The sequence below is a fragment of the Musa acuminata genome, chromosome BXJ3-6 (assembly GCF_036884655.1).
Source record: "Musa acuminata AAA Group cultivar baxijiao chromosome BXJ3-6, Cavendish_Baxijiao_AAA, whole genome shotgun sequence".
In the NCBI taxonomy this organism is placed as follows: domain Eukaryota; kingdom Viridiplantae; phylum Streptophyta; class Magnoliopsida; order Zingiberales; family Musaceae; genus Musa; species Musa acuminata.
Genome location: NC_088354.1, coordinates 3418786 through 3553910, shown reverse-complemented (window position 1 = coordinate 3553910; position 135125 = coordinate 3418786). Strand labels below are relative to the sequence as shown.

Below are 135125 nucleotides of genomic sequence, written 5' to 3'. Positions count from 1 at the left end.
CTGTAGAACCTCTGACGACCGTCCGGACTTTCGTCGAACTCTCGAACCCCCAACGTAATCATAGTCTTGACTCCAGCGCAACTCCTGCTGCATGTCTTATTTTTATCGTAGTTAATCCTGCACACTTATCTTAATATATGGATTAGATAACAAATGATAATTGACTTCAACATTAAAATTCGAGATTCAACAATCTCCCCTTTTTGATGATGACAATCAATTGATAATGGAGTTAACCTTAACTCCCCCTATCTATATGCTATACTTGAGATAAGTCATTCTTGAATTCAAAACCTTTGAATTCAAGAGAAATATTGATATTTTTAGATCGTTTAACCTTATCAATACTCCCCATCATGATTCCTATCATGATGTATCTCTTTGAAAATGATGTCAAGGCTTGACATCCATTTTCAAGTTTTACATTTCAAATATGAATGATAGTAATGGTAGCAATTCATCATATGGTAAGATATCAGCATGTAAAATTGAGATGTAAACTCTTGATATCTTAACATAATACAAACATTTCAAGTATTTAGCAATCATAGCATTTCATCACATGGCAATATATCAACATGTAAAATTACGATGCAAGTTCTTTTGATATCTTAACATAGTGCAAATATGGCATAGTGAAAATATGACAATTATAGCATTTCTATCATCAATTTACCATATATTTCGATACAAGTTTTTGATATATTAACATAATTCAAATATGACACTCATAGCTATTATCAATTCATATATTTCTCCCCCTTTGTCATCAACAAAAAAAGAAGAACGATATAAGCAAATTTTAAACATAAGTGCAATAATGATTCATGTCATAACTAGGTTCATGTCATTCTTCAACAATGAGTGATAGGATACTAATTATACAAACATCTCAAGGAAAACATGACATGTCGATAGTTTTGAATATTTCTTCCTTTTTATTTGTTATTATCTTTTTGCATGAACGAGGAATGTCATTTGTGAGTTTTACTCGAATAGCTAAAATCGATAAGAGATTAAATCACACTTCATTTTTACAAGGATCAAGATATGTATGTGAATCAAATCCTTGCAAGTAAAAAATATCTTTCTTTTTCAAGAAAGAATTTATAAGAAGAAATCATTGTATCAAATCTATTTCTTGAAAAATATTTTTCACCCGATAAGTCTATGAGAGATGCATTTATTAATTGATTCCATATATCAAAAATCAATTATATGAATCTAACTCGATATGCTTATGAAAGCTACATTATGTCCGGAAGAGAATAATGTATCAAGAAAATCCGATTGTTAGGATACCAATTATTAAGAGAATCCGAAAATAAAATTTAACACTTTCATGCATTCGGACAAGGTTTTGCTATAGATTTTTAAACACAATCATGAAGATAAAACATGCTTATTATCATGAAAATTTTTGTATCCAAAACACATAATTTCCAACATGTTATGTAATTGTGTAAAATTCTCATCATTGCAATTAAGTGATTGAATTAAGAAAGTCCGAAACGTAATTTTAATAAGTTCATGCATTCGGACACATTTTTGCCATGGTTTTTCAATGAAGATAGAATATGCTCATCATTATGGAAATTTTTGTATCCAAAATACATAATTTCCAACTTGTTATTAAGACATATAAAATTCTCATCATAGCAATTGAATGAATCAATAAAGTCCGAAAAATAATTTCAACAAGTTCATGCATTCAGATATAATTTTTAAGGATTAAGAGAGTATGAATCTTCAACATGCTTATCATGGAAACCAAGACACAAGATTTTCAAAGTAAGCATGTTATAGAAACATTCAATTTTAACGTGAAGTGATCAAGGAAAATCTGAAAATGAGTAACGTAAAGAGATTCAAGGAAAATCTGAAAACGATGTTCAATCTATATTAATATTCCTAACTCTGCATATGCTCACCAAATAATACATCAAGCAAAACATATGAAGGATTAGTAGTCATCAAGGCAAGAGGCATTGTGATCAAGCTGAGTAGCATAAAGAGTTTATAGCAACGTAATTGTTATAACAAGGCAAGAAGTGATTGTGTCCACATTTATATATACAAGCTCATTCAGGAGGTAGAAAATTAAAATGCCTAAATAAGGAGTCAAATAGTTGATGAATTTGCTGTAGCTCAGATAGGATTTGATGTTATCGATGTTCAAGCCGATCTTGTCTTTGTTCAAATCAATCCATCCAAATCCCTGTCTTCGATAGATGATGCAGAAGCTTGCTTATATGGATGTGTTTCCTCAAAGGGACCAGTCGGAGAAGATTGAGTACCCTAGTACCCCTAAAGATTGGTATTTTCGGTTATGGTTCAAGTTGAGGGGGATCGATTCTTCTAGGCATTCTAACCCACATACCATTTCTAAACAAACATCTCATTCGGTGAAGTAGATTTTTATTTATTATGCTAAACCTATCTACTTTTATTACCTCTTCGTTGGGTGGTATTGGAATATCGTAAGCATTAAGTATTCTAGTGATTATACCACCATATGGAAGCATAATGTCTTTCTTAGATATTTCAATCATATTTTGCTAGATAAGGCAACCAAAATAGATGTTATGTCCTTTCATGATCCAGTATATGGTTCGTAGTTCCATTTGACTCACTTCATCATGATGGTATTGTTTAGGGAGAATGATATTAGTTAGGATATAATGAAGTACTTTAGTGTTTAGTGGTAACAGATGTTCACAGCTTTTAGGAATTATCACTAAATTAGGATTACCGAAAATTGTTCTTAAGGCTTCGACGTATGTTGTCCCAACTATTTCATTATCCCACAATCCTCTAAAATAATAACCTCTATCTTTTACGGGAATGCCTATCATATCGCAAATGAATCTATCCGTAATGGAAATGAGTTATCCTAAGAGATAGGTAGACACTCTTTCTTCTTCATCTACATGTAGATTGTTATAAAACAACCTAACAAGTCTTGGGTAGATGGGCTCACTAATTTGTAGGATTGGGAGTAGATCTAAATTTGTAAACTATTGAATTATCTCTAAATTACTTAGTTCATTTAGATCAACATACTTTCTCTTATGGACATTTCTAAACTCTATGAAAGCAAATTTTTTGGGCATTAAATTTTGAATCGAAAAGGGTGGGATCAAAGTCTTTTTCTAATCTCCTCTTCCCTTTGTCCCTAGAGGATCTTCTAGAGCCCATAACTACTACTATTTAAGAAGATAGTAATGAGCAAGAGTAAATGACACAAAACAGAAATCAAAAGCCTCTTAGAGAATATCTTAGGTGAGATCTTCAAGAGGATGAGAGATTCTTGATCTTGCTCGAAATGAGCAATTTTTGGGCAGCTAAAGGGGAGGAATGGAGGTGGAGAAGAGTTAGAGCTACTAGGAGGAGAAGAGAGTGAGTTGGGGTCGGTTCCACCGCCGACCCTAGCTCGGTTTAAAAGAGGGCAGACTTGTAGGCGGTGGCACCGCTGACTGGGCGGTGCAATTAGTATAGTGGAAAACTTTCGACAATTAAAACTGCGTTCGTACGATAAAAAATGATTTCGATGCGAAAGCCGATTTAGAAAGTTCTTTAACTTAAGATCAAGCGAAATGCAATTGACGTAAAGCTATGGAGGCAGTTTGCAGTTAAGATAGAGAATATAATGTAAATGCAAACCGAGATTTAGAGTGGTTCGATCAATCTTGACCTACATCCACTTTTGGCTTCCTCCTCTGATGAGGTCACCGACGTCCACTGGAGGCCTTTCTTCAATAGGCGAAGGCCAACCACCCTTTTATAGTTTCACTCTTTTTGACAGGCTTAGGAGACAACCCTTATAGATTTTTCCCTCCTCTCTTGAATGATCAAAACTTGGAAGAAAAGAGGGAGAAGAACTTTTGGCCTTTACAACACTTTTGAGCTCTAACAATCATAGAATAAGATCAAGATTTCGGTGCCCTTTCATGCATGAAAGGTTGGGGTATATATAGGCCCCAAACAGGTTTGAATTTGGAGCTTAAAACTATCATCTCCTAAATTTCTAGGGTTTAGTGGTACTACCGTCATTACTGGACGGTATCACCGCTTGGTATAGCTCGGAGACCAAGCTCAGACAGTACCACCGCCTGACTAGGGCGGTACCACCGCCCAGCCTCGCTTGGAGACCAAGCTCAAGCGGTACCACCCCTTGACAAGGGTGGTACCATCGCCCAACCTCGCTCGGGGACTGAGCCCAAGCGGTACCATGCTTGACAGGGGCGGTTCCACTGCCCAGCTTTCTTAGGAGACTGAGCTCCTGGGCGGTGCCACCGCCGACCCAAGCGGTGCCACCGTCGGCTAGGAAATCTGGGTCCGAATGGGCTGATCCATTCGGCCCAATTTGGGTCTGTCAATGGCCCAATTGCCCCAAGATTAAGTTAATGGGATCACCTCTCGTTTCTAACTTAATCATCATGCTAACTATGATATTTTAAGACATTATACTATAGTTTGCTCTGGTGCATCAATCGCTTCTTCCGGCGAGCTTCCGGCGAACTTCCGACGAACATCTGACGAACCCTTGGCGATGCTCTAGTGGACTTCCGGCAAACTCTTAGACTTGCATTGATCCACTTGGCGAGTTCCGATGAGCTTCTTTGGCAAGCTCCTGGACTTCTCGGATTTGTTCTCGTAGAACCTCTGACGACCGTCCGAACTTCCGTCGAACTCTCGAACCCCCAACGTGATCATAGTCTTGACTCCGACGTAACTCCTGCTGCATGTCTTACTTTTATTGTAGTTAATCCTATACACTTATCTCAATATATGGATTAGATAACAAATGACAATTGACTTCATAATCAAAATCCGAGATTCAACAGTCACTTAGTAGTGGAGGTGAGTGGTTTGGCCTCTACCCACTTAGTAATGTCCAACAAGACTATTATGAATTAGCAATGTCCGAAGGCCAAAGGAAAAGCCCGAAGAGGTCCATTCCCCACTGGGCTAAGGACCATGCATTGTTGATTGGGCTAAGACGCACCATTGGTTGGTGTTGGATATGGGCATACCTCTAGCATCTATCGCACTTCTGGGTGTAGGCCATCGTGTCTTTCCTTGGAGTCAACCAATAGAAATCTTGATGCAAAACTTTGAAGGTGAGTGTTCGACCTTAGATGTGCACCCTGCACATCCCCTCATGCACCTCGGCTGAGATGTGTTTGGCCTCCTAAGAGGCCAGACACTTGAGAAGTAGTTTGCTAAAGGACCTACGATACAATCGGTCATTTATTATATAGTGTCATGACTAGTGATACTTAACTCACTTTATTGATACCTAGTCGATTGGGAGACTTGCAAAGCGTCAATGCTCATCGTCGATAGTGCCTCATCTCACATATATCTATCCTTCACCATCCAAGCTGAAGCCAGCCTCACCACTGCATCAGCCTAGGTGTTTTCCTCCAATGGCACTTAGAAAATCTGGAACTCAAAAGAAGTGAGAAGTTAACTTTTGTACCACGACGAGCTATTTTGCCATTACTTCGTCTTAAGCCACAAAGTGTCCTATGATCTGACTCACAACCAACTACGATTCGCTATAGATCGCTAGTCTTGAAATGCTAAACTCTCTTGCTAGTCTGAGCTCGGACAAGAGGGCCTCATACTCTATCTTATTGTTGGATATCTTGAACTTGAAGCGAAATGGCTCATAGACCTATGCATTAGGGCTCCTTAAGATGAGTTTGACACCTCCCCCTTTAGCGATTATCGACCTATCAACAAAGAGAGTCCAAGTAGGGTGACTGGTCTCATTTGTCAGGGATGACATCGTAAGCCTTGAGATGAAGTCTGTCATAGCCTAGGCCTTTATAGCCACCCTCGGTACATAGATAAGGTTAATTTTGTTGAGTTTAACTGACTATTTTATTAGCCTACCCAACACGTCGAGTTGAGACAGTACTTGTCAGAGTGGTTAGTCGATGATCACTTAGGTTGCTAGGGTGGCTCAGTAGGGGTTTGGGGTGTCACGAGTTGTTTTGGGAGAGGAGGATGGGGGATGTGCATTAGCTGAACTAGCTACCGGAGCAGATGAACGACTACTACATCATCCCTATCAACATTTGAACTTGTTGTACAAAGTTCATGAAGATCTCGATCGACACTAGCATGTGGGTCGGTGTTGCCATCATACGGGAGAGACTAGGGTCATTAAATAGTTGTCAATATTACATGGCCATTTGGGTAGAGGTAGAGGCGCTGAGTGTCGAAAATGTCGACTGTTAGCCTCGTTGAGTGAAGGTATTGTGGATCAATGGTGGAGCACCCTCGCTCGAATACTTATTGAGTAGGTTAGTGGTGTGGCACTCTTACGACACGGATATCTCCTTCTAGCATCAAAATAATGGTGACAATAGTCGATCTCTATCAAATCAACTCGATCTTGAGCCGCATGTTCAAGAGTCCAGAAATAATTGAGGAGGTAAGTTGCTACTATTTGACTTTGGCTAACTACCACGCCATCTAAGTCTCACCACATCATTTGAGTTGGCAAGGTCTACAAAGCATTGGTATATTCTTTCAAGCCAGAATTCATCAAATGATAATAGATCTACAAGGTCTACAAAGCATTGGTATATTCTTTCAAGGAAGAACAAAGATGAATCTGTTACATATTCATGTGGCTGGCATGGTGAATCCTTCTGAGTACAAGACAGTGGCTGTAGCCAATGGCAGTGTTGTGAGAGAATGGATGACATTTGATAAGAGCTTGGAGCAACAACAAAGTGACCAATTATTTTGTAATGAGCAATCTGTTCTAAGCCTGAAGAAATTCCACAATCCAACCATTTAACCAACCAACAACACAGTTCAAGATGTGAAGGAGGAATTCATTCATTTTGCCAGATCTTTTGATCTTCTAAGCTACCCAGATTGTTGCTTCATGTGCAATTAGCAAGATCTGTTGAAAAATCCATCTTAAAATAAAGACTATCATACATGTAAAAAGAAAACAACACAAAATGTGCATCCATTAACAAATGATTGTTTACCAAAGTTTACAAAGATATGAGGGCAGCCATGAAACCCTTATATTGAGAAAGAAAGGACATGAACTCCATTAACTCTCAATAGAACCTCGGCCTTCACTTTAGTGTAAATTTGCTGGAGCAACAAGATATCTTGATTCCATACAGAACACAGAAAAGAACTGTACAACCACTTACATTTGCAGTAGTAAGTTCCAGAACAAGAACATGCATATAATGCAAACCATCAATGTGCTAAAAGATCTAAATTTTTTTTATACTTCAACAGTGTGATATATCCTATATAGGAGGATGCAAGTTCAGCAGTAACCCAATTGTGCAGACGAAACCCCTACTTGAGATCAAATTCAATCTTTTGTCCCGCTAGAACTGGCTTCCTCAGAAGCAATACCAGAAACGTCGTTGGCCACAGCAGCTTGAACGGGGTCCTCAGATCCATCACCAGCACTCTACAAGTAACCATATAGATAAGTTCATTAGCATCTTAAAACTGAATGAAATGCCCAAGTGCAGAAGACAGCTAAAAGCTTGAAGTGAAAAAACAAGTTTATAAATTGCAAGGTGTTGAAGCATATAAAAGCAAATCTACATCGGGCATAACTGAGGGAGTTCACACTAGAGTGGTGATGCCCAGTTCCAAAATCATTTACCTTAATGAATCATTAAGAAGAAGCATTACCTCAAATTGCTGGAGAACAAAAACTGTCTCCTCTAGATCACCACCATTTACGATAAGCAATTCAGCAAGATATTCCACAGAAATATCAGGAAAAATTGATGAAAGATGATCAACTTTTGCATCCCATTCACTAATTTCATCTTGCAAAATCTCATCAAGATTGTCAAGCTGATCTGTTTTTGAGGATGATGCACCAGAAAGATCGAGTTTTCCAAAGCTCTTAATGTCATAGTCCAAGGTGTCTGGTACCTGATGTTCTATAGAGTTCTCAACAGCCTTATCCTTTCCAGGCAGACCAACTGCCGGTTCTGTGACCTTGTCTCCTGTTCCATATAAGAGTTTCCAGACAGGAACATAGGGAGCAGCATCAGGATTCAAAAGGGATTTTTTTTCCGCCATTTTATCAGCTGGAACAGATTCAAAAGAAAAAGAACTTTCAATGAAAATTTATTTATTAAAGAAAAAGAAATGACCAAGTACAGAATAAGAGATAAAAATTACGACATTTTTCTTATACTACTTGAGCCGGATGAAAGGAAACCTTCACGACAGAATAAGGAACCTATCTTGATTTTTCTTTTGCTAGGCCCATAGCAAAAAAACCTACTTTCTTACGATTACGAGATTTATTTGAATATGAAATCCAATCTCGGAAATACATCATACCACCTTTTTTTTACTACCCAAGGGTTTGAGACATTTCCAAATCAAGAATATCTACAGGAGCAGGTGCTATACTTCGACAATTTCAGGCTTATTCTTAAAAATATTTGCAGAAATGAGAAAATAACTATCACCTTGGATGGGTTAAGAGAGTTAGTGATAGCATCAGCTAATATAGAAATTACATAGGAGATAAACACTTGTAATCTTCAAATGTCTATTCTTGCCAGAGTTTAAGATGATGATTCTCTTTTTGAGTCGAACGCTCAGTCATAAAGAGGTGTAGTAGACAAAAACTACAATGGCATGATTATGTAAGTGGTATGTGTTTCATTCATAACAAAGGCTATAATGATTGATTTTTAATGTTTTTTCTTTCTCTAAAGATAGTTGTTAACCTAAGGAGTACATGGTTAAACGATGTAATCAAGATATGCTATTTTGATAGATATGTTAGAAATAAAATTTGACCAAGCATAATCTCCACAGTTTAGACCTAGATCTTATCACTGCGTCATACAGAAGAATGCAGTCCAATCTAGAAATCGCAACAGAAATACATAACACCATTTCCTATATGTTATTCAAAATAAACCAGAAATTCAAGTAAGACAATTCTTATGAAATCTTGAGCCACTAACAACAAGATCCACTGGACAATGAAAAAGCCCTCTTGGTCATGAAATACGATCGTAAGCATCTCTCTCCAGTCTCCATTACCCTCCGAAAACTAGACAATCAGAAACCTAAAAAGAATCATCGCCACTCATTCCATGAATTACTCGAGAATCCCCAATTCTCCCAAAGGAGAGCCCTCAATTTTCAAAACCTAAAAACCATAATTCCTTCGGAAAAGAACAATGATTCCTGTAAGAACACAAAGAAGGGTCTATTTGTCCCCGTAACAATGAATCCAAAGACCAATTCGATACCCTCGACGACATGCTTCTCCAGTACCCTTCACAAAGCGAGCACAAGCACGTAACTCGTTCCGTATATCATTTTATGACTTCCCAATTGCCCCAGAAGAAGAGATCCCTACATGCTGAAGGGCCTAAGAACCATAATTGCTACATCAAATCGAAATCGCAAACGCGAGCCGATCAACAACAGAAGTCTCAACGGCAGATCACTACGACGTGGATACAAACAAGGAGCGATTACATTCAGGAGGAACAGAGAGAGGATACGAAATCCTACACGAGATCGAGGAACGAGACGATGGTTCGATCGAATGGAGCGCAACCAGAGGAGGGCGAATTCGGGGGCTCGCCTTCTCAGATCTCCCCTGGTTCGCTTCCTTCCCAGGAGTTACGGGGTCGAGGGAAATCGAGGCGTTCGAGGTGAAAGGTTATGGAGCGTGCGAGTTCCCGCACACGCAGGTTAATTTGTAGCATAAAAAGAAACGCATTATGGCCGTTGGATTCTCCATCGACGGTCCACAATTAAAAAATATTATCTATAAAATTTTTGTTCGGTGAGAATAGAATATTGAAATTGACACATATGTTAATAAGAAAAAAATATTTTTATTCATCAATAATTAGGTATCATTTGTAAGATAAAATTATTTAATATGATATAAATATATACTTTAAAAACTTATGAAAATCATAATTAAAAGAGTTAAAATAATTAATTTTAAGGATACGATGAGCGATAGAGAAAGATCCAAAAAGCTTTTTTTGGTATGATTTTTTATAAATTTTAATAATGATTATAAATAATTAAGACTTTACGATTTTATTATTGTTGTTTACTCCCCTCCAACAAATAATTCAACAAAAATCTAATATAGGTATGCTGCTTTTGTAAACAAGTGAATTGGTATTAATTTCATCATAAGACATAATCATTTACGGATCATATGATTAGATAAAATAATAACTGTGATCATTATTAAAATATTTATTTTTTTTGTTATTGACTTGATAACATTAAAAATACTATTGGGTAGGATAGATTTGACTCGAATCGATATGGTTCGCTTTGATCGAAGCTAAATTTGACTAAAGTCACGGTTGAACCCAAACCTAGTTTCGATAGGACTAGACCCAATAACCACTCCTAATTAAATTTGAACCTTTTTTTTTCTAAATAATCTATATCGTAAAGGTATAAATAATATTAAACATGGTTTGAAGATATCAAAATCTTCAACAATATTAACAAAAAATTAAGATATCAAAATTGAAGACATAAATATCAAAATTAACTATAAGATCCTTATAAGATCATATCCTTTTTAAATTGAAGATCCAAAGTTGATTAATATCAAAATTTTATAAAAACTTAAAGAACTAAATTATCAATCACATGTTTTGAAATTTAAACTATAGAGAAAGGAGGAGAACATATGTTTGCTTAGAGCCAATGATCTCAACTAAACATTTTATAGGATCTAATCCAACGCTCAAGGTAGATGAAAAGTGAGAAGTTCACCTTGTTTATACAGGGGATGAGGAAGATTTCTAATAAGGTAAGAATTTTTATTTTATTTTTATTTCTAATTATAAATAATTGAGTAATACTTTTTCTTGTACAAAATATGTATTAATTGTTGAAATAAAATTTTGCATTCAGATTAGGAAGTAGGTAATAAATATTTTAGTTAAGAAATAAAAATTTAGGACATTAAATTTCTTCTCCACATGGATTATTGAATCGTTTAGATATCAAATTAACATAGATCCTAAACTTGATATCGTTTAGATATCAAGTTAGTTCTATATTTACTTCATATTTAATTAATTATTTTTAATTCAATGAATAAGTTCAATTCAATATCCATCTTTGAGTTTTGAGCTAAGCTAATTGGTTGTCTTTTAAAAGGAAAATTAGTTTTGAATGAGTGTGATGGGTTGGATGTGGATGATATTCTTAATAGTTCTATTTGGTTTAAGTTTGTATATTCAACGAGTCTAATGTAATTGAATAAGGGTCTCGAGCATTCAGTTAGTGGTCAACCCACATGAAGATTGAGTCATCGAGGTTGGGTGAGGTCACCAATGAGATCCCTATGATGATCTAGCTAGCTCTAAGAGGAAAGCAAGAGTTTTCAGTAAATAGTAATTGACATTAATTACTATAGTATATTGAGATTTTTTTGGTATGCTTAACCCATGGGTATATTATGTGGTGGTATATGCAAAATATTCAAATAGAATTTTATATTGATTGAGTCGATGTCTATGTAGGTCGAGGCCCATGTCTACTTATTAACTATGTTGCCACATGTCAAGCCATGATTTGAGAGCTCTTCTAAAGGAATTTAGAAGTGCAACTAAGCAATGTCTTAGTACTCCTCCAAAGGTTACTCCGATCAATGCATTGGTTACTCCAAAGGTTCGACTCAATGTGGGCATCAAGATGTCTGAGGTCTAGCTGTAGATGAGGATAAATAAGATACATTTTCAATGCTTAGCCTACGAAGAGTATATCGAGCGCATTTCTAATGCTTAGTTTGAATAGGATGCATATTTTTTATGGTTAGACCTTATAGGATGCATTGGGTATATTTTTGATGTTTTGTTAGAAGGGCACATCGAGGTACATTTGTGATGCTTAGCTTGAGAAGGGTATATAAGATATATTTTTTATGTTTAGCTCGAGAAGGCTTCATCAAGTATATTTTTATACTTAGCATGATAAGGACACATTGAGCACATTTCTGATACTTAGCTTGAAAATGATGCATCATCCATGTTTCTAATGTTTAACCTAAGAAAGATGTATCGAGCGATTTTTTGATGCTTAGCCTAAAGAGGATTAATTGGATATATTTTTTGCTTAGCTCGAGAATGATATATTAAGCACACTTTTAATTCTTAGTTTGAGAAGGACGCACACCTTTATTTCTAATGTTGACTCCAACTATCAATTAGCTTTAACAGTCGATTAAGCTTTGCCTTCGTCAATACGTCAAAAAATGAGCCATTTATAAAGTATTGAGTTAGTATAAGATCGAGTAGGAAAATTTGTTGGGAAACCTAATGGGACTTCAAGAAATTGAAGTAGTGGTCCATGGTTATAAGAGGGTCTCCCCATAGTTGTAGGGTATACTTTGCATTGTGAGCCCCCACTTATCTGCTTCAAGTTGTCTATCCCCACTTCCTCGCCTCTTAGACTTTTGAAGCATCATCTTGAAAATCCTCCTATGTTAAGTTGGGAAGATGTTTTCTTCCTTATCATCTGAGTTTTACACTCTTATCCAATATATGATTGACGGAGTCCAATTCCTATCCACGGAAAGGCTAAGGATGGGAAGGAGTGTGTCGTCCTCTTCCTCTTCAAGGGAGGTGATCAGGATATATCTAAAAGTCATCAAGGATCTTTGGATCATGCAAGATGCCAATAACTAAGATCTTATCCTGACTCCTAAGTACTTGGAGCACTTTTTCCTTAGGTGATTAATCTCAGATAAGTAAAAAATATAGATAACTCAAGCATGATAGTATATGAATGACCTGAAGTGTAGGTACCTTTGCCTATATATCAATGCACCAAAGGCTAAGCTTCAATTCCCTCTTCATCCTTTGATAATGGCATATCTCTATTAGTGGAGGATATCGTCGTCTCAAATGACACCCAAATTATGATGCTATCTCATTACCTTTATCAGAAAATATTACTATATTGGTATTACCATCACACTGAGCCTAAGTTCTTAGAGTGCTTTTGCTTATCGTGACCCCTAAGTACTTGGATTACTTTTGTCTTATGTGATTAATCTTGGATGAGTAAAAAAATATAAGTAACTCGAGCATGACAGTATGTGTATGACCTGAAGTTCAAGTATCTCTGCCTATACATCAATGCGCCAGAGGCTAAGCTTCAGTTCCCCCTCCATCCATTGATAATGGCATGCTTCTGTTGGTGAAGGATATTGTCATCCTAAATAGCATCCAAATTATGGTGCTATCTTATTATCTTCATCGAAAAATATTGTTATGTTGGCATCACCCTTATACTGAACCTATTCCACTCCTATTTTAGAGTTTGTAAGAGGGCCAACAAATACTATCTTATATCTCACGAGGGATTTAAGGTGAAGGGGCCCCTAACTTTTAACAAGAGTTAGAAGGGTGATATTTCTTCATCAAGACCAATCTAGACTAAGACATCGAGATAAGATGGATTGAAGGTACCCTAAGACATATAGAAGGATGACCAATAACCACCCCCTAGGAGATGTATACTCTACTCTTTGCTATCACTTCTCAGTTCCTTGTAGTTTAGGTACTAACATATTATGCTCTTTTCATATTGAATAATCACTACTTGATGAGACTAGTTGACCAAGTTAGAGAATTGAGAGTTGTTGTATCCTATATGATATAGGAAGTAGATTGACTTTAGGCACAAAATATGGAGCTAAAAATAAAATTACTAATATTTAGGTCACTGCGAAGCTGGAGAAGAAGGTGAACAACCTCAAGGCCCCACTTATAAAGAAGTGGATGGTTAAGACACCTAATAAGAGCAATATCTACTGGGCCAAATAGTTGAAGGCGATTTGAGGCTAATATCAATTCATGGAAGATAGCTAACTCCAAGAAGAAAATAAAAGATCTAAAGGAGCGACTTGGGTAGTGGGATCATCGAATTGAGGGAGTAGCTAGAGGTTAAGATGACTTTGTTCCAAAGAGGGAGACTAAGGCTGTCATAAGATACAAGAGGTCGATTAGGTATAAGAAAGAGCTCCTGCACATAGGGGATGCTTCCTTCAAAGTCAAACATCCTAAGGTACTAGTGGAGGAGAACCCTTATACTGACCACCTCGAGGATGCTAATGTGCCGATGACATTAGAGGTGCCTTTCGATAATAATCCAAACTTTTTAATTAGTACGGGCATATTGGTGGCATAACCTAATCCAGCCGAGATATCATTTTGGAACTATATAAACTCGACTTATATAATATAACTTTCTTTGATGAGTGAGACTTCCTTTACAAATTTGTTTGTCAAAATCTTATTTGAAATGAAGTACAAATTATCTCCCGATCATTATTTGTTCGACACCTAATATAAGATTTAAGGATAAAACTTTCATAGGTTGGTGATGTGCCATGTTCGAGAGAGTGCTATCCCTCCCATTGTCCCGAGTCTTATCTCAAACGACTTTGATGACTCGATATAGTTCTTTCTGATTTGACATTAGCTTCCTCTTAGACTAGGTCATGTCGTTGATCTTTACCTTCTAAAGAATTAAGCCATCAAGCCTAATACCTCATGGGCGAATGCCTCGGTTGTAGAGCTTGGCCATCATTATTATTTTTCGTAGCATCTTAAAGTGTGCATTGACTTGGACTTTTATTGATGATGTCTAAATTTATTAATACTTCTCGATTCGATAGGTCGGGAAAACTACTTCAAGTGGTAGAAGTGTCTCGATACCGAACAATGGTATGAATGATGACTCATCCAACCTAGTTTTTAGAGTGGTTTAGGAAGTGCATAAAATGTCGGGTAGCTCATTGACCCATGTGTCTTTTGTGGCATTGACTCACTTCTTAAGCCTCTATAGTGTCGCTTTGCTTATCACCTTGGTGAGCTATTGGTCAATGAGCACTGAGCTAAACTTTATCCTTATATCTTAGGACTACTAAGATTCCTCAAATTTTATATTATTTAATTAGGTTTCAATGTCAGTGATTATAGCCCTTAGAATTCTCGAAGCGGGTGATGATGTTCTTTCACATGACCCTTCAACTTGTCTCTCGGTAATAAACACAAGAGGCTTGGTTTCCACCCACTTGGTAAAGTAATTTACTTCAATAATCAAGAATTTGCATTGGCTCGAAGCTAGTAGGAAAGGGCTAAGGAAGTTCATTCCCCATTGGGTGAAGGACCAACCACAATCGATCAAACTGAGTGAAATGGCTAGCTTATTATATTTGGGTGAACCTCTGGTATTAGTCATACTTCTAGGTGTAGGCTATTGCATTCTTTTACATCAATAGCCAATAGTACCCTTGACATTGAACCTTAAAAGCTAACATTCAACTATCGATGTGCAAACTACATATGCCTTTGTATACCTCAACCAAGACTCTCTTAACTTCTTGGGGCACTAGACATCAGAATAGCAGTTGGTTGAAAGACCTATAAAAAAGATGGTAATTCATAATGCATTACATGTTTGGTAGTATTTGACTTGTCTTGTTGAGGAGGGGTCAATCAAGAACGTCTCATCCCTCATGTATCATAGGATCTCGTCCGTTCATTAGGGCTTACCTTAATATGATAGACTTTTAGGGTATTGATGTTTTATGCAGACAATACCTCGATTTAAATGTTGTTGTCCTTTGCTATTCATACATAAGTCAATCTCACTAGCACATCAACTTGGTCTAGGTTAGTGATTTGCTAATCAACCTAACTTCGTTCAGGTTCATGTGCGTAAGGAATCTAATATAGTCGAACGAAGAGCTCGGGCATCTGCTTAGTAATTGACTCAATCATGAAATCACAAATACTAGAAGGCAAGCTTATCCCAGATGTCATGTTATATATATATATATATATATATATATATATATATATATATATATATATATATATATATATATATATATATATATATATATATATATATATATATATATATATATATATATATATATATATATATATATATATCATTTGACACGTGATGTCCAAGCTAAAAGAATGAGATAGAGGTTGCTCTCCGTTAGTCTACCCACATGGACAAGGGCTCAAGATAAGTAGTTGCAAGTTGTCTCCCATCTTATTACTCATGTGGAGAAAAGGCCAAGGGAAGGTTATTAAATATGGTTGAGGGCTATTTCTTTATGAAATATTTTATAAAATATTTTACTCATTTATGATCAAGTATAAAAGCTTATTTTTAGTGCAGTCTTAAGCAATCACTTTTCACCACTCACGTCCACTCATACCTACCTTAGATACTAACTTGAGCATCGAAGAGATCGAGCCGAAAAACCTCTCTTGACCTCGGTCTTCATGCAAGTGGCACATCAGGAGTTTAGCATTTTCACTTCGGAGACACCTTGAATAACTCTACGGATATAGGTCTGGACTACATCAGGCTGACCAAGATATCAATAATAACTTTTCATAACATTTTAGCACTAGAAGGAGGGCTCGATATCGCAAAAACACTCACTTATTAATGATCTCAATGAACGCTTAAGTGAAAATGCTTTGCCCCAACCCATAATATTTTCACTCAATAGGAGCAACAACCATCCTTTTCACATATCGATGCATCCACCTCGACGTAGTAGTGATGAGATACAAATGTCAATTCAACGACCCAGGTCTCTTACCCCTAAAGATGGCTTCGAGCCACATACTCATCCAGTCGATGTATTCTTAAATCTCACTTAGCAAATATATATGCAAACAGACATGATATAAGTTGTCATTTTGCTTTTACCCTAGTTGGCCCAACAGGTAGTGCCACTAACTTTATCACTGTCCTCGGCTCCATTATCACATCATTTATTGAGATTCTTAACCCGACGTGATGTCGACATCTCAAGAACACCCAAAGCCTATCGAATCATTGATCTATGGGGCACTTTAATCTTGAATCGTATAATTCAGTGGACTACACCATCCTAAGTCTATTGTACTTGAATTTGAGGCCTAATCAATAGAATCTAAGACCTAGTCAATAAATTTGATGAAGAGTTATAACAATCAAAAGCGACAGCACTGATTGACCCCATCAAGGATCGATCTATATTCATTTAAAAAATTCAAAAGAACTAATTCCAACAAACTTTTATCTCTCGTTATAGAAAATCCAAAACGAAAAACTGTATTGAAATATTTTTTTTTGTTTCTATGATTTTCACTCTTTTTGAATTGTATGCCATAAAAAAAAACTCTCAATTATCTTTCGAAGGACCACATAAATCATTGAGTAAACCACCAAACATAGAATAATTGCACATGTATGTAGGTTTTCAGTTTTCATATTTGCCCGTATAACTTGAAACTTAAGATAGTTATCCTTGCATAATTCATACACATATATATTAAGTAATCTCCATTACTGATAGTCATTGATCCAACGGCCAGAATCATCTGATTCAACGCACACCCGACTCGGAGGTTTGATTGATCCTGCGTCAAACGTTTCGGCGTTCTATTAGGCAGAGCAGCTGCTCGCTGTTTTCAGTTGGACACTGGATTTGGAGAGGCTCTAGGGTCAAATCATCGGCGACGCTAGTGACGCCACGTGTGTGAACCCGCCGTCTTCCACCGCCACATGCTCCGTTCCCCGAACCGTGGAACAAATCACGAGCGACCAAATTGACGGTCGATATGTGATATCTCTTCGATCGACGGACGACATTCGTCCTACGTGAGATCGTGATGAAACGGTAACCGACCGACCGGGAACGGCGTTATCTGCTAGTTAATAAGACAAACGGGAGAGAAGCCGAGGACAGCAGCATACAAGTCTTCCCTTCCCTGCCTACCCCGCTTCGGTGCGCTCGCGTTCAATCTGTAGGCATCTTCCAAGAACGGTTCTCTTCGTCGTTTTTCTTCGATCTAGATAACATATGAGAGACGAAAAATTCGATTCAGAAGCGACAGAAGTGGTTCTTTTGGAGCAGATCGAGCGGAGATCTTCCGGACGTGCCATCTTTCGGCGGATTTGGCCTGTTGTCCAGGCATGTGGTAAGATTTGAGGTTCTTGGAGTGTTTTACTCTGGAAATAACGGATTTTTATGGTCTTTGTGTGTTGAGACTCGTGAAATGTGCCCGGATGGAGTAGTGGTTACTGGAATTTCTGCTATATTTCGTTGGGTAGACAGGGAACTAGAATACCTGGCTTTGAGGTTTTGATTTGGGATGGATCAGATCTTGTATCCCTTTTTTCTTGAAATGTGAAATGTCATGCCCTTGTATTCTTTGCATAATCTAACGGGAGATGTGACACTTGGTTTGTTTTTTTCTCTCTTCTTCTTTCCCTGTAGAGATCTGCTTAGAAAGCAGCAGTACATGGAATGCTAATATACTACCATATAAATCTGGATTGCTCTTCGTACTATGGTTCTGTAGGTGGTAGTTGGGATTGTGATTCTGTGACAAGTGTCATCTCCTTTTTTAGTAGGAATGCTGTTTTAAAATGTGATCATCGCACTGAGGTGACTGAGTTTAATGTGATTGGACATGTTGGACCTTACTGAGAAAGCACAGAGATCTACAGTGTGGAATCTGGTAAATGATCAGAAATGCTGATTATTGTTTCTGTTCCCATGTTCACAGGTGTTTTTGGTGCATTTGATGCTTGCTTCGGCTTGCCATGATGAAGGAAATTGAGGATTCCATTAGCTATCAGGTTTTGTTCCGAACACTTCAAAATATTGTTGTGGAGCAATTGTAATACCATGACTGTATCAATGTGTATCATAGCAGCTTCTTTTAGTATTCAGATTTCTAATTTGAATGTGTTACAATTTTAGACCACCTAATTGTGAACTGGACTTTATCCTTTTTGCTCATATGCCACCAAGATCTAATATATTCACATATTTGAGTTGACAACCCCTCTTGCCACACAGGAACCGTGGAAGGAAAGCCAATCATTGCTTCCTGATATGATAGGTTAAATCTTTAAGATAAAATAAGGCATGTATCCGACAACAAAAAATACTTATACATGATGTTCTATATGAAAAAGCATTATTATGCATAGTGTTCTATATCAATTTTCTCTCAAATGGAAATCAAGGGATTAGTCCATGACATGTTTGTTTGTTGTCTAATAATTGGGCTTCCAGCCATTTCCTTAAGATTTGAGCAATATACCATGATTCTGAACTGCAAATTTTCCACTTATTTGTCATTTGCCTCTTAATACTGAGAATTCTGTTTCTTGACAGGCTGAGACTATATCTTCTGGGTCGATATCATTTGGCCGTTTTGAAGCTGAAACCATGTCATGGGAAAGAAGGTCATCATTCTCCCATAATAGATACCTTGAAGAGGTTGAGAAATATGCCACACCTGGTTCAGTTACTCAAAAGAAAGCTTATTTTGAAGCCCACTTTAAGAAGAAGCCTCTTCTGCATCACACTTTTCCAGGATTTCAAAGTGAGGCCAAATTGCAGTTTGCTGAAAATTGTGCTGGAAATCACACATGGAATGTTGATGATTCGGTAGAATGTGGTGATGATGGACAAGTTGAATACACTTTCTTTGAGGCACCATTAGTATCTGATGAACATGAGGTAACAAAATGTGAACAAGAAGAAGTGTTGAGCCCGAATTTCTCGAGAGAATATACTCCATGGAACAGTGAAGAACTGTCAGACCGTGGTGCTTTTGACTATGGTGAAGCATATCAAGTACAGTCTAATATCACTCCACAGGATGGGAATGATATGCAAATAGTTGCCAAAGAGAATTATGAACATGAGACTAGTTCTCAAGAATTACTTGATAGCCAGGAATTTTCATCTAAAATTCCTTCAGATGTGAAAAATAAGACTCCTGTTTTGAACAAAATGGAAAGAATGTCTACTGAGGTGAGATTTTTAAACTCTCATTTTTCCCTAAAATGCTTCCTTCATGACAAAGTTTAATAAATCAATGAATGATCTGACCATACAAAAAGTTCACTTTAACTATTTTTTGCTTTTTTTCCTAGTATTTTACACCGTTCATCTACTTCTTTGTCTTAAGGTACCAGAAAAAGTTGAAAAGAAATTTGCAAAAGGAAAATTGAGGAACCAGTTGCCTGATTCACAGACTTCAAGAAAGCCTTCAACTTATAAGAGTTCTCATTCTGCTGGTAAGACATTTCCAAAAAAATTAGTTGAAGTGGAAAGGGGAGATACAGAGAAGATGCAACCACCGCAAAGGTTTCCTGCAAGAATTTTACGAAGTTCTTTAGATTCCAAAAATCAGAAAGCAGTGGTAAATATTTGAACTTACTCTAAATGGAGAGCCATAAGAAAAATTCAGAACACTTAGGTTGATAAATTGTGTTTATCTAGCTTAATAAGGTAATAATACATTTCATAGAAGTTCACTAAGTATCTATTTTGTTTCTTAAATAGCTTTCGTGGTCAATGAATTTTCTTATTGCCTATTCACCAAATGTTCATGAAAATAATATTAGGTAGTTGTTATTGTATTTTGAGCCAGTATCTGTTTACAGGAGCAATTCCTGAACTTCCAGGAAGAATAATTGGCATTTTTGTGTCACTGCTTTTTTCCTTTCTGATGGTAAATGTCTGTTGCAGGATTCAGAAAAGCTGAAAGCTAAGGTAGGAGAAGAGAAGAGAAGGTACTTCTACATGCTTATCTGGAAGCTCTTAGTAGTTTCAGCATTCCCTAATTACAATATTAGTTCACCTTCATATTCACTTGCGATGGTAAATGTTTATCTTCTGTTGATGATTTATGCACTCAACAGTGAGAAATGTCTAAGTGGACAGAAGGTAATTCATGTCCTTCATCCCCTTCCTGGAAAATGTCAAACTGATATACAACAATCTGCGGACAGGTTATTAAATAAATCCTCCAAACTTGATTTTCTGTTTTATTGTGTCCTTTTAAGGGATATCTTTCCTGCAGATGTGCAAGGGTTCCTCTTTCAGATCAAACAAAAGTAAAACATAGACCTGATGCTTTCAAATTTAGAAGTGATCAGAGGGCTGAAAAAAGAAAAGAGGCAAGAATTCATTATAATCTCTTTTTGTACTTTTCTCACTATTACATATTGGATCACTGACATTTTACTTCATCATTTGCTTTAGTTTTACATGAAATTGGAAGAAAAGATGCATGTGAAAGAGGCTGAGATGACTGAGATCCAAGCTAGAACACAAGTATGTATTATGTTCTCTTTCCTTGGAATTTTATTGCTTGTTCCTTTATTTCTGTAATTTAAGTGGAGTTTTTCTCCTCATTTTGCAGTGAAATATTCTGTGCATGTTAGACCTTCTGCCTAAGCCTCAGGCCTTGTGACTTAGATGAAATTTATATATGTATGCTGAAAAAATATATATAATGAGATTGGGTAGTCAAAACTGTTGCCAGATAACTGTTATTATGGTCTCTTGGTAATAATTCATGACCCTTTTTGCATGTGAAATTGTCTGAATCGTAAATGGTAAGCTCATAGGACACAAATTTCTCTCCAACATTTTCTATTATCCTGTAATCCCGAGCTCTCAATCATTATTCTATTGACGACAACCAATAAATTATGATCTTGCATATTGCTATCATCATGTCTTATTGAGGTATGGTACCAACCAGTAGCTGTCACTGAATTTTCCTAAAGAGAATTGCTCAGAGATCATCATCTGGTTGCTTATAAACAGAAGTGTCATGCTTTACTGCAGGAAGAAGCAGATGCTGAGATTAAGCAGCTGCGGAAGAGCCTTAACTTCAAGGCAACTCCTATGCCTTCTTTCTATAACAAAGCTGCACCGGCAGTCCTGAATGGAAAAAAGGTCCCTTACTGCCTCTTATTCTTGATGACTAATAGTTTTTTTATAAGAATGATAAGAAGGGGCAGCAGAATTTTTGTTCACCTCATGTTCTCTTATAACTACTACCAAAGCAAGCCATAAAATTTGTAATAGACATCAAGATGCCATGATTTTTTGTTTAAATTATTTTACTCTACTAATTGGGCTAATATATTAATGTTGTTATTACATGGTAATTGTTTTTAGTGGCATCTTATTACTTTTTATTCAATGAAAACCTGCTTCTTTGTGCATTTAGTGGCTTTTTAGTTGATACAATCAAGGTTGTGTTATAGCAGAACTGTTCATTTGTTTGTATTTGCAATCTACAGGTGGCTGCAATGCCTGCAAGCTTTTCAAAGTCGCAAAACAAGACTAGGATTTCTGCAAATAGAAACTCATATAGAGATAAATCTCCAGTCATATCTAGGATATATCGAGAGGGCTCCACTGGTGAACCAAAACACACTGATAATGGTCACTACTTTGCAGATTCTTATTGCAATTACTGTTGCTTACCTCAATTTAATGGACTTGGCAATGCAGACAACCATCAAGAAACAGTTCCTGCCAAGAAGATCCAGGCGGGGAAGAAGGACGAGAAGAGCAGGCTCCATGCGCAGCAAGGAGATGGCAGCAGAAAGAAGGAAGCGAGGGGAAATATGGTGAGAAGCAGGGTCAGAAAGATGAAGGGTATCGTCGCTGGTAATATAGCAGTCCAAGTTGCATCATGAACTGCAAGTCTTTCATTTTTCCAGTTATCGATACGAGTCGTAAAGAACTGAGAGATGCAGGCGTTCCTGCTGTCTAATCTAAACAGAGAAACAATCTGCCGTTGCCAATGCTCTCTTTTGAGCCACTTTTCTAAGTTATCAAAGCCAATTACCTTCTTGTATCAATTTCAAAAGTGCTGGACTTATGATGTTGGTATGTGACAACACTCAATTAGGTATGTACATTGTTGAGCAATTTATTTAGGCCATCATGTTGATTTGTAATCAATACTTTTTGATGTTTTCAGCAAGGTTGCGTGCTCTGTGCTTCATTTCAAATAATGATTTGCCCAATGGCAAATTGACTGTTCAGATTGAGATGCTGTCTTCCTCTTCCTGATTTTTTAGTCAGTGATATCACTGATTGTAGTCAGAAATTTACTTAGTTATAATCTGCAACTTCTTTACCAGTTAGCAAACACACTGAATTAAATAAATATTTTCTGAAATTCTCCTTGTTTCAGAAGGTTGATGCATTTGCCTCCTTAATTGTTGAGAAAGAATGTATCAAGAAAATAATGAATGAGATTCAAGATGCTAAATTAACTTTTGGGGAAGAAACTTTACCAATTGACTTTTGGAAGTTACTTATGATGGTTCGCAGTTCTGCTGCTGGAAAGTAAGGTTACTGAAGATTATAATGCTAGAAAGATTTAAGCCTATGCCACTCAAAATCTCTGGAGGTGTGGCCTTCTCCCATTTGTTTATTCCATAATGGTAACTGCAGCAATTGCAATTGAAGAACATGATACCAACAACATTTTAATTTTTACAAAAATTAAATAACATAAACGAAATTTAAACATAAGATTTTATAACAATTTTTTACCAATTAAGTTAGTCAACACCTTCATCTTCTTTATTTGGTATTCTTTGTGAAAAATACCAATAACAAAGGAGAGTTTTATTGCTGACATTGAACTAAAACAACTCGATCTATCTATAAATAGTGTGAGTTATAGACGGTATGAATCCAAAGCAACAAGAAGCATGTTATCACATCATAAATACTATTATTTTTTCCCCATTACAGAAAAATAGCACTTGATTCAATTCCAGCTTTCCAACAATATAACTCAAAATGAATCCAAGACTTATTAAAGCTCAACATATAAGCCACTACACACGTACAAGATTTTTAGTTGCGATGGTTGTTTCACAGTGCACAACCCACACTAATTTTGTGTAGAGACCGCATACCCATTATACCTCACAAAAATGATAGTGGATATACAATGGATACCAGCCACAAATAGCATCACCCCGCACCGATCGAAATAGTTAGCAACATACGTCTACATTAGATGCCGAGTACAATTTTCAAATGTCTATCTGAGAGCATACCGGAATCTAAGAGAAACAACTCTCATTCAGAAACTGCACCACCAAACCGTGCCGTATGCTTTACTGCTCTGAAAAATAATGTATAGATTTTAGCAACTCCGAAAAATGCATATGTTTAAAGAATAAGATGTGCCAAGAAAATGGTCAAGCAGATAACAGATATTAGATACCATAAAGTGTGACAAGCCATTACTATTACATCCAGTGTCACATGGAATAACAGATAGTCGACATCATCAATCATCTCACGGTGGCTGCATAATTGGGGTGCCAGGAACCCAAAATGGATGTCTTCACGAATCCTTTGGAAGACATCACATACCACTCCCAACTGCTAGTGTGCCGCTCATCCACCATGGTGGGGACACATCTTATCTAATGTACCACAAATCCCTAAAAGGAGTTAGCCTACCGAAAACTGACATGCTTGTCTCTCGAGATGGCCTCGTCTACAAAAGTAATACCACCAATAGGATGACATCTCAAGCACGCATCATAATATAAGATACAAACAACTTCAATTTATTGGCATTCCCCACTAATATTCATCAATTAATTCTGTAAGACTTCAAATATAGCTAGTATATGCTAAAAAAAAGAAATGGTATAGGCTAAATTAGAAAGAAGATGATTAGAATAGTGATAATCTCTATATAGATACACATAAAAACAACCATATATTAAACTAACATGACTGATAGAAGATGGGCTAAATAGAAGCTACACTATGTAAGGAATAAGCAGCTCGTGTTTCACTCAAACTGGAGATCTATTGAGAAAAATATGATCAGTTTACACTACGTAAATGGCTGTTATAACTGGTCTTAAATGGTACTACAACTATCCAATACTTCCAGTCTACTACAACCAAGTCCCCATACCTTATAGACAGGCGTCTGGTTCATTACAGACAAGTCCCTAACTGCATCAACAGGATCCAACACATCCTACATGAAGGTGTGTTGGGGTTTGTTCAGGTTAAACTAAATCTAAAAGACAGAAAAGGTGGGCAATCTACTCTTGGGTCAATTTATGTGGCCTTACCCTTGCAAGCCAAAATACTAGGCCAAATTTATAACAAACAATAAGCATTTGTTTTCGTTTGTTCCAAAAATAATTTCTACCAAAGCGACATGAAATTAAGCACTAGAACCATGAACTAAGACTAGTCCACATAATGATTTGAACAAATCATTTTAATTTGAAAAGAAAACAATTTAGTAAAATAGAATTACTAATTTAATGAGTTACATGAGCTAGATCTGTATCTGACCAACTGTTGTGACTACGTAAACAACGCTGCCTTTGTGTAAGGTTAGACTAAATCAATGAAACATGGTCAAACCAGTCCACAGGAATTTAGTGTCAAGTGTACACTTCAAGATTACAACAGGTACTCTGGTTAACATCTTATCTGCAACCCCCATCTCTTCTCCCAACTTAACTAATCAAGTTCAACATTCAAACAACAAGCCATATCACAATAAAACCCAATAACAACAACGAACAGAAAACAGAATGCATAAGATGAGTGATACCTAAGCTCTTCTATTCAAAATTTGAGTGCAGTTGTCCATGTGCCTTGAACACTGGGATGCTTTGTGACATGCCTTGTTCTCAGTTTCACAACCTTCCTTCCTAAGGCATTCCTTAATCTGGTAGCATGCAGTAATACGTCCTCTGGCATCAAATTTTTAACACAGATCACCCGCTGGTTATGATTCTCTGCATATAAATGAAATATAGTTATTTCAGCCCCCAATAGCAATGGTATAGTATGCCCAAACCATATGGAAAGCTTTTGATTTCTAGTGAAAGTCCAATCCTTAAATCTATCCTGATTGATGATCCTAGTTTGGCTAACTTGTTACTGTTCAGCAGGGGCAGGCTGTGAGCTACTCAGAATGCTTTGCAGGACTTCAGGTTCTCGGTCATTTGGAAGCAAGTAAAGCTCTGGGTGGAGCTTGTCTTCACTGACATTAACAGGGGTCACTAAAAGATTTCATAGCATAAGAATAAATTACCACCGATTGGCATAGCAGAGGGATTAGAAGGCTCAATTCTTACATACAGTACATCAAGAATAGGCCATTGCCTCAGTTCAGAACAACATATGGTAAGGTTTATCAGGGCCATTTGGTCACTAAGTTTACATCACAAAATTGTCAACACATCAGACTAAGTTACATTATTCTTTAATTGAGAGTAGTTTTACCATCACATCTATAGAACAAAGAAAATCACCACCAAAATAACTGGACATTCAGGTCAACCAGATAATATGACTTTTCAGTTTATGACTTCATGTTCAACAATGATGCAAATTGTGCTAAAACCAAAAGAGATAAATATCTTACTATATAAGCCCTTCAAATGAGGATGCTGTCCACGGATAAGCTCAGTGACTACCTCTAGCTGAGGATTCTTTTCCTTAAAGACTGGCAAATGAGTTTCCATAAAGGCCCTGTCATCAAATATCAGATTAATAAAGATGACACAGACATGGAGCCTAGATCTTTTAATAATTTTCAAAATGATGGAACTGGACCACAATCACTAACGTGTGACTTAAAAGTTAAAACTATAACATATAATGAGATGACAAAAAACTTATAGTAGCTTGAATCAATTCCAACCAGTTTCTCTGTCTGCATGTCCAAACAGCAGTAAAAGCAAGTAAACATCCAAGGTATGAAACTTTGATCTTTAAGAGCAACAAATGGGTTATTGAAATTATAAAATCAAGGTTTGCAATCACAATTGATAACAATATTGACACCTTGTCAAATTGATGTTATACTAGTTACCAAATAGTAAACCTAGCTGCATGGTTCCATATCACTTAAAATAATAAAAAATTATCGACAAATGCTGAAACATATGGTCTGATACTGGTCCTTCATTGGAAAGATACATAGTGGTTAGGGCATACCAGCTCAAGCAACATTTGAAAACTTGGCCATTGTCATATCAGTATACTGCATTAATCAGTGTCTCACTTAAAAAACATGCTTACAGTATGTTTTTTTTCTTCTTTGCATGTGCAGCTTGGTGTATTAGACCCCACATAGGGGGTCTCACTTCAAAATAAATACCAACAAGAATCACAAATACTGGTCTCACTAAAAAAAAACGCTAATATTTCATGGTTCAACTTGACGCATCAGACCACAAATAGGGGGTCAACCATCATGCCAGTAGGATGTTGTACAATCATATATCAATAACATCTCTTTTCAAATTGTTCTTTTGTCAGAATTGGCATCTCTAGAAGCAGTCTTCAAAACTTAGAGAAAAAGATAATTCACTAAAATCATTTGTTGGATAAGAAAGAGAATTCAAAGCCAATCATAGACTTAAGTGCTTAAAATCACAACCTTCATTTATGGGCTACTAGTGATCAAATATCCTAATTGAACTATATTCTAATCAAATCCAAAATATTGCATAGATAAATAAGATATTTAATAAAATAATTATAAGAATAAGCAAAAAGATAATTAAGCCTGCTATCCTACTCTCTCCCTGTTTAGGCTATCTCTACTTGCCACCTTATTTTGCTAACCAACCCTTAAAGTAGGGTCGGATGCCTAGTTCCAGCCTGGTAGACCCTGGTTCAGGCGCAAAAGGACTGCTGGCCCTTTTAAGATTCTGTTTAACCCCTATCAAGCCTTGCTTTCTTTTTCTCAAACAGAACAAAATAATCAACATAACTATCTAAGATCCTAAGTGAGGAAAATGATAATCCTGATGTGAAATACTGTGTTTGAGAAAGAAATTACAGTCACATTTAGAAAAAAATCTTTCGCTTGTGAATGAATAAGCAGAATCAACAAAATGAAAACAACTTGACAAACTAAAGTCCTTTCCAAATGACCGCACATTCAATAATCTAAACGTTACAGAATAAGGGAATACAAAGAGGCCATTATGCTATGTAAATCAACCTATTGACCTGTGATGAGATGGAATATGCGATGAACTGTGATATGTGCTCGGGAATTAAAAGAATAATTTACTAGTACAACTTAATCATTGTCTAAACTAAAGACCTTTCAAAACTCCATCATGGCTGCCCATTACAATTATTCTCTACCGTTCACTACACACCACTCAAGTGTATAATTATAATGACAGAAGACTTACCACTCAAGCAACAGATTCAGTGGGAACAAAAGCGGATTACATGACAACTTCATCATTGAAATGTGACACAAATAAATCTTAAGAAAGAAACATCTCTTCCATTTGGAATTTAAAGAACATTGAATTATCCCATCTATACAAGCATATAGTTATCACTACTTTTTTTATTCATGTTTATGAGCATTGGACAAGGTAACTGAATCTATGTAATGTACCCTTACTTTTGCAATAAGTAAACAATAAAAGTAGTTCATAGACCAAAGGTATGGCACATCACACAACAATGCATCCTGAAATTATATGTAAATGTCTACCATAGGGGGTGGAACATACAAAACTGTACATGGAGACATCTCATACAAAAATATAGAACATGCACATCAACATAGTTTACAATGTAAATATAAATCAATTGTCTGACACCACATAGTTTGGCCAAAATTGCTTTGTCAAAGCTCAAAAAAAGCTATCAGGATGATTGACAAGACATTCTATGACTTACTAATAATAATATGACAAATCAAACGCACAATTGCTAGATAAAAGTAACTACTGATGGAAACCATATGCAAAAACTTTATTGAAGATTTGGAATTGAACTAAGCTTGTGGCAGAAAAACCTCAAGCATTCATTGCCACTATAAAGTGATGCAAGTTAATTGTCTCCAGCTATATTTCAGATTCAGAAGCCCCAAAGACAATTCAAATGGGTATTAATCAGATGGATACTCTATCAAGAATTACAGGAACAATACCTGATCCCCTTGCTGCTTCCACCCCAGTCAGAATAGCTCACTATAAGCTTCTGAAGTTGCCAAACTCCTCGCAGTGCCATCTCTTTAAAGCTAGATCACAAGATACCACCTGAAACAGAAAAAAAGAAGATTACATTTGACCACAAAGATTGCAGATAGGGGAGCAGTGCCTGATCTTCCAAATCTACATATGCATTTAGGTTATTCTTACTATGCATGATTATGAAAAATTTGTAAAAAAAAAATTAATGTTTATCTATTCTTTGAACTTTGCGCAAAACAGAAGGATCTAACCTTGCTGTGATTAACTTAGTTGAAGTTGTATAATCATTCAATTGTATTTTAGCTTCAAGGTAAAAGTATCTCAAATGACATTTTTTTTTCATTTTCAATTTTATGTTGCATCATTTTAACTTTAAATGTTAAAATGACAATTAACATATATCTTCAATGTGGTTGTTTGGCATTTGACTACCTATTTTCATCTTCACACGTAGAAGATATATGTTAATCATCTATCTAATCAAATCTATGTTTAGAGATCAGTTATTATACCAAGAAGCTACAAGTTCAAATAGCCAAATATGTGGTTGATCGTAATGAAAATCTTGAAGATTCTTTAATCTTTCTATCAAGCCAGAAAAAAAGTAAATCGAGACACATCAAGTATGAACAGAACAACCCCAAAATCGATAAATTATCAATCGCGAGTTACAAATTACGAGACCGACAAGGTCAGTATTCCATATGCAATTCCATCTATGATATAGCAACAGAAAAGAAGTGCTCCCAAATAAACCCATTCCAAGCATCGACATGAAGCAGAACCAAGAGAACAAGCATCCTATGCCAGTAAACACGAAAACAACGGGAGCAAGGAATGAAGCAAGAAGGCGAACATCAAACCAAACCGTGACCAAGATAAGATGAGAGAGAGAGAGAGAGAGAGAGAGAGGAGGAGGAGGAGGAGGAGGAGGAGGAGGAGGAGGCAGGACTGACTTCGTCGGAGCTGGGAGGCGATGTGAGGAACGGCGGCGCAATCCAAACAGAAGAGGACGAGTCCGCGAGACGAACGGTACGGATTTATTCGAACCGGCATTGTTGCACCTTTTTACATATATATCCCCGCGAAGATTAGAAAATATCATATTTACCCCTACGAATTCTAATTATATACATATATATAATCCTTAGTATATTAAATACCATAAAATATGAAAATATTGATTCGAAAGAATATTTTTCGAATAATAATGTTAATTGGTATTTAAATGTCTCTATGAAATAATGGATTAAACATAAGGCTATAAACGTAAATATAAGCCTTCTTTTCGTCGCTGGAAATAAGCAGTCTATGCCCGTCTGTGTTGCTCCCTTTGAGCCCAGTTAACCGTCGCTCTCTTCCACTTTTGGCCTTCAAATGGCGAAAGAGCCTCCCTAGATTGATTGGAAAGTGGTGCTCCCCGGGATGGGCGACGCACCGCCGCCGGAGGTCGAGGTGATCGCGGCAGCGCCTGGCCTGGGGGAGGCGGCGCAGGCCCAGGCCTCGGAGCTCGCTCAGATCTCCGATCATGAGTTGCAGGGGAAGATCCAGCGGGTGCTGAATCTTCTCTCGTCGGATATCGCGAGCCGGTTGGCCGACATGGGCGCCAAGTTGCGGGCCAGCCTCTGCCAGATGCAGACAGAACTTGATCGGAGGAAGCTTGTGTATGTCCCCAAGGTACGTTGATGATTCCCTTGATAGATATGTGTGTATCTTTGATGTCGTGATTGAAAGATTTTGGGTGCGATCATTGGGAGAAGAGGAGATGAAGATCAGAACCAAGACTGCTGTGAGAGAAGAGGGCGAGCGTGTCGTAGGTTTTTAGTTTTGGTAAAGCATTTTTGCCACAGAGGCAAAAAGATAGGGTTTTGGGAGTAGATTCATCAACAGACGAATAGTTCATTCCTACTACCCCCAGGAACAGACATAATATTCAAGAAGATACATGAGAAAGAAAACATGGTTTTGACATCTTTTAAAGAAACCCGTACTCCAGTTAAAATGTAAAAAATATATAAACCCCAAATAAACTTCAAATCAAAGTTTGTCATACTGCTCGGTACGGGCGATACTTATCAGTTCGATAGAGGACCAGTATAGATAGTACATCAGTATGCCCCTTTGTCGGTGTGTTTGGTATAGTTTGGTACAGCTTGGTATGTACCATACCGATAACTAATCGGTACACCAGTACAAATTGGTAAAACAAACCATGCTTCAAATATTGGTACATACTAATAAGTTCTCCACGGATGATAGGAGAGTATGTAGTTAATCAAGGTCAGTAAACTCGATTTGGTGGCAATTGATGATTGTCTTTCTCTTTTATCTGGTTTTTTGCCCTCTCTTCAGTCGTATTTACTCTTGTCTGTGCTGTTTAACTAATGGCTGAGTAAATTGGTAATCTAGAACACAAATCTAACCAGTCTTAAAATTTTTGTGGAGTTATTAAGAAAAATCCAATCATTTTTGGTTGTTTTGAAATTCCCCTTCCCAAGTTCTTGTTATTCCAAATAAAGGATTTTAATAAAATTGAATGTAAATTATTAATTCCATAATTTTCTCATTCCAAGTAAGATGAAGAGTGCATCATGTTGGAACAGATATAAAGAAAACAGGGAATATAATTTTTTGTTGCTTTTTTTTTAATGACAAGAGAAAGTGATATGAGTCACAAAATACAGAACATTGCCTAATGATTAGGTGATAGAGAGACAAATGAGAGGACTTTTAAGCATGGTTTGTCTTATCGAACCGTACCAGTGTATCGATCAACTGTCGGTACGGTATGTACCGAGCTATACCAAGCCATACGGAGTGTACTGACATACAGTACATGAGACCATATTAATATACTGCTCATACCGGTCCCCTATCGAACTGGTATGTACCGCCCATACCGAACGGTATACTGCGTTACGGCAAACCTTGCTCTTAAGGAGGTCATAGCATAGGTGTGCTTTGCAGTAAATGCAGTACTGGAGCTTTGTAGTAAATGCAGATGGATATCTAGAACAGCAATGCTGTACTATGATTTCCTTATTTTAAATTAGAAAGAGCACAAGTTAGCATCCATGTCAAATGTCACTTAAGATGACCATCGAGTTTGGTTATTATAGAACTGTACAACACTAAAATTTACTTATCTCATAACTGATGAAGTCAATGGCATTTTCTGTTTTACTGTTCTTTTTTTCCAGGATGCTGGAGAATGCAATAGCATCACTCAGTCAAAAAACACAGAACCACAAGGTATAATTTGAGTCTTTTTCTGCATAATTTGGAAAACTCATTCTCAAGAGCAGAGGACTTGCACAATAATTTGGACAAGTTTTCTTTTCAGCTACTGTCATAAAGCATCATCATTTTGATGCCATTGTTACGCAATAAGTCATGATGTCATCATGTCAGTGAACTAATCAATTATGAAAATCATGATGTCAGTGAACTAATCAATTATTAAGATCGCTTGGATTTTTTGTTTCATCTAAATTTTTCTCAAGTCTTATGGATAATTTTCAGCTGCATGTTATTTTGTAACCTGTAATAATTAACATGCTACTCAATAATCCAGATATAGATATGTTTCTAGTTAGCCATTTCACATTTATATTTTTAGTTTTTCACATCATGAGAAGGAAAGGAAGCACTATTGACAAATGTATTTTTACTTCTTCTCCCTTCCTCTTTGAAGGTTGTATTATTCCATCTCATATATTGACTATCATGTAATAAAAGAAAAGGTTGTGAAGAATCGAACTTTGAAGATCATTCTTTCAGAAACTTAGTTGGAACCTCACATCTTGTTCTTTATGTTGGACGCTTTAATAACTTGGGATGTGCTTTATGGTTTAGTGGAATGTATTAATACAATTCTTTTCTGAAGGTTGTTAGAGCTTGTTGCCTTGACCCTTGTTGGAGAATTCTAATTTGTTTTATTGATGAGCAGTGGTGCAACTTCTATGGGTTCAGTCAGGTTGAAGGTCCCTCCTAACCTGAACCGCTGTTCGAATTTTCCAAACATTTCAGGTTGTGCAAGCAAGCTGGGTCAAAATAGGTCTTCACTATTCAAGTTTTGTATAGCAAAAACTCAAACTTAAACATATAAGTATAAAAATGGTACTAAATGAACTTTCCTGATATATTGCATATACCTGGTATTGCCAAACCAATTTGGGTCCACTAAACTTGGTCATGTCAAGTTTATTACTGATGAACAACTAGGAGTAGTCGTCCATCACTGTTTTGATGGCCAACCATTTATGGAACTGGTTATTTACATATCTCATAATATTGATTTATTTTGCCAATGAAATGCAGACCCGTATGCTAATTTTTCTAGAAGAATATCAATTTCTGAACTTAAAGATGTCCAACATAACTAGATCACGTGGTCCAAATGCTAACTTCATGTATAAGTGTTGTTTCTGTCGCAGGAATAAATAAAACCAAAGAAAAGGGAGGGAAAAATGAACATGGAAAAATGCTAGCTGACCTGTTGACCGCCTGAAACTTTTAATTCTTTAAATTCGATATGTTACCAATAAAGAAGTTCTTTTCTTTCTTATTTGAACTTTGCTATAGTTGTATTTAGAGTTGCTTACTGTTCACTCACTATCAGGTATGGTTGAAAATTACAATGCAAATTATACAACAAAAAAATCTCCTTCACATGCATTTTCTTCCCAGTTGATGGAGAAGTTAGAAGGCCAGGTGAATGTCTGTTCTTGCTAAACTTCTAATGTTTGTCTAACTTCTCTAGCAAAGGCGTTTTCATATTATTTCATCAGGCAGATGCTGCATGCAATGAGAACTCGAAAGATATCAGTCAAGGCAAGGAAGAAGTTTCTGGAAAAGATAAATTAAAAAAGCCTGTGAGAGGACATCAAATTGTAATTTCTTCGCAGCCAACTAGGTTTTCTTCCAGGAAAACTCCTTTCAGATGTGTTAGCAGCTTTTCTAAGAAAGACCAAGAGAGGTCCTCAAATGGTGATTGTAAGGATTTTGAATCTTTTGGTCCTTCTCCTAATGAAGAGAAAACCAACTCTTCTGGCAAAAGGTAACATTTAAATTTCTGTTGGAATTTTGATATTTTATTTTAGATTTCTATGTTCCTTTAGTGATAGTTGCTCAGATCAAGGATTCAATTTGTTCTAGTATCAATAACAATTCTTGGGTAGAGACCCACAATTGGATGAACTATGTGTCAATACATCCCCTACTGATTGACATGGGTTTGGTCGGGGTAAGAGAAGAGGAGAATCAATAGAGATGGAAGAGGGGGGGAGGAGGCAAAGGAGGAGGAAGAGGCAAATGAAGAAGAGGCAGAGGAGGAAGAGGCAACAACAATGACACAATGGGGACAACAAGGTGACTGCGATGCTGCAAGGAGGTGGAGGAACAGCGGAGAGAGAGAGAGAGAGAGAGAGAGAGAAGAAAAGAAAATAGAGAAAGATAGTCGTGTGACAATTATCAGGGTATTGGTATTGGGCAGTAGGTTGACCATTACCATTTGGCATTGGTCTGCTTACCATTTTGTAAGCCTGGTATGGGGAGTTTACCCGGTGGTGCAGTTGGACCGGTAAATACTGACTTGTACCGGTGGTATTTTAAACCGTGACTCAAATATTATTAATACTTTGATTGAGCTCAATTTTCTGCATCAAAGTTGATGTAGTGCTTTTGGCGTTATACTATGATAAATCTTAGAGGCTATCTTCAAATTCAATATTATTTTGTAAATTTAAGTTATGGTGGCTGTGCTCTGCAAGAACTTTTCACTTAGAGCTAGTGGACAATCAAATGTTGATTGATGCTTATTCTTTCACTTACTCAAGATGATGCTAATGTATATACTGATTTGATACTTGTCAATGTTTCTAAAAGAAATAAAACAATATGCATTTACTGATTCTTTAAGCAAACTACTGCTTTTGAGACAATGTCCTCAACCTACAAGAATCAAGGAATGGAAAAACATATTCATCAACAAACTATATCCATTTTAGGTGTTATATGAATGAAGTTCTGACCTTCTTTTCCCAATGAATAGGCAACCAACACCTGTCTGAAAAATACTTCAAGAAATCTCTGGTTCTGTCTCTTATATCAAGTTTGCTAAGGCATTAGAAAAATTGGAAGAGGGTCGAAACATGGCTAAATTTTGGCATGCTTTCTTCGAGAGGATGTTTGATCTACCATATTGTAACATTGATCAGAGTCTTCAAGATTTTCTATCATGATGTTATTTATTTGTTCACCTTACCGTTGATGTCTTTGTTCTTCTCTTTGCTAACGACAACATTTATAGGTTTCCTTGGAATAGCTAAATCGTGCTTTTTTCCTTTGAACCATCTTTCTAGCTTGTTATGCTTCTTGTCAACTCTTTAGTTCTTTTGATGATTGTTCCATGCATTTGCCCCCATTTATCCTTTATGTTCCATTCCTGTGGCCACAAAAAGAGTTGATTGCTAAATTTTTAAACATGAAAAATACACCAATTTCCAAATATGTGCATCTAAAATGCATTTTGGTGGTTCCAATCCACCTGTGTTCGATGTACATTCAAATAATTGGTTTTCACACTGATGTTCCATGCTCTGTCTCACATTAATACATTAGATGAAGGCCTAAAAGTTAGATGTGAATTGATTCATGGTTATAGATTCTGATGAAGTTTTCCGCTGGCTAGCTATCACCTTATGCAACTATCCTCTTTTTGGGCTTGGGGCCAGCAGTAAAACAATAACAATAAGCACACACAGGTCAAGTTATGTAGTAGTCCAAAGTTAAATTTATTTTGGACTTATCATATTTAGGCCAAGTTCTCATAATACAACAGACCAATAACGGCCTAGTGTACTAAAAGAGAGAAAATATGAGTAGAAAATATCTTTTTATTTTGAAAACTTTATGTGAGCATAAAAAAGCACAAATGACCAATTCATACCTTTGGTGATCCACTCTGGTAAATCAAGTCTGATTGTAGTTCTGTAAAATTCTGATACTAGACAAAAAGGAGGCTTTCATGAATTTTTGATCAAATTGCTGAATAGGCTAACTATTTATTTGAGTTGAAATATCTTAGAAACACCAAAGTTTATATCAGAGTGTTGTTCAAAGACTTTTGGTCATGTAGTTGTCTTATTAATTACATTTAATTTAATTAACGGTTAGTTGTTGGTGGTACCCTCATGCACCAGGCTTTATGAGTTGACTGAATGACCATTTAAAATTCCCTTGTATAGTGTTGCTGATTCATTTGCCAATACTGCAGGGAACTTTGGACAGACCAGTATGTATTGTTCAGCATTTTAGCACCTGAACCTCATGCTTTGGCACTAGTCAATCGCATTGCCAATGGTGTGTCAATACATGAGTAGTAGTACACTGTCATGTGGCATGCCAGTGTGTTTTAGTATGCCTTGATAAAGGCAAATATTGCAATTTCTGCAGACCAATAATTCTACATATGTATGCACAGAAAACTGTTTACTATACAGTGAACATATATATATGCTAGGATGTATGGTTCTGAGGTGTAACAAATTTTATCTATGCCATAGATATCTGTGGTGCGATTCCATGCTGAAAACTGGCTTTGCAAAAACTAGGAAGAGCCTTTTCTTTCCTCTCTTAATATTGAAACAACGATTCACCTATTGTAGTTCCAACCTTTTGTCCTTCATTACCTTAGCATGTTTAGGGAGCATCCATTTTTTGTCTAAATGACTCACAACAGATCCATTTAGGATTGTTTGATGTGCTTATAAATCAAAGTGTTATATCCTGTTTTCTCATAAATGTTATAGACCTTGTTATTAGTAAAAGTTGTGATGGGCTTTACTATTCGTGCATTGTTAGACAACAACTACCATGGTGAATTTTTGTGCAGACAAATATATCATTTCCAAGTAACAGAAAACTTAATCTGTTTTGTTGTTTGTTAAAACAGCTTGCGGTCCTAACAGTCTTAGTATAGCACATCCTTAGATGCATTGATTTCTGGAGAAATAATATTCACCTTTTTTATAATAATTTTTTTTATTTTGTGTTTCATATCTTGCTTTAAGCATCTTTGCACTATGAAACTCAACATGTAATTGAAGATTGAAGATCTCTGTGAATAACATCCATGAAAACATTTGCATTCTCATTGAACTGATTATCTATAGGCTTATATGTTATAGGTGAAACTTTGCTAAATATTTCCACTCAGATCTACTAGGAATTTTGCTCTATATTAATTATACTATTACAAATGTCTTGGATATCGGTAGAGGGTGACATAGGTTCAATCTATTTTATTTTGTTCCTTTAGTCACTGTAATGCTTCAAATTTATCCGACGATGTGCTTGAATCTTGTATCGTATAAAGCATTGACCAACATCTCATATGCATTTTCTTTTGATGATAATTTGTTTTTGCAATACTTTCCTAGGAGGAGAGCTTCTGACTTGGAGGGCAGGAATTCAGTAGCCTTGAAGTTTAAGAAGGTGCATTGTGCTTGTTTATATTTTCCAAAGTGTATAGTTATATATTATTAGCAACTTCACAATTATTTTGTTTGAGTCCTATTTATGTGGATTATCGAGTTTCAAAGTTTGGCCATGAAAAGAGAAAAGGTAATTGATTTTATACCTAGATTCAAGTCTACTTAAACAGGACTTTAAACTTAAACCAAATCTATATATAATTCATTCAAAAAAATGGATAGTAGTAGTGAAATTTTTTTTAAAAATCATCTTAATCTTAGAAACTAATCAACTATGCCTATAGATGACTCAAGCTGGACTTTACTAAGGACTTTTCCGCAACTTATCTTGTGGTTATTTGCCATTGTTGCTATATGGTCTGTGGACTCTAATTTTAAAGGGCATGTATCTCTAAGACTCTAACATTGCTCTCTTTAATCTTTAGCTAGTTTCTGATGTGGTTTGTCAATACATGTAAATATTAAGTTAATTATTTTTTATATTTGTAAATAGGTTCGTGAAGTTGTTCTAGTGGATGAAGAAGAATTCCATTCTAGACAATCAACAGGAGCTGCCTCTGACAAATGGTGACACACTTTTGAACTTCCGTCTTCTCTTTATTGACAAATATCTGTTTAACCAAGTATGTTTTGCTAATGAGCAGTATGTTTTTTTTCTAGGAAGGAGATGATGGTTTATTATCCTTCAAGGTGCATAATCTCTATGATTAGTTGAATATACAACTTATTTGCCTATTATTAGCTCCAAATTCTCACAATTTAATATCTGCCATTGTTAACTTTACAACAGAGATGACCCTGAATCTGTTGAGCTCTCTTATGAGGACATAAAATGTCTAGATCCTGAATCATACTTGTCATCTCCCATAATAAATTTTTACATTCAGTAAGTAACCATCTCATTTTCTCAAAAGTTTTTCTTGGAATGTCAAATGTACTTGATTCTTTCTGTACATCACAAATATTTTTCAAATATCTGTTATTTGACATGAATGGAAGTTCCACTCATTAAACCGATTGCATGGATGACCCTGGCCTAGCCTAAATCAGTATATTTTTGGAATTAAAACATCTTAAGATAAGGTGCCACACATTTTATTCCCCTGCAATCAGAATTTCCAGCTTTAATGACAATAGACATTTTCTATTATGGAACCACTGTGAAGAGTACATCTGCTCTATGACGAGAAAGAGACACTTTGTTTAAATGATTGAAGTTTTAACCTGCTTCAGTAAATCAGTTTGCTTATCTTCATAGTTTGGATTATTTTGGATTAGTTTTGATGTGTTTCCAGTCAGTGTAGTATCTTAATTTAAAATTGTGTGTTTGCCATGTTCTGCTCATTTTTCAGTTGATAACTATCTCTGTGTCACTTGCATTCTTTAACCTATGTTTGATATTGCATCTTAATAGCTTTTATGTTTTCTAATTTTTCACATTCTTGTCCTTGGGCCTTGGGGAAGCTTAGTAGGAAATAGGAATCATCTCTTTTCTGCAAGGTTTCTAACACTCTTCAGCTATTTTTTAATTCAATTGATTCTTGTTGTTTTCTAATGGTTGGACGATCCTGTGGTATCGGTTTCACTTTGATCTATGCTTAGGCATGGATTGCTCTTCTGAGGCGTATGACCATACCAGTTGCTCAAGTACGGTCCAGGGGTCTTGTATGATGCTAAAATTGCACTAATACACCCTAGGCACTGTGGTTAGCTCATATAGATCGACATGGCCTTATTAGTACTTGCCTTTCAGTATGTACTGGTCTTTCATAGAACCAGGATAGGAACATTACTTGGAATGACAATCCTTTTTCTTATGCTGTTTTCATGTTTGCTCTGCATTTGCTTGGAATATCGTTAATGCATAGAATTTTTTTTATTTTGTTTTGATCCACATTTACATAGTATTCACATTACTGTTTGTATATGGTGACCACTGCTTTGTTGCTTTAGGTACTTGCGAAGGCTTCTCTCTCCAGTTGAGAGACCAAAAGGGGATTATCATTTTTTCAACACCTACTTCTACAACAAACTTGAAGATGCTGTTTCATACAGGGTATCACTTTTTTTAACATGTTGAGATGATGATCTCTGTACCCACATATTGCAAATTTGTCTGAAGTAATGGAAGCTTTTTCCATGATTTATATATTGCAAATATGTTTGAAGTAATGGAAGCTTTTTCCATGATTTATTTTTTATCACCTCTGTAAGAATTTGAATAAAAATCTGTTGCTAAGGATATCTGGTGTTTATTCATGATGGATCTTGATGGCTTTTTGGTCTGATTTCTTTCATTCAGTAGGCTCTCTTAAGGATTGATGACAAGCTCTAAAGTTCTGCAGCATAACTTTCTTTGATTATTACTTGTTTGTCATTGTTAACATACCATCTTCCTTATCAGGAAAAAGGGTTCTCTTCAATAACATTTCTTGCTTCATGTTATGTTTGTAGCTCTTATTGCGATTGCTAATATTTTTCTTTTCTACCATTAGATGTGATGAGAAGTTGTGGGTTTATGTGTCCTTATATACAATTTGTTTGCATGGAATGCTTCTTGATCTTTATTTAGTTGTCTGATCCCCATAATTAGATGTCCAATCTACTGTTTGTAGTTAGTGGCCTATATTGGAATTGTAAAATTAGGCCCATTTTGCATTGCTTTGTTCAGCATTGTACTGTAGGACTTAAGATGACTGTGATGCATATTCTCAATGATTAATTCAAATTATAAAGTCAATTGTGTTTGATATTATGGAGTGGCCGAACCTTAAACCACCCCATGTGGACCTGACCTTGCTTGTACTTAAGACAACAAAATTTTGGTTATAATTTTTATTTTTGACTGATCTTTGTCCAGTTTTTGTTCATTATTTTTTATCCTGATTATTTTATGATGTTTTAGAGCCTTATTTTATTTTTTAGTCCTTTTGATGCTAAAAAGTCATATTATGTATATACTATATAGATAGGTTAAATAAGTCCTTAAGCCTTTAGAAATTTTCTGGAAACTTCTAGAAGTGTCTTTAAATAGTATTTTTCAAAGTTATGAGATTTCCTGAAGGAAAAAAAATTGATCAGAGAGCAAGGCCTGAAGTTCATTCAATGTAATTCTTAGTATTAACTCTTGGGGGAACTCTTCTTGAATTGGAGACACCATGATAGAAGGGTTAAATATTATCTGTTGAAATATGCTAATTGTCATGTTGTCATGGTGACCTGCCGAAATAGCACTGAATTGGCATGAAAGGCACCTTACCATCACTGTGTGTGTATCAGAAAGCTAAAGGCTTTGACTCCGTTAGCACTTGGATGTTTCTGAAATATTTTTTATGGCAACCACTTGTAACACAGTATCTGACTTATTATTTTAGCCTGTGTTTTTAATAGTTTTATAGAGTGGGTTTAATTGCCCGCAATGAAGTTTAGCTTTATAGCACAAGGATTACTTTATCTATTCAGTACTTATAACCCAAATCTACCTAGTTTGCCTCCTTTTTCTGTTTCACTGTATATCATAACTGACTTAATCTTTTACTTAGTAGGCTGACAAGGCATGTTTTGAGAAATTGAGGAGATGGTGGAAAGGTGTAAACATATTTCAAAAATCTTATATATTCATACCCGTCCATGGAGAGTTAAGTATTTTTTTCCCTCTTCTCGAGAATGAAGACTTTAAATTTTATATTCTATTTTTATGTGTTTGACATAATGATAATATGCATAAGAATTATATATTGACTAAATAATTTAAGGAGAATCCTGCAGAGTTTTAGAAGACTCACCAATTTGTTGAAATGATCGGTTTTCTATTCTGTACCACTTTATTCTGAGTGCCTGTCTAACCATTTGATGGAATCTTTCTGTGGCAAATTTCTCTGACAAAATTCCAAAGACTAACATAAGTCTTCTACATTCATGGACATTTGTTTTAAGAATATCTGATAGTGATAAAACATGTCCATCTGCCAGTGTAAATTATCCAAACAGGGTCATTTTAATTTGTTATGCTGATTGCTGAGTTACAATAGGGAATGAGTTATACACTTTTCAAAGAGTGTATGCTATGTTTTGATAAAGAATATTGTCATCTTTCCCGTGGATCTATAAGCATCACCTGTCTTATCTTTTGAATTAATGACGGTAGTAGTCCATGTCAAACATATACTTAGTTTCTTGGTGTCGATATGTATGAAAACTGTTAGCATTATGTCTCATCTTCTATTAGCTGGATATCATGTCACATCTAGCTGGCCCTCATGAATTGACTATAAGGTCTATTTGGTTCATCACCTTCTGTCTTAACATTCTTCCACCCAAAAAAAGAACCACCTGTAGAAAAGTGAAAATAAGAAAGAAATGGTGTGTAGTTGGTGCAAGTTATATGAAGAATTTACAAAACTTCACCTTTTGCAGGTGGCCTTCCATGTTTCCCTTTGTTTGCTTGACTGCTTTGATCTCAGAAATTGCTAGTTCCATTAAGCTAACCCCCATAAATGGATCTAGAATGGGCTTGTGGTGCATCAATGAAGTATGACACAAGCATACTGCTATTCATCCTGTCATAGGAACCCCATTTGAGGCTCCTACAGTCATTGATTTTTCTTAGTTTATTAAGTAGCTAATTACTAAGGTGAACAATTCCTCTGAAGGAAATGTGGAGCCACAAGGGTTGAAGGTGGTTTTAGGGCGATGATTCTTTATTAACTAACTCCTTTTTCTTATCAGAACAAGTGAAATAGATATTCTGTTCAAATTTGAGTAGGCTGATCAGAGCTAGCTTTCTTGCATATATTCTATTTATTAGCTTGACCACTACTGTCTTCTTCCTACTGATCTATAAATTCTATTCAGCTGTGTTGTGTATTTAGAATATGCAATGAATGGTATCGTTGGCCATGACCTACACCCTAGTGTATTATTGAATTATGCATTGTGAAGGAAACTAATTCTTATTGTACTCAAAACACAAGGTATGGCTGGATTGGTACAGCCTGATCGATTCTGGCTTATCATGTGAGGGTATACCGGAATATACCACATTACAGTTGGGGAAGGGAGAAGAGGGGAGGAAGAAGGAAGGGGAAAAAGAATAAGGAGGAAGAAGAGGAAGAGGAAGTAGGATGAGGAAGAGGAGGTGGTGGAGAAGATGGAGAAGCAAAAAGAGGAGTACCAGATAAAGGAGGAAGAAGGAGAGGAACAGCGCATAAGGAGGAAGTAGTGCAAAAGAAGAGAAGGAAGAGGAAGGAGTAAGAGAAAGAAAGAGGAAGGAGGAGAAAGAGGAGACAAGTATACCCATAGGCAGCTATGCACGGCGGAGGTGTGTAGCGAGGTTGTGGCTTAGGCGTAGGCAGCTGTGCACAGTGGAGGTGTGCGACGAGGTAGGGGCGGAGGCATAGGCAGCTGTGTGTAACAGAGGTGTGCAGCATTGTGCGTGGCATGCACGAGACGATTAGGGTTAACATAGACAATGTTTTCCTTTTGATGTGGGTGGACCGGACAGCAGACTGAGAGCGGTCTGCATACTGCTTCATGCCTGTACCGGTATGTACTGCCTGGTACCGGGCGAAACATCAATCCTTGTATCTTACAATAAATGCTTGAGGACATCTAGATTTGTAAAATTCTTTTGTTTTTCTTTCTTTCTGCCAATTGAATAGTACTTGTTTATTTCAATTTTTTATTTAACTGGTAGTTTCATTGCTTGGACATTAATGGAATTTCAAAGATATGCAAATGATATTTTACGAAATTCTGTCATCTTCTTCCTGACATAATTTTTTGCTTTTCGTAATCAGTATGCATTGGAGCTTGGTGATTATTTGTATACCTGCAAAAGAAGATGAATGTGGTCCAATTGTACTTCACTTGGACTCGTTGGGAATTCATGATAGTTCTTCAATATTTGATGTCATCGAAAGGTAAGTTGTGCACGAGATTTTTAAAGAAAATGTACCTAGTGCACTGTATGTGTTCATGACAATGTTTCTGGAGTTGTTCATGACTCATTAACTGGGTAAATTTTGGACAAACAAACACTTGAATGCAGTTTTTGGAAAATTTAGTTAAAGTATAATCAAATTTAGACCAATTTTGACTTTCATCAAACATTCAGTCTTTAAGAAATTTTCTCATTTTCAGGTGGAGGGAAAAAGAAGCCATAGTTGCAACAGGATTTTATAATAATCAAATCAAATTCTTTAATTAAATATTAGACCTGTTTCATGATGCAAGTTCTTTGTTGCATATCGTGATATAAATATATCAGTCCATGTCATCGAATAGAAGTATTTCACAATGATGTTAGCATGCTTAATTTGTTACATGGAAACATTGGAAACCAAATTCCTTGCTCTGTCCATGTGCCTTTTGCATTGTTTGTCTTCTAATCGTAGTTTTCTCCATTACTAAATGACACAAAAGCTAACTTACCTCTGATATTAGAATGATTCTTTTTATAGCTACTCAACAAATCTAATATGCAGTTGCTAATTGCAGATTTTTGAAAGTGGAGTGGAATTGCATAAATCAAATTTCTCCTCGTCCAGATCTTCCTATTTCAGAAAGGATATGGAGACATCTTTCACGTAGAATTGAAAAGAAAAAGATTAAGGTAAACCGTTTCTCAGTGAGCTAGAAGAAATAATTTAAGCATTTAAGCATCTGTCAACACATAATTTGTCGTGACAAGAACCTTGCATTTTGTTACCATCATGCTGGTCTGTGGTGTTTATCTTTCATTTTCAAACATGAAAATGTTTGTAATATCTTTCTAGATTGATGTTGTGCATGTGATTCTTGTTGCTTCCAGTTTGGTGTTTGGATAAGTTGACTGTAATAAAAAATGTTCAGAAGAATCTCTCTCTATTAGTAGCTCATTGAGGAACATGTGGCAAAATTTTTTTGTCCTAACTTCTGAAAGCATCTGTTATCTGGTGGCATGTTACAAGGAAAATTAGGTGAACCTATGCTCTGGCTAGTGTTTTATATTTTTGACTGAGAATTATATTAATCTTTGGAATGCAGAAACTTGGATATTGTGTTATAGATGAAGATTACTAATTAGAAGTTAATAAAGGGAAATCATAAACTTGTTTTCAGAATGGGAAACCTTTAATAGTTTTTTTATATCTTTCTTTTGTTATATAGCAGAGCTGAAGATGATACTTACTTAAGAAGATTTAGTTATTATTTTGAGCAGTGTATCTCGAACTATTGTGTATTACTCAAGGTCTTTCAAAGTATCAGCTTCTTGAGAGCTGGAATTTGAAGTGTTCATGTTTGAATGTTGGCATTAAGAATCCTTTGGAGCTCCTTATAAGCTTTTATTAATTCAATGTGAACTTATAATGGTAATTATTTATATATGTCAACTAATCCCAGATTCTTCAATTACAGCTTTGATAAAATAATTCCAAGCGAATGTGTAGAGATTAAAAAAAAAATCATTGCTATTTTAATTTTATGCTTGTCACCGTCAGTACCAATTACCATGTAGAATGAGCTCTAGTTTCATATCTGCTTACTATTATCAGGTACCTCAACAGAAGAACGAGTATGACTGTGGCCTTTTCGTGCTGTACTTCATGGAGAGGTTTATCGAAGAGGCACCTGAAAGGCTTAGAAAGAAAGATCTAGCTATGGTAGGCAACACATCCCAAAGTGCGCTATAGATATTGCTATATTGCTATATGCTGTTTTTAATTTCTTTTTTTTTTTATTTTCTGTCCTTGGCTTAAATAGTTTGATAGAAAGTGGTTCAGACCTGAAGATGCGTCTGGCCTGAGGAAGCGGATACGAGATCTTCTCCTTGAGGTATTTCGCAGTGGTAAGATCGAGGATGAACAAACAGAATCAACATCCTCTTCTAGCTTCTCCGAAGATGATTGACAGCAATGTTTTGAACCGTGCAACCTGTTTGGACACCTGAAGTGAACCTGAGAACTCCATGAGTTAGAGACAGCAAAGTAGAGGAGGCATATGAAGTGAAGAGGGGAAAAAAGATGCCATGCCGTCACCAATTCATGTTTTCGGGAATACCTAAAAAGCCATTACTTGGTAAATTTTTGGTTGTGCATTAAATATTAGCACTCTCAGTTCATCTGCCGATCCCCACCACAGTAAAACTGTTCAGCAGCAAGCAGGAAAGCATGCCTTGGAAGAACAGTGGGCCATGTTACTTGTTTAGCTCCTCCCAAGAGAAATATGTCATTTACATACAGTTTAGCTAATTTGTCCACGGAGAGAAGAAATATTGCGGCTAACAAAAGTGACTTGAAGCTTGCTAGAACACGCATAGGAAGAAAACAAATTATGTGAATATTTTACTGTAAATTCAGAAGATATTTTTATATCTGCATGAAAACATGCTTGGACAGAGGTGAGATGTATTGAAGCAGGTTGGATTTCATGTAGGGTAAACTGCCTTATATCTGCATGGAAATATGCTTTGACAGAGGTGAAATGGATTTCATGTAGGGTAACTGCCTTACTTGATCTTTATTTCCTTCTTTATGTAGGATGGTCTAAAGTTTTAATTGCGTTCTACGGTTTGTTTTAATCAGCCTGATCAAAGTTTTTATTCATGATGTTGTCTGATAGCAATCAGTATAAAACCTTAGCGTTCTCTTCCAGCTCAAACGGATCTTTGTCATAGGACATCTTTCATAGAAATAGCAAAGCCTGAGGCAAAGCTTTCGTCACCCCCATTCTCTTTACATTGTTCTGAGATAAAGGAGTGTTATAAAACTGGCACAGCATGATGCTGGAAAAAAAAACAGATTAGCGGATAATAAAATGATTACCGTCAAAATTAATGTGCCATGTTAAGGCCAAAACGAAGAGCAGAGATATATATGGCCGATGCAACCTTGCATTGGCAGCCGAGGCTCTTTCATTATTAGTAAGGGGGCTTATTAGGATGCACATGCGATTATGCAACAGTAACATGCAATCTTGCAGCACACTAATCAGATCAAATGGAAGAGGAAAGGGTCACATTACTTGAGAAAATTCATCCTGACATGTATAATATTGTACTCCAGATTCTAAAGAGGAAAAAAAGGAGGTATATTTAACATCAGTATAGATGACAGAAAAATAGGTGTATGTATCCCTTCTGTCCTAAACGGAGATCAATCCTTGGATGTACTACTGCTTCCAGGACCCTTTTTCCCACCGTATCTCTGTATGAGAGACAAATAAGTTTAAATGGAAATATAATCAGGTAATAAAACGAATGAAGAATCAAATTCATCTGACATTTTGGCTAACGTAAATAGAAAAGAATTTAATATAATGTTATCCAAGCTGTCGGTAGTCCCAAGTATACAAAAGATCCGCTAGGCTGCATTCGCATTCTAACTACTATGTTATCCAAGCTTTTGATATGCATATCGCAAAAACAATTAATAAGAACAGTGAAGAAATTGTGCTGTATACTACTATGACACAGGAGTTCGTTGCTGAGTTCGATATGGCATATTGCAAAAACAAATAATAAGAACAGCGAAGAAATTGTGTTGTGTCAGAGGATGGTATGCTAAATCACTCACCTGCTTCCCTGTGTTGAATGGAACATACTTGTACTTTATCATATGTACGATTTGTCGCTTCATGGTTAGGACAAAAAGGACGATCCAATAACACAGGAGAATGGGCCAAAAGACAGGGACATCAAATACAGATAAGAAAGTCATCACAAAAGCCACACACAAAGCTTTTGTTATGGAGTACCTGCAAAAAGGAAGGAAAATTCAATTAAGTTCAAATTGCCCTACTAGATAGATATAACAAAAACTTTTTAGCAACAGAATATTTAGGACCAAATAGGAAGGTCAACCTCCAAAGTAGTCGCACGGATCAAAATACGAGGAGAAACATGTATATAAAGTCTGCAAATAACAATCTTTATTTTTTCTCCACAGCTTCCCATCTGCACATGCATGTTTGTATAATTGTATTCTTAGCGTGCAAGATGGAAATCATATGGCCAGAAATACTGTCTGGTAAAATACAAAATTTAGAAACCAGATTGTGTTTGTTTTAAGTTAGGATCCACACTTCATGTGTTTTAAGTTAAGTGTGAATGTGCTCAGGCTTAGTCCATTAAATCTGAACCAAATGGCTCATAAAAGATACTTCTTTGTTGCAACTGGAACTTAGTCACTGAGACAATTAGCATGGATTTCTGACAAAAATAATTGGATTTAGTTCCATATTACAGTCAGGAAGTCTAAGCTAATAAATATGTTATGGCCATGATAATGGTAACCTGCTTTCTTTGAAAGATATAACAAAGTCAATTCCAGACCAAGCTTAACTTATAAGAATGCAGTTGCCACCATCTGCCACTGAAAACAGTGATAAAAGGACATAAAAAGAGGACAAACAGGGGAAACACGTTTTAAAAATAAAAGAAATTGAGATTACCAGTTGCTAGTGTCAAATCTACCATTCCTTCCACTCTGTTAAAGCCTCCTCTACTTTCCATGCCTCCGTATGATAAGAAAAAGTACTAAAAGCTTCTATTGGATTTGGGTTTGTGAGAAATGAAGATTAGTAAAGAAGTAAAAATTCGAGTACCGGCTTACTGGAGATCCCTATCCTCGAAAAGAGAGCTACCCGGAACTCAGCATGGTTACCAATGGACTGTCACAGTAACATCAATGCAACCTGTTATCTAAAAACACTGCTCAACCATAAAATCTAGTTGACAGACTCATCATCATAATATACACATTGATAACCAACTTTTTATGGCCTGCAAGATTAAGATTTCGAACATTTCACTTGTTGCTTTAAGTATAAGCTAAGCAACCTGCCAAACAATATATTCTGGCATAGCCATGCCAACATGACCCAGAAAACATGATAATAAGTAGTTTACCATAGACCATTTAACCAATATGTAGTGGCCCATCCCTCCTTCCTATGCGGAGTATTAGAATGTTCATTGCCTAAATCATTGATATTCTAGTGGGAACACTTGATACAACAAAAATCATCCTTTAACTTGAACAGGGACTATACCAGGATGACACCCCATCTCAGCATGCATATGAAAGCCCTTATCTATACACATGCGGAACCCATAGAGTAGGTTGAAAGTGTCCTCTAACAGCATTTGTATTGACTTGAGCAACCAAATAGGCTAAATGAATTGTACTGAGTGGGTTGCCAATGTGCTTAAAATGCTTTATTCAAATCCATCATAGACTAGTCATATTTCTCCTTATCCATTCCTCATTTCCCGATACCAAACTATTGGGATTGTCAATCGTGCCCCACATCCTTGCATCTCGCCAATCTGATGGTAACCAAAACGAAAGCCATGATGCATCCTTCTTATCGTAGCAACCATTCCAGTGGAGATTTTAAATGGCTTTGTAATTCATGGCTAACAAAGTTTAAGGAGCCACTGAATTGAAGCTTGAAAGAAATGACAAGAGTATTGATTCTTATTTGGTCCACATGAATACTTTGAAAAGTTACATATGAGGTCAGTTTGAAGATAGGGCATTAGGCCCAAATTGACATTGGGTTATGAGGCCCAAAATAGTTCAAGATTTTGTAACCACCTCATTGATTTGATTAGTTACTTACTGCATCTATCTATTGTTACAAATTATGAGGTCAGTTGGCCAGCATGACAATTAAACTTTAAACTCCAGTGAAAGCCTTAAAGTCACTACAGTGAGTTGAGTTGCATTGAAATGATGACCAGAAAATTTCCAGGAATTCAGAACATACAAGGGGAGAAGAAGGAAAAGCAATAAAACATCATCAGAGCAATCAGCGTAATAAAGAAAAAGTTCTTAGCACCATTCCCGATACTTGAACCATAAAACATAATCTTGAACATAGGTTTTGGATTATGCAATACGAGGCTTGATTTTCATTTAGATTAGGAGTAGAAAGGATCAATAATGCCATACAAAGGAAAATGCACGATATCAAGAAGTAAATTAAACGGTCACAAGATGGATCAATTTGAAGGCAACAAAGAGCTAATTGAGAAGTCACAATGGCTAGACATATCAAACTGCCTTTTTCTTTTAACATAACAACTTATACCTTGCAGTAGCAGGACAAACCATAAGAAAAGATGCACCTCAATGTAACAACACTTTGAGCACCAGGACAAAAAATAAAGGGCTCTCAAGAGAATAATAGTATCTAATTTTCAGATTGCAATAGGCAACACAACATCTTCTTCAACAAGCCTTTGGACCCTGATTGATACTAGAGCTAAACTAACATGACTACACAGCTCCGGTTGTCTAAGTTAACCGAGAGTCATAGATAGAGAAGAAGACTGAAGACAGGCTTTGTTGATGGACATACATGATTGCAAACAAACATTAAATCACAGAAAAATTTCAGAAAATAGAAAATGATGACAAAAGAGATTATAAGCCGATTACCATAGGATTAGATGAAGAGACAATGAATATGAGGAAAATACCCTATAAAACACAAATGTACTCAAGAATTTGAGATCGAGAAAGGTATTTCGGGTTACCAGAACTTGAACTCAGGAAGACGGCGAATGAAGGGTTTGAACTCATCAGATCCCCTCGTCGGCAGCGAAAGCCCATCCGACGCCTCCAGTTCCGGATCCACCATCGGCGAGAGGAACCCAATCAAGAGATTCAGCAGATAGATCCCGAGCCCGTAGGTCACAATGTAGAAGCCCTGGACGAAGTAGACGCGCAGAGAGTAGATGAGCGCCACCGCCGTGGTTCCGAGCCATCGGCCGACGGTGTGGGGAGAAGATCTATCCAAGTAGTGCTGGAAAACCCTAGAAAAATCGCTTCTCCATTTCGCCAGCGGCACCGACGCCGCTGCTCCTTCGTCGCCAAAACTTCCCTCCATAGATTAGATGAACTGTTAACCCAAAAGAAAAAGTAAAAGAAGATAACACAATCTTCCTTCAAGAACTCCATCCAGAGTTCAGATCTAAAACGAAAAAGATCCGAATGAATGGTCAGATATGGATCCGGATGGGAATGGGAACTCACCTACAAAGACCGTAGGGATCCCCCGCGATTCAGTGCCAAACGAGGCAGCGTGATGAGAGATCCTTGGACAACGGAATGGAAGGCAACCGGCGAGGGGGGGAGAAGAGGATCCACCGGCGAGATTGGAGGCAGAAGAAAGGCGTCGCCGGAATGGGAATCGTGGGATAGAGTGAACGGCCGCTGGCTTTGGCGTTGTGTGTGTTTGCGTGTGAGGGTCTAAAAATAAAAGTAATTAAAATAATTATAAAAAGGGTACATTTTCGAATAAACAAATCCGTAAGTTTTAAAATTTTTTACCCTATTTTAAAAAAATTCTCATACGGTACCCCAAACCACCAGAAATAATTATTTTATCTTTATTTTTTTACGTAAAATAAAAAGTAAAAAGATAATTTTAACATTTGATGACAGACTCGGTGGTGGCGGACAGTGCTAGTGTCGATGTCGATGCAGTTGCTAGGTAATTTTGACGTTCAATGACGGACTCGATGGTGGTGGACAGTGCTAGTGTCGACGTCGACGTAGTTATCTTACTCTTTTGATGACAATAAAGTTCGCTCTCATCACGACACCACCCACCTCAACGAGGAGCGCATTGCTCACGCTAGTATTGTTGTCTCTTTGGCCCCCAAGAGAAATGAAATGTGAGTCCTTGAGACATACCATCAGCCTAATGCTTATGCGTTCTTCTAGGCTCCGCTTATGCATCGGCATGACCAACCTCGTCTCTACCCTATGCCATGATCCCCCTAGTTACAACTGTCACAAGGATGACGACGAGAAGGAGACCCGGCAAAGGCGATGAATGAGAGACTCTCGGAAGGTGGCTCCGCAGTCTTATCTACCATAAGTGTAGCATTGACCCTTTAGTTGCTCTACATCTACATCGGCACTATATCTATATTGGCACCGATGCAGATGCAAAGAGGTGAAAAGGCCGATACTACGTTTCGGGTAAATAAGATTGAGGAGAAGCCTTCCAAGAGTGTCCTAATCATTTTCATTGTTGAGTCTTCTTTTTGTCGTCGTCCTCACGCCGATTACCGCTAGGGGGATGACGGTGTTGGGCAAAGATGAGGTGGGCTATATTGGTGCGTAAGTGAAGCCTAGAACGAGACACAAGTGTTGAGTCAACAACATATCTCGAGGACTCGACCTTTCATTCCTTCTGGGAGCATAGAGGCGATGATGCTGACGTGGGTGGTGTCACGGTGAGAGCAGACCTTATCATCGTCGAAGGCGGCTAGGCAATTACATTGACATCGAGGCCAATAATGCCATCGTCCACCACCACCGACACAAGTGGTGTTGTCATTCGCCATCACCTAGTCCGTTACTAAACATTAAAATTATCGTTTTATCCTTTATTTTTTTATTTTTTTATTTTTCATTGGTAAAATTAATATCGTTAGAGTAAATAAATATATATATATATGTTTTACTTTTATAACTATAAGGATACCATATAATTTTTTAAAATATAGAGACCGAAATATTAGAGGCAGTTAACTATAGGAGGCAATCTATAATTAACCCCAAAAATCATAACCACTTGCTTTAAGAAAATATTCTTTGACTCAACAAATATTTTAAATATTTTTTTTATTATGACTCATATTAACATATCATATTAGAGTGATACCTATGTGGGTTAAAAAAATCTATAATTAGAATATATGGTGTAGAAAGAACAGAAAAAAAATTTTCATCACTCTAGAACAGATCCCCTTTATAGTCGAGCATCTAACTGCTTATGTTAAGAAAATCTGAACAAATATTTTAAATTTTTTTATTATGATTCATAATATATATATGTTTTTGGATAAAATATATGTTGTGCTTGAGAATAAGATAGAGAGACAATACAAAGAGATGGAGTTCTTTGTAGTTGCAGCTACCAACTCTGTTGCCATTGAATGATGCAAAGAGGAGGAGGATCACCAAAGAGAAATTACAAGTGCAGCCTAATCTTTCTTCCTTAGTGCTTGATTTGTATTCTGGGAGAGGGGGACAGAATTATCACCATAAGGGCTTCAAAATCTTCCCCCCTCAATCTTATTTAACATTAGAATTTGTTTTATTTTTTTAAGGAAAAAATATAATATGATGTTTGAAACTCTCAATCTGAGTCAACCCTAATATAATATGTCATCATCAATTTTCAAACCCTTAATTTCAAGTAAATGAGAATGGGTACAGTGGTATAGTATCATCATAATATTAAAAATTTATAAGATGAATTTTTTGAACCTCATGCATTATTATTATTATTATTATTATTATATTCATATTTTAGATGTAATGTTTATAGGATGTGGATTTGAACCATTAACATAAGATAAGTGAATAGGATATATATATATATATATATATATATATATATATATATATGAAACAGGAACAAGTATGTCTTAATTTCCAATGGCTAATAAATAATGTGTTAAATGACTCACCGAAGCTATTTAAAGATACTATCAAACTTTGAGGCGTGCATTCCGGCCATCCTCGTCTTCCCCCTCGGCACTCGGACATGCACAAAGTCAAACATAGACTAAGTCAACGGCTAAAAGAAAGGGGAATAAAAAGTCAAAGGAAGTGCAAGTCTTCCTCTCTCCCGCTCGTTCTCGTCGTGCATCGCTCGCCACCCAACCCGCCACCTCGGCAGCGATCCCAGCGTCATTTAAACTCCCCCATCTCTCCCTCTCCCTGTCATCGACATACGGGTCATTGGAGGTAATCAAGCTGCTTCTCCTGTTTCCTTGTCCTGTCCTCTCCTCTCCTGTTGGTGCATTGCTTTTCTGGTTCTCACTTGGATGCAGTGGCAAAGATCTAATCGTTGTGTTTTTGGATGGAAGTCAATTAGGGCTTTGAGTTCCTACTTTTGCTCTTTAGATTCTTCTTCTTCTTCTTCTTATGACTTGTGGTTGCTAATGCTCGACACTTGACCAGTTTTCTGTCAATTACCAGGTCCAGACAAAAAGGTCAACATGGCTGAAGTCATGTCCGGACCTCTGGACCATCTACAAAAACATGGTATGTCAAGATGAGATCTTTTTGCTTCTCTTCCATTTGTATGTTCGATTCCATTTTGTTCATGATTGTCAGCGAGGCATATAAAGCAACACTTCCTCTGACATGTAGAATTTGTCATGCACTCAACCCACAGAAATCTATAACCAAGATTTCTTTTAATGATCTCAATTATGTAACATAGATGTCGAGAACTCCGAGGATGAGAGGAGAAATAAGATCGAGTCTCTAACGAAGAAGGCAATGAATGCCTCCACAAAGTACAGGAATTCTTTGAACAGAAGAGGAAGAAGGAGCAGCAAAGTCATGTCTGTCTCCATCGAGGACGTGCGTGATGCCGAGGAGATGCAGGCTGTTGATGCCTTCCGTCAGATTCTTATTCTGGAGGAGATGCTACCTTCTAGGCATGATGATTACCATACAATGCTCAGGTTTTCCTCTTCACTTGGACACATTACTCTTGACTTCACAGCTCAAATCCATGGAGCAATGGATACTCAGTGTGGCGTCTCTGTGGTGCAGATTTCTCAAGGCCAGGAAATTTGACATTGAGAAGACAAAGCAAATGTGGACTGATATGCTCCAATGGAGGAAGGAATTTGGAGCTGACACAATTTTGGATGTAACTCCTCCTTTTATTGACTGTTCTACCGGCTTCAACTCATAAGATTGTAGCTCTGATACGTGTTCCTCCTACTAGGATTTTGATTTCAAGGAACTCGGGGAAGTCTTGGAATACTACCCGCAAGGCCACCATGGAGTCGATAAGGAAGGCCGGCCTGTGTACATCGAGAGATTAGGCCTAGTTGATGCCAACAAGATGATGCAGGTCACAAACATGGATCGCTACGTCAAATACCATGTGAAGGAGTTTGAGAGGACCTTCGTCGTCAAGTTTCCTGCCTGTTCGATTGCAGCAAAACGGCACATCGACCAGAGCACGACCATCATTGATGTGCAAGGAGTGGTATGCATCAGATGCCTTGTTTTCCCTTCTCAGATCCTATCCTCCTCCGGTGATGTTCACGAATCAGAATGTGTATGGAATGGCTTTTGATGACAGGGAATGAAACAATTCAACAAAACTGCAAGGGAGCTAATTAGCAGGATTCAAAAGATTGATGGTGACAATTATCCTGAGGTATATATGCAACACATTTACTTACTGTACTGATGGCATTTCAAGTGATCATGAGGTGTGATTCTTTCCCCAACTGCAGACTTTGTGCCGCATGTTCATCGTCAATGCAGGACAGGGATTCAGACTGCTTTGGAACACTGTCAAGTCCTTCCTTGACCCAAAGACCACCGCGAAAATCCATGTAAGCTGTTGATAGATACCATGGATTGCATTCAGTACAAGAAATTAGATATCTGATGAGAACTCCCCTCAGGTTCTTGGAAACAAGTACCAGAGCAAGCTGCTTGAAGTGATTGATGCCAGGTATCTTCCAATAGATGATGAACAAATCTTACTGCAAGCTTTTGAGAAATAGTTGTGTTTGATCATAAGTCTTTTGGGATTTACAAGTGAGTTGCCGGAGTTCCTTGGTGGCACCTGCAACTGTGAAGGAGGTTGTCTTCGATCAGACAAGGGCCCATGGAAGGACCCTGAGATCTTAAAGGTGAGGTTTTCTTCTCCTCCGTTTTTGCACTAATTGTATGCTCAAAACAATTGCATTAACATTTTAAGCACGATTTCGATGAATTCACGGCATACACAGATGGTTCAGAGTGGTATGGGACAATGTGGAAGGCAACAAATGACTCCTGCAGTTGAGGAGAAGACCATTTCTGAGGATGACATTGTGTATTCAAAGGTGATAATTAATCACCATTTCTTCCTGTGTTAATGTTCATTGGAGCTTCATGTTTCTGATCACTGACAAAAAAATTTCCCCAACATGAAGAGGCACGAGTCTTTCCGAGGGCCATCTGCCTTTGCTGCTGATGAAATGTCCTCTGCTTCTCCCAAGATGTCAAGGAGTCAGATTGAGCACCCACAATTGTCACCTCTTCATGAAGAAGTCAGCAATACAGAAGCTGAGGTAATCTTTAGTTGTTGATTAGCACCACAAAAACTAAATTAATCTTCATCAAATGAATCAACTTGGAACAGAAGTAATATTTTCCCTTTGTGGATTGAGCCAGAGATACTGACTGGAACTTCTTCCTGATACATCTGTTAAGCAAAAGTAGAACTCCATGATATTACTGAACTCATCAAGAATTCAGTATCTGAAATTTCAGGAACACAAAAGGATTCAAAGTTCCAAGTGAATCAGACTTGCAGTTGCTATTGATCTTATCATTTCTAACACTAATACCTTTCCAGAAGAATTTGGACGTCGAGGCTGCACTCAAGGAATTCCCAACCTACTCATATAATGATCTGATTCCAATTGTGGACAAGGCTATGGATGCAACCTGGAAGAAGCAAATGCTTAGTCAAAAGTTTGCCATGTCCAAAGGTCCATATCATCATCATCCTTAGCCGATTACACATTGGAACTGTTGAGATTTCCACTGATGAGTTTCCAATGATCCACCTTTCACTGCAGGTGCCTACAATCTATCTGAAATCTACAGAGGACCAGATGGAGTCAGCAACCATGTGTTGGCTGGAGTTATGGCCTTTGTCATGGGACTTGTCACCATGATCCGCGTAGGAGGCAACACCGTGCCAAAGAAGATGTCTAATGCAGATATCGACTACGCGAGGTCTCTTGAGTTGGCCGGCACGATGCTTAAAGGCCAAATGCAACAGAGCGAGCAGTCTGCACCGGCCGTCTCAGCTGCTGAGTTCTCTGGTGTCGTGAAGCGCCTCAGTGAGCTTGAAGAGAAGGTGGCTGAACTCAGTGCGAAGCCTGTAGAGTTGCCGGCTGAGAAGGAAGAGATACTGCATGCCGCTGTGAAGCGTGTGGATGCTTTGGAGGAGGAGCTTGCAGCAACAAAGAAGGTAAGAGAGCCTGAAAAGTATCAAGCATACAAATAACAAGTACTAAATCTATTTGAAGAACCTAAGCACTGCAATCTTTCCCATCTACTAATCCTTGTGTGATAAGAGAATAGGACAAAAGAGGCTCCTTTTGTGATGAAAAATGTCCCAAAAATATAGAAAGAACAATACAACTATCTGAGGCTTCTACTTTTCTGATGTTTTGCAGGCTCTGGAGGAATCTCTAGCAAGGCAGGAAGAATTTGTAGCTTATCTTGAGAAGAAGAAGAAGAAGAAGAACAAGATGGTGAGTTACTACTTGTCCATGTTTTGAATCAGATTCTTCTTCTTCTTCTTCCTTAAGTTTTTTATGCAGGGTGGAATCAAAAGACAGTTTAGACTGAATATAAAAGCTTGTAATTCTACAAGAAGAGAGCCAAACAAATTCATATCAAAATTACAAGATAGCATAATATGCAAAAATGAACATCTAAAACATCCCTAAAACATGTAGAACACTGTGCTTAATACTGTGTTTCTTAACATACTTAATTGTTTCCTTCAACTGCAGAATCCATTCTGGTGAGCTAAGAAGAAAAAGCTCTGCTTTTATGAAGTAATGTGGTGAGAAGAAGTCGGAGAAGATTGCTTTCAACATATAGAATTCAATGTACTCCTGTATTTTGTCTTTGCCATACTGATCCAAAAGTTGAGTTCTAATATATAAATCGTGATTCTTTCTTTCAAAATCATATTGTGTGAAGCATTGTTTGGTATCAACTACTGATAAATTGAATAAGACAAGCATTTATATCTTATTCTTCTGTAAAACAGTGATGGACATCAAGATAATCTCCATGTTTCTACCCCTATCTTCATTAAAAGATCATTCACAGCCTTCTCATCAGCAAAAATGTCGGTTTTACGTGATCTCCTCAGATTGCTGGGAAAGATTATATTTTCATAAACAAATAGACTAATTCCCGTGACTCAAACCCTAGTCATCAAGGCTTGTCCTCGTTTAGTTTTTCCACCAAGTATTAAAATCACATAAATTTCTTTCTCATGCCTAGAAAGATTGCAGTGTACCACTAGAAATTCCATATTTATCCTAGCATTTCTTTCAATTTTTTCTCCTACAGTCTCCAATCTTAGTTTCATCAGGTCAAAATAGATGTGGTGTATGCCCATTGCTAATCCACTCACCTCTCTGATGCCCCCTTGGAAAACATGTCACTTGTTGATCAACCTGCAATCTTGGCATTCCTATTCTTAGCCCGTGTCTCCTCTCATGCCAATGTCTAACAATCTCTCCGAGCTGAGAGGATCCGAGTCCCGTCGGAAGAAGACCCGCTTAGGCAAACTTCCCCGAGAACTCTTCGGCTCAAGCAGGGAAGCGACAGGTTTAAGACGGGCGTTATAGCTACCGCATGACTTCCCCTCTTCTCACGAACAGGAGCAGAAGCGACATCCAAGGCATCGCCTTCCATTAGCATTGGCATAAATACTTATATATTTTAAATATTTTCTAATCGATATTTTTTATTTCATTTGTTTTCAAATAGTATATCTAATTAAAAATATTAAAATTATTCTTCAATTTTTTTTTTGTATATTATAGTATTTTGATCTGTTATAATGTTTTTTATGGTGTTTTGGCCACCACAACAAAAACACTATAAAATCGATCTAAATATACTCTTAATCTCAGCCAAACTAATCATAAGCAATAAAAATATAATATTGTTATGATCTATGAACAATAACTAACAGAGAGACATGATGCTACTTATAATGTTTTTAGTATATCAATAGAATATTGTAAATACTATTGAAAAACACAAAAAACGAGTCAAATAAAAATATTGTAACAGTTTAAAATGGTTAAAAAAACAAGTGAAAATTTGATGAAAAAACTTTTGAAGGATATTTTAGATATTTATTAAATTAAGGATACTATTTGGGAAAAAAATAAAAGAGATGGTACATTTTGAAAAATACTCAAAATATGTGTATTTTTCAGAGAAATTGCCCAAACTTATTGAATAAGATATTAAGGCTGTGTGAAAGAATTATATATATTTTTACAAAAGATAAATGATGAAGACATGATTTAATCCCAGTCAAGGTTTTATATTAACTTAACAATAGTATATACAGGTGATAATAGCCTTAATCTTGATAGATTTGTTCAAGAAACAAAACAGATGAAACTATTTGCAGTAGGAACAATTTACAATATGAGCTCCTTATTTACTATCAACAAAGCATCAGTCACAAAATAAAATGTTCTTTCCTGACAACCATGAGAAGAAATTCATCCTGCTTATGTACATGAAAGTGCAGGATCCAATAGGAACAAAAACAAAACCTTCTTCCATGAGCAAGTGTAAATAGAAAAGAACTACGTCTGTCGACCTCCGTAAGCAGTCATTCGTGTCCTACAACCAAGAAGATGAAGAACTGAATCATCCAGCATCGCCTCGCAGCATAAAATATATGAAAAGAGCTGCAGTTCCAGCGAGACATGCACCGAGGATAAAACACTGTGAGTGACAAGCTGACTGAAGTGCTGGTACAAGCATTCCCATGCCCCTGTCAATTCCTCGGATGAAGCTACGGTCGTCAAGAGGTGCACTGGAGGACTTCTGAAGAGTAACATCATTTGATGATATTGCCCCCAGTAATGTCATAGACACAACTGGGCAAGATCGATCAGACTCGGAACTTGGATTTGATTTTGCGTTGAACTGATAAGAAACTGATGATGTTACAACTGCAGACTCTTGGTCGAGTGCCAGCCCTGAACTGAAAGTCTGATTTTGACTTCTATTCAGATCAAGATGATGACCTTCATTGCCAACCTTTATGGTGTGGTTGACTGATGCGGAGTTCCTCGATGCCACTTTGCTAACCTGAAGTCTAATCCTGCCAGAGGGAACTTCAGCTGAAGGTCCTGCACGGCGTTGTCGAATCTGGATTCCAGTATCAATGCTCTTGTATGAATTGGTGGAAGCCGTGTGACCAAATGTAGGATTCTCTTTCTTAACATTTGCATCCCGGGAACTTCTTCCATGAGTGGAAACATCATCTCTGGCTCCAGTATTGGACTTCTGAAATGAGTTATTGGAATCAGATTTCAAGATATTACAGGCATCATCTTCTAATAGGTAGCCAATGTTGCCATCAGCACTTTGATCAAGATGAGAATCCACTGGCTCCTGCTTTGGCACAAGAGAACTGACATCTGCCTGCAAAATCTTAAAAGAAATGGAATAAAGTGTATGCACTAATGATCATGATATACAGAATTGTGTACCATAAAATTCAATTTCACATACTCATTATAAAAAATAGAGAGTGCATAACAGAGCAGAAAATGAAAAGCTACATGCCTTAATTCAATCAAAAAAAATCTCTTCAATTAACACTTGTATTTAAAAGCTGAAAGCCAATTATAACTCTATTCATTTCACACTTTTAATATTTGTTCGCAGTTAACTTCTCAGTCAGTTTAAATCATGCGGCAGATGGACATTCAAATCAGACAGTCTGATAGCTGTTAAGTGTTAACAATCAGCGATAAAGGAGAAACGAAACAACAATTGGACTAATAAAAGCTTCTGATCTACCTAATACTTAGAAATGAAAATTCTCCATCTTTAGTGAGTTATTCCTTTCATTTTTTAGCCTATTATTGAACTCTTAGATATAAGTAATGAATGTTCCTAAATATCCTGTGACCTCTACTGAGACTAAAATCCTACCTTAAAAAAATTTACTGATGCTAGTCTATGTTAAGACTAATTCAAATAGTTAGAATTAGATAAAATAAAAGATAAAAATTTAGATTTAAAGTAATAGATGAGGATGAGAAGATTTATTAGGATATGGTAGATTTTTTTTATTATTTTAAAAAACTTGTATTCTATCTTTTAATCAATATAAATAGGTGCTCTTAGTCTTTCTACTATTCTCTTCTCTTTCTCCCTGAAGTTCTGTAGTAAAGCCAACAAGTACGGTATCAAAGCTTATAGTGTGGTATCAGAGCCTGTATCAAAGCCTAGTTCGAAGAAGATCGACAAGAGTACAACGATTAAAAAGAAGGGCAGACTAGTAGATCCAGAAAAAGAAAAAAAAGAAGATGATAGGCAATGGAGTAAGTGTTCCTAATCTAACTTCTTCATATCTTTAAAGATGATAAATATCAATTTTAGGCTATTAAGATGAAAGCTCTATTTATTCACAAGGATTATGGAATTTGGTAAAGAATGATTTTGTTGAGTATGATCTACAGGATCCTAATATTATTAAATATCAAAAAGATCGAATAAATGAGAATATGCAGAAAGATGCAAAAGCCCTCTACATGTTATAACAAGCAATAGATGAGTCTCTATTTTCTCGAATCATGATGGCATCAACATCAACAGAAGCTTGAAAAATATTAAAAAGCATATTTAGAGGCATAGACAAGGTAAAAATTTCAATACTTCAAATTCTTCAACGTGAATTTAAAACTCTTATGATGAAAGATCCTGAATCTATTACTAATTTCTTCTCAAAAATCTCTTCTACTGTGAATCATATAAGATCTTATGGTGAAAACCTAAAAGATCAAACTGTAGCAGAAAAGGTTTTGCAAGTTTATCTCCAAAATTTGATATAATTTTTATCGCTATAATAGAAACTAAAGATATAAGTACATTATCTATTGATGAATTAATGGACTCCCTTTTAGTTCATGAACAAAAAGCGAATAAATATTCAGATGAGACTTTAGAACACGCTTTACAAATGAAGATAGATCAGAAGAAGAACCAAAAGAAAAATTCAGAAACTAATTTCAAGGGAGAGATCAAAATGGCAGAGGATGAGGCCGATAAAATGAAGGTAACAAAGAAACCTACCGATGTTTTTATTGCAAAAAATTGGACATATTGAAAAAGATTGCTGGTACAACAATAAAAATCCAAATGTTCCTCACTACTCTTATTGTAAAAAATATGGCCATCTTGAAAAGGATTGTTGAAATAAAAATCAGACAAATTATTATGAGGAAATATTTTTTTTATAGCATCTGACGAAAAATATTTAGATATGTTTAGTTTTTGGATAGTAGATGCAGTAATTATATAATATGAGACAAAAGTTTATTCCAAAGACTTGATGATTCAGTCAGATTGACAGTGCAAACGAGAAATAACAATAAGGTTCAATCGAAAGGAAAAGGAACAATTACTATGAACACCAAATCTGGTAAAAATTTTATTGATGTGTGATGTTTATTCTTGGTTTAAAACAAAATCTCATTAGTATTGAACAATTGATGAGAAAAGGATATTATGCTATTTTTTATGATGAAAAATACTTGATTTATGATAAAAAAAAAATTTGATAAATTGATAGCAACTATGAGGACGATAAAAAACAAAGTGTTTCCCTTATTATTTTCATATTTCTCCTTACAAACTACTGTTATTGATAAATCGACATTATGACATAAAAGCTATGATCATCTGAATTTTTGTGGGTCTATATAAACTATCTCATATGACAAACTCTTTAAAATTCAAACTGATACGAAGATGCCTCAAAACAAGGCTAAAGTTGATAAAAGTTTTGATGAGAGCGATGAGAGTTCTGATGAGAGCGATGAGTTATAACTGAAGAAGCGAACAGTTTCGGAATCTGTTTCATCTACCGCTGGTAAACCTCTTACAAAGTCTGCCAAAAAGGAGAGCACCAACTATGATGCAGATGACAGCTCTGAAGAAAGTTCTAATTATGAACATTCAAAAGGGTAACAGGCTAAGAAGTCTCAAACATCAAAAGACAACAGTGGTTCTGACGAATCTTCTAAGGAAAGTGAAGGTAAGCAACCACTGAAGACTTCGAAGAAAGTTAAAGATGCAAAAATGATAGATGCAACTTTGAAGAGTGAAAAACAAACTGCTACAAAGTCTGAAGTAAAAGGGCCCAAAACTCTTGTTACAAGTCAGACTCAAAACTATTTAGAAAATCCACTAAAACTTAAAAAAGACTTTCAATCCTTTGAAGATCATGAAGACTTGCAAACCTATCGAACTAATTGATAAAGGAGAAATTCAAATGGATTACTGCGGCACCAAAGACCAGTTTGTCGATATCTTCACAAAAGCTTTGATAATTTTTTTTTCTCCAAAGATAATTTTAAGTTACAACTATTTGAATTAAGGGGGTGTATTAAAATTAATTCAAATAGTTAAGATTAGATAAAATAAAAGAAAATTTTAGATTTAAATTAATAGATGAGGGTGAGAAGATTTATTGGGATATGGTAGATTTTTTTTATTGTTTTAAAAAACTTATATTCCATTTTTTAGTCAATATAAATAGATGCTCTTGGATCAATCAAAAGCATTGCATATTAGAAGTACTCCTAGTCTCTCCTACTATTTTCTTCCCTTTCTCCCTTAAGTTTTATAGAAAAACCAACAAGTGTGGTATCAACGCCAACAGTCTAAATACCTAGGTTGCCCTCCACAAGCATTCAAACCTAGAACCTCTACTAGATGAAGGGGAACTAATTGACAGGGTAATGCCCAGTTAAAAGTCTCAGACTATATTAAAAGAGACTTGGACATACCACTGCTTCATGCTCTAGTCTATTAGAATTAGTGCCGAAGTTCGGATCGAAGAGCCCAGCAACCCATGCATCTAAATCTTCCATGTCACTCGAGTGACTAGATGATTCCTTGCAGACCACCGGTTCAGTCTTCTCATTTTCCAATGGCCAATCATTCTTCTTAGTAACACGACAAAGAACAAAGGTACCCTGCAATAAGAAACAAAAAAGAGTGATTCCAGAACTAACCACAAGAAAATTATAGGATACATTATTGATGAATTAGATTCGACCTGAAGCCCTTAAATCTATATAGAGTGATGTAAATAATGTACGATATCAATGATTGAACAACCAAAAACATTTTCAAACATAACTTTCCAGTAGTTTTTTATGCTAACATCTGATGAAAAAGAAGAAAAATTGGATTGGAAATCTCATACAAAATAGAATATATATAAACCAAAAGGACTCATACAGGGAAAATGGTGGTCTTAAATATAATATTATAGATTCATGGTGATCACCTCCCCAAAAAATGAGAAAAAGAAGCATGATGATTGGTCCGCAAGAATATTTGGTCAGTGCCACAGAATATGAAGCCTACTCACTTCCAGGCGGTACAAATGATTGGCTTTTGAAAAACAGGGTGAATCAGGCCATGCACCCTGAAATGACAGTGTGGCTGCTTGCATCATGCAGAAGATTTCTCTGATAAAATATTGGGGCCTAAATTGAAAGGTTTAGCATTTCTTAGACTGACACTTCATTTTATTCCATCTGTGCAGATTAACTTCTTTGGTACAAGCTTGCTACTTCACCTTCTTCACTTAGGCAAGCACCTTTAATTCTAATAGCAAACATGTTTTATTCAAATTATCATGTCATTCAAAGCAAAAAATATTACCTTCAAACCAGGAGAAGCTTTGCACTCTTTTTCATCTAAATCATATTCATGCATAATCCAATCAGTACGTTTTCCACGTGGAGCTCGACCTTCATGATATACTAGAGTTTTCTTGGTTCCTATAACTCGATTTTGAAACTTGACATTCCGATCATTCCCTGTGGATTTCCAATAACCTTCTTCTGTGGCCCTGTTCGAGCGAGAACCAGCACGGTATTTTCTTTCACGTAAAGTGAAAAAGTGCCACGTGTTATCTCTGGAAGGCACATGACACTTTGCTGCAAAGTGAAAATAAAACAAGGAGAGAGAATTTTTAGATAAAAGAATATCCAGGTCAACCTGCAGGAGGTAAAAATATACTAGATAGTATTAAGTTTATCAATTCTCTCAGTTTCAAGAAATAATACTGGAGCAAAATATTAAGTAAAGTATCATAGGAGCTTGGAACTATCAGAGATGCAATGATGACATCAGAGTCTAGAAACAAGGATTTGCAGTCCACATCAGAGTCATAAGATGTTTGGAAGTATCACAGATGTAACAATCCACATGTTCCTAGTGTTTCTTTAACATGGATTTGCAGTCCTACTGCAGATTTATAGACCCAAGACTAGTAAGACATTCACAGTTCAATTGCTGATGGTCCCCTCCAAAAAATTCAGATGGTCCATGTTAGCAAGATAATCCACCTCAGAAAGCATCAGTTCAAAATTCTTTTGGATCAAAAATTGGTTATTAACAAAAATTGATATAATTATCATATCTACTATAGAGAGCATTAACCTGCAGTAGAAACACAAAAAGCCAGGATATGTAACAAAATTACCAGGTAGATCCCATGGTTCATGCTTATATATGTCCACCTCTGGTATAATTTCGTCAAAGTTGTGTCCTTGTGTTTTTCTCTTCAAATAATGGGAGACAAGTTCAACATCTGTTGGATGAAAGCCAAACCCAGGGGGCAGAGCAGTTAAGGTCTCCATCCACAGCAGCTTACTACATAGGAACAAACAAGTTTCATTAACACCAGATGTCAGTAATACTGATAACAAAATGAAGTTAGCATATTCAAATGACAAGAAACTTCATAGATCAACACCAACACTAATATAAAGTAATTAGTATCAGGTAAGTATCAAGGATAGACCACTCAGATCATCATTTGTTCGGAAAAGGGCAATAGAAACCGGAGCCAAGAAATAATTGAGTTGCTCTTTGTACATACTTAAGAATGCTTTTAACAAAACAAAGATACTATAGCAGGCTGATGTAGCTTGATAATATATTGAAAATTAAAAAAGTTATTGTAGCACATCATAAAGAAAAAAATCCATATTTAGTTAAACTGGAGACAAGGTTCTCATCCAATTGTGAGTATCATAGGCCTGAGATCAACAAAGCAACCAATACAAAAGGAGACATGGGCATAGCATTAGTTTCACAAACCTCAGCAGTAATTAGTTCAATACATAACAACCATTATCACTTGGAAAAATTATCCCATCAGATTTAGTGGTGTACAATACCATTCATGAATGGTAGAAAAGATAATAGTCTGAACACTTCAAATAAATTTCAATAAAGAAACGCCTAAAAGTAAAGGTTCTTAATGCTGATTTAACTGATAGACATGGAATCTAAAGAGGACATTACTGGCACTGTCAGTATCGTGCATAAACCACCACTTTGAAATCCACAATTACAGAAAATTTCATTAAAGTCAATGTTCATTGTAATTACAATAAAGTTAACAATGGGAAAAAGGCTTCAACTTCTTGATAATGCTAATTAATGATGAAAAAGTATATTCCACCCAAGCCTCAAATCTAATATAAGTTAGCAGATTAATCTGAAAATAAATATAAAACAAAAAATATATTCAAATATGTTATACAAACAATTTCATCTGAAATGAAAACATATCAATTTATCATGATCAGTATCAAATAAACGATAAACAAAATCGTGCATCAATCATGTGCTACACGTCTTGATGAGATACATAACTATCAAAGTAACATAAGCGTACATCGAACACCCGATAGTTGCACCATCCTAATAGTGGATAGAGAAACATACTCCATAGCAGTGTCTGCCATACCGAATCGTACCGCCCGGTACGGGCGGTACGTACCGGTCCGATAGGCCAACGGTACGCGGACTGCCCGGTACCGAGCCCAGGTCGAAATACCGGTACGGTACAGTATTGCAAACCTTGCTCCATAGAATAGGTTTTATATTATCCCAACAATGGACACAGAGAAACCATGTTGCACTCCCAATGGAGTAGTGTCCCTCACTTGCTCAAGTGAGGACATGTTCCTCCCAATAGAAGATGGAGGGATCATCTAGCCATCATGTATGATGATCCGTTAATCCCCGGAATCGTCCTACCAATACTAGCCTTCCAGCCCTTGCAAAGAAATAAGGTCCTCATCTATCATATATCATAATCATTCATTCTCATTCATTTCATTCATCAATTCATGCATACGTTCAAGGAAGTCATACAGTGAAATACCATGATAGACTATGCTGGGTACATGGCATGTGAGGCTCAGTTCATTAGCAACACTGCACTATAATGGGTCGATAGCCCCTTTTACAAGGTTACTTCCAATGTCAACCACTCACCATGGCCACATATGTCGTAGGGTAACAATATCATCAAATCGTCCTTAGTCTCAAATATTTAAAATCGCTAATCATTTCAAATTATAAAGCCAAAAAAAACCTTTAACTTCATTAAATAAAGTATGAGATGTCAATCCCATTATAATCCTTAATTACCTAAACCATAGTTGAATTGATCCAATTGTCTCAAACCAGACTTAATTCACTTATAATCTCATTGAACCACAACTCAAATCCTCATAAAGCCAATCTAGGACTAGAATTGCCCCAAATTGGTTCAATTGGACTTGATTGATTCTAATTTGAGTGAAACAAGATTGACTCAATCAAAATTGCCTTGGAATAACTGGGCTAGGTCAAGTCGGCCCTGGTTTGATGCACAAGAAAATTAAGTCAGATTTGAATCGGCTATGGTTCGATGCATAGTATTGGGCCGAGCTCAAATTGGCCCATAATGGCCTAGACCAAGGTCACATGTGATGCATGTGCCAGCACAATAAAAGAGGGCAGAGGATTGAACTCCGCTTCGGATCTAGGCTGCACTGGCCCATGCCAGCCGATTCAGAAGGTCTATGACGGGCCTATCTAGGCTAGCTCATGCCCAACTTAAGCCAAACCAAGCTACAGGCTTAGGTGCAAACAGCATCGACCTCGAGCCGAGTGTATCCCAATCTACCTCCTACACCGGTCTACCGAGCCAGGCCATGCTTCTATGTCACGCTGAAGCCAAATCCGAACCGTTGGCTAAGTCGCTAGGTCGGGCAAGCCAGCACCACAGGCTCTTAGTCCCGCAGGAACAAACCACTGATTGGGCTGACCTACACCCGAACAGGACCCAAGCACATATGACTGTCCTAACTGAGTCCAATCAGCAGTCTGACTTAGGTTAGCTCAGATTGACTGAATCAAATCCCTCAGTTTTGATTTCATTCAATACTTTAAATACTTAACAAATTAATACATGTAATAGACAATCTCATTAAATTCAAACATAAAATTTTAATTAAATATTTTTAATTCAAATTATTAAGTAAACACATGAAATTCATCAATTAATCAATATGTTAGTCTCAATATTTGACATGCTACCAAATTCTTAATTCAATCAGATTTGAAATGCAAAAACATGAATTTTATGAAATTTACTAATAATATAAGTTAGTATGTCAAACTAATTAAATCAACTTAAGGGCAAATTTTCATAAAATTCATCAAATTTATTAATTGAATATAATTTCATATTTAAATTAAATTTATGGTATCATAATTCATGATAATTTCAATATCAGAAAATATTTAATCATAATTCAAAATTTCTAAACTAATGAAGTTTACATCATCATAAAACTAAATATTTTAAGAATATATAGAAAATAAATTGAGAAAGGGTGGAGGACCTACTTTTCAAGATCCTCCTCTTCCCTCAAGTACCTCCCTACTATCAAGCTACCGATGACGAATAGAGGTGGAGCCTGACCTCCTTTATGTAGGTGAGGAGGGAGGGTTCCCCTCAAGGAAATAACAAATTTGATTTTCAAATTAATTAATTAATTAATTAAATTCCTAACTTGCGAACACCATTAAGGAAATATATTTTGATTATTTTCTAAATCATATTACACTAACAGGGAAATGAGCAATCCAAATAAAACAAAACACTAATTATGGTAATTTTTATTTATGGAAAGAGGATAAATATCTTCGTTGATCACAAGTGCAAAATGAAGTGAAGATAAAAATGGCATGCTTAACTAATGACATGCTTACTCACATTTATTGTTTGCATCTTTTTTTTTCCTTTTGGTCATTTTTGTTTATTTAATCTCCTTAGCACTTGCCCGTGATATTCTCTTTTATCTTATTTGATCATTTGGAAGACCTCGTTCAATGTATTTGCCAAAAGAAGTTACAACTCTTCAGTAGAAGTTAGAATGAATCTAGGCCCAAAATGCTGCTTTGCAGTTAAAACAAAACTATCCTGATATGTTTCAGCACAAGATGACCTCGAAACAATGATCTCAACCCTTTTTCAATTAAATATAAACAGAAATCTATTCATAACCTGAAACTTTGAAAGAGAAAAAAATAGCTGGGCTTTTATTAGCATTTCAGTAGTAATTATTTTTATTTTTCTTCCTATTTAAACGATAACTGGTGACCAATCTGTCATTGGTAGCAATAACTCAGACAACACATCCATCGGACTGTCATCACCTCAAATTTTTAGAGAGGAATACTTCACCCTCCAAACATTATCTCAGAGTTACACCTCCTCCTATGGTAGATAGAGTGAGGTTTCGCTACATATTCCAGATGAACTTGTTCGGGCATTTCCATTGTTTTGTTGCATTCAAACTAGACGTTATTGATTCCTTTTTACGTTTTCTCCCGCAGGATTTGCTGAGAACCAACAAATCCACTAGTATTGTGGATAATCTTCTCATGCAATAAACCGAGCACCGTTAGAGTATATAGTTATAGCAACCACCAAGGTCTGTGCAAGCTTTGCAACTTACAGTGGCAGATATAGGCGAATACAAGTGCTCTTGACACTGCTGTGCCGCACAAATTCCTTGACAATGTCCTTTCTGCAGCTCCATCTCGTTCGTCTTCATCATCTCACTCCTCCCTTTTGCATTAACATCCCCCAACACGCAATTGACTGATAATGACCCAAAAATCGAAGTTTTGAAAGGAGGGGGAGATTTTTGGTATTGAAGATCGTACGATGATTCGATCAGATATCGATGGAACAACGCACCAAAATCCAAGAGCCCAACCTAACAACGGAAGGCATAGGAAACTATCGCTGACCTCTATCCGATGGATCTGATGGAGGAGGGGGAGTGGCTGTTGGGGATTCAAAGCCCTTTTTCTTCTGCTTCTTCCTCCTCCTCCCACATCGTCATCTATTCCTTCTTCCTCCTGCTTTCTTAGGAGGTCGCGGTCGTGACGGTGTCTGCGCGTCGGAAGTCGGAAACCGCGTGATGAAGCGTTTTTGTGGGAAGCTCGGAAGGAGAATCCATCCGCGGCAATTCTTCGAGCTTTGAGACACGAGTGCCAAAATGGACGGTGGGATTTTCATAATAACTTCGAATCCGACCCGCATAACTTGGGTCATAATTGGATCCGATTTGATTGAGAGGTGATCGGATTTGGGAGTTCGCCCTGATCCGCTTCCATCATACAAACATATAATTTTACGTAAACAATGGCCGTGACATTATTAATGATACTTAATCCGGGCATCCAACAGCCCGTGGACATCGTCCAATCCATTTGCTTGTAGGTTGAGATCATAAACCATAAACCAAAACACAGTGTTTTGGTATATAATATATTTGATGATTCTTTTTCTTTTAATCTAAAGTATATGATGGAGGAATTCTTATAATAACACCATATGTACCAAGAGCAAAGGAACCTTGTATAGCTTGTGAAGGATTGTTTTACTCGGATCATAAAGCAGCATTCAACCTGGCCATGTAAAATGATCTGCAGAAGAAGAATCATTAGTCAAACAAGAATCCACCATCTAATTGATACCCCTTCTCATCAAGAAAATTTGCTATCACCCTGGCTGATCACTTATACAGAGAGACCACCCAGGCCATTGATCGGAAATAATCATTCCAGAACCACAGTTTTTGGCATTGAGAAGCAGCGACAGTCGTCGTTATGTCTGATACACAATTGATAGAATCTTGAAAGAGCGGAAAACTGTCAAACATTGCAATAAGATGAACAACAGATTGTTGGTAGTCACCAGCGCCTCTGAAAGATTTAGCAAAAGAAGCATGCAATCCAAGAAAAGAGCAATAGAATCCGACTCACGTTCCTCGAACCACTGATCTGGCGACAGAAGGATGCAAGAGATTTAGGTTCACATGGCTGCTATATACAGTAGATGATAGAAAGCTTCGACAACAGTCACCGCCCAAATCAATGTTTCTGAGGCTGGACCTCAACCATCGTTCATGAGTCTGTCAAGCACCACATTCAGATCAACAGACTGCCCGTTCTCTGTCAACTTCCGCACGGTTGCCCTGACTTGATCTCTCGAGAATCCCATCGTAGCAACTTTCTCCACCACATCATCAATTGGCAATCTAGTTCCTGAAGGACTACTAGAGCCAGAGGCAGTTTGTGGTGCCTGTGGTAAGATGCGGGCCGTAGGAAGTCGTGGATAGTTGCTGCTTCCACCAGATGGAACCGAGGGAGTGAAGTGTTTCATCGGAGAGCAGCTTTGGCCGGAAGGCAACCCTCCATAAGCAGAATCAGAGTAACTAGGACCTGTTGGTGGTCCATAGCCAGAAGAAGGTGGCGGCCCTGAGTTTGGTTTGCTTGTAGGTGGTCCATACATGCTGGAGTTGGGGACAAAAAATTGTTGAGGTGGCCCACTCGGTGGTGGCTGAGGAAAAGTGGCAGGTTGGTAGATGCTTGGGGGATAGCTCTGAGGTGGAGGCGCATATGGTGCAGATTCTTCAGCGTGCTGAGGTATAGGGGGTGGCAGCTGCTGCGTGGGATTAACAGAATGTTGTGATTGGGGTGGCTGAGAATACTGTGGAAGATGAGGAGGCTGATAATGTTGCGGTCCAGATGGTGGTGGAGGTGGTGCTGCCTGAGGATGCTGAACTGGCACTTGGTACTGTTGGTGTGCAGCTTCTGCATGCTGAGCAGCTGGGGGGAAGCCAGACTCTCGCGGTAAAGACGGGACAGAAGGAACTTGAGGTTGAGGTAACTGAGGATGCATATGGAGAGGTGGGATTTGTTGTGGTGCAGGTGGCGGAGCATTTGGCACTTGCGGAGCAGGAAGCACAGTTGGTTGTGCAGGTGGAACTGGTTGTTGATAGGATTGTTGGATGGGCTGTTGTGATGCAGGTACCTCATGTTGCCGAGAATCTGGTTGCACAGTCTTTGAATTTTGCTGCTGCTGTTGCTCCCCTTTGGAAGCTTTTAACTGTGCAAGATGCAGCTGTGCCTCCACGATATCCTGCTTGTCCCGCAGAATTTGCACCCCAGATTGTACCTGCAAGAAGTGCATGCTTCATATTAACAGCAAAATGCAATTCTTCGATCTCTTAAACATTCAACTGAGCTAGGAGGAAACACTTTCACCAATCTAATGACATCGTTCAATTTTTGTTCTAATTATTAGCTTGTCATTCGTCTGGCAGAGGAAAATATGATTGAACTATACATGGTAGATAAAAGCTATATTGTTTCGAAGTACATCAGAATCATTTGCAAGTTGTAACACAATCGATTAACAACATAATCAAGTTTCTAGCTGAGTAATAAGAAAATCAAAGCTTTATCACTTTTGAGTCGCTGTGAAAACATAACTAGTTTGCCTCCATTACTAGCGGAAACATCTTTGAGCAATAAAATAATCTTATGCTGCAGAAGTGTAAAGGAAGCTTTTCATACATACTGATATAACAACTTCCAAAATACAGTCTAAAGACTGACCACAAACTTCTTTTTTACATCGACTGCTACAGTGCCACAATATTAATAACAGTTACTTTAATAATGTCAATTCCAACCTAATCAAAATGTAATCCTAAGTACTAAGGTGACCGGTTATAGCTTTTGAATATCAAATCAAACATTTTTTATTTCTTAAAATAAGAAATATGTCTTCCCCACATATCCCTAAAATGAAAAGATTTCACCTCATGATAATAACCCATAACATCCTGATACTCAAACATATTGTCAAACTTAATATTAGAAATAGAATGAACTATATTAATTTATTAGATCAACAAAGAATATACAAATGAGAATACGAAGAAGTTATCTGGTAATTGTAGAAATTAATTATAAACCAGTTACATGTTAGATTATTTATGAAATAGCAGACTTTCAAGTAAAATTGCACTAAGATCTGCACAACTATGGGAATAAAAATTACAGATAAAAAACAATCACATTAAACTGAATCGAAGCAGTAGCAACAAACCAATGGAGAAAACCGGTAATTATCAGGTTTTAGCAACGAACACACTGCACAACAATGGCAAATATGCAGACACCACAGTGAGACAAGGAAATGCAAGCTGACTTGTTAATATCATTCCTTCCTTTCTGGTCAAATAATGTGACAATCTGTGCTCATTCATTGCACCAATTGATTAAATGAAAGGCAAGCTAATCATTAAAGATAGTATGAATGATCAAAATGCTAAGACTGAACTAAATTATAAAAGATTGATAGGTAAGTAGATCAAGTACAATTATCAAAAAAGGCATACCTCTCTCAAAATATTGTCAAATTGCCTTAATCTCCCATCTGTGCTGCCATTATTATTTCCAATAGCCACCTTGAGCTCATCCACAGAATTTTCCAGGTGGTGAGTTCTATTCTCAAGTTGCAGCAGTCTTGAATTAACACCTTCCAAAGCATTCATCAAATTATCAGCGTATCTTTTCACTGTAGTGTCAATCTCAGCCACCATTGCAACATCATATGTACTCTTTTCTTTCTGATGGCTAGCTTTTGTTGGTTCGTGGGGCTCCAGAATACCAGCATTCTACATTCATGGCAAAAGTCAAAATTGTAGGGAAAAAAATAATCAACATATGCAGCACACATCAAGAAGTAGTCATAACAGATTCTGAAATATAGCCCACCATAATTAGAAGAATATGTCCAACAAAACTACTTAAACATAAACCATATAACTTGAAGTGAATCTGATAAATATTATAACATAAAGGATCCACCAAAACCCTATATACTAACTATCACGATTTCTGATGACATGCCACAAACAAAAGTATTTGAGTATCACGAACAGTACTTACACCACCATTAAGTCTTCTTAAATCTTAATATTAAAGGACTACAAGACTGCCATTAGGTCAGTTCAATTCAAGTATGGGTCATAGTGAGTTACATTAAAAGGACATATGTATGGTCAACATGAACTGGAACCAACATTGCCAACCATCCATGGTACAGGTTCCACAGTGCCTGGTAGATGGCATCTACACTAACAGGTAAGAGAGCCTGGTACAATAGGATAGCCTTGGATCCCATGATTACAGAAAACTATAAACCAACACTCAAGCTATAATCAATTTCTAATTGCCTAATCTAAGACAATTTTAACCAAATTGTTTAGGTCAAGTTGACTTGACATATTCCAATCTATGTAGTCGCAAGTCTAAACAATACAACAACAACATCAGCATATGTTTGTTAATCCACCTTAATTTCACCCTTAGTTCTTCTCTTCGGATTATTAAACTTGCATCTGCATTTCGTATATTTAGTCCTAATCCCTAATTTAGTCTAACATCTTTAGTTTCTAAAATATTTCTCCTTAAGTTCAAAATGTTGTTAGATAAACTAATCAACCAAATTGTCTGTTGAACATCTAAACTCTACCAAACATTAGCCAACATACCATCAACACCTACATTCGTATCTATTTTCATCCTCTTTATAGCTAACTTAATCTCATTTGCACTAATTCTATGAATTCTGAAATTTAAACCTACCATTATTTTTAATCTCTAAGCTAAGTTATCTATGGAATATACATTAAATATTCTACAAAAGATTCTTGACCTTTTCTCAATCTCCATATTGTTGATAGGTATCTTTATATATCCATCTTTTATGGATCTAGTGTTACCTTAATCCCTATTTTTCCATTACCTAGTTATGGCAATCCGATACACATCATTGTTTCCATCTTTAGTACTTATCATAAAAACTATCATAAGTCTTATACTTTTCTTCCTATCGTTTTTTTGCTTCCTTTGCAGTTGCTAACATTTGTTCTAAAATTCTAGAGGGTGAACCTTAGTACAATGGTAAAGTTGCTCATGTACAACTTCAGTCCTAAAGAGAGAGAATTTATCACACCAGCAGTGTTATCTTGATATTTTGGATCTCATCTTTGGTAGATTTACAACTCATTGTCTTAGTGTTTCTCAAATTAATAAAAATGTACATAGAAATGCCCACAGCTTGGCGATCTTCGCTAAAGACAGACCAATTTTTTTTCCACCTAACTTCTTGATCTACAAAAAACACTGAAAATAATTCTACATATTAATAAACGCATAGCTATCTCCACAGAAAATGGCGTGGAAAGTGAAACAGTTTATCAACAGTAAAGATCTTTCACAATAAGTTCCTTCACAAATGTGCATCCCATAGCAGCAAAGATCCTTTATCAACGAGTATATCAACGAGGGCTGAATCAATATTCTATTTCTTTGTATGATCACATACGACACCATCAGAATTTTCTTCTCGATTAAAACAAACAAAAAAGATTAAGATCTTGCCAGTGGAAACAGGTATATACACCTTGAACGATCATCCAGATAAGATCCACAGGGGAGACTCATCAGATCCATCAAAAACCGACCTAGGATCATACGATCATAATCGGTTCCACCGCATCCAACAAAAAAATCGTGAACAACATCCGAATGAAATATACCTGAAGATTGAAGGAGGCCAGCTTGGAATCGACGGAGCCCCAGGTGGGCCAGGAGCCACCAAGGCCGCCGCCGGTGGTCGGGGGAGAGGAAGATCCGACGGCCCGGATGGGGTGAAACTCATAGCTAGGGAACATCTCGGCCTTCTCTCCCTGCTGCTGCTCCTTCTTGACGCTGCTTCCTCCTCCGGAGGCGGCGCCGTCGATCTGATGGTCTTCCTGGGGGTTGAGGAGGTCGAAGAACTTGTCAGCAGGCGCCGATGATCCGGAAAGCTCCATGATCTGCTTGTCCATGAACTTGGACGCGTTCATAGGATCCAAAGACGAAGACGAAGAGGGCGACAAGTATAGCCAGACTCGAGTGCGGGATCAAAAGGATCGTGGCGTTCTCTTGATCCCCAAGGGGAAGAATTAAGGACGAAGAAACCAAGAACGAGAAGTGGGCGACTCGGACGAGCGAAATTACATATATATCCCTATACATAATAGATTTTATTATCTATTTTCCTAAATTTTATTATATTATATATCGAGTGATTTTCTTATAAAATACTCATATTTTCCATATTTTTCTAATCGATTATCTTTTTTCCAAACAGTGATCATAGTGTAATGTATCAAATAATTTGTAGTATTTTAATCATCACAGTAAAAATACTATAAACTTATTTAAAAATATCATAAATGAGTTAAATAGAATCAAGACATACTATAAATTATTTGATACATCATACTATGATTTAAACAGGTATTTATAATAGTTTAAGAATATCACCTAAATAAAAATCAAATTTTGGATTGTTACAATATATCTAAATGAATTTTTAACCTCAATTAAACCAACTAGAAGTCCAAAAATATGATATTTTAATGGTTTATGACGATAAAAAACAGACAAAATATGATGTCACATATATTGTTTTTCAATAGTATTTACAGCATTTTTAGTATATAAATAAAAATTTCATAAATGCTATTAGAAAATACTATAAACGAGTCAACTGAAAATACTGTAACAATTTAAAACTAATAACAAAATAAATAAAAAATTTGATGAAAAGGTTTTTTAGATATATTTTAGGTATTTTTAAATTATGAACACTATTTAGAAAACGAAATTATTATTTACAACCTCTTCTTTACTATTTACTATCACATTTTAAAAATTTTAATATTTCTAAACTATCATTTATAAATAGACATAAAAACCCTCATCTTATTCCTCCTTCCCTTATCTTCTTCCTCTTTTTCTTCATTTTCTTCTCTTTCATCCTCCTCTATAAATAGAAAAAAAAAGATCGAAACCTATAATTTTAGTGCTATATATAGTAAAATAATATTTTTTTAAGGGGTTATTAATAATAAGGGGGTTGGCAATAGAGGGGGTTGCAATATATATATATATATATATATATATATATATATATATATATATATATATATATATATATATATATATATATATATATATATATATATATATATATATATATATATATATATATATATATTCGCCCTTATACATCTTTATAAAATCTAAAAACCTGTGTTAGACAATTACTAATATTGATTATAAGCAATTGTGATTAACTTGAGTTTTCTTTCTGGAAATTAATGAGAATGGAGGTTATTAAAATTTAGAAATAGTATATAAAACCCGCACTCGTAGGTGGTGGGCATAAGAAGGTCAACAGTTCCATTAGTCGTTGCAGAGAACACAGTATGCAATGACACAATGATGAGTCTAAATCAGAGTGATTAGAGTTACGATATATGGAATTAGATATTAATTGAACTCAAAAACTTGGTATGTGTCAGTTATCTCTTTCAAGCGTGGAACCTATACTTATTAAGCGTGGAATTTGTACATTTATTATTAACCTTACATAACTTGAATCATGCTTCTTTTTGTTTTCTGATGTACTACATACATCACAAGGAAAATGAATTATGATACATCTATATCGTTGATTTATATAAGAATATGATACATACTAATATGATTTGAGAAATGTAGAGGTAGGAAACTAAGGCTACAAGATACTTGAATAGAATGAACTCGGTGGTTGCCTCGTCCACATTGGTGAAATGAAATCAAAATAGTCTTCAGCTCTTTAGATGGCCACTTGGCACTTGAGTCGGCAGGGGGGGATGCAGATGGTGACAGACAACAACTTGTCTTTAGATTTAGTGAGGAGGCTGCAGGAATGGAGAGTAGGTATCAAGTGCAACAAGTAACAGGAGATGACAGGAGGACTCGCTACTCGAGCTTAAACTAAAACTGTTGGTACATTAAAGTTCGGTACTTAATTATAAAAAAATAAGGAAAAATTAATACGTGAAACGATGACTGGTGATGAGTAATTTTCAGAAGGCCAACACGATGCATTTAAATAGTTGCAGTAGATATGATTGAGGAAGTAAAACAGTAAGCCTAATTTAGCATACACAACTCAATCAAAATGAGAGTTGGAATTTGATTAGAATCAAGATAACTGGAATGCATACATTCAAATTCGCAGTCCACATAAGCAAGATCTTTTGAACACAATGACCCAATTAAACCCCTTCTCATGTAATCTTTCTTACAGATATGTGCAAGACATTTGTGCAGGAAAACGGTTCCACCTGCTGCCATGTTTTGTGTACGCTAAACCCAGTCTTCTGACCTAAAAATTAGTAGACAAATCATGCATCTATTCTTACCTCTTTTGCTGAGATTGTTTCAACCAACTATACAGAGACTTGGCACTCATAACAGGCTTCAGTTGATGAGGACACCTTGATGCTCCCCAACTGACTGAAGCAAGAAGAAGGGTTTTTTACTTTTGATTTGCTGGGTATCAACAGGGATTTTCTTGCGTCGAGAATGGCTTGCGAAACATAATACACACCTACAACCCATTGTCAAAGTACAAAAACCATCCAATCAACCAACTCCACTTGAAATGGAAGTAACCCTCGGACCAACAGTTTTCCACCTTACCTTTGCAGCCCCCTGCCCCCCTCCACACCAGGTTCGCGGCACCAGTCTTCTGCCAAGCATCTTAGCCCTTTGTTGTGTTAGGATCTATGGAAGAACACACTTGTGCTCTTACTACATCACTTCAAAGTTACACTTGCTTGCTCCTTCCTCGACCCCAATCCTTAATGCAAGCCCCAACTGTTGATGTTGGGGGTGTTGTTTTCCCGAGCTTCTGCTGATTTTCGTAACCATTTTTTACTTGTGCAAGTGATGGAACCAAACTAGTTGATCTGACTGTAATATTATTCAATGACCTTGCATCAATCTGTAGATCCTTTTCCAGCTTGCAGGGGGATGCACCACCTTCTGACCTAGTTGCACATTTTGTGGGTGCTCTACCAGCGGTCTTGATGTAGCTCAAATCATTTTTCTTCCCACTTGGCTTATGTTCCCGTTGTGGCAGGCCTAGAGTCCTGACTGTATCATGGTGCCTGGTTCTGAAGAGCAAACTCCCTGATTTTTCCATCGAGGATATCAACTTTTGGGGTTTCATTGTCTTCTGGAAAGGAGTCTTTGTCCATTGTATCTTTCCACCATCTACATTTTGTGTCTTCAGAGCACTGCAGTAGCTCGTCATCTCAAGTAGTATCTCAGCAGCAAGCAGTTCACATGGCGAATAATCTGTTTTACAGACAAGTATATGTTTATTGATTTGCTTTTTTTTACCAGGAAAAAGGTAATGCTAGTTACATTGTCTAAGTTCATAACGTCAGAAGATATTTCACCAAGATACATGATAGGAATATCTATAAGAAAGCATATACCTTGTTCTACACTTAATCGCACAATAAATTGCAACTATGAGAAAAACCATTGTACTTTCCAGAGGAGACTAAAGAACACGACAGACAAAACAGCAATTGGATAGCATAAACCGTGGCACATTTAACATAGAATAAAATAATAATTAGCATATCGTTTCGAAACACATACACCCCAGATATCAGTAGTAGCCAATTTAAAGAGTGAGGTTTGCACTACTCATGATAAGTTGTGCTATTTGGAGATCATTGATCATATTCTCAACCAAGGTTTAAAAAACCACCTGTACCAATTAATACGGGTCGGATTTTACTAGTTTAAGCCATGAACAGTACATGGACTGGGGAATTTCACTTTGTCCAGATCAAAATAGAAGTTACCACCAGTAAATGCCGAACAGTTTGGTCAAAATTTATTGGTCCGAACCAAGGTTCATATTTGGAACCTTAATCATATTAAGTTGTCCTAGTTGGGAATTATTTATCATATTCTGAACCAAAGTTCAAAAGACCAATCGTACTAGTTAATACAGCTGGCATTTTACTGGTCCAAACCATGAGCACACGGACTGAGCAATTTCACCTAGTCTAAGTTGAAATAGGAGTTACGACCAGTACATTTAACATTACCAAACAGTCTGGTCAAAATTTAACCAATGTACATAGATGCACCAGGCAGTAAACCTACGACTCCGTACATCTGTGGAACAACCATCTCCTTTACTTTCATTTTCTTTCCCACTTTTCCTCCACATTTTTCTCTCCCTCATGCATCCCTCTCTTCGTCAGCTAACTTGTCGCCAAGTCACTGCCACCACCTCCTCTCCATCATGTTGTCATGGTCTCCTCACCTTTGAATGTCAAATAATAAAATAATATTTCTTCTTCCTTCTTAATTGTTAATTTACTAGCACAAGGAAGACAGGTTTTGTATTTCCACATTTGTTCCTAGAGAATAGGGTATTGTGGATCCCAGGAGAACGTGGGATTAAAATGATGCATTGGCTAGGACTAAAAACTCAGTCACATATGCCTCTAACCTAAACGGCACGCCTCAATTGCCCCCAATTCAATGCTAAAGCAGATGAGGGACATGCCTCAAGCACACTTGATTTGAGGACCATGAGCCTCAGGCAAGGTGAGGATCTGTTTAGGGGGTTCAGTGCACCAAGCAACTAGGCATGCTTTAACTGCACCTTTCAAAAGAGTTCTTGCAGGTTTACCAACTACTTCCATTTACTAAATCTATTCGGAGAATGATCTTTCATACACTGGAAAACAACTGTTTCCCAATAAAATATTCTAGTTTCTGGTGTGGTTGGAGGAAAAGAAGAATAAAAAAAATCTAATATTCAGTTAAGATAATCTATTTGTCACTCTTTCCCAAAGACTAGGTAAGAATTTATAAATGTAAACCATGTCAATAAAGTACTGAAAGTACCTCTGCTGGTTGCTTTTTTATGGAAGAGAAATATCTTTGCAAAGATTTCCTTTTGTACTTTGCCAGTCAACATGTGATAATTAACAGAAATTAACTTACCAGTCAAAGATTTGCCAAGAATCTTACAAGACAAGGGCATAATGACATGATATGAAATAAAATTTGAAGGAATGCAATCAAAATCAGAGTTGTTTCTAGCACATTACCATGTTTAGATATCTCCAAAGTAGATAGACCCCATAAATTCCGGGCATTGTTTCCATCATCATCTTTACAAGGAAGGCAAGAGCAAACAGCAGAGCAGCAATGTTTGTTTATTGTATGCTGATCTTTCTGGGCAACATCAGTGTTGCTGAACTGAGATGTAGATCTTACTTGATCCAGTAAGTGTGAATCCTTTCTTTGGAACTTCAAACTAGCTTCAGATCCAGAAGTTCTAGGTAAGAAACTGTCTTCATTGTCACCTTCTAGGTAAACATATGACGACTTTGTGTGCTCCCCCATCAAATTAAGCCTTTTAGAAACAGACGAGCAAGATTCTTTTTCCAACCCCCTGTCATCTGGAGTATTGCTTTCAAGAGTTGACATAGGAGACACCATATTTGATGGTCCATCGTATGGAAGCTTTATAGACGAATCCAAAGGATCATCTTGATGGACACCACTCTTTTGTAAAGGATCTTTATTGCTATCAAATGTTAGCAATTCCAGATCTGAGAAGCAATGTTGGTTGTCTCTCGCAAGAACAGAATTGCTGGCGATTCTAAGCCACCTACCTTGAGATGTGTTCCTAGCTGAAACTTGTTTAGCAGTATCAGTAATGGGTTTGCAAGCTCCATTATGATAACTAGACCATAGAAAAGGAGGCAAGCTAGCACTTTGACAAGTTTTCTTTGGTAGAGTGGTTTTCAAAAGGCTTGAAGTCATGCTTAAATCTGAAAGAAGGGTACCGAGATCCTGGACTGGAGGAAGAACTAAACTCTCTAGAACTTTTTTTGGCTGATATAGATCAGCACCATCCAAGTTAGGATACTGAATAGGGCAAAAAAAATTAAACCAATTGTAAGTATTCATATTAGAGACAAAAAACAACAAGAACATCTAAACTGACCTTAGCTGTGGATGCTGATTCATCAACATCTTTACCATTGTGGTAACAGTCTGACATGCTTGATGAGGAACTAGGTTTCATGAGGCATGGAGCTGATTTTCTGTTATCATTGCTGTCTGTTGCACAATTATGTGGCAGAATAGAGAAAGCCTTTCTCACTGACGTAAATAAATTTTCATTGACAACTGGGGGTTTCTTTCCTTTTTCTGCATTGATATTACAGTATTTATAACTACCATCAAGAAGTTCATGTAAGACCGGCTCATCCATATGCTTTGTAATATCACAGAGATCTGACCTCAGGCCATATAATCCTAAATGGATAAGACAAGGTGCAATAGTAAGTTTCACTTCATTGCATAAGATCATCTTCAAAGACAAAATATGTAGCTCCAAAGACATTTCAATGAAGAGATTCAAAATCAAATTAATTTTTAGCTTTCGGTGTCGTTTTACTCGTATGTGTGACAAAAGATAGTAATTCAGTTCCTTTTGATGCTTATATCATTTACTTCAGACCCCTGGTAACCAGCTATGTTTCAAAGGCAGAAAACCTGAGAATGGCTGCAAACTAAGACATGCACATAACACACATCATTTCCCTTTTTAGCAAGTGTTATGTACTATCTGTAGTACATATCACATATGTACTTGCATATATTAATGGAATCAAGTAGCAAAAGTGAATCAATTTTTCATGCTTAACAAATCAGGGTCATCTGACATGCAGTGGATAAAAAAATAAAAATATTGAGTAATCTTACCATGATAACCAGAGGACACAATTCTGAACAAAATAATTTAGAAACAAGATACACCTAGAATATAAACAAGTACAAAAGTATATATAAAAAAAAAGGTTAGTTGATTGCATACCTAGGAGGTTGTTTCCTCCACAATTAGAATCAGAGCTAGCAAATCCAGACTTTGATGTAAAAGAATCGTATCTAGTTTTTATTCCTGATCTGAAGTTCTTCCTATCATTTCTCTTGCCATCCAAACCACGCTTTGGCTTGATCATCCGTGCTTTGTCTGAATAATCAGATTAAGTTTAAGAACAAACATATGCAAATATTGTAGGCTTGTAGCAAATCATATCAAGTATTTAAATAACAAAAGTTACCTAATGGACTTTAGGAATCTAAGACCAGGCATATCATGATAATGGTATTCTTGTAAGACGAACTATTTTCAGATGGTTTTATAGTGTTTTGCAGTAATGTTGGTTCCTGACTGATAACAGTGTGGTAACATATAAGTGGTAGGTGTTGTTATCACCTTTGTGTTAACTATTCCCAAATATCCACACGTGTCCATGAGTCTTCACAACTATAATATGGATGAAGAACTAAATTATTGTTCACCATAAAGTGGACAGATTGAAAAACAAATTACTTTTCCTTCATTAACAGGAAAATTCTGAACAAGAAAGATGCATCAAGCAAAGTAGTAACTGAAGAACAATCATTTTGATGTTTATTAAGATGAACCTCTTCATACAACAATTCCTGTCCTCTCTCTTTATCTCTCTCTCTATCTTTCTCTCTATAATGGGTGATGGGCTGATAGCAAACTATACTGAACCATATCGAGTGATAATATGCTGTCCCATATTGATATTGTACCAGACCAGTCACCGACTGATATTGGAACAAGACCGAGAATTTAATTCATGACAAGAAATATTTGTACAATTTGAAATGACCATATATTTTGAACTCAAAACTGAAAATGTTATTTCCTTAGTAGTGTTTCTTTTACCAAAATCAATATGTTTTGTAGGTATGTTCAAAAAAATAAACAAATAAGCTAAAGAAAATAAGAGAACCAAGCAAACTGAGCCAGGTATAACTGAATTTGGACAGGAACAGAATCATGCCTGGCTATTTGGAGAGTCAATCTTAGGCAAAAAAAATCTCCATGGAAGCACGCAGAGATAACCAACACTTACTCAGACAACCCAAACGAAGTTCAAATTTCCTTTGGAAAGTAATAGAATTCAAATCTCAAGCAATAAGACAATCACACAAGTGATAACATGATTTGCAATCAAATACAAAGAGGCTCGCCATTTCATTCTACAAAATGCATTATACAACTTAGATATTAACAGTTTACCACTTACCAGCAGATGTGGATCTTAATAACTCAGCGTTCTTTTGGAAGACAGTGATACCATCATCAACACGAACATTTCTTGTAGAACTTTCTGGTTGATCAATTCTTGCTCGTTTAAAGTAAGAACAGTTGCTCAACTTTCTATCAGATAGTCTGTCCAATGGTTTGCCTTCATGGTTGGGCAGCAATGAAATCGACATATTTGCTTCTCCAAAGTTGTGCCGTTTACCATTGACTTGACTTTTGAGACCAAGAGGCATGTTGTCATGTGCATGTAGCACAAAATCAGTTTTCTTTTTAGATATCAAACAACATTCTAAAACTGAAAATGAACATTTTCAATCTGCCAAAAACACAGTTTATGCATCATCAGTGCAAAAGTATGAACACCAAATGCCACACTTGCAAGATAAATTTTCAATCTATGTAGCTTTTGGAACTCATGTAATTGAAAAAGTTCTATAGACCAAACGTATAAGAACAAATGAACAAATTCATGCCAGATGTCTAAATAACAAACTTCTTGACCACATGCAGCAAAATTAATCATGAACTGCCACTTTTTAATGCATCAATGAAACAAGGAAGTGTCCTACTTAAAAACAGTATTTCAATACCTAAGCATATATAGTAAAAAATATAATAGCATGTCGGTGTCAGAAACCTATATTCAGCAATGTTATTTGTGTTAGAAAACCATGTCGGTCTCCTTTGCAACCTAGGAGACCAAAGTTCGAGTCATAAAAACAATCTCTTTAAATATTTAAAAGTAAGGCTGCATACATTGACTCTCCCCAGAACCCGCATTAGCGGGAGCCTCGTGTACTGGGTACGTCCTTTAGCAATGTTATTATACTATAGTTAGAAACTTGAAGGATCACATATTAAGCAATAAATATTTCAAGTATCTCACATTCATTCAGCTCTCTCTATACCACAGTAATTTGTACTCAAAGGTAACAAAATGGAAAAACAATGACAAACCACACTTCTAGTATGCATACAAGTACTGACCTCAACAGCAAGAAAAGTTAGATTATAGTTTGCAAAATTTTCATAATCCTCCATTATTCTGACATTATGTCTTCCCTTATTGAAAAATACAATCTTTTAATCCAATTTCTTTTCCATCATAATTTTATGAAACCTATTAGAACAACTTCTGTTAACAAAAAGGTAATATATTCAGAGAGTATCAAAGATGGAATGCCAAGCTGATCCCAGCTTTGGGATATACTTTTTTTTACAAAAAGAAAGAGATGGTCAATGCAACTCACTTGTCTAAGCCTAGGATAGTTTGTTATAGGTGTGCCAGAAGTATGCACATGTGAGGCATACCAAGACTGTAAATTTGCGACTCCACTCTCCTGAGGACCAAGCACCTCAAATAAGACATACAAAAGGGGTATCACCTCGGCCAAAAAATTTGGGCACATATAAGTTGTGCCTTTGGGGGTAGAGGCACATATGTGAGAAGAAAAGTCTGTAAGCATTTGAAGAGAAGGAAAAGAAGAAAAAGACATCTGGAAAAGAAATCTCTTAAATTCTTGGCATTTGTTAATGCCTTTATTTTTCAGTTATTTTCTTTCAAAATGACCAATGATAATTCTCTTGCTTATAAATATGTTCATTTGTGAATATTTTTTTTCCGAATTTTAGTATTGCTTCTAATCTTCTCTTAGTTGACAAGAATTAATGCCTGAACGGACTTTTATGTCTTTGTCAACCTCACTACAAACAATTGACTCTAGGGCTACAAGAAAAGATCAATTTCTATGAACAACTCAAGGTTGGCCCAGCGTTCAAATTGGAGCTTGGTTCATTTGTGAAGCAAGTCAAGCCTGAACAATTTATTACTCTTTCGTAACTTATCAAGTTAAAAGTAAATAGGGCCTAAATCACTCATGTCCACTTGTTAGGAGCTTCTAATCCACCTCTATCATAAAAGACCCAGCTTTATTCTGCGTATAGATATCATTAGTGGTACATTATACAACTTAGGTTTTTCATCTCAGCCATTTATTGACTGAAGAACAAGTTAATAATTGTTGACCCCAAATAATTAAGACATTACAGAATTATTATTGCTGCTGGTCAAGAAATAGTGTTATAGATCGAAAGAGACAGATTTTGGAACCTAAAAGTTGCATTTCAACTATGTTGTCATTCTTTCTCTCTTCTCCATGCCTCACAGCAACATCCCTCCTCTTCTTCCTCCTTTCCTCTTCTTGTTATTCGTATACTTACAGCTGCCACCTACCACCTACCTCATCTCCAGATTCACCCATGCCACCACCCAACCCCCCACACCACCCCCCCCCCCCCCCCAACTCCTCCTCCTCTCTCTCTCTCTGCTTCTTGTACTCAACGTTTGCACTCAGCATACACTCTGGTCACCTGCAAGTGCCATCGACATTTGTTCAAGTCCCTATATAAGTCCAACTCCAACTGTTTGATTTGACCAAGCTGAGATAAATCCATGGGTTCGAGCCCTCCTTGAGCTTAAACCAAACATAGATAGTTTATTGAACTGAGTTGGACACTGAACTCTCTGTTCGTTCTTGTATGGCTCATTACACCCTTCCAAAGCCCACATGTTATGACATGATCCTACCTATCAGATCTAGTAAGCCCTAAGTCCTCTTGCTTGTTTCATTCTCAACAACCTTGCTAGCCCCATATGCTACTAGTCATACGATCTCAGTGGTATCCTCCTATCCTTCTTTCCCTGCATCCCTTTCCTCCTTCCACTACAACAGATACTAGAGCAGAGTCATCCACCCCCAGTCTCAACCTCTGCGTACACCAGCTATGCCGCTGGAATGCTCTAAAGCCATGCTGGACATTCTTCCTTGCAGGGTAAACTTTTCATTCTCTTTCTATGAATCTTGCCATGGCCACGACCCTTCGACTGCTTGGACTTTGCATCCAGAGATAAGAGTAATCCATTACTCCTCCTTAAACTTGATTAAAGCCACGCGTCAACAATATTAACAGCAGTAAGCCACACATCGCCAATATTGACAGGAGTCCTCCTACAGACACACATCGGAAACAATACAGACCCCTCGATTCTTATGCACTAACCAATATCTCTCGAAACAACAACAGATTTCAAATCGCACGATATCGAACACGAGGGCGAACAGTTCCAACATCTTAAAGGATAGGAAACCGTAGATCCAAATATCCAGGACGACAAGGAGCAGAAACCCTAACATCATCGCGACAGACACAGTCGATCACCTCCGGAGCAAGAAATCAAACAAAGAAATCAAGAAAGCGTGGGTACCTGCTTGTGCAACTCCCGCCTTGTCATCGTCGTGGCTGCTTCTACAGGTGAGGAGGTGTCGAAAGATCAACTCCGGAGGTAGACTCCTCTCTCGGCCTCGCTCTTCCAAGTGGTGGCGGCCGAACGGAGTCGATGCCTTGCCTGGGGATTCACCGATCTTGAAATTGGAATTGGGAGATTTATAAGTTTAGCATTGGGTCAAGATGATATCCGGACCGTTGAAACTAAAGTCCTCAATCCCTACTTCCTAGTACACAGTCAAGCCTCAAATTAAATAATATATTAATTACTTTTACCATTCTACCCATATAAAGTTTCAAAATAACGGTTTTGCTCCTCCCGATTATAATATAATATAAATGTATAAGTAATGAGGACAAATATTGATCAAAAGTACCTTAAAGTTGTTACGGGTTCTCATTATCAATTAGATATTTGATTATTAATGCTGAGTTTTGCAAGAACGTGTGTACGAACTTTAAATATCGAGGAATAATTTCTTAGAAATTATATATACGGGCCCGATGGATTCATTATTAACATGCTTAATTTAAAGAAATTTCATTATAAATAATATCTGCAAAGCAATCATATGATTTTGTCGCCTGTGGGCCCATATCATCCTGATTCCACGACTGCAGAAGTTGTTCGAAGTTGTTCACCAAACGCATCAGAGACCCGTGTTTGCAGTCCATCCGACGGCCAGAATCCATCGGAAACTTCCAGAACAGCACCCTTGACTCGGCAGTCTATATAAACCCATTCCATAGGTCGAATCGCGCTCTCGTTTCTTCGCTGTCCCTCCTCTCGCGTCGGGCTCTCTCGTCCGTAGATTGTGATCTCTTCAAGACGATCGGGAAGGAGGAGCGAATGGCGATCGTAGCCTACGTCGTCTTCACCGGCACTGAATCGCTCATCGGCAACGTCGCCGCCATCCCCATCCACACCCGTCTTCGGTGAGTCATCCGATCGCGGGCTTTTTTCTGCTGCTTTGGATCTGTTTACTGGTGTTTTGATGACCATTTGCGAGGGTATGTATGTTGCCCTTCTCTATCTCAAATATTGCTTTACAGATTGGTCTGCTTCTTTTCAAGTGCATGCTCTTAGTGCATTTTAGATCCAATTTATTGACTACATATTTAGCACGACGAAAGAGTTTAATTAACAATAGTAGATTGATAAAACATGTAACGCTCTGAATGACAGATCGTGGATCGGAGATTACCCATCTAAAATAGCATCCTTCGATGCGTAGAAGACTAATAGTCGAATTTTAGAAGATAATCTCACAATTCATATAATGGGGCCCAAACTTTGACAAAGCCGAGCAAAGCGAAGTCAATGTTTCATGCTGTGACAAGCCCCCGACAAATTAGCTTCACTCTATAGACTTAGGAACAACATATTCGCCTTAGGAAAGCCAATACGAAACTGACAGAGCTGTATGAGTAACACAGCGACACGTTCTTACAACTAAATTAAATACTAATTGCTATTGGCCTAACAAATTTTGGTAAGAGAATCTTAACATATTGCAATCAAGCAGAAGCATGATGACTCACAAGTTTTCCTTCGGTACAATCAAATTCTTCATCTACAATGCAGCAATTAAAGGACCTGTCTAAAAAGGTTTCGAGTGGGTTACATCTCATATCCTATTCTTCTTGATACTTGAATAACACCAAATGGATGGAGGAAAGTATCCCCATAGTAAAAGAACTTTGACTTTTCAAAACCTAGCCACTAATATAATATTAGCCCTACATATATTGTTTAGAAGCGATAAACTAAAAGAATTACGGTTGTTATATATCATATGCTATATGAGCAGCCACCAAAATATTTTGTTGCTATGTGTTGCCTTCGATGTTCTCTCAATCTTTTTTAGGAAAAAAGAAAAAATTCTGTATTATTCTTCCCAAACTTTTGCTTTGTTGTATTGTCATTTTAGCATCTGTGCACCTCAGCTGACTCTTTTTCGTAGCCTCATATCTAGATCAGGCACTTCCTCAAACTGTTGATCTGAAGTTTTAAACTCTTAATCTGAAGTTTCATGAAAACACAAGAATTTCCTAAAACCAAGGTTAGAGAAAAGATGGTTTTTGATTTAATCCAAGGTCATAGGCGAAAAAGTTGAAGGTGCTTAGTGGACTAAGGCTCTTCACAAACATTTTGTGAGGAAAATAAGCAACAGTGGCTTGAATGGAATGTGATAGTCTGAGAGCTTGCAAATGAAAAATTTTCTTCTAGTGAGTCAAATAACTAGGTAATGTCTTCTGAATTGGATTCACAGTAGAATAAAGTGATTAAATATACTACAAATGATGGAAATGTCAGATTATGTTTGTGAATATTAACATTTTATAATCATTGATTGTCCCTATTATCTTTTTTAACACTGAAATGTTGCTTCACTTTATGCATAAAAGCCATCATCCAAGGAAAGAACATATTATGCATGGTTATTCATCCACGTGTTTGTATTCTACATATTGTTGTCTTCTAGTATTATACATAGTTCAAATAACTCAAAGACTAGTAGTTATGACTAGCACAAAAGCTTGGAATCGAGACATGTAGGTTCCATTTCTACACCTGTTTATTTTATCTTTTTCATATTTGTGTAAGCTTAGAATGGATTGGTTTATTCATATTTCATCTAGGAAACTATCTATGATAATTCAGGCATGAACATATATATATAATATGTTGCTGATGGCAATTGTGAAATAATTCTTCTGATAAAAATGGTACCAGAAGATACTGATATGGCCTGACAAAGTACACTTTGGCAGGTAACAAGTTAAATCCATTAAATGAAAAAGAAAAATATTTACATAGAATTTTTCATGGTGAAAATTAATTGCTAGAAAGAAGAAACATATCAAATGCAAATCCAAAAAATAAAAGAGTTTGAGCTTCATCAAGACTTTAATGCTTCTGAAAGTCCTTCCAAAACCATTTTTTCATTAATTGGTGTCAAAAAGGATTGATGCCTTGTATAAAGAAGTGTCATATAGTAGATGTTCTTTGCCTTGTAAATATGAGCATCATATTAGTAATTTGTTACAAATGAGAATTTGACAATATGAGGTAATCTTTAAACTTATTACCATGACCACCTCAGACCAAAATTCTTTTTCTACTATATAACATTAAATTCAAAAGGCAATAATGTGAGATCAACCAGTAAGAAGTTTTCAAATCTTGAAACTGTGTCCTGATTGCTATCTACAAAAAAACACACATCCATCATTTCCATCTGCAAATATTTGATTGTTTATATGCAACAAGTGGATGATTTGTAGTCTAAAATATTACATGTTGCACAAAAATATTGGATTACAAATTGTTTTGGATTACATAACTGCTTCACCCTCCATCCTATCATGTGTTTTCTCCTCATTTGCTGTTCCTTCACCTTGATTCGCATAACCATCTCCATCACCTCTGCCATCATCTACTCAACCTTAATTGCAATGGTAAGAATAGTTATGCATGCGGATACTCAAACAATCGTATTAAAGGCGACTGCTTTAGCATTTGCTTTTGCTTACTAATAGTCATTTTTAGTTGGAAGCAGCCAAACTCGCCCAATGAGTACCAACAACTGGACCAAAAATGTAGGTTCATGTCAAACTAGATTGGATTTTGAAGTATCATACAAACATTTTGAAGAGTGTAGATCTTTAGCCTGTTCCTCTTAGAGATTTGAGGGTTATATATATATATATATAGTGGTAATTAAAGTTAGGACTGAGAGAGAAGCAGTCAAAAGAATCATGACTTCCTAGTGTGGTGTCTAAGTTGTAGCCAATGAATGCAACAATCTATTGAGTGATATCTTGCCATCTTCTTAATTCTGGCCCCACGTGAGATATTTGCGGGGGCCATTTAGATACTTAGAGAATTTTTTTTTTTCTTAATGTTGTGAATATCGATTATCAGAGTACTCATTTGACATAGTAGCAGAGATGTCAAAATAAACAACCGCAAAAGTTATGCTGACTAAATTAATCAGCTCAGATCTGTGAAAGATCTGCAATGTTAATATATCAGAAAGCAAGAGAAAAATGACTAGTTCAATTTTTGGGGACAATAAAGGATGGAAATCAAGTGAGAAAAGAACCACAGAAGTTTGATAATATCAAAGCCAGTCATTCTCTTCAATGCAACATGACATTTAAAAACAAGGAGAGAAGAAATGGAACAAAAAGAGATCTATTTTTACTCGAGAGAACCAGATCATACCAGCAACTCATCTTCTACCTGTGCTTGACATTCATCCATGTTTCTTTATCAATGCACTCTTCGACAATTCCCCAGACCTCCTCCTCAGCATCTGTTTCATCCCATCAGCCACCCGAACTGCTGGATTTGACTTGTACTTCCTGCAGAATGATATGTGAGCCCTTATGGCCTCATCCACCCCATGGCCCTTCCTTTTACCCCTGCTCAACTCATCTCTCACAGCTTCAGAGCAAAGTCCACACAGCCACTTGCCATCAAAATCCTTTTTCACGCTGCTTATATAGTCATCTGTGCAGTCCTCTTGTAGCCCGCAGCACTCGCATTCAACCGACTCCACTTCCATGCCGGTCTCCTGATCACGCGAAGTATGATGTTGCAGTGGATGTGTTAGAAGTAGTGGTGGTAGCAAATGGCTTCTGTGTCGGTGTGGTGTGTGGTGGTTATCTTGGGCACTGATGGCTGTGTTAGAGGTGTTTGTATGCTTTGAGGCAAGAAGAAGGGCATAGATTAAAAGAAATGAATCACAATTTCCTGCATTTTCTAAGGTAGGACGTGAGACAACGATGGTTGAAGATGTGACAGGAGGGAGGGCCTGGAAATCAGTTCTCTATAGTGTCATTTGTTTTCCTGTCACTGTTGATGGTTATTTGGTTGACAGCTTTCTTTCGTTGGAAATGGTCCTTGGTAGAGATTACAATAGGGCAGATTTGTCCGAGTACTCCTGCCTGTGACCTCCTTAAATCGAATTTTGTTGTGTAGCAAAATCTTACTAATAGTAGAGATAACATTTTGCCTGTGCACTGCAAAGTAAATCAAAGTAGATAAGTGTTAAAACATACCCATTGCCACACACTGGAATTAGCTCTCATAATCTTGTGTTCCCCTCCCACACAAGATTCTGACCATGGCTTTGCATCTTGTTTGACCTTTGGAACAACTTATTGTGATAATAATGCATGTATTAGTTCAACAAAGTGATACACTTGTTCTTTTAGTGAAAACTGACACGAGTCCTTTTTCACAAGCTCTGCATGTATTAATTAGTCTGCCACATCAGTTTTGCATTTATATATGCTTCAGTTCCAAGTTGATGCCAGAAAACATTTCTTTTTTCACTTTAAATCCATGATAACTTGAAGTATTTATATGATAATTCATCCTTCTTAGACAACTCCATGTGAACTTGATCGAGCTGGCCTCTGGCGGATACCAGTTCAGCATGTGAATCACTCCAAGATATGTGCTGCTCAGGAATCACATCCTTCCTTTTCTCTGTCTTTACGCGAATATCCATGTGTATCCCTCCGTCGAGGGTGGCGTGTACTCAACCAAGTATTTGTGGTGCTCTGTGTCAGCTTAACTGTTGCATCACACGCTCCTTAGCAAAGCATCCTTGGAGAAGGATCTGCTTCTCTTTGGGGGGGTCTCATGAGATCATGTTGCTTGGTGGGTGCTTGCAGGCTTCTCGTGGAGAGTGCAGGATGCCTGAGTACTCCTAGTTCAAACGAGTGAATCTGAGCCATGCATAGCAGATTGCAAACCCGAGGTAAACAACTTATAATTCCATCAGTCTGTGTCTTCATCATGATCTGGTTGTTTATATCATCTTTCTCGCTGAATAACTATCTGCCACATCCGTAGTCCCTGGCTCAATGATTGCTCACATGGGTGTTAGCTTGGACTTCAACATCAGCATTCGAGATTGGCATATTTCGGTCCTCTGCACTGACATGAGATGCTCTCCTTGTGGAGCCCACATGCTCCTGCACATCATTTCTCTCTTCAATCATTTGCCTCCTCACCCCATGTCTTCTATGGAATCCTCACTCTAGATGATATTCCATTCCTAACATATTTCGTCAGGAAGAAAAACTAGTTCATAATTTCTTCTGTGCTTCATAACTTGTGAAACCCTTTATTGGAGGATGCCTTTTCCTTTGAGAATAGGACTATCTTAATGTGAAGCAAACCGCAAGCACAAGATATCAAATTTACCTCCAATTGAGGTGTATGCTTAAGGGATGAATCTGAGAGAAATGCTGATGGATATGATGACTAAGACACGATTACAATATGCATAATTAATGATTCAAGAACAAGGATCACCTTTTATAAAAGATTATACAAGTTTAATATAAAAATGAGGTTCTCAGTGGCTAGGGGAAGAACAGGAATGACTCGTATCACTTAATCATCTTGTGTCTTGTAGAAAATGTCTAAATGGAAGGAACTTTTCTTACCCAAATCGGGAAAGTGGTCGTGATTAGGATGGTGCTACAATCCATTTTCAACATCAACGATGAGATACTTTGAGATTGTAGATAAATATTATGCAGAAATAATGAGGATGACTAAGAACATTGATGAGTGAAATCAATAAGCGATGGTGGATAAATTCTTTCGGTGAAGTTTGACACAGGATGTGCAAAGCAAAAGAGGATGCAACCTCGATCTGAGAAAGCTTTCTTGATGTAATCAAGACAATTCCACAGTTTTTATTTTTAATATATATATATATATATATATATATATATATATATGGTATATTTCATACGTTTTTGTCTTTAAATTATGAATTTTTATCATAAATTTATGAAGGTCAAGCACTTCAATCCATGTAATTGGTTATATTAATCTGCAATCACGTTAGCAAGTGTTTAGGCCTTGATGGTTCATTTGGAAATGTGACAATTTGGAATTGGTAAAAAGAGAAGGCATAGTAAGATGCATAGGTAATATGACCGATTTATTTGATTAACTACTTATCCAAAGTGTCTGTCTAAATCAAGAATAATAGTTTCGTTCTAGCTTTATAAATCAACCCAATTGGCCTTCTGTGGATATCGATTCCATGATATGAAGTCCAAGTCGAGTCATTCATCATGCTACAGTTTCAATTCCTAGTTTTGATGGATCGGATCAGTAAAACTCCAAAAAAGATAGATGATATAGACACAAAGAAATCCAAACAAAACAATATGATTTGGATGGACCAGATGCTTAATGATCATTTCTAATCTAGTCGTAGAATCCGATGGTGAGACTATTATAAAATATCTTGAACATGAAGAATAAATATTCTACGAATTTAATGAATTTTGTCATTTGTTTAATAAAAAAAATCAAATTATCAATTGATTGTATTTTGCTTGGACATCTAAATCCTCCTACAATGATTGATCTAAGAAATTGGGTAAATTTTATACTCCAAAAAGTATGATATATTTTGTTTTAAAGCTTTAAAGTAATAGATTTTTTTATACAATAAAAAAAAACCAATCACTATATTCTTCCAACTAAATATTAACTTTAAAAAATTAAGAGTTTAATTTCAATTATTTAAATAATTAGTCTTTACATGCTAAAGTAGTTGATATTTGCAACTTAATATGCACAATGAGTGTTAAAATTGCACGAAAGATAAATGGTATGAGATCAACAATAAAATGAAATTGGATTGTCGATTTCCCAATATATTAAGTTGATAGGAAAGTAGTGAATCTATTTGTAGACTTTAATATAAGTTATTAATGGACCCAACGCAAGATGTCAGATCGATGATTGACGGACTTCACTTAGTCGCATCGAGATCTAAGGATAATTCATTTCATTCGAACTAAAGATACATCTATAATCTCTTTAATGTCGTACTAATGTTTTATTCCCTTCTTCTCTTATGTTATATTACCTTACAAATAAGTATAAATATTTAGCAAAAATATTTTTGTTTTTGTTTTTCCAATAAAAGTTTACAGTGACATGATACGAGAATAAAAATCAATATAAAATTATAAAAAATAATCCTTATAACATACGATGAAATATTAATGAATCTTAGATTTGAACATTTTACATGTATCAAAAGTTCTCTTTGTTATTGAAGGAAAGCACACAACTAAATCAAAATCCTCGTGACAGTAATCACTTTGCTTTTGCAGCCTTTGTCGTCAGAAACGGAAGACAAAAGCAGTGGCAATAACAAGTGATGACATCGGTCAGCAATCAATAAACATCATTCTTTTGGAATCGGATTCGGATGCCTATTTTTTTTCTACTGGATTGAATCCGATGATTACTCATACTTCAAAAAAAGGACCGCTGTCAACCTCATTCTCACCATATTTTTAGTGGGCTGCAAGGCCCAATAAACCCATCGGAAGCGGCCCAAGCAACTGCATGGAGCCTAACCAAAATGGACGTCGAAAACATAATAATAATTATTATTATAATAATAAATAAATAAATAAATAATAATTAAAAAAAAACTTAATCGTGGCAGCCTCCATCATTGTTTTTTTTTTTTCACAAGTTTTTTTTTTCGATAGAACATAGTATTTTTATCTTATTACCGCGAAGCACCCTTTTGTTTTTTTGAATATAATATTACCCTCGTGATCGCCTTCGCTCATCATGGCACCCTCCACAATTGTCGAAGATGGCAAGGTTGAGTCCCTCGAAAGAAAGTATGTGGTGTTTTATGAGAGCAATGTTATCATCGTGTACACTACTTGCTTCCTCATGATAAAAGAACACTATACGTGTAATGGTATGAGAGAAATCTATCATCACTTACGAGACTATAAAATGACCAATAGATTCATTATTGTTAATTAGTGCGATGATAGCCTCCTCGATGGCCTTGCATATACTAGCTTCCACCTCTACCGCTCCTCTCACTATCATGCTATATGACCCCATCGATTATGACTATCGATCCCTTTACACTTTTTTCCTCTTACGTATTAGATTTTTCATCGCGATCACTCGATTATTACTTTTCCTTCTTCATATGTTTATCTCTATTCGCACTTCTATTGGACGAGTTGAGGGGAGGGAGGGTCTAAGAGGTTTCGAGGGCATCGTCGTGATGGTTATTATTACTTTAGGGGTCATTTGAGATTGATTTTTAGAACATAAGGATAGTAACTCATAACCTACAATGCCATAAGAGTAATTTAAAAAATTTAAAAACTATTCTAAGGGAATAAAATAAAAAATGATCATTAATATATAAAAAAACTTAAAACTTTTTTAAAGAATTTATTCATCAATAATAATAATAATAATAATAAAAAGAAAAGAAAAGTCCAAAGAGGAAGAGGAGAAGAGGCGAGAGACGGAGAGACCGCAGCGCCCTCGCGACTTCACCCGAAGCAATCCAATGGCGTCTCCTCCTCCTCCTCGATCTCCGCTGACGCTCCACTCTCCCCGCTAAAACCCTCTCATTTCCCATCGATAACCAGTTCCTTCGTGGATCTCTCTCCAATTCCTAGATCTACGGAGGACGACCATTTTTAGAGATCCAATCCTTTTCAACCCCTAATACACACTCTCGAAACCCTCGAGTTTTGCCCCAAAAACGCCATCTTTTCGGCCGCATGGGCCGTCCGAGGCTCCAGAATTCGGCCATAAACCCCATCGAGGAGGAATCTCCGGACGCTGCTGAGGATGGCTCTTTGCCGCCGCTGCCGCCCTCCGGAGGCCCCGCCGCCGCTGCCGACCTCTCCTGCGTGATATGCTCCGAGGTGAGCGCCGTGCTCGCCGTGATGCGCCGCAATGTCCGGTGGGGCGGCCGGTACGCCTCCGCTGCCGACGATCACCACCTTGAGCACTCCCTCGTCCAGTCCCTCAAATCCCTCCGCCGGCAGGTCTTCTCTTGGGGGGACGCCCGCCGCCCGTGGTGCACGATCGAGCCCTCCGCTTTCCTCCGGCCGTTCGTCGATGTTGTCCAATCTGATGAGACCGGCGCTCCCATCACCGGCGTGGCACTATCCTCCTTGTACAAGATCCTCACCCTTGATCTCCTCGAACCAGGGTCCGGGACTGGGGTGGAAGCTGGGATGCATTTGGTCGTCGAGGCTGTCACGAGTTGCCGGTTCGAGGTGATTGACCCTGCGTCTGAGGAGACCGTGCTGATGAAGATTCTCCAGGTGATGCTTGCGATCATGCGGAGCCAGGCATCAATCATGCTGAGCAACCAGCACGTCTGCACGATCTTCAACACGTGCTTCCGGATCGTCCACCAGGCGGGCACCAAAGGGGAGCTTCTGCAGAGGTTTTCACGGCACACAATGCATGAACTCGTCCGCTGCATCTTCTCACACTTGCCACATGTCGAGGATGGTGGTCGACCTCCTTCTCTCAAGCCAGAGGTACTATTCGATACATAGACTGGACAAAGATTTGATATTTGACATTCTCACTTGAACAAACATATGATATGTCCTTGAGTATATTCATTTGTGTGAAACTGTATTTCTTGCTAGTTTTATTTTCATGAACAAGCACTTGATGTGAATATCAAGTTTTGCAGATAGGTGCAACGGACAAGGACCAGGCTTTTGGGATCAAGCAAGTGGAGAATGGAAATGGGAGTGCTGAGCCGACAGACACAAGCGTGAGAGATGACAATCCAGGATCAGAAGCAGAAAATGGTGTGAGAACTATGGTCGAGCCATATGGAATTTCTTGCATGGTGGAGATATTCCACTTCCTATGTTCTCTTTTGAATGTAGCAGACCATATTGGGATGAGTCCTGCAACTAATCAGATAGCTTTTGATGAAGATATGCCACTATTTGCCCTTGGCATGATCAATTCAGCAATTGAATTGGGGGGACCATCAATAAGCAAACACCCAAAGCTACTCTCCTTGATACAAGATGAATTGTTCAGGAACTTGATGCAGTTTGGCTTGTCCATGAGCCCGCTAATACTCTCCATGGTCTGTAGCATAGTTCTGAACCTTTATCGTCATTTGCGCACCAAGCTGAAATTGCAGCTTGAGGCATTCTTCTCTTGTGTGATCTTGAGGCTTGCACAAAGCCGATATGGAGCTAGCTATCATCAGCAGGAAGTAGCTATGGAAGCTCTTGTGGACTTCTGCCGGCAAAAGACCTTTATGGCTGAGATGTATGCCAATTTAGACTGTGACATTACTTGCAGCAATATGTTTGAAGAACTAGCCAACCTTCTCTCAAGGAGTGCATTTCCCATCAACTGCCCTCTTTCTTCCATGCACGTTCTTGCATTGGATGGTTTAATTGCAGTAATCCAGGGAATGGCTGATAGGATCGGAAATGCATCTCCCTCTTTTGAACAATCACCATTGGAGCTTGAGGAATATTCTCCATTTTGGACAGTGAAGTGCGCAAACTACTCTGATCCAGAACATTGGGTTAAATTTGTCCGTCGTAGGAAGTACATTAAGAGGAGACTGATGATTGGTGCTGATCACTTCAACAGGGACCCCAAAAAGGGCTTGGAGTTTCTTCAAGGAACTCATCTCTTGCCTGAGAAGCTTGATCCACAGAGTGTGGCATGTTTCTTCAGATACACGGCTGGGTTGGATAAGAACCTTGTTGGGGACTTCTTGGGAAATCATGATGAGTTTTGTGTACAGGTGCTTCATGAATTTGCCTGGACATTTGATTTTCAGGACATGAATCTCGATACTGCTCTGCGACTTTTTCTGGAGACCTTCCGGTTACCTGGTGAATCTCAGAAGATTCAAAGGGTGCTTGAGGCTTTCTCCGAGAGATACTATGAGCAATCACCGCAGATCCTTGTTGACAAGGATGCTGCCCTTGTGTTGGCATACTCACTTATAATGCTCAATACAGATCAACACAATGTGCAGGTCAAGAAGAAGATGACTGAAGAAGATTTTATCCGCAATAATCGCCGCATTAATGGTGGGAATGACCTCCCAAGGGAGTTCCTGTCGGAGCTCTATCATTCGATATGCAGGAATGAGATAAGAACTGCCCCTGAACAGGGTTTCGGTTTTACAGAAATGTCACCTAGCCGATGGATTGATCTTATGCAAAAGTCAAAGAAGACATCTCCATATATTGTTTGTGACTCCCGTCCTTTCCTTGACCGTGATATGTTTGCAATCATGTCAGGTCCCACAATTGCTGCTATCTCGGTAGTGTTTGATTATGCAGAACATGAAGAAGTTTTTTTGACATGTGTAGATGGCTTCTTGGCAGTGGCAAAGATCTCAGCATACCATCACCTGGAAGATGTGTTGGATGATTTAGTTGTGTCCCTATGCAAATTCACAACTCTCTTGAACTCATCTTTGGTCGACGAACCAGTTACAGCGTTTGGTGATGACATAAAAGCTAGACTAGCAACAGAAACAGTTTTTAGCATAGCAAACAGATACGGTGATTGCATACGAACTGGTTGGAGAAATATCCTTGATTGCATTTTAAGACTGCATAAATTAGGCCTGTTGCCTGCTCGTGTTGCTAGCGATGCTGCTGATGATTCAGAATTGCCTCCAGATTCAGTCCATGGGAAACCTGTTCCAAGTTCACTGTCCACCTCTCATATTCAAACTATGGGCACTCCTCGTAGATCCTCTGGGCTAATGGGGAGATTTAGTCAGCTATTGTCTCTTGACACAGAAGAACCAAGGTTGCAACCGACTGAACAGCAACTTGCTGCTCATCAGAGAACTATGCAGACAATACAGAAGTGCCGGATAGACAGTATATTTATAGAAAGTAAGTTTTTACATGCTGATTCACTGATGCAAATTGCCAGGGCACTTATCTGGGCAGCTGGTCGGCCTCAGAAGGTTAGTAGTTCACCTGATGATGAAGACACAGCAGTATTCTGCTTGGAGCTGCTTATCGCTATCACACTAAACAACCGTGATAGAATTGGGCTTCTCTGGCAGGGCGTATATGAGCACATAGCTAACATCGTGCAGTCCACTGTGATGCCTTGTGCTCTTGTGGAAAAGGCAGTTTTCGGGCTCCTAAGAATTTGCCAACGGTTGCTACCTTACAAAGAAAACCTGGCTGATGAGCTCTTAAGGTCTCTGCAATTAGTTTTGAAGCTTGATGCCCGTGTTGCAGATGCTTACTGTGAGAACATCACCCAGGAAGTCACACGCCTTGTGAAGGCAAATGCTGCCCATATAAAATCCCAAATGGGTTGGCGGACCATAACATCCCTACTTTCTATCACTGCTCGCCACCCGGAAGCTTCAGAAATAGGCTTCGAGGCACTCCTATTCATTATGTCTGAAGGAGCTCATCTTTCACCAGCCAACTATGTTCTTTGTATTGAAGCCTCAAGGCAGTTTGCGGAGTCTCGTGTGGGGCTAACAGATAGATCAGTTCGTGCATTAGATCTAATGGCAGAATCCATGAATTGTCTTGCTCGCTGGTCTCATGAGACAGGGAATGCAGGTCCTGAAACTGATAAAATTTCAGAGGGAATCAGAGAGATGTGGTTGCGGCTTGTGCAAGCATTGAGAAAGATCTGCTTGGATCAGAGAGAAGAAGTAAGGAATCATGCATTGGCATCACTGCAGAGATGCCTGGTTGGAGATGGGGTGTGCCTCTTACCGTCAACTTGGCTGCAGGCCTTCGATCTAGTTATATTTACTATGCTTGATGACTTGCTGGAGATTGCACAGAATCATTCCCAGAAAGATTACCGGAACATGGAGGGCACACTTTTGCATGCCATGAAGTTACTGTCAAAGGTGTTTTTGCAGCAATGGCAAGATCTTTTTGGGCTGAGTAGTTTCTGCAAGCTGTGGCTGGGGGTACTCAGTCGTTTGGAGAAGTATATGAAGGTGAAAGTGAGAGGTAAGAAGAGCGATAAACTGCAAGAACTGATTCCTGAACTCCTCAAGAACACTCTTTTGATGATGAAATCAAAAGGTATTCTTGCGAAAAGAAGCACAATAGGTGGTGATAGTTTGTGGGAGTTGACGTGGCTTCATGTAAACAACATTGCTCCATCTTTGCAGTCTGAAGTGTTCCCTGGTCAGGAGATGGAGCAGTTACATTCTGGTGTGCAACCTGAAGGTAACAGATCTGGTCTATTAGCTGAGCCATCTGCAAGTTAGGCTGGACTTTTGAATTCACTTTTGCTCGTTGGCTTTTTGTAAGAATCATATCAAGTTCCTCCACGAAGCTGAATTTGCTAGGCTGACCATTCTTGTGATTTTCTCATGTGACATGGGTATCTTCTCTTTACCAAAAGTATCATGTGTGATCCTTGTTTAGTGCAGCTGTCTCATTTTCTTGCACATGTCTCTCTGTATGGTTTTTGTGCAGTGTTCTTTAGAGCAGCAGTGAATTGTTTGAATTTCTTTACCTAGAGAATTTGAGAATATATAATCTAGTTCCCAAATATTACTTTTGCAGTTTACATATGTAGCTAGGTGACCAGTTCTATATCAGTTGACACAAGCAGAAAACACTCATGCATTTGAGGCAATGTACTGCTCACAGTTTCTTGTCAACAACCCTTTTAAAGTGTGATCGATAAGCTCATGAGTTGCATAGTGTATTTTCTACTTTTGTTCTCTCCTTGTCTATGTACGGCTCACAATCCTGTTTAAATTTAATTTTCCATATTCCTCCACTTGCCATTTTAATGTGTGGACTGTGACATCTAGAGAAGTTGATTTAGTTTGAAGTTTTTATCAGTTTGACATTGTTTTTTTTTTTTTTTTTGTGCTGAAAATTTTTCCCAGAGTTGATCCGGTATGTGATTAAACATGTTTAGGAATGCTAAGTACAGGTTCTTTTCATCATGATTTATTATTGTTTTGCAAACAATAATAAAAACAGATGAAAATTGTATCGCTCATTATCGATGTTTGTCTGTTGAATTAGTCTCCAAGTACTGGCACCTGCTAGCAAAGTAGGATGTTTAAGGGTGTTCTTATTTGAAGCCTTTGGTTTGATATGGTACAAATGGTCACTGGCCCATGAATCATGGGGAAGAACTGATTGCTGTGTTCTTATTTGCTTGGAGGAGACTTCCTTTTTAACCAGTCTTTATAGCCGTGTCTTTAGGAACAATTAGGAACTCCACCCTGTGTGTTTTATTCTTAGGACCAGCAAGAACACAAAAGTCATGAAGTCATCTTTTATGGATCACATGAGTTGGAGCATTCGATTTTACGAACTTATGTTAGCTTGATAAATCCAAGCCCTAGGTACCCTAGTTGGACTTGAGGTGGATTAGAATACTTGAATGATTACTCGGGTTTAGATATAATGAAATTTATGAGCATTCTATCCATTGTCATTCTTACTCTCGGCCGATATCGTGATTTCATGTTTCTTTTACTAGGTGGTGACCCTAACTATCAAACATAGTATAAGATTGATTTGAACTTTAGAGGTTCTTTGATCCTATCACAAATCAAGTGGGCTACCTCATGATCATGTCCATGAATTCCTTCAGGTCATGCATAAATCAAGCCATTACCTTCAGCACCAGCTGCATTTGCTCACTTGAGCAGAAAACACAAGGCAATAATTTAGTCCTTAGTTTAGTCCTTAGCTCATATGATTAACCAAGAAAAAATTTGCTACCCTACATAAGAGCTAGAGGCCATGAGACTAATGCCACTCATCCTCTTGCCCTTGGCAGTAGGTTGGCATGTGCAACACATTGATTTAGATGATCCAGTGCAGCTATGGAAGTCCATCTTTAGAATGTAGCATTGGTTTCAATAAAAACTGTTGATCAAAATATTTCCCATGTAGGATGGCATCCTTTAATCACAGGTTCTGAGTAGATATCATGCAAACAAAAATAGATGAAGTGAAACTAGAAAAAAGAAAGTAAAACAAAATATACTAAATATGTGCCTACTCAGAGTGACATATGACTAAACCTAATAAAGGCATGTTGCCAAAGATGAATGGTCCAATAGGTTGTTCTTAGAAATATGGCATTACGAGGGAAAATAACAAATAGTAGACCAAACATAAATAAACAGGTCTTTTATGGTGAACTAATCATACAACCATAGAAAACCCAATTATTTAGGAAGGGATAATATATCTCATATTGCTTCAGAGTGACATATGACTAAACCTAATAAAGGCATGTTGGCAAAGATGAATGGTCCAATAGTTGTTCTTAGAAATATGACATTATGAGGGAAAGTAACAAATAGTAGACCAAACATAAATAAACAGGTCTTTCATGGTGAACTAATCATACAACCATAGAAAACCCAATTATTTAGGAAGGGACAATATATCTCATATTGCTTCAGAGTGATATATGACTAAACCTAATAAAGGCATGTTGGCAAAGATGAATGGTCCAATAGTTGTTCTTAGAAATATGACATTATGAGGGAAAATAACAAATAGTAGACCAAACATAAATAAACTGGTCTTTCATGGTGAACTAATCATACAACCATAGAAAACCCAATTATTTAGGAAGGGACAATATATCTCATATTGCTTCAGAGTGACATATGACTAAACCTAATAAAGGCATGTTGGCAAAGATGAATGGTCCAATAGGTTGTTCTTAGAAATATGACATTATGAGGGAAAATAACAAATAGTAGATCAAACATAAATAAACAGGTCTTTCATGGTGAACTAATCATACAGCCATAGAAAACCCAATTATTTAGGAAGGGACAATATATCTCATATTGCTTCAGAGTGACATATGACTAAACCTATTAAAGGCATGTTGGCAAATATGAATGGTCCAATAGTTGTTCTTAGAAATATGACATTACGAGGGAAAATAACAAATAATAGACCACACATAAATAAACAGGTCTTTCATGGTGAACTAATCATACAACCATAGAAAACCCAATTATTTAGGAAGGGATAATATATCTCATGTTGCTTCAAATAAATCTTCTATCTCTACTCTCACCACCAATTTATTTAGTCTAAGCTTCAAACTATTATTGTGAATCTAATTGAAAGGAAGAGATTTTCTGACCTTGTTATCCTTTTTCTATTGCCATGTAAGACAACTATTATCATATAGATCAGCAAACAGATTGGGGAAGAAATAATGTTGTATTCCTGGAATGTTAAGTAATATGATGATGTGCACTAATGGATCCAATCATTATGATCAAGTGAATCTCCATTACTCAAATGAAAAGTGTTCTGTTAATGAGTTCAGTGGATGTCTTCTTCATGGATTTTATCAGTTTCCTTTCTGTTGATTTACCAGCAGCAGTCATAAGTTGTTCGATTCAATGATGGATATGTTTTACCTCACAGAAAACATATCCATCATTGAATCACCACATGAATAATGAAATGAGGGAAACATAGAGATGTAGCAGAATAGATCACCAAGCATTATATTTTGGATCCAAAACCTCTTTGGCTTCACATGTCTCTCATATCATCATCTCACACCAAATGGCTTTTATCGAAAGCTGGGTGATGTATGATTGATTAGTATTAAGCTCGTTCTCCTCTCGCTCAGTCATCGACGCCGAGAGCATACTGCTGCAGCAGCAGGCCGCACTCCTTCAGCGGCTCATCCTTGAGGAAGCCAAGGGAGTTGGCGTAGCGGACGTCGGAAGCCAAGCCGTTCCTGCCGGTCACCAGCACGCGAGCACGGTTGCGGGTCCCCGACACCTCGGAGCAGCCGGGCACCGGGCTCTGCACCAGCGACACCTCGCAGATCTCCTCCTCGTGGTTGTCCTCCACCTCAATGTTGTACGTACCGGTGCCGTCCGTCACGCCCTCCGCCGTGTGCTCGATCGAGTCGGTCTCGTAGTGCCTGCATTGCAGCTTGACCTTGGCACCTTCATCATGGAGGTCGGGAGAGGTTAGAGTGCAGCCAAGTAGCACGCAAGCTTGCGGCTGAAACTTCCAGAGAGATTACCTGGGATGTACTGGCTGACGACGGTCTCGAAGCCGGCACGGCATGTGTCGCAGTAAACGCGGCCTTGGATGACAAACTTTGGGGCAGCGAGGGCGACGCCGGCGAAGGCCAAGCAGAGAGCAGCGACGACAGGGAGAAGCCAGAGCTTGGCCATGGCTTTGGCTTATTATTTCCCCCTCTCGAGATGTGTGTTGGGAGACTCGTAGAGCGAGAGGGGTAGGAAGGAGATGAGCGAGGGACGAGTTGAAAGGGGGATGGCTGGCTGGCATTAAATAGCAGGGTGTGTGATGGAGATTGGAATCGGAGAGGTGCTGAGTTGACCGAGCTTTGCGGTCATATCCCGAAGAAGAAGAGCTAACTGTTCCCTTATTTCTTGCCCTGCCTCTTATCCCTGCCTCTTATCCATAAGAAAAGAAAGACCGAGTCATGAGTTGCCTATTATTTTTTGCCTCTCTCTCTCTCTCTCTCTCTCTCTGCAGCCTAAAGGTAAGGAAAGAAGAGATGGCAAGCTTTAGTAGATCGATGATGCAAAATGTGCAATAACTTCAAATTGCTGTTCATCATCTTATTTTAGATTACAGAAGAAGGGGAAGAAAAGAATTTGAGGAAGTGGAATTGTAATTCTAATTTATCATTATAATTTAATCAAAATTTTGAGACTAATGTTCTAATTTTTTTTATCAGATATGATGAATTCTTAGTGTTTATTTTTCCTTTTTTTCGCAGAGTAATGAAGGCACTAAAATATGATTTGTGATACAAACATAAAATGGTTTCAACAGAGGCTTGACACAGATCATCTCAATGATACATATATGAAGAAGAATGAGTGTACAGAGAGCAGTACAAAGGAAGAAGAAGAAGAAGAGCATTAACATCACGAATCTATTGAAAGAATGCAGAATGGCCAACGACGGTGGAAGCCAAGCAATCTTAGCAGCAGATGGGGCACACAACCAAGCCATTCTCATTGCAATGGCGGCACTGCGCCGGGCATGCGTCCTCCTCCTCTTCCTCCTCGCCATGGTAGATCTTTCGGCTCCCATTGCACTCCCAGCACACCACAAACCTCACTCCGCCGCACCCTCGGCACGCCTCTTCGCCGGCCGACCGGTCCCGAGCCGCCCCCCGCAGCAGCGCCAGCAGCCTCCCCTGCTCGTGGAGCCCCAGCACTTCGTCGGCCCCTCCGACGTACCTCCCTCGGATGAACAGACTCGGGGGGATGGCGCGGTAGCCCAAGACCCTCCATAGCTCCTCCCGGAACTCCAGGTGCATCGACACGTCTCTCTCGGTGAACCTCACCTTGAGGCTGTCGAGCAGGAACCTGACGCCGTTGCAGTCCTCGAAGGTCTTCCTGATCCCCCGAAGCGTGGTGGTGTAGAGGATGACGGATTCCCTGCCCCCGGGCGGGCACCTGTGCTCGAATTCCGTCAGCGGGTCCTCGTCGTCGTCGGTGCGAGGCACCTTCGAAGGAGGCTCCTCGACGCCGTGCGGTTCTCCTCCTCCTCCGCCGTCATGTTCGTCGTATTCTTCTTCCTTTATTCTGGCCCTGGCCCTGCTCTTGGCTTCCTCGAAGCTCCTCATGTGCTCCACCACCGCCTTCTCGAACGCCGCAAGAAGCTCCGGATCGAACAGCGTCACCGAGTCCAGATCCGGCCGCCGGTACGAAGTTTCGTTTTCTTGGCCGTGCTGGTCCTCCTCGTCGTTGGTTCTCCAACAAGAGTCTTCTTTAGGTGGCGACGACGGCGGCGGTCGAGAGTTCTCTTTGTCACCGATACTGCTTCTGCTGCTGCTGTGGTCGGATTCTTCCTCGTTGCAGGCCGCTTCTTCTTCTTCTTCTTCTTCTTCTTCTTCTTCTTCTCTCACGAGCTCGGCGACATCGACTACGTCATGGAGATGGGAAACCGGAGTCAGCTGGTCATCGGAGGAGGCGGAATTCGAGGCTTCCTCCACTCTGCTGCCGACGGGGAGGTCGCGGAGGACCCGAGAAGGATCAGGAGGAGTAGGAAGGGAAGGGGCAGAAGCATGGACATGAAGGACACGCTCTTGGTGCTTGAGGTAGGGCACTTGGGGGATGGACCGGAGCTTCTTCAGGATCCTGCCCCTGATACCTTTCATGTCGCTGCCGCTGTCCCTTTACCAGCAACGTCTGCTGCCAACCTGAGGGTGGTGGTGCTGCTGCTGCTGCTGATGGATGACAGTGCTATGGATATGGAAGAAAAGTAGCAAATATGGGTACGTCGATATGTGGATTTGGAACAGCACTCGGTCTCCACTCTCGGTAGCCAGGAGATTTGCTCCTCTCAGAGAGCGAGCGAGCGAGAGAGAGAGAGAGAGAGAGCCCACACTGGTAGCTTTCTTTTCCTTACTGTGGTCTCTCCCCTCCGCTTCTTTGTTGTTTGTGTGAGGAGGAGGCGGTGCCAACGGCTATAAAGTTGTGGTGGGCCCCTAGATTTCAAAATGATAAAGGGCAACGGCCATCAGGTCGCGCCGCGGGGCCGAGCCATGTGGTGTGGGTGCTCACACCACGACCCACGTCGCGACGGGTCGATGCTGGGGTCGGATCCAACCCGTACGCCACGACTTAAGTCACGAATCTAGGGAACGGCCGTGGAGCACCGGAGACGGTCGTAGTCATGGAGTCAAAAGTAAAGGAGTCATGCTGCTGATCTTTGGCAGGAAGTCAAACTAGCTGAGTCTCATCGATTAGTCAACAGAGAGTACACCATAAACAACAATGAACTTGATGCATTAAACATTATGGAAACGAAGTTTTATGATGTGATTTCACAAAGCACAGATATATATAAGTTAAACATTCGGATAACAACATCTTTCTTACTTACAATGTCGATTTCACAAAGGAAGAACAAGTAGAAAATAATGCATGTCAGTCGTTCTGATTTGTCTCCGATCCGCTTCATTGTAAGTGTGTATGATCCCTGCGACTGAGATAAAACCTCACAGATTCTAGATTCCAAATGTACAAAATACAAAAACATAAGTAGATAGCTTAGGCTATATGATGGTAAAAAAGAGTGCTAAATATACTGATGATGAGTACTGGGATGATCGACTTAAAGTAGTTTCAGATCGTAAATGAGCAACCTAATTCTATCAAAACATTAAGATTAGCTAAAATCAGATTAAAGAAAGCATCAGAACAAGTTGAGGTGAAACATCCAAGCAATATCCACAAACTGCCTTAAAAACATTGTTTTGTTCTTATACAGGCAGAAGTTTCATTAGCTCAAGGGAGAGAGAGAGAGGTAAAAAGAACTTTACAACATCAAGATAATTTCAAGTTGTTATATAAACAAGATAGACGATGATAGAGATAATGCTTTGATCTTGTATTTTGCATGATTAACAAATTTACTAAATATACTGCAAAAAAAAAAAACCTCCTTTTCAATTGTGAAAGTTGGACTGTCTTAAGCTGCATGAGCTGTCAACATGATGAATCTCTATATCTACCATTTGTTTCCCACTATGATCCTCTCTCGGATCAATCCACATAGAGAGGAACTACCACTATCTTTTGCAGGGTTGAAATCAGGTTGAACTGCAGGTGGTAAAATGTGCTACCCCAAGATTAAATGTGGCTTTCTTACTCACTGAGATTGATTTAAACTAAGGCTATGTGCAACATCGCCTCCTATCCTATCCTTCATCTTTCTTGAACCTTCATCTCAAACAATCTCTTCCAAATTCATGGACTTGAGATCTTCCATTCACTTCACTTGTTAATACAGTTCCTTTTGAATGTTTTTTGATTGCCTTACTTCAAATGATACAATGTGCATCCTACTTATCCTGAATAAAGAAAACAAGTAAGAAATATGTGTGAAAGGGAAGAGAAGTCTCAACAGGAAATTTTTTTAGATGCATATGTTGTTCACACATATGAACAAGTGACACAAATTTTTTAGCTCCCTAGACTCTGAACAGGAAATAACCTCATGCTTTGTTGTCATCCTCTTTTTTTCCATACAGGTTTCCAGTTTCTGAACAACACTCAAAAATATAATTGCGCATTATCTAGTTTAAGCATATGAAAGAACTTATTGAGTCATACGGAAGAATTTTATTATGCATTGAATGATGCTTCTTAAAGCTTTCTGTGCTATTAAGAAAAAGCTTTGTAGAGTAGTTCAGAATCTGGAGGAAGAACCTTCACTTCTTGATAAGTTAAGAGTTCTTTTAGCAGCATTTGAGGGATATTTCTGACCTTACATCCTAATTCACATGGTCCTTCTAAAAGCTATGCCACATATTTTTTGCATTTAAATCAACCAATAGTTAGTTAAATCATCATTTACGAAACCACCCTCTTTCGAGATTAGTCTTGGATTTTGGCCATAATACACCATAGACGAAAAGGACGGGCTAAGATGAGCATGCATTACAAGAACATATAACAAATGCATGTGTTCTCTGTGTTTTTAGGTAATTTCAATTTCCATGAAGAACCTTACCATCATTCATGTAAAGATATAATTGTCATAGATATGCTGACAAACAAACAACAAGTATATGAGTGAAGCGAAAAGTATGTTCTTCTACCAGTAGATGCAGAGATATTGAATGTAGGGGGATTTGGAGACAGGTCAACGCCACTAACCTTAACAGGATAATCAACATGCTCCACTGCAAACATCACACAGCCCACACGAAAGTAATAAGTCAACCAAATGTTGAAACAGAAAGTAATCATAGTTGATGAATTACGACGGTTTGGCATTGCACTCACTATCTTCAACATGAGAGGAAACAGCAGCGTGATTCTTCATTAGCAATACCAAATAAGCATAGAAAAGCAACCATCAAACTGTTTAACATGGTGAAGATGTCGAAATCATATTAAAAAACATTCTTTTTACCAATATAAGATACAACATTTTCAAATTAGCTTGAATATTTAGATATAAACAGAGAGAGACTTGAGCATCACTTGCAGAACAGTATGTACTCGGAGCTAATTACAAATATTTGAGCCACAGTTGGGCTATCGTAATTGTTATGCATGCACAAACAGTTGTCATGCCGTCATTTATGCAAACACCCAACCACCACATTTGGTGATGTGGGGCTGCCCTTACGAAGGTGATCAAAACTGGCGCTAAGGCAAGTCTAATTAGCTTTCTATTGATTTCAATCAGAGATTTATATGTTTTCACCCACTGAGTTTCCTGTTAGCAAAACCGTAACAATTTCAATCCGAGCAGTGATCATCAACGACTTCATTGCTGTACACTCGAGCATTCACAATCGAACACCCAACTCATCAAATTTAATCGAAAACCTAAATCTTTAAACCCTATCAACACAGAAACACTTAAAAATATCGATTTTTGATGCAAAAGCAAAGAAACGGAGAGGAACACAGAATCTATGGACTGTTCGTCATCCGAGCAGTGATCATCAACGACTTCAGCGCCGTACACTCGAACATTCACAAACTAACGTCCAACTCATCAAATTTAATCGAAAGCCTAAATCTTTAAACCCTATCAACACAGAAACACTTAAAAATATCGATTTTTGATGCAAAAGCAAAGAAACGGAGAGGTAGAATCTATGGACTGTTCGTCATCCGAGCAGCGATCATCAACGACTTCGGCGCTGTACACTCGAGCACTCGCAAACGAACACCCAACTCATCAAATTTAATCAAAAACCTAAATCTTTAAACTCTATCAACACAGAAACACTTCAAAATTATCGATTTTTGACGCAAAAGCAAAGAAACGGAGAGGAACACGGAATCTACCAGAAGAAAAGGGAAAGAGGAAGAGGAAGGAATCGAGATGGCATTACTGCAGGAGCGGAATTGAGAACCGGCCTTTTTGTTTCGCGTATACAAAATATAGCTTTTGTATATATCCCTAACTTACAAATATACCCAATTAGTGACACTGACATCCTTTAAAATCTATTATGACGAAATATTTATTATATTTATTGATAACATTCATTACGAACTTAATAGTTCTTGTCGTATTTCAAATTTGGCAGGTCAACTCATTTAATGTGATATTATCTATAAAAGCAAATTTAGCTGATAGACGTATATTAAAATGAACTATCGTAATTATTGTATAAAAGTATCGAATGCGGACTGCAAGAAATAAAAAAATAATAATATTTTGAACAAAGATCTGTCGAGGCTTATTCAATGAAAAAGATATAATTTACCTAGAAAAGTCACTAACTGATTTTTGTTAGATAGTTCTCTTTTATTAATAAACTCTTTAGCAGTACCTTTTTAATAAATTTTAGTTTGGATGAATTCTCAAAAAAAAAATTATTTTTTATATTTCTAACATAGTGTCTCAAGTTTAAAAAAAATTAAAAAAAATTATTTTTGAGATTATTGCCCTCCATTGTACCTCCGTCTCGTCGATCATTCCGCTCTAATTTATGTTTATTCGTCCTACGCATATTAATTTAGCCCATTGATCTCACACCAACGATTATCGGTAAAGGAGAAGGAGAAGAAACTGGAAAGAGTATTAAGACACTTCAATCATATTGAGAATGTCAGTACTTGAGAGTTCACATAGTTTCTCAAGGACCATAGGATTATATCCCAATGGATACCTCATTAAACACATCAGTTCAATGGTGTATCTGAAATGAGGAATCATATATTATTAGACATGATTCAGTCTATATGAGCTTCGCCGACCTACCCGTCTCATTTTAGGAATATACCTTAGAGACCACAGCTTATCTTCTGAACAGAGTTCTAACTAAGTCGGTACTGTATATACTATATGAGATATGGAAAAGGAAGAAAGTCAATTCTAAAAGTTAATTTTTTTAAATTTATAATTTTTTAATATTATCCTTACATATCAATTAAAAAATTTTAATATCGATTTAAGTTGTATGTCTCCTTCTCCTCTACCTTCACCTCTTCCTCCTCTCTCTTCGGTCACTTTATCTTCTCTCACCCCTTTCGCTCTCTTCGTTCTCCTTGTCATCGTTTACAAATTATTCCTTGTCTCTTTGTTTTTTTCTTTTCCTTTTGAAAACGAGAGGTAATACAGAGCAGTCGCATTGATATTACTTTATTTTATTAAAAAAATCAAAATTTATCTCGATTTCTTTGAAATGTTTTGACCAATTCCTGAGGAATGAGAAACCTTGTTTTGACCTAACTTACAGTGACAGAAAGATGAAACCTCTCTATACAGCTTTTTTTTCTCTTCCTTTTTAACATTTGTCCCTATCTTTTCTTTGTCTTTCATTTTCAATGCTTGTGTTGGTAGAGACAGCTCTCCCTATCTCCGCAATTTGTGTTTGTATGAGTACGACCGTCCAACTACATCTTGGCACAAATTTCAAATCCAACCAGCACGAATGGTTTAGAATTCGCCATAGCACAGTAACACGTGTCACCAAATTTCCTTCGCCCTTATTTCTAATAAATCATCATTTTTTTATTATTTTTTAGCATTATAAATTACTATAATTAGTGGTCTAATGCCATTAATGAAATAGATTATCGATTTTAATCTAAATCGCTCGTATGCACAACCTCATTAAATTGGAGCTTTTCAGATCAACATCAAGAATTTAAAATGATTTAAATAGCTAAATGTACAAAAAAAAAAAGAAACACTCTTATAGAATAATTAGCTTCAGTTTCCATTGTAGTTAAAAGTTATGAGTCATTTTGGAAATACTAAACTCCAATTAGTTTATATCCACCGATTAATTATTAGGACTAATTATATAGTTACTTTTAATATTTTGATCATTATATTTTTAAAAATTATATTGAGATCTTTATACTTACGAAAATAAAATATTTACCTCCGTTGCTCTAATAAAATATCTATCTTTCTAGATTTTTAATTTTATAAAATTAATTATTTAATTCAAAAATCTTAATATTTTACTTTTGTAAATATAAATTTTTTGAAAATACTGAGAACAAGATAAATAACTAACTACAGAAGATGATTTATAATTAACCCTAATTATTATCATAATATTATCAAAATACTAGTTGATGTTAATATGAATGATTCTGTCAGCTAGCTTTCTTTGGGATTATTTAAATATTTAATATAATTCTTAAGGCATTTATATTATAAGATAATGGTGAGAAAACCAGTAAGCTGAAGCATAGACAAAAAGAAAAGAGAGTAAAATAATTGAAGAAAATATTAAGTATTTAAAACTTTATAATTTATTAATTCAAATTATCTATTGAATGCTATTTCCACAACTTGAAGGAATAAATATAGAAATAAATCCTTCATTTTTTACAGCCAAATTTTAGGACAGAAATTTCAGGGCACAAGAATGGCAAGAACAGCAGAGACTTATTTCACAGTCCTATTATTTAGAAAAAAAGTAATTTATCTTTTTTCTTATTGGCCTCTGAAATGGCTATATCCTGTTATTCCCCCGCATAAAATCCCGGACTCTCTCCACGTTTCACGTTTCACCGAGCTTGTCTGGTCTGTTTAAACGACACGCGTCCGCAACCACTTCGCGGATTAGAGTTAATCTTCAACCGTCGGATCAGTGGATTAACGGTGGATTATCGAGGAGCGCTTTGATTTGGTCAACGAACATTTGTACTGTAAGAAATCGTTCACTTACCCTAAGAAACAATATTAATATTCTTAGCAAATAAAACAGATAATTTTAATTAATTGAATTAAATTAAAGGGGACGGCGAAAGGAACGGAGCCTCTGCCATCCCTGCGTCCCTCGCTCCCCGCCCTTTCTCCCTCTCAATTGTCCCCCTTCGATCCGCTCCTGCGGCGCAAGATTCGATTTTGATGCCTGAAGCAGACGATTGACGCTGTGTCGATTCTATCGCTGCCCCCGTTCGCCATCCCGTCGCCCATTTGGTTCCCAGATTAGTGTGAAAACCTAGAGGATTGATCCTTTGTTGCCAGTCTCCATGAAGGTTTTTGGGAGAAATCTGGAGCTGGATCACGAGAGGGCGATGATATCTTGGTCGCCGTTCCTGATCGCTTTGCTCCTGTTGATGTCGATCCCGGTGGTGTTCGTTTTGGCCCCCCGGATTCTGCCGCCGAAGACGATGCCGAGCATCCCCGATTTGGACGAGGTGGACGATTTGGCGCTGTTCCGGCGCGCCACTCTCGCCTCCGCCGGCGGCGAAGGGGGCAGAGGGGGCGCCGGGATCCGCCGCCGCGCCGCGTCGGCGCCCAAGATCGCCTTCCTGTTCCTCACCAACTCCGACCTCGTGTTCGCGCCGCTGTGGGAGCGGTTCTTCCACGGCCACGAACGGCTGTTCAACGTGTACGTCCATGCCGACCCCGCCGCTGAGCTCCTCCTCCCGCCGACGCCGTCGTTCCGCGGCCGCTTCATTCCGGCCAAGGCGACTCAGCGTTCCTCGCCGACGCTCATATCCGCCGCGCGCCGTCTCCTCGCCGCTGCCCTCATCGACGACCCGGCGAACGCCTTCTTCGCCCTCCTCTCCCAGAGCTGCGTGCCCCTCCACTCCTTTCGCTTCGCCTACCACGCCCTCCTCGCTGACCCTGGCACGCCTTCTAATCTCCCCGACGGCCGTCGTCGCCGCCGCAGCTACATCGAGATCTCATCCAAAGATCCGTGGATGTGGAATCGGTACGTGGCCCGCGGCGACGGCGTGATGATGCCCGAGGTGCCCTTCGAAAAGTTCCGCGCGGGTTCGCAGTTCTTTGTCCTCGCAAGGCGGCACGCCGTGATGGTGGTGCGCGACCGCCGGTTCTGGAAGAAGTTTAAGATGCCCTGCTTGAAGTCGAGGGTGGATTCCTGCTACCCCGAGGAGCACTACTTCCCGACGCTCCTCGACATGCAGGACCCCGCGGGGTGCACTCGCTACACTCTAACCAGAGTTAATTGGACGGACAGCGTTGGCGGGCATCCGCACATGTACCAGCCGCCGGAGATCTCCGCAAATCTGATCAACGAGCTGCGGAAGTCCAATTCAACGTACTCGCACCTCTTTGCACGCAAGTTCTCCGCAGAGTGCCTCGACCCTTTGCTCAAGCTCGCAGACAGTGTCATCTTCCAGGATTAGCGTCAAGTGCCTAGTCTTGGTTTTGGATTTATGGATGAAGATTTGGTTCCAGGTGAATGAATTGAGGTAACGAACTGTCCTATTTTCTCCTGAAAGTCTATTTATCTGCCAGTAGTTTCTTGATGCTCATCTAATGCAATGTTTGTCGAAAAAATTGGACTTTTTCTGGATACGAGGCACCAAGTGTAACACCTAGTTTAATATCACACTGGAAGTGTGAAAAAGAGTTAGAGGTAAAAATGAGTCTACCATCATTAATGTGAACATAAGCATTATTGAGCAAATAAGTTTAGTTTCATCAAGTTAATATGTCATCTGTTTTATTGGTTTGCGTTGGATCAGTGACAAATTCTACTGGAACAAAGAAGTCAAACCTTAAATGGGGCATATCCTTAATGGGCTAGATCATGACACTAAGATACCTGTATAGTTGAGCTCTTGGGATTTTGCCGAAACTGTAGTAGTCATGGAATGTCATCCTTGTGCATAGTATTAGTAGCTGTCTCTACTCTACTCAATTGTCTGGTTATTAGAAGGCTCTGGTTCTAAATCTTTGGTGGTATTTAACATGCTTTATTCCACATGAGGATCACTACTCTGTGACGAACAATTATTCAGTTATCCCACATTGTCTTGCTTAGTTGAAATTGGTACCATTACTAGATTGACCAAAATGAAAATTTGCAAGACTTGACCACCCACTTGACGTCTTCATAATCTGTGTATGAATCTGTGAGCACTCGATATTTGATATATTTTATTTTTTGAAGAGTTGCATATACCTAAAAAATCTAATGTTTTTTTGTATTTATCTCTCTATGTAATTTAGGTTTACCGAGAGGGTCAACAGTAATACCTGTATAAATAAAGAGACTCTTCCATGACTAGAATATTGTTTCTTGAGGTAACAAAGGAGCAACTTCATCATTGTACTAGGGTTCATTGTACCTCTATTTGTATGTTGATGGTCTTCGTAGTCAATGCTGGTTAACCCAAGTTTGTTGTATAAATTTTAACGAGTGGGGTATCTAGAGAATCTTAATATTTGGAGTCATATATATAGACACTGTATTATTATTTATACAGAAAATTACAAACTTTGCAGGGACAGATACGTAAAAGGCCCTGCATCTTTCATATGTATGTTGTTTTTTAGTGCCTTTCTCTTATTATATTTCACTTTTCCATTGCTTTGGCTGTCACAGTATGTAGCAGAGGATTGGTTTAGTGATTTCCTTCTGTGTATCTCATGGTTTGCCAATTCTTGTTTGGTTAAGTCAGTCATGGAGGATGTTTATATCTTTCTATTGTTGCTTTTGCAGGAATTGATGAGAGTAACTGGCTGAAGCTGATCCATCACTCCCTCTTCATTTCTGAGCACCACCAAGCCACATGTTTCTTCAAAGCAAAAAATAAGGGACTGTCAAGTGAGATAGGCTAATTAGACATCAGCATCATCATCTTCATCCCATGTAACACAAGATGTAACCCAGCAATATGTGTTTAATAAACAATAATAACTGTGAAGTTCTGAGCACCATCCTTTTCTGTCTAAACTGTGTTGTTATGCCTTTTACCTTGGGCTGTTTTCTGTCCTTATCATTTTTACCTGGATGCTGTGCTAGTTCTTTCTAGAAAGTTATTGTGGCTAATGAGGCAGAATAATAATCTTTCCTTGAAATGTTGACAAGGAATTTTTGACTTCCACAATAATAATACTCCTTTTTCTTTTATTCCATCTTGATATTGGTATGGTGAGAGTCAAAGGGAATCAACCTACTTGGCTGCCAGGCCAGTGATCTGTGTTTTCCATAAAAGATGTCTCTCCTGAAGGTCCATTTTTCTCTGCCTAACTTGAGGACCTTATGAGAACCATTCCTTTTTCACATGGTGCTGGCCCCCATTCACTTCCTTTCTTTGGACATCTTGCTGGCAGTCACACTCATCCAAGTTTTCTAGACATCCAAGTGCAGAAATTAGTGATATGATGGTTTCCCTTTGGATTTAGAATAATTATGACATTTTAACTGGACTTCATTTTCCTTGCAGTGCTGCCAAGTTGGGTTAGGAATTGAGGGATCAACTAACTAATAAGGATTCAGCAGAAGTTCTCACAATTTGTAGGCAGTGGATTTGCTCAGTGCAATAGACCTCAACAACAAAGCATATGATTTGGGAATTTAGTTGAGGAAAGAAATGACAGCTTCATTTTCTTTTGGTTTATACTTGAAAGATATTGTAAAGTTTCATTATCCTGTTTGGAACAGATAGAATAGGATATTGGTTGGCACATCACTAATGGTCCCTTCTGCTTGATTGACTTGGTGGTTTGCTCACCATTGATCTATTATAATGTAACTATCATTAGCACATATGATGACTATGACAACTAAGTTGTCTGTAGTTACACACTGTTCATCCAATTTAAATTTGTGATTTGGATTGATGAGTGCTTAACATGTAGAAGGCAAGAAGTCAAAAGTCTAATATGTTCATTTCTATCTTTTTGGTCATTCTCAGGCACTTGAAGATCTCAGCAGACTTCAGATCCTTTTTTTTAATCTGTGATATTTTTGAACAATTATTTCATTTACTTGTTAAATTTTGACTATTATGATGAATCATGAAACTATCATGTGACAGATTCTGATGTCATGGCCTCTTGTATATTCTTTATATCCTTGCAGTCCCTAAACCTTCTAATCCTAAGAAGACACCATTGAATAGGATAAGTGACCAAACATTTCAATCTTCTTTCATCAGTTGGCCTAATCCTTACATTATATCCATAATCATTTTTTTCTCAAGGTATTTCTTTTGACAGGATAAATGTATACCAAACACTGTATGATTTGAAATCCAATTTTTACCATCATGGATATGCAGAATGTGGATATTCCAGTGGCTTTATTGTACAAAACCAATGTATTCAGAGCATCAAACTTTGATTTGATTGAGCTCAGAGTAAAAGGTTAAATCTTATTTCATACAAAATAAAGAGCTAATTACATATCATTCTCTATGCTTACATGTTATTAGCATTACAATTTTTATACTTAAAAATTTTACATTAAGATTCATATGATTCTAAAAATGAAACAAAAAAATTCATTTACCTTAACGTCATCATCAGATGAAAAACACAACATGATTTCATTGATGTAATCATAAAATAAATCTCTGCAGCAATTGCTGCTTTTGGTCTGAGTTGAATGATAGGTTCTCAAAAGTTCTAAGTTTTGACACCTACATCACTCTGTAGCTAAAATGTGATTCATATTGAGAATATTAAAAACTAATATTTTAAACTATTAATTTTATAACAAAAATTAATCAACAATAATAAAATCATAAATCTCAATTATTAGAGATGCAATCTTCTGGCAAAAGATTAAACATATAGTTCTTGTGACCGTTCTAAAATATTAATTCTTTATATTCTCAATTTGAAGCACATCAAGAACATGAAACACAAGCAAGATTACATCTCTATTAATTATTGCTGCCACCATTGCTGTTCACCACTAGGAATCATCACTATAAAATTCGCACTATCGTCATTGATCATCATGATTGTTATTGTCCACATGAATTGGAAAATGCAACCATCAAACATCATAAGGCAAGCTATGGATTAATATAAACTTTCTCAAATCATCTTTGTTAATCCAAATACTATACATCATTTAATAGACTAACTAACAACACAACAAAATCGCCTCAATTGAGGTAATATTTAACCTCATTGATGATATTCATATAATTTGTATGCAACAATGCGAGAAAAAAATTATATCATAAAAAATGATCTAAGTCAATTCTCATCGTTCCATACTAAAGCATAATTTTTTTTATGACACTAATAAAATAAAAAAAATACTAAATAAATAATAATCCATTTAATATATTATTTTAAAAAAACTTATTTTTTCGAATAACACCACTTATTTTAGTTCTTTTTCCAAGATAACATCTTTATTTTTTATAATCTTAAAAGTTCCCTCGTAAGACCAATGCCTCCTCTAGTAGCATCTCAATCTCGAGGTTAATTTTATTCTCGAGGTTATTGTTGGTAAAGCTTACGATAAGATCGCTTCAGGAGGTGTCAGCTTTGCCGTAGGTCGCCCCCCTCCCTTTCTCTGCTTTGTGTGGTGTGGAAACATGAGCGATGTTGATAGGGTGGAAACTATATAAAAAAAAAAAAAGGGCAAGGAAAGATATTTTTGGGATTAAAAAATAAATACTTTATTTAGGAAAAATAAAAAAGAACTATTTTATAAAAATCACCCTATTATATATATATATATTTAATTACTATGATATTTATTTATTAAATGAATAAAAATGTCCCTTATATTATCAATTTCGTATGTTCTCTTTCTCCACAGTTATTCTACTACATGTAAAAGTAATAATAATACAATATAACCTATGATATTATTGTAATGTGGTTTAGGGTTTCTTTCTCTCTTTGGTCAGCCCAGGAAATGTCGTTCTTTAAAAGTCGTGCTGCCACTTAGAATTAAGTGTAGGCTCGAAGGATTTCCTCTCCTTTCTATCGCGGTCCGTCCCGATGATGGTTTCTTCGTCGGTTGGTGGAGGTGGGAGGTGGGTGGTGGGAGGCCATCTGCCACCGGTCTCCCTGCCTATGCAATCGCTCGATCCTCTCGATCGAAAGGGTTCCCATCCGATGTCGTCCACCGGCGGCGGTTCCGGGCTTCGGATCGCGGCTGTGGCGAATGGATGCGGTGAAGGAGGAGGAGGAGGCGGAGGGAATTGACCACTTCGGTCGGCTGCCAGAATCCGTGCTGCTCATCGTTTTCAAGATCGTCTCCCGCCGCTTCCACGTGCTCGTCCCCCTGATCGAATGCCTCCTCGGCCACGTCGATTGCGTAATCTCTGACGAACCATCCTCCGCCTCCGGGGGCAATTCCCACGGCGTCTTCTCCCACCGTGCCCGCATTGTGTTCGGCGGCATTGTCAAACCTTTGCAGGCCATCGGCCAGATTCTCGCCCCCCTCCGCCGCCGTTGCCACCAGACCGAGGTGCTCGCTGTCCTCCCTCTCGTCGTCAGTGGTGTCCCACCACTCCCGGTTGGACGTCGTGAAGAACCTTAATGAGATCCGTTGCCTCCGGACTGAGCTCCCTGTTGGAGAGCTCGACGTCGGCGACGGCGTCCTTTTGAAATAGAAGGTCGAATTGTGGCCGACCCTCCACAGCTGCGTCTTTCTTGGCGCGTCTTCCATCATCCCCTCGTCTTCCATCTCGCCCAAATCCTTGATCGCTAACCTAATCCTAGCTTCCATGTTGCTTGTGGAGGTGATGATAGCGGTAGCATCTCGGAGTTGTACACCAATTGAAGCTTGAAGCCTAGGGTGTTTTGGATGACCAGCTCCCTGATTGCCATCTCGGCACAGCATTACCTCTGGTCGATCACTTTAGAGCACGAGACGCTGGAGAACTTAGAGCTCACGAACATGGATGGTCAGGGGGTGCTAACGACGGACCAGTATCAGCATCAACGAGTTGCCATCAAACCGTCGTTCCAGCACTCTCATCTGGAGCTTCCTGGAGGATTGGTGCTGAAGAGGGCAACACTGGTGGCCGTGAAGCCAAGCGAGGTGTGGGGTAGGGAGGTTGCCAATGATGGAGGTTGTCAACAAGCTATATGGATTTCTAATGCATTTGAAGATCCATATATACAGGTCTGCAGGGAGGATGCTTGTCAAGAAGAGGATTTTCTATCTGGAGATGAGTTCCATATCGTGTTAGAAGAGATAAACTTAAGAGGTAAATTTATAGATATTGCAACTAGTTATGCTTGTTGGAAACTATTAATTTGTTCGAACTGTTGTGTAATCGCTGAGATTTTTTCACCTTTTTTCAAAATTAACTAGACATTTGACCTTTTACAAATCTCAACAACGACAAAAGGTCCATATAGTTGATCCTAAATAGTTGGGAGATATGACTTTGTTGTTTTTGTTGTTATTGTTGTTGCTCTCAGCTTGTTATATTTGATATAGTTTGTGTCCTTATTTGTGATTCAGATTATGAAAATATTTAAAATTGATTTTTATTTTAGAGTGAACATATTAGGTAATATATTAAATTAATTAAATATAAAATTAAATTTTATTTATTTCCTTTGTGATAACTATCCTTCTATGTAGATGGCAATGTTGCCCATTTTCTTCATCACTCACCTATCAACTGAAGGGTAGGGTTGTCTTGTTGAAGATAGAGATAGGCCTTTTGTTCATTTAAATTGTAGTTATTATCATCTTTAAATATTTAGAAATAAAATTTATTTTAGTTTTAAACTAATTAAAATGAGAAAAATTCATGCATTTGAATTTTTAAAACAATAATAACTAAAATTTAAATAAAGTAGCTAGCCTACCTTTCTCTTCAAGACTTCAACAAGACTATCCTCTCCCTCATTCCCTTCTCTTAATAGTCAACCGATGAGGAACATATAGACTTTATCCTCTTTAAATAAGAGGTGAGTGAGGGCTATCCTAAAGGAAATAAATAATAAATAATATTACATTAATTAATTTGATAATTAATTTAATATTTTGCCTAATATGTTCGTCCAAAATGGAAACAGATTTTAATTATTTTCTTAATTTAGATTACAGAAAAGAAATAAAATTATATCAAATAAATTAAATCTTACTATGACAATTTTAGATTTTCTTTTGAAAGGGTGGGAAAATCTTGATAATTACAAGTTGGGCTTCCACTCTATAACTGTGTGTGTTTGGCAGAAGTAGGAGCTAAAGAAACAGAAGTTGTCATTGTTATACATGTATTGTAGATCATGAATGAGTATGTAGAAATTTGGGTTACAATAATCTTTTATTGAATGTTTTTATAATTCCTGTATATTTTAATATTTTTTTATAAAGTTTAAAATATCATATTATCCTAGATATAGTTGTTTCCTCGCTTGTGTTGGCCTAACAAGGAAGTTAATTCATAGTGAATCTAATTTTCAATTTACATGGTTAAATTAGGAACAATATAAATAAATTAATAAATCTAAAAAAATTAATGATTGATTTCTTTCCTTAGTGGGAAACTCTGTCTCCTATCCTATCTAATGATGTGTTGAGGGGTTCATGAGGGAGGAATGTCTTCGAGAGAGGTAAGTTTTCCGACTATCCTTTGTCAATATTTTTATTTTCGAATATTTTACTTTATGATATTGCTTAGATTTCTTTATTTTGAAGATTAAAAGTATGCTATTGATTTATAATTCCATTATTTAGATTAATTAATGATACATGATTCTTGTGATTAAATTCCTGTTACTTATTCCCATCTTGAATATTTGAACTATATTATTCTTGATTTCTATATAAATTTCATAATATTCATGTTTGAATTTAGATTGTTTGATATTGTAAGTTTAGGGTTTTATATTATGTTTAAATAAATAATTATGAATTTAATTATTAATGATATGATTTTATATTTATTTATTTTGTTATGTTACATGTTTTAAAATTTTAAATCGATCAGTTTAAAAATTCTATTAAAATAAAAAGGATGAAGCTGAAATTTGATTTGAGGGTTTGATCTAGCTAGAATTAGGTTTGACCCGAGTCAAACTAATTGATCGGATTGGTCCAACTTAGTCCAGCAAGTTGGTCGACCCATGGGTAGCTCAATACGGTACTGTTCTCCAGCCTTCAGCGTGAGTCATTGGCTAGGCCCCATATAACATATAATCCCCATTGGCTTGACATGGGATGGTGCAACCTGACCTAGTGTGACCTATAGTTTAGTGCAACCTGTGGCTTGTGGCTCGACCCAACATGGTGTGTCTTTACGTTGCTCGAGGATTGTAGCTTGGCGTGGCATGGTCCACCTCAGTCTAGTGTGATCCAATTCCCTGGGCTTGGCAAAAACCAACGCGACCTAGCTCTTGTGGTTCAACTTAGCATGGCACGACAGCTCAAGATTGTAGCTCGGCTAGGCACAATGTGGATCAACATAACCAAGCTCATGTGGCCCAACTTGCGTCACCCTTACATCCTGATGTTTGGTGCATGGTCCTTGCGACTCGGCCTGAGCTCAGCCCAAACTCCCTTAGTTTGCAACCTTTGATGCTCAGCTAGTGGCTTGTTGCTGCCCAAACCCTATTATTGGTGGCCTCATGTTGCTCAACTCATGGTCCCTTGTGGCTCAATTGGTTTCCTTGCATAGTGATTGAATCAGATTGGTTTGGTCGGTTCAGGTTAGTTCCGAGTGATTCCGGATTAGTTTTAATCAATTCAAGTCTGTTTAGCCTAAAATGAACCAATTCAATCCATTAGGTTAAGTTTAGGGCAATTATAATTTGGTTCAAATCTATTGGATCAATTTATGCAGCGTTCAAGTTAATTGAGGGTTATAGTAGGATTGATACCTTATGATTTTGATGTCTAACGATTTTTTTAAAAAATATTTGATATACTTGTGATGAATTTGAATGAAAGTAATGAATTTTCAATTTAAAATTGTGCCGTGTGATCAAAGTAAATGATAAGGCATGATATGATATACGAGGACTCTGTTTACTATCAAGGCCAAGTGGGCCGATACTGGTAACATGATTGTTTTTGGGTGAGCCATCAGACATGGTGGTTAGATGATTTTTCTATCTACCATTCGGAGGAATGTGTCTCTATTTTGGTGGATGAGGGATATTACTTCATTCATTATTGGGAATATGATATGTGTTGCTTCCTATTGGGAGAATAAAGATATGATCCCTCCATCCACTATTGAGAGAGTGCACGGGTGTCCAACCTACACAACTGAATGAAACCTGAGTCTTGTGATGACTATGATATCATTATGTGATATAATTTGATTGACATTTGCTTGATGATTGGCTCTCTTTGAGATATTGTTATATGTTTTCGGAAGATGTTTTAGAAGATCTTTACTCAATGTGTTTTGTTAATATCTTATGTTTTTGTGTTTAGAGAGCACTCTTCAAATGTTAATTCTAGTTCCTAAGTAGAAATGTTTATTTATTGCTTGCTCGAAGAGATCTAGTATTTAATGATTATTAGTGCAAGCTTATAGAACTTGTTTTGCTATTTTCAGACAGTTGTTTATTTTAAGAAAACATTTGAGATTTTTGTTTGAATATAATTAATTTTTTTTAGACTGCTCTGGATTAATGTCGGTGGTAAAATTGCCATATTCTGCATTGTGAAACAAGGGTTGGATGTGACATTTTTATAATAAATATTGAAAATCCCAAAAGTATCGTCAATCTAGGACCAAGAATCTGCTTAAAGTGATTCTATTTGTCTGCAAGTAGTCACCTAGTGAATTATTATTTGTCAAGTTTAAAATATTTGAGTTACATTGGTCTCCTTTTTCCCACTTTGATTGCTTTTGTTCTCTTGATCACTGTTTCATTATTTTCCAAGAGTGAGCTTAGGATAAGTTTTGCAGAAAGAACTTTTGAAACTTATTTGTTTGTACTCCGTTCTTGTTTGTGATAGTTTAGGTTGAAGATTGTTTTGATTACCAAGTTTTCAGTAGTATGTGGGTCATATGTTGTTGTCTCCCTTGATGATGCTGTTTTAGCATATAACTGGAAGGTCCACGATTCGGCTAAAATCAATTGAACAATAGATGTTCCATATATGGTGAAGGTGTTCTCTTTTTCCTACTAGATGCATTATATAACCATTATGTGATATGTTTATGGAGATATAATATGGAGGACCAAATAACCTCATTATAAGGTGGTACTCAGATGTATGGCCCTCAAGTATCACTAGCCGTGGTGCTTGCTTTTAATTATTCTTTAAACTTTTTTGAGTGGTATTTATCATACAACTTATGGATTGTTGATTGCGACTTGTAAATATTTCTTTAATGTACATTGTTTTCTTCAAGAAGCTTATGGTATGTTGTATGAGGTCTTATTATATCAAATCTTGGTGCTATAAGTTTCTTATTGAAAATGTTATTCTTACTTTATATGTTATATATGATATGAAATTCTTTCTTTTTTGTGTTGCCATATGGTGTACAGCTGTTAAGATTGTTGTGATGCTGATACTGAAGACACTTTGCTTGGGTTACTTGTTTCAGATAGCATGAACAACAAGCATCTCATGTTTGTTCATAAGTGTTGACATCTGGTCTATAATTCAATGCTACATGAAGACATATGATCGGTAAGGCAATTACTAAATGAAGATTAAGTGTCTCCACTAAAATTAGGGTGGCAATTCACAATTTAATGCCAGATGTTCAATAGGCAAGTGTCTGTTTTTGTCAGAAGTGCTAACTTATACCTGTGGAACTTTCAAGTCTTATTATATCAAATCTTGGTGCTATAAGTTTCTTGTGGAAAATGTTATTCTTACTTTATGTATCACATATGATATGAAATTCTTTCTTTTTTTTGTGTTGCCACATGCTGATCAGCAATTAAGATTGTTGTGATGCTGATGACACTTTGCTTTATTACTTGTTTCAGATACCATGAACAACATGCATATCATGTTTTTTCTTTTTGTTTTGCTCAAGTTTTCATATATGATCAATAAGTCAGTACTAAATGAAGATTGAGGGTGGCAATTCACAATTTAATGTGCAGATGTTCTACAGGCAATGGTCTGTTTTTGTCTTGTATCATAAGTGACTCTGTAACATGAGTGTGCATTGATCTATCGGAAATTAAGATGTTGACTTTTGGTCAAATCAATTTTTATCATATGTTTACTTTTTATTATTTGTGTGCAGAGAGGGGTGCTTAGCAAAAGTCATCTCATCGAAACGTGTCGGATATGTGCGCTTCGTTTTCCATTGCCGTGTGATCACATTTTGCTACAAGTCAATTGGGCTCGGTAAGCATTAAAGAAGGCAACAGGAACGTCCACCCGTTCGTTCCCCATTGTTGAGCCGGTCATCCCTCCCCGGCCGCCAGCCATATTCGACCCAAGGTTTACATACAACGCCCCGCGGCTGCTATAGTCGCCGACGTCGACTCTTTCATCGAGAGGATACAGGCGATGAAGCCATGGATCAAGATCCTGGTCATGGCGCTCGCCGGCGCCGTCGTCTTCCTCCTCCTTCCCCTCCTGTTCTGGTGTCGTCTGCGTCGGCGACTGGTTCCCCGGACCGCGGAAGCGAGTCCTCCTCAGAGCCTGCAATCCGGGATCGCCAGGCTTCAGCTCGCCCACGGATCGAACACCAGCGGAAAGGTGGGTCGTCTCTTCCACCACCACCTCCACCACCGCCCGAGCCAAGGCCAGGACCAGGACCACGTGCCGACACCTTTCTGTTGGAACGACCATCCCGGGCTCGTGGTGGAGGCAGTGGAGAACGGGTGGTCGCGGTTCGTATTCGCGGCCGGGCGATCGCCGGACCACTTGCACCCCCGCTGCGCCCCGGTCTGGGGCCTGTGCGTCGTCTGCGACGGGGAGAGCGACTCCGTGGAGACGAGCTGGGAGGTGCCCGTCGGATCGGCGGACTTCCTGCAAACGGTTCGGCTCAATCCGAGGGCGCGGAGGAGCGGCAGCACTGGTAGCAGTCCACTCCTCCACGGCGAATCTATCTCCATCGCGAGGATGCTTCTCCCCTTGCCCGGCCCGTCTCTGCGCGTCTCCTCCTTTCCGCAAGATGCCTACTTCGAGATCACCATCTTGTACCTGAAACCACACCAACAGCAGCAATCGTCTTCTCGCGCCAGCAGGAGGGCCAAAGCCGACGCCGGCGGCGAGAGCGAACGCGCGAAGCTGATCGCCGGCAAATTCTTGGAATCCCCGTCCGACGCCACGGCCCATGACACCGTCACTCCCACTGTAATCGACATCAACAGTCCAAACCACGGATCCAAATCCACCAAAGAGGAGGGAGGCAAACAGAGACACAGCAGTCTTCTCTCCTTGGGCCTCACCCATGGCGGTTCGCTTCCCAGTCGACCATCGCCCGGGACGTATCGGGGATCCATCGGCTTCCACTCCGACGGCTCTCTCCATCTCGACGGTAAGAGAACCCATCTGCGTTTCTCCGCATCCTATTGATGAGGACAATTAATTGGGGGATCAGTTCATGCAACGCGCATTCACGTTTCAGGAATGAAGCTGGTGTTCGAGTCGGAGAAGGCCGAGTGGGCAGAGGTGAACAGGGTGATCGGCTGCGGCTTCGACCCCAGCAAGAAGAAGGTCTTCTTCACGGTGGACTCGGAGCTGAAACACGTCATCCACTGCAACTCCGACACGTACAAGGCCCCGCTGTTCCCGCTGATCTCAGCAAACGCCGACGCCATGTTGCTGGTCAATCTGGGCCAGAGCAAGTTCAAGTACGAGCCTGCAAACGCACGTCGAACGCCGAATCCCTGCTTCATCCGCTCCTCCTCGGTCGACGGTGGCGCCAGCACCATCGGCTACGAGGACAGCCGCGAGCTGTTCTCGATGGGGAGGATCGACTCCGAGTGGGTTGATGCGGTCAAGAAGAGCCAGAGCAGCAGCAGCAGCAAGAAGAGCAACGTGAACTACAACAACGACGGCAGCACCGTCATCGATGTGGATGCCGATTCTGATCTCTTCGAGATCTCCCTGCACATTTGACAGATCATGTTGTGGTTAGAAAAATGTTACGACTCCAGCGGTGGAAGCAGACGTCATTGGATTGCTTGGTGCTGGTGACGCCGGCCATTGCAGGTGTGTGATGGAGAGAGAAAAGATAGCAACAGGGAGAGTCGCATATCGCGTCTGTTGTTGCACTAATGATTCAGGACGCAAGAAAACGAGAGTGCTTTCTTGCGAAGATAGGACTGACATCATTCATCTGTGCGTGCTAATTTAGTCTCCTGTTCATAAAAATAACACAGTTGCTGTTGCAGTACGAGCGGAGTGTTTCAACTCCATCTTGTTGATGGCCTTCTTTTTTTCTTTGTTTGTTTGTTGTTGATCAATACACTTTGTAATTTTTGTTGATGAGTTCATCAAGATGATAATTTTGTACAAGTTGGGTTATTAGAAACAATAAAAGAAAACCCATTAGAATACGACGATCAATGAGGATAGAGAAAAGTTAAAGATAAACCAAGGGAATGATTAGTTAGAGCTATCATGATCATGAAAGGAAGGTGAATTATAATTGATACTAGGAATATGAGGTCCCATCAGCTCTATGTCGGTAGAGTGGACTATGTTGTCATCGCAAGGTATGACGATATTAATTGAGACTCCTTGCTTTTAAGTAATGTTTGATAAATTCTATACATATATTTTTTCTATAATTCTTTAGAACTAGTGAAATTATTCATCTTTAAATGTCAAGTTTGAGGTTTTTTCCAATTGTAAACGTCGATATTCATATCTTAATGAGATAATATGCCCAAAGCATTTATCAATAATATATATGTATTATGTACGCTCAGTGCATAAGACTCATACTAATGTAGGGTCTACAAAAGCTAATGACTCGAACTTGATTTTTAAATCGTAAAAAAATAATCTTATTTCTTGTTTGACGGCACAGAAAATCAATTAAATTCATAACAAACAATAAAGAAATATGATTTATCAAAATTATTAAAGTGAATGATGTATTGTGATTATCCTTTAGCTTTAGCAGTGGGGCCATTGGAACTGGCTAAGGCTCTACCTAATTCCTTACCTACAGCTCAAAAGAGGCACCATAGCATGGCTTGCATAAAGTTTATGGACTTACAATATGGTAAGTTGCCATTAGTCTTTGGTGATAACTCTGTTGAAGTGACTATTGACATTCTAACAGAAGCACCCACCAAACTTTAACTATTGTAGTTACAGTTTGAGAACCATAAATTAAGATGTTTTTGACACTTGAATAGAAACAATTCAAGGTTAAGGATCAGCTCATCAATCCATGCAAAGTAAATATTGAGTATAGAGAAGCAGAGGATCTATGAATGGAAGATAAATTATGAGTATAATGCCTTCTTCTTGCCCCCCTTTTTTTTTTTTTTTTATATATGCTACTACTTTCACCTTGACTGTTTAATAAGGTATACAATTTTGAAATAGTACCATTTTGACACGGACTTAGCTGGTTTTGCCTAAGTCGTGCGGCACCCTTGCGTGTCCGTCCGCAAAGGTCAGCCTCCCCGAAGACTCCCATTGTCCCTTAGGACCAACAAAAGAGAGAACAGGTAAGAGAGAACGCCTCAATCGGGATCCACAAGCAAACATGTCCGAAAAACACTTCATAGACAATGCAAATTACAAACAGACTTTACAAGCTCTGAACAGTGGCACAACAAAGGGTAAAATAGTCCATTACAGACCGAAAAGCTCTCGCACGTGTCCACATGACACAACCTTTATTTACAAGCCTAAAGAGGCCACCAACCCAACTAAAATGAGACTATTAAGCCTTCGACCGCCCCTTTACATTCTGTACAGGGCATGAACATGCCAACAGACACGGACAGATATAAGCATTACATCAAACATCCTGTTTCAAAGTTTGTCCGTGACATTCTCCCCCACTTATCCCTTCGACGTCCTTGTCGAAGCCTTTGTGAACACTGCAACTCTTCGCCTTTGCTGAGTCTTCAATCTTCCGCTCCAACTGCAATGCGCCTCCTGGCTCCCAGCTGCTCTCCGCTACTGTTTTTGAGTAGTCGAACCTTTGATCCGCCATGCTGCTTCAACTCGCCAATGACTCTGACTCTGGTGTGGGGTTGGCTGAGTTGTGTTGATCCTCGTTGATTCCTGCGGATCCACCAAATGAAGGAAAAGACCATCCTTACTGCGCCAGTTTCTCAGAATTTTCACATGCTGCTTGAATTGGGTGGATGCTTGTTGGAGCTTTAACGAGCATCGCCTCGCAAACTTCTGAAGTTTTGGGTCCTTCCTCCACAAAATCTGCTCATTGACTCTTCTTTCAGTTAGTCATCACATCCAAGTAGGTTCGCATCACTTCCACTTTCGATTGGCATTTCGTTGGGAAATGAAGCGGACAATCTACTCTCAGTAGCACTGATCACCGTTGGTGAGGATTTGACAACTATTGTCTTCCATTATCTTCGAAGGGTCTTTGAACTTGTGCAGAGCTCCTCTGCTGGATATATAAGAGAACTGGGGTACTCGGTTTCGCCCATTCTCTTGAGAGTTGAGAAGGCAAAGGTTACTTGACTTCGCCCGCCTCCTCGAGGTTGTACTTCATGCATCGAGCTGGTTACTGGCCTTCGCCTGCTCTTTGCTCACACTTCTGAAGCACTTGAAGTGTTTGCACTCCTTGCGTTGAGTTAGCTACTGTGATTCACCTTCTCAATGCCATTGAACTTCTGGAATGCAGGAAGTTTTCACCCCAACTTGGAGTAATTCTCTGATAGATGAGGTCGCCTCTGGGATTGTACCGTCTTCTCCATCAACCCTGCCGCCTACTCCACTGAGTAGCAAAGGTACAGCACCACGTACTGCCTGCTTCGTTCCTTGGTCATGCACTTTTGCATGACCCGAAGTCCTTCACTTACGGCTATCTTGATGAGAAACTGTTGACACCGGTCTTACGAAGTTTCTTGGCCTCTGCCCTTCAGCCTTGTCTCGGTACTTGGAGATTGCCTCTGCATGCTCCACCTCCTCGGCCCCTTTCACGACCAAACGCTCTCCCTCCGTGAGAGCAAGGGATCAATGACTTTGACGGAAGTCCCGCCTCTGCGGTACCATGGCGCTGCCATGCCCATGGCCCTACTATCCGTCGCCTCGCATCTGCATCCCTTTTCTTCATGATCAGTAGATATGTCTCCGTGGCACTCCTCTGAGTCCACCTCCATTCTAACTGATGCTTGATTTTGGGTAGCTAAGTCCCTCTGGACTCGTCGTCGCTTCCTCGCCCCTTTTGACCTCCTGCTTCAACACCTCTGTGTTCTCTAAGCAGTCTGTTTGGTCGATGGAAAGACAGACTGCAACTCCCATGCATGGCCTCCGCCATCGCGTTGTAGGGTTTGCACCAATTCTGTTCTCCATAGCTTCCTTGGTAGCAACGTTCGCTTACTCGACCTTGTCCTCTGACTTGTCGGGCTCCCTTAAGCGAATATGAGCTCTGGAGCAGTCCAACTCTCCAGCTGCTTCGATCATACCTCTGCATGATCAAGTCCCTCCCATGGGACTCCCTGGTACTTGCATACGAACTTTTCCCTTGGTGGAACCCAGCCCTCATATGCTGATGACCAAGGTTTTCATCCGATGCAAAATTCGGTGCACGCCCGGAAGACCCGCCTCTGCGGTACCATGGCCTTCACTCCTTGAATCCATAGCCCTTCTTGCCGTCGTGTTGTTCACCAAAGCGGAGCTCCCAGTAGCTCCCGATCATACCTCCATATGATCTCATCCCTCACGGGACAAGTTGTGTGTATCGCATTGCCACGAACTGTTCCACCACGATCCGCTGCACCATGTCGCCTCCTGGTGACATCTCCATTGCATTCTGATCCTTGGGGAATAAACTCGAATTGTGAACCCTCCATGTGTGGCCTCTGCCAATACATCGCCGGGTCTCTTCCACCTTCGATTTTGTTCGCTCCTTTGGCAATCGACCTTCATCCACCCACTCTTGGGTCACACCTAGATGAAGCACCGCTCTAGGACAGTCCGTCGCCTAGTAGCTCCCGAAGTCCACCGACTTCACTGTGATTTGTGCACCATTGTTTGGATCCTGGGCCTCTGCCCCTACCAGCACAATCTCCGCTGCACACTGCTTCCTTCATAGCAACTTGAATAGCAACACTGTGGCATATTCTTCAAGAGTACCTGCCTCTGCGTCCTCTTGCCCCGTGCTAAGGCCTTCTGAACCCAACTTCGCCTCCGCAAATTGAGTCGCCTTAGTTCCTCCATCAAATGCTACTCCGAGATAAGGTGCATGTGCCCCGAAGCTCCCTTCGTCTTTGGCACCATGCAAGATGAGTCCACTCCGTCAGAATGAAGGACCCATGGAACAACATGATCCTGCTCTTGCCTCTGCAAGAGCTCATGTCCTTGACCTCTGTCTAAGAAAAGCATTGTGCCTCTGCTCCATGTTCCAACTTCTCTGCTGGCTCCCTTCATGCGGCTTGGGAACTTTGCCAAGTTACACCCAAGTTGCTCCGCTCCTCGTTTTTACATTGAGTCGATGGTGGCCCTCGTGCCCACCATTCCACGGGTCAGCCCTCCCTTGAGTCCGATCTCCACATCGACTCCAAGTGTGCCTTCATTTAAGTTACTTTAGGTCGCTCCCCCACTTGATCTCGAAATGCATCCACCAATGCATTCTCTCGAGCGAGATCATGCGACGACTCCTCGCCGCTTGCTCAGTCCATCGAGCTTCGTGGAGTTGTTGTTTGTGAGGTACTCCTCCTCAACATGTGAAGTCCGTCTCACATGATTCTCCCTCTGGAGAGCTGAGACTTATCCCTCCTGGATAACTGTCCCATTGGAGCAACATCTCTCTTCGTTTCGGAGACCACCATCCCCTTGGACTACTCCGATCTGCTGAACCAACTGTGCATTGTTCTGCCTCCTGCAAACGCACTTGCTAGATTGCGACTCCCCGTCAATACAGCCCCCACTGCACCCCTCAAGGCCTAGCAACATGCTGAACTCGTTGCACACTTCAGCCTCCTACGGACGTATCCTTCACATGCCGAAGAGAAAGTTTCAATGCTCCATGGCGCCGAGTCTCGGCCGCCTTGGGATGGCCACGAACATTCCGTCGTCCGCATACAAGCCCATGCATGAGTACCAAATTCTTCGAGTTAGCAATTCCCCTCACCTCTGTGAGCTTTGCATAACTCTTTTGGTCGTTGAGCAACTCATTCCACCTTGGATGGTCTCATTCTTGCCAAGCGCCTCGCTTGCCTAGAGCACCATCAAGTATAGTTGTCAACGTTGAGCCGTAGCTCAAACTCGCCATCCCAACCTTTGTGCGCTCCAAATTCTTCCAAGCTTGCCTGTTCTCGTGGTGCCTCTTACGCGAAGGGTTGGCCATTCCTCTGAATGCCAATCTCAGATGCCCGCTCCTTTGAGCGACTCTTTTCCCTACATCTCTATGCCCGTTTTCCCTCAAACGGTCGCGCGTGTGCTGACTGCCCTCAACGCAGCCCCGCTAGGTCCCCCACGTTTGCATGTCAAGTGTTTCTATGAGTGCTTGTCCCGCTCTGATACCAAATGACACGGACTTAGCTGGTTTTGCCTAAGTCATGCGGCACCCTTGCGTGTCCGTCCGCAAAGGTCAGCCTCCCCGAAGACTCCCATTGTCCCTTAGGACCAACAAAAGAGAGAACAGGTAAGAGAGAACGCCTCAATCGGGATCCACAAGCAAACATGTCCGAAAAACACTTCATAGACAATGCAAATTACAAACAGACTTTACAAGCTCTGAACAGTGGCACAACAAAGGGTAAAATGGTCCATTACAGACCGAAAAGCTCTCGCACGTGTCCATATGACACAACATTTATTTACAAGCCTAAAGAGGCCACCAACCCAACTAAAATGGGACTATTAAGCCTTCGACCGCCCCTTTACATTCTGTACAGGGCATGAACATGCCAACAGACACGGACAGATATAAGCATTACATCAAACATCCTGTTTCAAAGTTTGTCCGTGACAATTTGGTACGGGCGATACGTACCAGTTCGATGGTATATTGATACGCGGACCGTTCGCTGCCGGACGGAACGTGCTACAGTGCTACAGTAATACACTATAGTAGTGTTACAGTAAGAAGAAGAAATATTTAAAATCGCTTGGTAATATTTAAAATCCTTCTTCTCTCATATTTCGTTTAATTACATTTACATACTCTTTTAAACTATCTCAAATTCTTTTTTTTTTCTCATAGTGCTCTCTTAAACTCTACAAAACAACGATTTGTGAATTGAATCGAAGCTAATTTAGAAAATATTAAGAGGAAGAACTTTCTAATTAACATGTATGTTTACATAAGGACAATCCATAATAGACTAAAATACGAACCTTATATAATATATTCTTCAAAGCCCGAAAAAGATATATGATACTATTCTTACCTAATTTACATTCATTTTGCTAAACTTATGCTATTATTATATTTATTTCTAACTTAAAAATTTTATCATAACTTTTTTTTTATTTTCAGATATTTTTGAAGGGTTTTACACCTAAATTAGGTGTACCGCTCGGTATGCCCTGACGTACCGTTCGTATACGATACCGTATCATACCAAGCCAACATCGAAATATCGGTACAATACGATATTGCATAACTTGCTTAATATCTCTCATAATTATGATTTGATTAATGATTGAAATTGACTTTTAGACATTTGATAAGAATCTTGGTGATTTAGTAGCTCCAAAATTAATGTTGATCAAAGTAAAATGAAGAATAAATAGGAGAAAAAGAACCAGTTAACATCAAGCAAAACACATATGGAAAGCATATTAAAGGATTCAATAACTATATCTAATGTTTAATTCAAGTTCATTGACTCTTGAATAGGAAACTTAAGTATCATATAATAAATCCAAACAACTATACAGAATTGATTGAAAATAGGACGATGAACGATAATATTGTAAGTCAATGAGATGTAATGATCAAAAAATTAATCCTTATAATTTTTGAGTAATTTTTAGACCCAAAAGTAACATAGAGTCCGACCAGCTCGATGGGAGGAATAGAATCACAAATTAGTGAGATTGAAGGAGATTGACTGTAGGTCATTCGGAGTTAGATCAATCTTTTGAAAGACATAAAAAAAAAATAAGAACTAATAAAAATAAAGATTATTGGGTATAGTTTTAAGATCAATATCGTGATCTGGCTGAGAGAATCGATCCATTAATATTCTTACTAAAAAGTACTGCTCATTAACTTAATAGAGTTGAGAGCTCGTGATGACTTATATATTCAATCACATATATAATTGAAAGCGACACCACACACCATGAGTGGTAGTACGTACCAATCCTTCATCGTCCTAAAGTTATGCTAATGATATCGTTGATAAGACAACAAATTGAGAGACTAATAATCTATATTTGATGACAAGATCAATGGCAATAGTTATGTTGTGTCGGCTGGTCTTTGTGCTAAATAAAACACCATTAAATCAGCATGTTATTGCAAGATTTGATGTTTACTATGCCACTATGTTATTGACATGGAAGCTTATGGAGATCCCAATTCCATAGGTTTATCCGACTTAGATAGTTTTGGTGCTTATGCCTTTCACCCATCCAAAGATTACATGTGAATAGTTTACGAAGATGTATATTTTAATTATATTTGATGAACAGTAAGGAAGCTTAATTATATAAAATTGTCATGATTAACTTTTCTTGGGACCGATTTGGAAGTTTAGATTAGGACAAATAATTTAGCCAAATCTAATTAATGCAACATTAGAATAATGTATTAAGACTAA

General features: G+C 38.0%; 15 protein-coding genes and 2 long non-coding RNA genes across 29 annotated transcripts; 7 read left to right on the top strand and 10 right to left on the bottom strand.

Annotated features, from left to right (window-relative positions):
• Positions 1-6969: 6969 nt before the first annotated feature.
• LOC103986848 (uncharacterized) lies at positions 6970-9708 on the bottom strand. Its single transcript, XM_009404965.3, has 3 exons — positions 9559-9708; positions 7696-8102; positions 6970-7465 (listed from the first exon to the last, which is right to left on the bottom strand). The coding sequence occupies exons 2-3, from the start codon at positions 8092-8094 to the stop codon at positions 7364-7366; spliced, it is 501 nt and encodes a 166-aa protein (XP_009403240.2). The 5' UTR covers positions 8095-8102; positions 9559-9708; the 3' UTR covers positions 6970-7363.
• Positions 9709-17838: 8130 nt separating this feature from the next.
• Positions 17839-22867, top strand: LOC135640520 (protein WVD2-like 7). Of its 2 annotated transcripts, none has more exons than XM_065155037.1 (11): positions 17839-18038; positions 18630-18702; positions 19247-19891; positions 20049-20282; positions 20612-20655; positions 20785-20874; positions 20946-21042; positions 21128-21199; positions 21719-21829; positions 22180-22300; positions 22394-22867. In XM_065155037.1, exons 2-11 carry the CDS (start codon positions 18667-18669, stop codon positions 22579-22581), a joined length of 1638 nt encoding a protein of 545 aa, XP_065011109.1. In that variant the 5' UTR covers positions 17839-18038; positions 18630-18666; the 3' UTR covers positions 22582-22867. The 2 variants fall into 2 exon arrangements, with proteins under 2 accessions (XP_065011109.1, XP_065011108.1); XM_065155036.1 differs by having other exon boundaries at positions 22180-22324.
• Positions 22868-23613: 746 nt separating this feature from the next.
• On the bottom strand, positions 23614-29987 carry LOC108953131 (large ribosomal subunit protein mL43-like). Of its 2 annotated transcripts, none has more exons than XM_065153939.1 (5): positions 29865-29987; positions 28866-28974; positions 26322-26428; positions 25503-25689; positions 23614-24032 (listed from the first exon to the last, which is right to left on the bottom strand). In XM_065153939.1, the coding sequence occupies exons 2-4, from the start codon at positions 28943-28945 to the stop codon at positions 25517-25519; spliced, it is 360 nt and encodes a 119-aa protein (XP_065010011.1). In that variant the 5' UTR covers positions 28946-28974; positions 29865-29987; the 3' UTR covers positions 23614-24032; positions 25503-25516. The 2 variants fall into 2 exon arrangements, with proteins under 2 accessions (XP_065010011.1, XP_065010012.1); XM_065153940.1 differs by having other exon boundaries at positions 23614-24027.
• Positions 29988-30216: 229 nt separating this feature from the next.
• On the top strand, positions 30217-45988 carry LOC103988203 (ubiquitin-like-specific protease 1D). Its single transcript, XM_018828165.2, has 14 exons — positions 30217-30585; positions 32109-32160; positions 33530-33621; positions 33699-33967; positions 37350-37404; positions 37897-37970; positions 38064-38093; positions 38194-38289; positions 39357-39459; positions 40949-41040; positions 43202-43324; positions 43902-44016; positions 44939-45046; positions 45147-45988. The coding sequence occupies exons 1-14, from the start codon at positions 30334-30336 to the stop codon at positions 45291-45293; spliced, it is 1608 nt and encodes a 535-aa protein (XP_018683710.2). The 5' UTR covers positions 30217-30333; the 3' UTR covers positions 45294-45988.
• A 389-nt stretch (positions 45989-46377) lies between these two features.
• LOC135640195 (protein RER1B-like) lies at positions 46378-50628 on the bottom strand. Its single transcript, XM_065154423.1, has 4 exons — positions 50426-50628; positions 49927-50291; positions 46958-47138; positions 46378-46588 (listed from the first exon to the last, which is right to left on the bottom strand). The coding sequence occupies exons 2-4, from the start codon at positions 50277-50279 to the stop codon at positions 46538-46540; spliced, it is 585 nt and encodes a 194-aa protein (XP_065010495.1). The 5' UTR covers positions 50280-50291; positions 50426-50628; the 3' UTR covers positions 46378-46537.
• A 2459-nt stretch (positions 50629-53087) lies between these two features.
• Positions 53088-57165, top strand: LOC135640621 (phosphatidylinositol/phosphatidylcholine transfer protein SFH12-like). Its single transcript, XM_065155275.1, has 15 exons — positions 53088-53158; positions 53393-53458; positions 53640-53886; positions 53978-54077; positions 54156-54422; positions 54519-54596; positions 54676-54777; positions 54850-54899; positions 54987-55080; positions 55180-55275; positions 55366-55503; positions 55791-55926; positions 56017-56414; positions 56623-56700; positions 56965-57165. The coding sequence occupies exons 2-15, from the start codon at positions 53413-53415 to the stop codon at positions 56977-56979; spliced, it is 1845 nt and encodes a 614-aa protein (XP_065011347.1). The 5' UTR covers positions 53088-53158; positions 53393-53412; the 3' UTR covers positions 56980-57165.
• LOC108953215 (uncharacterized) lies at positions 53595-57863 on the bottom strand. Of its 2 annotated transcripts, none has more exons than XR_010497409.1 (5): positions 57600-57863; positions 54868-56424; positions 54622-54782; positions 54315-54540; positions 53595-54234 (listed from the first exon to the last, which is right to left on the bottom strand). It is a non-coding gene; the product is annotated as an uncharacterized LOC108953215 (long non-coding RNA). The 2 variants fall into 2 exon arrangements; XR_010497408.1 differs by having other exon boundaries at positions 54868-56396.
• Positions 57864-58625: 762 nt separating this feature from the next.
• Positions 58626-69559, bottom strand: LOC135640474 (NAC domain-containing protein 74-like). 3 transcript variants are annotated; one of them, XM_065154938.1, is made up of 5 exons: positions 69356-69559; positions 64734-64903; positions 63908-64185; positions 63022-63210; positions 58626-59653 (listed from the first exon to the last, which is right to left on the bottom strand). In XM_065154938.1, exons 2-5 carry the CDS (start codon positions 64888-64890, stop codon positions 58862-58864), a joined length of 1416 nt encoding a protein of 471 aa, XP_065011010.1. In that variant the 5' UTR covers positions 64891-64903; positions 69356-69559; the 3' UTR covers positions 58626-58861. The 3 variants fall into 3 exon arrangements, with proteins under 3 accessions (XP_065011010.1, XP_065011009.1, XP_065011011.1); XM_065154937.1 differs by having other exon boundaries at positions 69058-69558; XM_065154939.1 differs by having other exon boundaries at positions 58626-59644; positions 69058-69557.
• A 612-nt stretch (positions 69560-70171) lies between these two features.
• LOC135640473 (pollen-specific leucine-rich repeat extensin-like protein 2) lies at positions 70172-75440 on the bottom strand. Its single transcript, XM_065154936.1, has 3 exons — positions 75010-75440; positions 72802-73080; positions 70172-71570 (listed from the first exon to the last, which is right to left on the bottom strand). The coding sequence occupies exons 1-3, from the start codon at positions 75316-75318 to the stop codon at positions 70506-70508; spliced, it is 1653 nt and encodes a 550-aa protein (XP_065011008.1). The 5' UTR covers positions 75319-75440; the 3' UTR covers positions 70172-70505.
• A 2019-nt stretch (positions 75441-77459) lies between these two features.
• LOC135641284 (uncharacterized) lies at positions 77460-86917 on the bottom strand. Of its 2 annotated transcripts, none has more exons than XM_065156584.1 (6): positions 86755-86917; positions 83470-83805; positions 82221-82376; positions 81345-81658; positions 80440-81265; positions 77460-78652 (listed from the first exon to the last, which is right to left on the bottom strand). In XM_065156584.1, the coding sequence occupies exons 2-6, from the start codon at positions 83720-83722 to the stop codon at positions 78120-78122; spliced, it is 2082 nt and encodes a 693-aa protein (XP_065012656.1). In that variant the 5' UTR covers positions 83723-83805; positions 86755-86917; the 3' UTR covers positions 77460-78119. The 2 variants fall into 2 exon arrangements, with proteins under 2 accessions (XP_065012656.1, XP_065012657.1); XM_065156585.1 differs by having other exon boundaries at positions 83470-83702.
• A 635-nt stretch (positions 86918-87552) lies between these two features.
• LOC135640670 (uncharacterized) lies at positions 87553-92990 on the top strand. The gene is made up of 3 exons (XR_010497436.1): positions 87553-87710; positions 92173-92551; positions 92647-92990. It is a non-coding gene; the product is annotated as an uncharacterized LOC135640670 (long non-coding RNA).
• On the bottom strand, positions 89644-91882 carry LOC103986839 (uncharacterized). Of its 4 annotated transcripts, none has more exons than XM_009404952.3 (2): positions 91006-91882; positions 89644-90223 (listed from the first exon to the last, which is right to left on the bottom strand). In XM_009404952.3, exon 1 carries the CDS (start codon positions 91346-91348, stop codon positions 91037-91039), a length of 312 nt encoding a protein of 103 aa, XP_009403227.1. In that variant the 5' UTR covers positions 91349-91882; the 3' UTR covers positions 89644-90223; positions 91006-91036. The 4 variants fall into 4 exon arrangements, with proteins under 4 accessions (XP_009403227.1, XP_009403228.1, XP_009403229.1 ...); XM_009404953.3 differs by having other exon boundaries at positions 89645-90214; XM_009404954.3 differs by having other exon boundaries at positions 89657-90204.
• Positions 92991-96116: 3126 nt separating the features above from the next.
• LOC135640460 (ARF guanine-nucleotide exchange factor GNOM-like) lies at positions 96117-101041 on the top strand. The gene is made up of 2 exons (XM_065154914.1): positions 96117-97157; positions 97319-101041. The coding sequence occupies exons 1-2, from the start codon at positions 96384-96386 to the stop codon at positions 100880-100882; spliced, it is 4338 nt and encodes a 1445-aa protein (XP_065010986.1). The 5' UTR covers positions 96117-96383; the 3' UTR covers positions 100883-101041.
• A 3064-nt stretch (positions 101042-104105) lies between these two features.
• Positions 104106-104928, bottom strand: LOC135640077 (pollen-specific protein C13-like). Its single transcript, XM_065154209.1, has 2 exons — positions 104665-104928; positions 104106-104584 (listed from the first exon to the last, which is right to left on the bottom strand). The coding sequence occupies exons 1-2, from the start codon at positions 104816-104818 to the stop codon at positions 104256-104258; spliced, it is 483 nt and encodes a 160-aa protein (XP_065010281.1). The 5' UTR covers positions 104819-104928; the 3' UTR covers positions 104106-104255.
• A 510-nt stretch (positions 104929-105438) lies between these two features.
• On the bottom strand, positions 105439-107425 carry LOC135640666 (uncharacterized protein At3g28850-like). Its single transcript, XM_065155349.1, has one exon. It carries the CDS (start codon positions 106780-106782, stop codon positions 105598-105600), a length of 1185 nt encoding a protein of 394 aa, XP_065011421.1. The 5' UTR covers positions 106783-107425; the 3' UTR covers positions 105439-105597.
• Positions 107426-113358: 5933 nt separating this feature from the next.
• On the top strand, positions 113359-116261 carry LOC103986834 (glycosyltransferase BC10). Its single transcript, XM_009404946.3, has 2 exons — positions 113359-114784; positions 116041-116261. The coding sequence occupies exon 1, from the start codon at positions 113594-113596 to the stop codon at positions 114716-114718; it is 1125 nt and encodes a 374-aa protein (XP_009403221.2). The 5' UTR covers positions 113359-113593; the 3' UTR covers positions 114719-114784; positions 116041-116261.
• Positions 116262-119284: 3023 nt separating this feature from the next.
• On the top strand, positions 119285-127622 carry LOC135581177 (uncharacterized). 4 transcript variants are annotated; one of them, XM_065157193.1, is made up of 6 exons: positions 119285-120339; positions 120424-120508; positions 121799-121871; positions 124770-124914; positions 125486-126730; positions 126821-127622. In XM_065157193.1, the coding sequence occupies exons 5-6, from the start codon at positions 125755-125757 to the stop codon at positions 127312-127314; spliced, it is 1470 nt and encodes a 489-aa protein (XP_065013265.1). In that variant the 5' UTR covers positions 119285-120339; positions 120424-120508; positions 121799-121871; positions 124770-124914; positions 125486-125754; the 3' UTR covers positions 127315-127622. The 4 variants fall into 4 exon arrangements, with proteins under 4 accessions (XP_065013265.1, XP_065013266.1, XP_065013264.1 ...); XM_065157194.1 differs by having other exon boundaries at positions 119285-120346; XM_065157192.1 differs by having other exon boundaries at positions 119285-120508; positions 124829-124914.
• The last annotated feature ends 7503 nt before the right edge of the window (positions 127623-135125 follow it).

Excerpts from the sequence above, each read along its gene's own strand:
- LOC135640460 (XM_065154914.1), top strand. The coding sequence starts at position 96,384 with ATGGGCCGTCCGAGGCTCCAGAATTCGGCCATAAACCCCATCGAGGAG. Across the intron at positions 97,158-97,318 it reads CTCCTTCTCTCAAGCCAGAG|ATAGGTGCAACGGACAAGGA; the intron begins GTACTATTCGAT and ends CAAGTTTTGCAG.
- LOC135581177 (XM_065157193.1), top strand. The coding sequence starts at position 125,755 with ATGAAGCCATGGATCAAGATCCTGGTCATGGCGCTCGCCGGCGCCGTC. Across the intron at positions 126,731-126,820 it reads CGGCTCTCTCCATCTCGACG|GAATGAAGCTGGTGTTCGAG; the intron begins GTAAGAGAACCC and ends TTCACGTTTCAG.
- LOC103986839 (XM_009404952.3), bottom strand. The coding sequence starts at position 91,348 with ATGGAAGTGGAGTCGGTTGAATGCGAGTGCTGCGGGCTACAAGAGGAC.
- LOC103986834 (XM_009404946.3), top strand. The coding sequence starts at position 113,594 with ATGAAGGTTTTTGGGAGAAATCTGGAGCTGGATCACGAGAGGGCGATG.
- LOC135640520 (XM_065155036.1), top strand. The coding sequence starts at position 18,667 with ATGATGAAGGAAATTGAGGATTCCATTAGCTATCAG. Across the intron at positions 20,283-20,611 it reads CCAAAAATCAGAAAGCAGTG|GATTCAGAAAAGCTGAAAGC; the intron begins GTAAATATTTGA and ends TGTCTGTTGCAG. Across the intron at positions 21,200-21,718 it reads AGATCCAAGCTAGAACACAA|GAAGAAGCAGATGCTGAGAT; the intron begins GTATGTATTATG and ends GCTTTACTGCAG.
- LOC135640473 (XM_065154936.1), bottom strand. The coding sequence starts at position 75,318 with ATGAACGCGTCCAAGTTCATGGACAAGCAGATCATGGAGCTTTCCGGA. Across the intron at positions 73,081-75,009 it reads TGGCCTCCTTCAATCTTCAG|AATGCTGGTATTCTGGAGCC; the intron begins GTATATTTCATT and ends CCATGAATGTAG. Across the intron at positions 71,571-72,801 it reads TTGACAATATTTTGAGAGAG|GTACAATCTGGGGTGCAAAT; the intron begins GTATGCCTTTTT and ends CACTTCTTGCAG.
- LOC135640195 (XM_065154423.1), bottom strand. The coding sequence starts at position 50,279 with ATGGAGGGAAGTTTTGGCGACGAAGGAGCAGCGGCGTCGGTGCCGCTG. Across the intron at positions 47,139-49,926 it reads CTTCCTGAGTTCAAGTTCTG|GTACTCCATAACAAAAGCTT; the intron begins GTAACCCGAAAT and ends TCCTTTTTGCAG. Across the intron at positions 46,589-46,957 it reads CATTCAACACAGGGAAGCAG|AGATACGGTGGGAAAAAGGG; the intron begins GTGAGTGATTTA and ends TCTCTCATACAG.
- LOC135640474 (XM_065154938.1), bottom strand. The coding sequence starts at position 64,890 with ATGGAGACCTTAACTGCTCTGCCCCCTGGGTTTGGCTTTCATCCAACA. Across the intron at positions 64,186-64,733 it reads TGAACCATGGGATCTACCTG|CAAAGTGTCATGTGCCTTCC; the intron begins GTAATTTTGTTA and ends TTCACTTTGCAG. Across the intron at positions 59,654-63,021 it reads GACTAGAGCATGAAGCAGTG|ATTTTGCAGGCAGATGTCAG; the intron begins GTATGTCCAAGT and ends ATTTCTTTTAAG.
- LOC135640077 (XM_065154209.1), bottom strand. The coding sequence starts at position 104,818 with ATGGCCAAGCTCTGGCTTCTCCCTGTCGTCGCTGCTCTCTGCTTGGCC. Across the intron at positions 104,585-104,664 it reads CGTCAGCCAGTACATCCCAG|GTGCCAAGGTCAAGCTGCAA; the intron begins GTAATCTCTCTG and ends TCCATGATGAAG.
- LOC108953131 (XM_065153939.1), bottom strand. The coding sequence starts at position 28,945 with ATGGCACTGCGAGGAGTTTGGCAACTTCAGAAGCTTATAGTGAGCTAT. Across the intron at positions 26,429-28,865 it reads GGAAGCAGCAAGGGGATCAG|GGCCTTTATGGAAACTCATT; the intron begins GTATTGTTCCTG and ends ATTTGATGACAG. Across the intron at positions 25,690-26,321 it reads TCATTTGAAGGGCTTATATA|AGAATCATAACCAGCGGGTG; the intron begins GTAAGATATTTA and ends ATTTATATGCAG.
- LOC103988203 (XM_018828165.2), top strand. The coding sequence starts at position 30,334 with ATGGGCGACGCACCGCCGCCGGAGGTCGAGGTGATCGCGGCAGCGCCT. Across the intron at positions 30,586-32,108 it reads AGCTTGTGTATGTCCCCAAG|GATGCTGGAGAATGCAATAG; the intron begins GTACGTTGATGA and ends CTTTTTTTCCAG. Across the intron at positions 41,041-43,201 it reads TTCATACCCGTCCATGGAGA|TATGCATTGGAGCTTGGTGA; the intron begins GTTAAGTATTTT and ends TTTCGTAATCAG.
- LOC135640666 (XM_065155349.1), bottom strand. The coding sequence starts at position 106,782 with ATGAAAGGTATCAGGGGCAGGATCCTGAAGAAGCTCCGGTCCATCCCC.
- LOC103986848 (XM_009404965.3), bottom strand. The coding sequence starts at position 8,094 with ATGGCGGAAAAAAAATCCCTTTTGAATCCTGATGCTGCTCCCTATGTT. Across the intron at positions 7,466-7,695 it reads TTGTTCTCCAGCAATTTGAG|AGTGCTGGTGATGGATCTGA; the intron begins GTAATGCTTCTT and ends GGTTACTTGTAG.
- LOC135640621 (XM_065155275.1), top strand. The coding sequence starts at position 53,413 with ATGGCTGAAGTCATGTCCGGACCTCTGGACCATCTACAAAAACATG. Across the intron at positions 54,078-54,155 it reads GAGCTGACACAATTTTGGAT|GATTTTGATTTCAAGGAACT; the intron begins GTAACTCCTCCT and ends TCCTCCTACTAG. Across the intron at positions 54,900-54,986 it reads CTTGAAGTGATTGATGCCAG|TGAGTTGCCGGAGTTCCTTG; the intron begins GTATCTTCCAAT and ends GGGATTTACAAG.
- LOC135641284 (XM_065156584.1), bottom strand. The coding sequence starts at position 83,722 with ATGCCTCTTGGTCTCAAAAGTCAAGTCAATGGTAAACGGCACAACTTT. Across the intron at positions 82,377-83,469 it reads ATTAAGATCCACATCTGCTG|ACAAAGCACGGATGATCAAG; the intron begins GTAAGTGGTAAA and ends CTGATTATTCAG. Across the intron at positions 81,659-82,220 it reads TGGAGGAAACAACCTCCTAG|GATTATATGGCCTGAGGTCA; the intron begins GTATGCAATCAA and ends TTATCCATTTAG.